Source organism: Scleropages formosus, chromosome 11 (assembly GCF_900964775.1).
Source record: "Scleropages formosus chromosome 11, fSclFor1.1, whole genome shotgun sequence".
NCBI classification, from domain to species: Eukaryota; Metazoa; Chordata; class Actinopteri; order Osteoglossiformes; family Osteoglossidae; genus Scleropages; species Scleropages formosus.
Window position 1 is genome coordinate 17,580,713 of NC_041816.1, and position 144,179 is coordinate 17,724,891.

The 144,179-nt window shown below is 43.3% G+C and overlaps 3 protein-coding genes across 9 annotated transcripts; 1 reads left to right on the plus strand and 2 right to left on the minus strand.

Annotated features, from left to right (window-relative positions):
* Positions 1 to 5,193: 5,193 nt before the first annotated feature.
* On the minus strand, positions 5,194 to 73,123 carry elp4 (elongator acetyltransferase complex subunit 4). 2 transcript variants are annotated; one of them, XM_018763138.2, is made up of 10 exons: positions 72,930 to 73,123; positions 72,370 to 72,405; positions 64,782 to 64,903; positions 60,569 to 60,700; positions 57,119 to 57,258; positions 54,097 to 54,181; positions 50,652 to 50,840; positions 44,830 to 44,938; positions 42,539 to 42,645; positions 5,194 to 5,958 (listed from the first exon to the last, which is right to left on the minus strand). In XM_018763138.2, the coding sequence occupies exons 1-10, from the start codon at positions 73,111 to 73,113 to the stop codon at positions 5,827 to 5,829; spliced, it is 1,236 nt and encodes a 411-aa protein (XP_018618654.1). In that variant the 5' UTR covers positions 73,114 to 73,123; the 3' UTR covers positions 5,194 to 5,826. The 2 variants fall into 2 exon arrangements, with proteins under 2 accessions (XP_018618654.1, XP_018618653.1); XM_018763137.1 differs by lacking the exon at positions 5,194 to 5,958 and adding an exon at positions 40,002 to 40,697.
* Positions 73,124 to 73,234: 111 nt separating this feature from the next.
* On the plus strand, positions 73,235 to 86,109 carry immp1l (inner mitochondrial membrane peptidase subunit 1). 3 transcript variants are annotated; one of them, XM_018763918.1, is made up of 6 exons: positions 73,236 to 73,338; positions 80,458 to 80,572; positions 80,735 to 80,823; positions 81,119 to 81,245; positions 85,471 to 85,581; positions 86,041 to 86,109. In XM_018763918.1, the coding sequence occupies exons 2-6, from the start codon at positions 80,468 to 80,470 to the stop codon at positions 86,107 to 86,109; spliced, it is 501 nt and encodes a 166-aa protein (XP_018619434.1). In that variant the 5' UTR covers positions 73,236 to 73,338; positions 80,458 to 80,467. The 3 variants fall into 3 exon arrangements, with proteins under 3 accessions (XP_029112141.1, XP_018619434.1, XP_018619433.1); XM_018763917.1 differs by lacking the exon at positions 86,041 to 86,109 and adding an exon at positions 78,747 to 79,008 and having other exon boundaries at positions 85,471 to 85,726; XM_029256308.1 differs by lacking the exon at positions 86,041 to 86,109 and having other exon boundaries at positions 73,235 to 73,289; positions 85,471 to 85,726.
* Positions 86,110 to 86,360: 251 nt separating this feature from the next.
* Positions 86,361 to 105,892, minus strand: dnajc24 (DnaJ (Hsp40) homolog, subfamily C, member 24). Of its 4 annotated transcripts, none has more exons than XM_018763921.2 (5): positions 105,856 to 105,892; positions 105,041 to 105,220; positions 94,593 to 94,731; positions 86,773 to 86,841; positions 86,361 to 86,506 (listed from the first exon to the last, which is right to left on the minus strand). In XM_018763921.2, the coding sequence occupies exons 2-5, from the start codon at positions 105,146 to 105,148 to the stop codon at positions 86,376 to 86,378; spliced, it is 447 nt and encodes a 148-aa protein (XP_018619437.1). In that variant the 5' UTR covers positions 105,149 to 105,220; positions 105,856 to 105,892; the 3' UTR covers positions 86,361 to 86,375. The 4 variants fall into 4 exon arrangements, with proteins under 4 accessions (XP_018619437.1, XP_018619438.1, XP_018619435.1 ...); XM_018763922.2 differs by lacking the exon at positions 105,856 to 105,892 and adding an exon at positions 105,590 to 105,644; XM_018763919.2 differs by lacking the exon at positions 105,856 to 105,892 and adding an exon at positions 105,486 to 105,570.
* Positions 105,893 to 144,179: the final 38,287 nt, after the last annotated feature.

The window sequence follows — 144,179 nt, forward strand, 5'->3', positions numbered from 1 at the left end:
TTTCCTTTCATTTTCCCTACAGGTTCTCACCAAATAATCTGTCATTACAACAGTCCCAGGGGAGGGTGTTACACAAGCAGTTTGTCTTATCAGCGTCTATAATACAGCATACTATGCTTGTAGGAATCTGCCATAAAAGAATCAATGGCTAATCATGATTTAAATCCTTTGGACAAGCTAACAGAGCCATTAGCAAGACTCTTCTTACAAGAACTGGACTGCGCTGGACAAATGGGATACCTGTAAAAGAAGCACACCGTGCCTGTTTTTCACCTAGCGTTCCAAGGCAGACAGAAGGCACAGACTCAGATCTTGTCTGGTACATATGGGCATAGCTGTTAGCACTGGAAGAGACAGAACCAAGGCTCCTGTACTCTAACATGATCTATATTAATGGTAAAGTAAGAAGCTGCGAAGACATGATATAGCAGAAGGAAAAAAACCACTCTGCGACACTGTCCCTCGCTGTTGAGTTGAGGACACAAGATCCGAACCATCCAAACGGCGAGGTTAGGCGAAAGAGAAGAAAACACTCGACAAAAGAACTCCAAATGGCAACGCTTCTGCAAGCTGAGGGAGAAGTGATGATCTCACAAAAACATGTAAAATGTACCATTAGTCCAAGGCCCTGCAAGTGCAGTGCTGTGGTGGCATTTTCAGGTTTACGTTTTTCCAGAGACAGTGTCAAGGCACCAAGTGTGGGAATGCGTCCACCGACAGCAATAAATTGTTTGGACCCAGTGAGCGTTCGTGTGTGTTTACCATTCGATAAATTGTAGGGGAGAAACAACTTCACGAAAGAAGTCATTATGCCTTCTGCCACCTTTGGCATCTCAACAAGAGCAAGAGGGCCTCGGAAAAATGAGCTGTGACCTACTTTGAGGCCGAACGTCCATGTCAAACCTCGGAGGAGGAGGGGTTCGTCATTTTCCCCTCTCTATTCTTACGTTACACTAACACTGGAAAGAAGAAAATTCTAAACTGAGAAACCATTTAAAAATAAATGGATAATCAAGACAGTATCTGTACTACTGTCTGGATATTTGTTCTTTTCCTGGACCAAATTGTTTCTTTTCGCTAAAGTGACGCTGCTGACATCTCTGCATAAGTAACACGAATGTTTAAGACGTACACAATATAGAGTCATAGGCCAGGGATACCACCTGCGTTATGTTTCATCTGCCTCTTTCCTCCGAGCTACTGTGCAATAAGAGGCGGTTTTATTAATTGCATACGCAGCACAGCCAGAGAGCTACATGTCATCCTTACCCAGAAGCCATCATAATATATTTGGGATTAGGGAGAAAGTTTATCATCTCTAGGTCCATAATATAGTATAGTATGATGCCCTTCACTTCAAATCACTGCACAATATAACAACAACAGAGAAGCATACAGCTAATTTAAAGGGCTTCATGTGCATCTGGACATAACATGGGGGCACAACTGTCTCAGAGCACCTGGGTGGTGCGAGAGGACGTGGGTTCGATCCCCGCTCAGTCTGTGTGGAGTTTGCATGTTCTCCCCGTGTCTGCGTGGGTTTCCTCCGGGTGCTCCGGTTTCCTCCTGCAGTCCAAAGACATGCTGTTCAGGTTCCCCCATAGTGTGTGAGTGACAGAGAGAGAGAGTGTGTTTCACTGATGTATGGATGAGTGACCCAGTGTAAGTAGTGTATCTAGCAGTGTAAGTCACCTTGGTGAATAAGGTGTGTGGATTGATAACACTACATAGTGTTCAATGGAAGTCGCTTTGGAGAAAAAGCATCTGCTAAATAAATAAATGTAAATGTGAGGCACACCAGTAGTGGACATTAGATTGCAGTGGACCTCCAGAACTAAGGCAAATGTATTACCTGTAAGCTGTCCTCTGTGGCGGGTGTCACCTTTTCCCTCTGAGTTTACAGGGTCAAAGTTCCATCTACGCACACCACCCTAACATCATCATAGAGGCGCATAGCAAAGACCTGACATTGCTGGAGCAGACTGTTAGTTCGGGGAAATAAATCTCCCAGAGTTAAGCCTCATTATTCTTCAAGGTTCTCCTCAAAACTCAGCAGATGTCAAAGTGAGTGTTCGGGTTCAAGGGGCTAAGAACAAAAGCTGTCTGTTAAATAAGAAGATAAAATGGAGGACGGGGAGCAAAGAGACGCAGGTAACACATCAAGGCCAAGACTCACCTTAGAAGAAGACAGACTTCGAATAAAGAAAAAAGGGAAATACATGAAGCCTGCAGTGATACACTAGGAGCCTAAACATACAGTGACATGGAATATTACAAAAATAAGATTAGGGACATGAGATGGATTTCAGCATGATGGTACTGGGGTTGTGAAAACATCAGTCGCTCTTACTCTGCGTCGCGTCCCAGATTCACACAAATGACTGGAAAAATCTCTGCTCATCAGGAAGGGAGCAGACACCTACACAATGGAGGCCATGTATCAGGTGTGATTAGCAGCACAGAGTCACAAAACCAAATCGTCATAGTGCTCAGAAAGGCAGGTGTCACACAAAATTGAAAAGAAAGCTAAAATTACTGGAGTGCATTTTGGATACCGTGTCCACGTATGATATCACAAATTGAAAACAAACAAGATATGACCTTGAATAATTATAAATCTCCATCATCACATAAAAAAATTATAATAAAGATGATGATTATTATACATAAGGGCTTTCAAAGCAGAGAAGAAACTTGAGTTACAGCTGTAAATAAATTTACAAGAAATATCTGCATATTATAAATAAAATTTATATATATATAAATATCAGAAAAGAATTATAGCAATGTAAGAGCACCACAGTAAAGGAGGAGCATGTAAATGTTTTATTTGTAAATAATATTGAACACGTAGGTCTTAAGCTTTAAAAGGGTATTAACTTTTGAAGTGACAAAACCACATTTACGAAAGCAGCTACAGGTGAGTCATGCTACCTTGAACGACCTGTAACTGCTTTCGTAATGTAAAATCAGTGTTAATTCTTTAATGCATGAGTTTCTAACTCCGCCATGGACGGTCCCATGCCCAACTGAGAAAGGAAGAGGGTTGAGCGTGGGGCTAGCTGCCCCACACCGTAAAATCCTTGCCAGCTACAGAAACGCCAACAAGGAAACTTCAGCTGGAGAGCCCTTGTTGGCGGCCTATGCCCCAGGAGGGTGGAAGGCGAGAGGAGGATGAGTTTCTAAAGCAACAGCTAATAATAGTTCAAGTAAAGCCAGATACAGCAGTATGTGGCTTAATCGCAGCCGCACTGGTCTCAAAAGTGGAAAACGGGAAAAGGATGAGGGTCAAGAATCAGGACCGCATGTAATAACAATAACAGAATTACTAAAGGACACTTTCAACCCACATTGTCCGCTTCCAAACTGTTATCCACGGTAGGGTATCTGTAATATGTTGGGAGCAAATTGCTCAACATCAACAGCCAAGAAATGTGAAGCCGTTTTAGGTGACCAGGTACATTCTGCGTAAACACTGTTTCCTCACAGCATTACCATATTTCAACAGGATAATGGTCCCAAACTCACTGCTAAATGGATTCAAGACTGGCATCATGGACACCAGGAAGTTGGCAAACCATGGTCGAAATAGTCATCGGACCTAAACGTCATTGAACTTTACAGGAAGTTCTAGAATGCAGAGTATAGAGCAGATCACCTTCTTCATCATCCATCTAGATCTGGTGGTCCAATACTCTTCAACACACAGTTTGGGACATGCCTGACAACAAAACAAACACTGAAGTTTTTCTGAGGGCAAACAATGGCCAAAATCCTTACTACTTGATATTTGTCTGACAAATGTCATGCCAGCTATAATCATATACAGTATTATTCACTATTTGCTTTACTTTGTCTACCCTTGTATTTGAATTTGTGAGCAGAGAAATGAGTTCAGCCAAGACGATCCAAACCTCAACATGGGACAACCACACTGACCATACTGACCTGAAAATATCGGAATCTTTCTCCTTCACCGCAAAGGGGAACGCGTGTGGTGTCAGACCTGTGCTGCCAAGGCCAAGAGCTGCACCTTATCTCCATGTTTGCATGAAGACAGCGCTCGCATCCCATTGTTCCCGTACATGTCTACACACCCCGGCATTATCTGCTTGACAGCTATGCTATCTGCCTGTGCATTCCTGGCCCATCCCATCTGTCAATGCACTCCAAGGGCACTTACCTGTGTTGACCACATAAGATATCTCAAAGGCCCAGGTCACAGGCATTACTGACAACCAACATGCTCTTCTGCATTGAAGCTCAGAGCTTAGAAACACAGAGCAACACTTGGTCTCCAAAGAGTGGCAGCTGGAGACATGAGAGGAGAGAGACATCCCCCTTATTTAGTGTGCTCCACGGCACACAAAGAGATGCAAAAAGGTCTGTGGAAGTTGGTCAAGCGTGAACCCATGTAAGGTCTGACTCCGACACACTACATTTTCTCTGTGAAGATCTGAATTGTTTGATGTACATGTTAAAAAAAAAAAAAAAAAAGACTGGATGTTCAAAAAACTTTGAAACTCTGCATTTCTCACTTTTAAAGATTAGCCTATACTGCTCCTTATTTACACATAGAGTGTTGGACACAATGAAGTTCCTTGAAAATGAAGTATGAAATAAAAATGTGACTTTCTGGGCTCTTTGCTACTGTAAACTGAATGAGTAAACACATATGTATAATTTGCTGAATTTGATAGCCCAATCTTTACAGTCACTCAGCCATGAGTCTCATATCCTGTTAAACACTGTTGAATCAGGAACACACATGAATACCTGCCCAAATAAGCACATGGGCATATTTTTGCACAATACCTGCTCTTACTGGTTCGACATACTGATTTTCAGGTATAGCGACCGCTTAACATAAAACGTCAGTCAAAGGCTTTCTGTGACAACACCTTCTACACGGGAAGTAGGAAGAGCAGATCGGTGCAGGTTCCGTCATTGTTTCATATTTTGGGCAGTGCCCCAGCACAGATGAACTACAGAATAGGCAGCGGAGATTGGACTTCAGCTTCAGAGGCTGCCAATCACACAGTGGCCCGTGGCTCTATAACAAGCCTCCCTCCTCAGCCTGTCGGTATCACACCTGATACCAGCCACACGTTCCTGTCACACAGTTGGCCATGTGCTTCAGGTTCAGTAAAGGCATTCACAAAAATCACACACACAGATCTGTGAGGCATGAAAGGTGTTTTTCGTTTAATTTTTATTAACTATCAAATTCTGAAAACATAAATATTAATAAACAGGTACTGAATGGCACATGTCTTCACAACACAAAAATGCTGGCTGACTTCATCAGAAACTAAAACAATGAGTAGGAATTAATGGTGCGCTGTGACCTTCAACATTAGATCTAGGGACTCTCCCATGTCCTTTCCAATGACAAATCCAATATAACACCCAACATACAAAAATCCAAAGAAAAACTACCCTAAAAAAGTTTTTCGAAAAAAAAAAAAAAAAAAAAACTCCAAGAAACCCAACCTCTCCAAAAGAAAAACTGTGCCTAGGACCACTTGTGAATAAGAAAATGTGACATTTGCAAGCCTTCTGAAGTCCCAAGAATATTATGGGATGTCGCAGGTTCACAGGGGTTTCGTGAGACACTCTCTGTGGATGGACGCTAGGGCAGTGGGAGTGGGCCATGTCTGTTTTTAGATGAAAATACCCCCTGCATACTTATTCTTGAAGACAAAAACAGGGCGAGGACGACAGCGATGGTGAGGGGGGTTGTGGGTGTGGGGGGTGGGGCTAGGCGTGCGGCCCTAATTAGAATGTCACGCAGATTTGCAAGTGAAACGGTTAAAGAGGCAGGCACTAGAAGTCCAGGTGCTTCCTGCCCGCGGCCGTGCCGCCACAGGCTGGACTCAGCAGCCTGGCGGATTCTGCCAGATCCGGTTTGCTCAAACGGCTCACTGTGTCTGACAAGTCTGGAGGCAAGTGCAGTCTCTGCGAAGACAGAGGGTAGAGAGAGAGATAGAGGGGAGAGGGAGACAGAGAGAAAGAGAGGGAGGTATAGAAGGATGAGAAGAGAGACAAATTGTCACAATTTTTGCTTTGAAGGAGCACTTAAATATGACAGGACACAATTATGCTCAGCACAGTAGCCGGCTGCAGATGTGCAACCACTCTGGCTACAGTAATTCTCCCACTCGTTTTCCCACTCCTTTCCACCGAGCTCTGGTACGAGTTTACTTCTCAACAAAGCAAATGACAAACGGCTGCTATATTGGTCCCGCAGCTGTGTCCATGATATTAAACAAAGACTACACTGGCGGAGCTTCCAACTAAGGGGGAACGGAAAATGCTGCACGTTAACTAAGTGTTGTACTCAGGAAAAAGAATAATTTTAATGTAAATGACCATGACAATTTATTTTACAGAATCCTTAAATACAATAACAGTCATTAATGATACTATTTCTGTTGTTGTTTTACAAAGCAATCCTACTAGAATGAGGTTTTGATTTATGATAAATATTTTTTTAACATGTACTCCAGACACAAATGATTGAACAATTTTTTTATCATCTAATTAGGAAATTGTAAAGAATAAAAATCAAACAAACATGTAAAAAAGGACTGCCTTTCTGTGCAATACATCACAAGCTATGAGTAGACCCAGGTGCAGTACGGAAAAAATGGTGTTAAATATGTTATTACACACACTGTCATAGGTGTAGAAAACCTATCAGTATGTTGCTAAACCTTAAATTACATTTGCACTCTGATGCCTAGACAGTGTTCTACTGGACTAATACCAGAGTCATTAACATCAAGAGGTTTACCATGATAAGTTGCTGCACACCAGCGCTAATCTCCACAGAGCTGGCCAGTGCCAACACTTCCAACAAAAGAACATTTAATAAGTGCCCTCCACATAAATCCGTCGAAGGTAATGTACAAAGCGCTAAAAGGGGTTAAGAAGGTTTCTTTCTGAGTGGGGATCAGGTTTGTGGCCCTTGGCACTTGAGAATACAATGTACTGGGGGCTTCTCCTTCCTGGGGTTTATGCTGGACCCTTTAATTTGAAGCAGGAGACTCTGAATAAAGTTGGACCCTTCAGCCACCACCCCTCCCCTCCAGTCACACGTAGATACTTATCTAGCTCCTAACAAAGGTGCCTGCTGGCCTCCATTGTATGTTTACATGGACGCAAGTGAACAGAGTGGCTACAAGTGGGCCTGGAGGAGCAGCCTTCGAGCGTCGGGCTCATTCCGTAGGCCTCCGGCTCATGGCTCCGCTGAGGGCTGCAGGCTTACTGGCAGGAAGTGTACCGCCTCACCTGCAACTTGACGGCCATTGTTTGTGTAGCACTTTTCAGTGGCCTGTCAGGGTGGATTAGCATACTGGCTCACTGATTAAGAAAGAAAGCTAAAAGGAGTGAAGAGACTCTTAAACTGACCTTGATAAATGAAAGGTAAATGACCTCAGACAAAACAACAGGAAGAAACTACTGAAAACCCCATCTGACCAATGCTGTGAGGGTGAACGTGTGAGCGCTGGAATGGTATCACCTCAAATTCTAGTAAGCCCACCGACAAGCAAATTATTACAGCACAACACAAAATTAAAATACATTTGGATGAACTGGCTGCCTTGAAGTACTTGAAGTATATAAATGTTATTCAAGATGAATATGTGACAAGGTTAATGAGCCAGCAGGTGGCACGGTAGTTAGATTAACCACCTTGCACTCAGAAGAGCCGGGTTAAAATCCCACCTCTTGCTTTAGTACCTTTGAGCAAGGTACTTACCCTTGAACCGATACAGTAAAAATTGCCCAATTGTTTAAATGGATAAACAGTTCTAAGCAGCTTAACACAAAGCTGCTATGGAGAACAGCATGAGTAAATGAATAAGTAATAATTGTTATGATTCCCATAACTTTAGCATGCATGGTTCCAACCAATATGTGGTATCTAAAGAGTGGCTCTGGCCACACCTGAAGTGCTTTCCTGTCTTTTGCCTGTTTTGGGGGGGGCATTTCTTCCCAAGTTTCCCATACAGCTCATAGGCCTGATGGGCTGGATGGAGCAGCCTCAGTTTGTACCCACACAAAAGCGCCTCTTGCGCCTACGGAAACCATTATGCACAGGTGGCTGCCAGCTTCCCCCACTCCTTAGCAGAACCGATCAGCCTTTCATGTCTCCCAGTCACTCAGGTGTAATTAAAAAAAAACAATGCATTGATCAAGAGTTGAGTTGACTCAGATCTGTGCACTGTAGCGTGATTTTAGCTGCATAGAAGAATCAATATCATAAAAGTAAATCCACAGTGAGAAAAATCACAAGGGTGCCAAGGCAGTCATGGAACTATGGTGAAAGGCACAAGGCACAAACTGAGCATGCACATTTGTAAGGCAAAATGCTGTCTGAATGCAAATTTATATCTTTTCAATTTTCCTCGGGGAAAAATGACACTGATCAATAGGAGGGATTCAAAGAGAAAAGACGACACAACATTCAGCTGCATCTCTCATGAGGGATAAGACTCAGGGAAGGCCCTGAAATGTATTTCAATGAGCTTTAAAAGTGGATGTAGGCAACTGCTCCCTTTCCAGATGAGAGTTCTCTCCAGTTAGAGATCAGTCTGTCTCGTATCTCTGTATTAAATCACTGGATAGCAAAAACATGCAGCCCCACTTAATTCCACACTTACACCAGAATCAGCAGGTGATTCAAACAATACACCCCTGGATGTAGACAGAAAAAAAAAAAAAAAAACATACACTAACCTACAAGCCAGAGGACCAAACTCCCTTTACTATCTGGTAAGATGCACTGGGAGAGTAGCTGGCTGGATCCACCACTCTGTAGCAGGGGGTCAACACATTACACCTGAGATAACAGGCCTTGGTCAGCTGAGCAAAACTGTGGGACTAAAAACTGAATGTTGGAGAAGCAATACATTGCTTTAAACACCTAAAAGAATTGGCCTCTTTCTAATGAGTAGCACACTAGAAGTATGTTGTCTCTAAAATAAAGCAATTTGTATTTAGTTAAGAAGTCTGGAAATACTGCTAGTGTAGAGTCCTCTGTAGAACCCGTTCCACAAGTTGAACTAAACAAACACACTGAAATGCTATATGATAACTAAGGTAATGTAAGGGTAAGTGCCACTGAGACAAAGCTGACTCTTAGCAACCAGACGTGTGGTCAAGAAGGGTACAACCCAGATTCAAAACCACAGCGCAGGCGCTGTGCGGCACTAGCGGTACCCACTGTGCCGTTATATGATAACAGTGGTGCCAATTTATGGAAACTGAAGTCAAAGGGAGTATCAAGAAACTCCAATGAATAAACTCTCAAGCCAAAGATGGCACTTGGTTCCATGGCCTTCCATGTGTTCAAAGTGTCACCAGCTTTGAATAAAATGTCACTCAGTGATGTGCGCTGGCTCAAGCGGCCAACGCCTGGATGCCGTGGTGATGGAGGCGCATTCAAGACCTCTGGACGAAGGATGGGTGGCTGAGCAGACGCCCAGCAGATGGAGGGGAGCGATTGTGTAGAGGTGGGGGGGCTGCTCTGCATTCATGGCTCTTGAATCTCCGCCCAGAAAGACAGACAGACAGCGGCTCCGGCTTGGGGCCGTGGTCCTAGGCTTGGCAGAGGCTGAGGCTCCACTGAGTGTTGGAGGTCGGGAAGGCATTCGCTAATCACATGACTGTTTTGTTCTGCCTCCCACCTGTGGACAGCAATGATGAGGCAGAGGAAGAGGCTGAAAATGAGCATTGCAAGTCCATCTGCATACATTTCTTCCAAGTCCCTTGGTACTCCTAATTTGTGAAATGGTAAACAATCAATGTCTTTTGACAATGTCTAATCTCCAGTGATCACTGAACATGGGTGTCTGTTCATAGCACAGGAAAATCTATTGTAAGCTTGCTTCTGTATTGGAAAAAATGCCACTGCGTTTGTATGGGGGGGAAAAAAAGAAATTTTGTGCTGCTTTAAAAACCTTACAGGGTTCAACTGTTGGCACATCACTTAAACAGCACGATTTGTGGTCTAAATACAACTACTCCTCTACAGAGAGATTATGAAAAAAACCTCATTATAAAAAAAGGAATTCCATACTACATAACTGGCTGATGTAAGATTTAACTGCAAATTTAAAACATCTTTTTTCCAAAAAGAGATTTACTTCATTTAAGAGTCTTAATTTTGTTACACAAAATGGAAATAGATTATAAAACACATCAAATTAAACAAACGCAAAAAAAATACGATTAAGAATGAAATAATTTGATTTTTTTCAAATTCATTTGCATTCTAGGGCTACAGGGAAGACACTTTGTGTATTGTTCTAAAATGGAAAAGGATTAAAATGTGTCTGTAGTTAATATACTAAAAGCTCTTAAAATTCGGTGGAATCTGTATGTTCAACCTTCAATTTTGGCAGCTGCATATTAATGCTATCCTTAGGTAAACATACCTCCTGTAACTGTATGGCAGCCATGAGCAAACAAATTCATTTAAGACTCAAACACACTATAACATCAGTTATGTTAGATTTCTGGGAAGACTACAGGAATGGAAAAATTCCTACACATGGCACAAGGTAATGCATTGGGCAGCAAGATATTGTAGTTGTTGGTCTCAGATTCCATCCGAAAACCAATTTACTGGGTGTTCCGGCCCTCCTCCAATGTTCCCACTGTAAACATGTATTTCAGTGGTCATTCAGCGAACATGTCCGCACATTGGGACAACCACAATATTATGTTGTTCAACCACTGTAAGATCCAGCTGATGCTGGCCAATCTGTGGCTGAGATGGAATCAAAGCTCAAGTCTTACTAACCAAAAAACCACATTTGTGCCCCTGTATGTACAGACCTTTGTTGCAGCCTGTTTCCAGAAAACAGAGAACAAGGCAGGGCACTTCTGTTAGCAGGTTCACACAGTTTTTCTGTACTGTACAAAGAAAACAAATGACACAAACTTAGATAGCGAAAGGGGGAATAAATCGTCTACTGTACAAACTTCAGTGGATGCTTCTGGTAATTCTAGCCCATGCAGTAACAGAAGCTAGCAGAAACCTCCTCTTTTTGGTGATTACAGCATTTTGCAGAAGCACAACATGATCTCTAACTTGAAGCTACTGCCGAATCACAGCGTCTTCCACAGTGCTGTTTACCCACAAACCCCCTGGCGCTGGCGGCTAACGTTGGCCAGATGTCTGTGTGTGCACTTGTGTGTGTCTGTGTGTGTGTGTTTGTGTGCCCCTGTCCCTGCTGTCTGTGTGTTTTGAGGACACCTGGGAGGCAGGAGCAGTGTGAGGGGCGGCAATGGGGGTTGGGGGCTGGCAAGCGCTCTGGCAGTACACCGTTGAGAGGGGCAGTATGGGCCTGAAGCTGCAGCAGACTCCTGCTGTGATCCAGCTTCGTCTTGCTGTTGGTGGGCCTCAAGTGTGCCTCACCCATGTGGAGGACACAGAACTGCCTGGTGTGATCCAGGCACACCCACACTGGTGCAAGCTCATCCCTGGGGAAACCTCACTGCTTTCTCCTTAAATAAAACCCCCTGGTACTCAGGAGCCAACAGACTGGTGCACAATGGCTAAGGGGCCGCTCTGTAATGACTTCTTCAGAACTGCTAACATGGCACTAAACACCAACTATCACACTACTCAACAGTCAGTGGCTAATGTAGCACTTAACGAAAACTAGTGCCTGCTCAACAAGGGCTGAAATGTTGCTCAATGATGGTGAGCAGGCCTCTCAACAATGGTCACTAAGACAGTCAGACTACAGACCATTCCACAGTGATCGGTGGTCAAAAGACTCTTCATAATACCTTGCACAGAGAAACTGTAAAACTACTAGTCACTATTAGTAGCAATATTATGGAGTATTTAAATAGCGATATTCAATATATATTTGCCTGGCATGCCATCATTCTATTTCAGTAAATATTATTTGCGCAATCCTGACAAAGACACAACAGGCAGCACAAACACAAACACACACACACACACTCAAACCCACACAGGTGATTTCAGACAACACAACTCCAATCCCTGGTTATCAGTTATTCAACACAACACCAAAGGAAACTTTGAAGAAACACTCAAGGGAACACTTAAGAAAATTACAGAACACAATACATTCAGTTAACTATGTACAGAAACTTAATTATCCTATAGCGCAAGAAAACATGAGAGAAAAACAGCCTATCACAATAACATATCTCAACCAATTACAACCATCAATTAATGTCAATATAATACCAACTGAAACAACAGATTCATTATTATTATTATTATTATTACTGAGCTGATGCTTGTCTCGAAAGTAACTTTGGTGTTAAGATACTCAGAATTGCTTTCCCCACTTAAACAGCTAGGCAATTTTTACTAGAGCAATTCAATCACACACTCACTCAGTATCCATAACCACCCATTAATCATGAAATACAGGTACAGTTGTAAAGGCCTTAAAATACGCACCAAGTATCAAGTTACCCCTTAAAAGAGCAAGCATAATGGCTCTATCTGTTGACGAATTAAAGGAAAATGCTTATTTAGGCACAAAAACCCTTTATTCCAGAAAAGACACCCAATCAAGTTTGTTTGTTAGCTTGCTTTACTGTCTGTTCAGTGGTTTTTTTTTTTTTTTTTTTTTTTTAAGTACTAGGATGTGAAAATGGAAAGAATGTTGGCACTGGATTCAGGTTGTTTCAGCAACAAGAAACCCTATTCTGCAGCCTCTTTGTTGGAAAAGGTCACTAGCAATCTGTGTCACCTGCTTTTTTGCACTGGATTAAAGTAACCTTTGAAATAGGAAGAAACACAGAATGTATCTTCTCCATGTTGTTGGTAATTTAACTGACAGGCTAAGCAGGCCAAGTAGGATGACAAAAATCTTGCAAATATATGGCTTTGCTTCGGAGCTGCACGTAGAAACCAAGTGAAACATAAAGATGCACAGGAGTAAAACCATTTGTAGCTTCTAAATAATGACAAACAAAGCTGTCACATATATCGGAAAATGTTGCTATATTCTAGGATTTCAGTCATCTTTGGAAGCACCTCTAAATATTTCATACCTTGAGCTCTGGGATGTTGCTGCACTGCAGAGAGAAAAATAGAAGAGTAACAGGAGCAGAATATGAAACGGCAAATGTTTTCCTCCAAGATGCCTGGATGTCTCATCCAGCTTGGGGGAAGAATTCTGTTATAGTGGCACTCATTCTCCTGTCTGCTTGCAAGGCCTGGCGCTCCAGGTCTTCCTGGGTTACATGGAACAAGGGAGGAGTCTGCTCTACCGACACAGCCTGTGCTAAATATTTTAACACAATGAGGAGTTGAGGGAGGTCCACAGATGGCAAGAGGCACGGTGAAAACATGCAAAGCCTGCGATGAGAGGGAAGAAGTCAGCCAAGGATGCCTGCATCACGATGCTAAATGTAGAAGGTTCTGGTCAATATGGTGATTCTGAGCTCTGGTCTGTGGGGTGCAGCTTCATAGGCTTATATTGTCTCTGGCACTTTGTGGCTCGGTTAGCCCATAACGAACAGTTAGTTTGAGTAAGTCAAACTGCTTTACATGTTACATGCAAATTTACGTTGCTATTTGTCCCCCTACAAGTTTATGCAGCAGTACAAAACTATGATCAATTACTAAATTACAGGTAGTTGTTTCTACCTGCACAAAGCTGAGGCCAACTATGAAATTAGTTGAAATTCCCGCTAAATAGCACCAAATTTTTCAATGCAACATATGAACTTACAAGGGGAACGTATCTTACTTACCTATACAAACACTTGGCTCACTAAATCACGACGACTGTTTAGAGTCACTTATACATCCATCCACCAGTTGTTATTCACTGCCTTATCCAAGCAGGATCACAATGATCACAAACCACTCCCAGGGATCACAGAACAAAAACCTTGAATGAATTGTCAGATAATGAAATTTCTTTTTCAGAGTAAAGTTAGCAAAAACCTGAACAGCATGTCATTATGAGCAAGAAGGAAGCGCACACATACAAGTCAACAACAAACTGCACAGACCGAGCTGGGGCAGTATTTGCTGATCTGGTGCTGTGACCTGGCAAATCTAAATCTTGCCACATAGAACTGCTCAGAAAATAAGTATAGGAAAGGATAATACTGCATTAATCCCTACAGGGAAATTCACAAATAATGTACAAATCAAATTATTTTCTTTCCCACAGCACCCCACATTTTCTGTTGTTTAAGATACGTGTTTTACAACCGGGGAGAAGAACTTTCATTCATTTTAAATCTCAAAGGAAGAAAAATGTGGTTTTACGGGAGAATCTGATTTTGATAAGACTTCATAACTCTAGGATAAGCCCCTGTAAAATCATACAGAGCAAATCCTTACTCAGTTCCTATATCCTATATGAAATGTAGCCCAAAGTGTTTGGATCAGTGGTGTTCTGCCCTACAGCTGCACAAAGGCATCAACAGACAACAAACACATTACGAAGTCATCTTTGGCACACTCTGTCATGCCCCACGCTGTCAATTTTTTCAGCTGCATCCACCATCAGGCTACAAAATCTAACAGCCCACTACAAGCAAGAAGGAGAAAAGTTGTGTAACAGAGAAAGCAGACTGTCCTCATTAACTCCATTTTCCACAGTGGGACTGCCAAAACTTAACCAAGTGAGTAAATATCACTGAGCTTCGCCTTTTAAACAAACGTAAAAACACACTGGCAAACAAAGTGAAGATTCCCCAGCTGTGCCCTCTGAGCTTGTCAGACACCAGTGCACAGGCCATGTGAGGTGTCCCTTGACTGACTACAGCAAATATGTAGCCTGGAGAAGTGAACCCTGACTTAATTGGCCGTAAAATGAGCAGAAGCAAAGACTTAGCAGACTTTAGGAAGGGTGTGAAGCTGCTGTTCACAATAGTGATCCAGACTGCATGAGGTCATGGAAGAGAGGGCTGCATTATTTAGGGTGGCACAGGAGGATGAGGGTGTGGAAGCAGGGGATGCTGGGTCCGGTGTCTTGTATCTGCTCTGACTGCCACTGACAGATTTGTTAAATGTTTTCCTGCTGCATTTTGCCAGTCGCAACCACATTGAGATGAGTGAAGGGCCACCCTGGTTACCAGAGTGCAGTCATGGAGGTGTAATGAAAACAGAAATAATGTACATAGGAGAAAGGAGAATGACCAAAAAAAAAAAAAAAAGAAGTTTCACAGTATATCAGAACTGTGACACACCATATTTGGCTTCTCATTCTGATCAAACCTGTGACCAGTGAACAAACATTCAAACTCTTGTCTGAGCTAGCGCAAACATACAACACCCATTCACAGTAGGACACATTCACACTAGCGATATGCAGAGCCGGACCATAGATGCTGCAACTTCTTCTACAAGCCATCCCATACACAAATGAGGTTCACACATCATTTACATATAGGACATTTCTGCACCCAGAAGGTCACAAAGGGGTTTCTGGGTCACCTCTGAGAGGGGCTGAATGTTGGGAGTGAATCTTTAGGAAATGCTTTGGACAAGTTTTGGTTTAAACTGCTACATCTCCCAGCTAGAAGTGGCAAGAGGAGGTCACAGGGACACAGCACGTGTGAAGAGGGTAAACAACTTGGGAGGTTTCTCCTGTCAGTCCTGCTCCCCATTATCTCTGTGCAGAGCCATAAGAAACAGCCTAATGAACCAGCAGGTATTTTCAGCTGTCTAGACAACAGGAGAAAGAGAGTCTAGTGGAGGAGAGAGGGTGGGGTTTGGACAGTATAGGACCCCTTTCTGACAACCCAGAAATTGAGGGTGGCTGTAAAATCTGCTGGCCTTTTTGTTTCGGGGAAGTGGACAGCCCATGGATCATGCTGAGAGCGAGGTGAAAAGGGCTGAAGGAAGACCTGTAATCCATCACAAGGTGCTGGTCTCTCCCGAAAGAAGTCTTGCTCTAAGAGGACAGCACTCCTGAAGACAAAGCCTGCCTCAGTGCGCACTTCATGCGACTATAGTGAAAAAGTGTTGCCTATAGTTACCTCCTCACCCAGCCAGGCATTCCAGACGCTGTAAGCCATTGTCTCCAACTTAACTATCAGGGCCACACTGTTGTCAATGCACCTTCAAAGTCATTTTTCCCACATATTCATCCCCTGCATCTGCATACATGCTCCAAGTCATGGGATAGTGAGAGCGTGAGCCCCACAATCACACATTTGACACAGAACTTCAGAATGGGACCTCATGAATCAAGAACACGTTGCATATCCTGCGGTTTGCAATATTTGCATCAATATTTGTGGTCTGATAGCCTTCTTTCCAAAATGTGTTTATTCATATCCAATGAAAGGTCTGGATGAAGAAATGCTTGAAAGTCTGGGCACTCACCTTCAATATTCACCCTGATGAAATTTTTAAATTTAATATAAAGACTTTGCCATGCCAGTAGTTGTAAGACACTCTGAAAAAGAGGATGGGCTAGAGAGCTGAAATAGTAAAAGTGAAATGTAATATAATGGGGAGTCCAGCAATGCACAACACCCTTTGGTGATGCCTGTGCAGAGAGCAGATAAGATTATTTGGTGAACTCTTGCCGCATTTGAAATCCTCTTAAAACAGTTACGATTACAAGCTAGTGCCTGTTATCCAAAGCATCTTTCTAATTGGCTTTCCGCCACTCATGGTAAGTCCTACTTTAGTGTAAGGAAACACCAGTTTATGTAACAGGGCTAAACCAATGGCAGGACTCCTGCCGCTGAAACTTATAAACAACAGAATGTCATATGAAGATGAGATGCGAAGCACCAGACCTCAAACAATAATGAGGGTGATGGAGAACTCAGCTGCCTTACTTGCACAGCAAACCTTGGTGAGCCCCACAAATCCCCAAACAATTTGTTAAATATCAAAAAGAAGAGAATCATGCAGGGCCCACAGAACAATTCCCATCGTATGACTTTGTTCTACACATGGCTGATGGGCTGCCCATACACCAGCCTTCATCGGCCCCTGTTACACATAGACTCTGAAAGTCAATGAGATAGGTCAGCCTGGCTCTGCTGGCCCCTCCTAGACCTGCTCTGTACTGCAGCTTTGCCACCCCAGGCAAGCGCATATATTTATCTACAGCTAGGTGAGTTCTGCGTGGTTACAAGCACCTTTAGGGTTTACAGGGTGTCAAAGTAAATGAGCCATCACCTTAGCCACCTTGTCGAAAATTCACTTTTTTGTCATGTCCTCAGGCTGCTAAAATTCCAGGAAGTTCATCTTTACAGCCTCTTGAGAGATCTTTTTTGTGATGTTTTTTCATTACCATACATGCATGTCCTTAGTGCTAATTGTAACAGATAATTGCAGTTGTTAAAATATCAAACCGGAACCTCAAACAAATACACGCTAAACTGTAACAGCTCCGGATGCATGTGATGCATGTTAATGACTTAGTTTAAGTCATTAAATTACTTTAAGTCAATAATTACTTTATGATTTCATGGTAAAAGCTGGCAGCATAGTGTTTAGTGGTTAGATTTGCTGCCTTTGGATCCAAAGGTCGCAGATTCAATCCCCACCTCTGGATATAGCACCCTTGAGCAAGGTACACACACACACACACACACACACACACACTGTCTGAAACCGCTCATCCCAAGCAGGGTCACGGCGAACTGGAGCCTAACCCGGCAACACAGGGCACAAGGCTGAAGGGGGAGGGACACACCCAGGACGGGACGCCATTCCGCCGCAAGGCACCCCAAGCGGGACTTGAACCCCAGACCCACCAGAGAGCAGGACCTGGCTAAACCCGCTGCACCACCGCACCCCCCCCTTGAGCAAGGTACTTATCCTAAAATTGCTCCAGTAAAATTACCCAGCTGTGTAAATGGGTAAATAATTATAAACTTGTAACTGTAAAAATTGTAACCTTAACATTGTTTTCCGTTTTGGAAAAAAGTGTTAGCTAGATTACCAGAATTTTTTCTATATTCTTGGAATCATATGGGAAGAGTTTTCAGGTGGGCAGTCTGACAGAACCCACTGGTTGTGGGATTTCTCTGAGGTAGAGCAGCAGGACTAATGAATGTTCTATAATGGGAAGTGTTGATAGTACGGAGGCAGTAGTCTCCTGTCAACCAATGTTGTGCTGTGGACAAAGGGACAGGACTTATTTTGTGTGTGGTGTGATAGAAGAGAACTGAAGGTGCCTTCTAGAGGAGAGTAAAACCTGGGAGGGGTGCTGTGAGGGGAGCAGTGAGTGAGAGCTGTAGGAGGTGCTGGCTTGGAAACGTGTGGCCTATGTGAACACTTGAGCTCCTCCATTCAGGTGCTCTCTGGGAAGGTTTAGTAGTGCCAGCCTGTCCTATGAGTGTCATGCAGGCTCCTCAATCAACCCATCTGCTACAGGCACCAGTCACAAGGCCAGGAGGCTGGGAGTTTAGAGGGAAGCAACCAAACCATTCTGGAAAGAAGCAATGAGCATCAGGTGTGCTGACAGCGGAAGTCGTGTTATCTGAGCTCTTAAGTAGCGCTGTTTTCACACCCACCAGAGATACTGGCAGTGCAATGGTGCCCTGTGACGTCGAAGAACCTGAGCCACTAACAAGACAATACTGTTAATGCACTCTGTGAGAGTGGACTTCCTCATTTCACAACACGGAGTTTTAAAACTATTACGTGTTAAATGGGACTTTTACTTAGTGAGGATCACAGGAGGTCCTTCCAATATGTGATGATGAAGAGGCTTGCAAGACAGCACATGGTGACACAGACAAGCAACACGTGCAGTTCACTCAGCTCTGAACTTCTGAATAGCGAAGTCTGATGACAGCAGAAACAATCTTCACTTCAGATGAAACCCATGAGATTGACCTCTTCATGTTTTGCCCAATGTGCCCAATCAGCCTACCGGGTCATTTTGGGTTCTGTGATGAAGCTGAGGCAGGGCCTGAGGATGCACTCTAGGACAGCCTATTGACCAGGCCCCACGTCCCCAGTGCTATAAACACTTTTTCACAGCCGTGAATACCGTCAGATTTTTTTGCTGGGAAACTGTTTCTGAATCTAATAATTATCCTCTTCATCCTCTTAATTCAGACTCTGTGTTTTGCTGAGGAATGGGCTGGGAGCCAAATCGGAGTTGTCAGGGGGATTACAGTTATACGAGGCTCACCGCAGGAGGCCGGGCAGGCTGCAATTACCGAGAGGCGGCACGTTTGATTTAAAGGAAAAGTTTCAGAAACGGACTAAAATGCTGAATAATACACCATTAGCGACTCTGAGTCCGGCCCAAAAGAGCCCCCTCCATTCCTATCCCCTCATCCCCACTCTGCACACCAACGTGTTTGTTGCAAAGCCTGACACATAATAGGCATAACAACACAACTAGCAACATGTGCAATTATAAACCAAACACCTGTGGGAAGTTCCCATTTAAAATGTTCCTTCCTACCCAAAAGCAAGTCCTACAAATTCACTGAAAGGCTGGTGGCAGTGTAATCACTTCTTCGAAAAATATATCTGTATATTCTATTGTGACGGGAGCCTTGAATAAAATCTTTTCAGACGGAACCTTTTATATGACGCCCCACATTTTTGAATGAAAATGGGGGTCAACTTCTCTCCTTCTCCCCACAAAAGATTGAAAAGCACAACTGTGCGGACTTGATGGCCGCAGCAGAAGGTGATGTGATAAAAAGGGGCCGTGGGCGCGGGCCTCGCTCACATCAATGCCTTATTGTGCGCGCTGCCTGAGACAAATGGGCACTGGCTACAATTTGAGCTGTGTAATTAAATTTCACACAATATAAAGCAGCAAATGACATGTAAATTATGAATGGCGGATTCCTTACTTTCCATGACAGTGTTAAATAAGGGAGGTGTAAGTGAAATCATTAGGTTACGCCAGCCGGGGAGGGCTCTGATAGGCCATCTTGGAGCGCTGTGTGGCTAGCCCGGCACAAACGATGCACTCGGAGGCCGTTTCAAACAGTGCCGGAACAATGAGTAACCAGCCCTTAATTGTGTTTGTCCACCTAGGTATAAAATAGACATTATGGCAATATTGTCCTGCCCACCAAGATGCTGGGGCTCGTTCTAAAGGGAACTGAGATAAGTGGATGCACTTCACTACCTCCTTGTTTCCCTCACCAATTACCCCTAAATAAATAGACACAGCCTACTGGCAACAACAATGACATATAGTATGAAAAGGAAGAAAGAAAGCAGTATTTCAAAACCCTTCATATGCATATAAAAGTACTGTTGGATAATTACAGATGAGGGAAAAAGAAAAAAAAGGAAGCTGAATCGTTGACAAAGTGGTTACCGAAAATTAGAGAAAAAAAAAGAAACCAAAAAAGAAGAGAAAAATAAACAAACAGGAGAACTCAGAGACAGGTGCTGCAGCACAAGAAATCCATCTGTAATGGGTTTTAATCCATGATTCACTAAATCATTCCGACTGCAATGATGATACATTTAGACCGAGCACATATTTGCGTTTAAGCACAAACACTTCCAGATGAATTAGCAGCAGTGTGACCACAGGCTGAGGAGCAGAGCGTAAACACTCTCCTCAAACACTGGCTCTTTAGCCAGGCAAAGGCCACTGCAGGTCCACCCGTCCTCTTTTTCCTTTTTTTTTGACGACTCGGCCCTGCGCAGAATGAAACCTCCTTCAGAAAAGCGATTAAAAAGTAATATGTGGACACCGTGGGACGTCATATATGGCCCTTACCCCCCCTTAATTAGGACAAATCCCCTTTCAGCGGGTGCTGGAAAGAGAAAAGGCGAGGCCTGAGTGTTTGCGAGGAAGCTCATTAAAAATGTGGAATGCCGCTCTGCCCATGCCGGATCCTTCTGCTTGAGTAGCTCTGAGAGGCCTGCGGGATCAATGTTCCCCTCTTGTCTCAAGTAGTTGTCTTGCGCCCAGCGCCCGGGAGAAAGAAGCCACAGCCTGTTAGTCAACAGCAGCTCTGGAGGCGCAGAGTGAGGGGCACTGCGAGTGGAGGCGGCAGCTACACACCCACTGGCCGCGCCACTTACCGGGTCTCTCTGCTTTGCTCTTTGTTTGTTTGTCTCTCTACAAAATTACATCACTTCCTGGGCAAGGGTTTTGCAGCTAACCTTACTGATGTACCCAAGCCGATTTGCTGATTTGGTAAAAATCAATATGATATAGCACAATATTTAAAAAAAAAAAAAAAAAAAAAAACAAATCTGCATCATTGCAATTTGTAAAAATGAAGTGAAGAAAGTGATAAGTATATAGAGAAAATTTCCATTACATACTTTTTTTCATGGCCGTGACAGCATACAATATAATTCCAACTGAAAGTGATTATGTGTAGTGGGTATCATGAAAACGAAGGAAAAGACCATTAATAGTTAAGATAGTGGAAGGATCTACCTGAAACTGAATCTTGGAGGAATCCTCCAGATCAGGTGATGTGTGGGTGTCGTCCAATCAGAATCACAGCCCAACAGGCTTGCTGTGGTTTGGGCTGGCATAGTGGGTGTGTCCAGGGAGGGGCTCACAAACTTGGCTCTCGCACTGTGGACCGATGTGCCGTGGCCGGTTTAACGGATGCAGATGTCAAATCGGACTCATTTCTGGCCTGTCACGTCTCAGTGAAAGATACAAGTTGACAAATGAAGTAGATTGATCAAATTCCTCTACTGAGGGATAATTAGAAATCAACACAAATATGACAACCTGCATAGCTGGAGCTGGCGGGATTGGCATATGCTGCATTATCAGAATTCCTGCAACTGTGTTGCACACGGGACACCTATGGGACGATCGCTGGCCAACCTGAAATAACACCTTCATGAGGAACTTGGTCAGCTCATGCTCCCAATAAAGGTTCCGCATGGGGTCAAATTGATCTTCATCAGTTCCTTTGCTGTGACTTCAGAACAGTCATTGCATATAGACCGCATGGAATTTAAAAAAAGTTTCAGAAACAACTTTTTTAACCTTTTTTGTACTGACCATGTTAACACTGCCAAAGTAATATTTCTTTATGAAAGAGGACACAGCAATTGAGAACACTGAAAACTCACAGGTTTTTGGGTGCATTTCTAGCCTGTAAAGCAAATGCCAGCATTCAAAACTCATGAGAAACAACAGCAGCCCGCCTGTGCCAGTGAACTGCTGTACCACACCTTGAGATACATACACTTTAACAGTGGATTTAAATAGAGTGTGACATAGAACTATGTGCCGGATGCATAAAACACTAGCACAGCTAGGAGGAAAAAACGAGGGGAAAAAAATTGCAACTAACTCAGAGGTGATCTTTCTGACTGAAAACATGCTTTGTCAAAAATAGTTCCGGGCTCAATAGTCAAGCCTGTCTAACAGTATTTGGTTGAATATGGAGAAATAAAATAAATGTAAAAAGGAATTCTGGTTAGACATAACAAGCATTAAACAATTTGCTGTATACAGGTCATATGACAAATAACATCAAGCAAGCTCTTGTGGTCTGCTGTACTAAGACTATATTTCAATATCAGAGCATCTTAGCAACCGGGAAAGACTATAACACCAGGCACCAATTTGACAGTTTAATTTTAAGTTTAGTGTAAGTCTGAAGTCAGTGTTTTTGGCCTTATATATCAACGTCTCAGAGTTAACACAGAAGTGTTATGACCCTTTAAAAAAATACACGGGAACATGACATATTTGTCATTTAGCACAATATGATGGACACTACTTTCAGCATTACCTTTCTAAAAAAGTAAAAATTAATAACAACAAAAATAGTAATAATACGCAGAAAAATAATAACACCCTTACAACAAAAGTCACTTTTATGTCAAAAGATGTAAAACAAGTGTTCTATATTTTAAATAAGCCAAAGTGACTTTCCATTTAAACCCCCCCTTTCCCTTTCACCCCTCATTGCCCTCCATGGAGGACGGGTCGGTCCTACCCTGTCAGCTCTGGCTACCCCGAGCCAGGGCACTACTGAAATTAACCCTGATGTGGCCTTTCCCCGAGGCAGGCCTACTTCAGCGCAAACCAAAGTTAGCCGCGCGTCAACACAGACCCCCCCAAAACCACCTCCTCCGGACATCAAGCACAGAATAATTCAAACACTCACTAAGCACCGAGCGAGCAAAAAGTGGCTGCATTCTTCAGACTAATGGTGGAATGCCCCCCCACAACCCCAGCGCTAGCAAAGCGGTTATTTACGTCTTCACAGGAGCTGTGGCCTTTCCAACCAGGGGCCCTGGGAGCTGGCAGCTCCAGCGAAAGGACGTGGAGAAAACACAGCCTCACATTTCAGCTGTCAGACACTTGAAAAGGCAAAATGACAGGGAGGGATCGTTCTAACACTTCCTTCGTGGATAATGAGTGCATACTGAACCAATGAGGCTACCCCACTCTACATACAAGGCGACATTAGCATGCTCCACATGTTAAACTTAGCCACCACGCTTAATTGATTACCAGTCCACTGGGGTCAATTTCTTTTGAAATGGAGAGGAAAACACGCATCCCCAGCCTACCATATAGGCTATGGCAATACTATTAATACCCCTGCAAAGTGATTGGATTAACACATTTTCAGCTCCTGGCAGATTTTTAAACATTAAATCACTGGCGACCGCTACTAGGGTAGCTTTTAAGGGAAAATTAATTATTTCAAATACATGCACTCCTTTGATGAGAGAGGACCTATTTGCATTGAGGAAAATTCAGCAGAAGTAATTGATGCACACGCAAATACTGGCACCGGATGAACCCAATTCTCATTCCAAATCTCCTCAAAATCCCCAGGCACAACAATGCTGGACGCATGTGGCAAAACAAACAAAAGTCATGTGAAAAGGGAACACGAAGGGAGAATATTACAAGAATCAAAGAACAAAAGGATGGCAAAACTGCTTGAACACCACAAATGAACTATGAAGGCTTCATTCAGGCAGGGGATGGAAAAAAAGAGATATCATATGGCAACCTGACAGTTGACGTCTTCATATGAATGTAAGAATTTACATTCTAATTAGAAAGAATTTACATCTTAATCACCGTGGTCTGTATTGTCCCATTTCACATTTTCCTGCCGTAATGAACTCAAGCACTGCTGTGCTTTTTCAACCAGAAACTGAACAGACAGCCCACTGCAGAGCTACAGAGGCTTTTATGAATATGATCTGATAATATTTCAAATTCCTACCTAAACATTGTGAAGACAAACCACCTCGCGAGGTAACAGCCCCGCTGACAGCCCGCTGCAGTGGGCCACAGATGAGTCGCACCTCCTGAATCAGGTCACAGATTCTAATGTATTCATTACTGGAGTTTCTGCCTGTCGCCATTAACTAACCAAACCTCGTAATAATTGCCAACCACTTATGGCTTGGAGGCATTCGGAAGGCCAAAGGTTTTTCATGCTTTAATTTCACACAAACAGAAACAAATGCTTAAAAAATAACCTGCAAATGTTATGTACCTTAACACATTGACTTATTAACTCTTCCTTATCAAGAAATGCAAAAAAAAGAAAGACTTACCTGTACTTAAAAACAAAATTTAATGCACTGCAGATATCCACAGTATTATGAGTGAATTATTTACAGTTTGACTGTTTTGGTCCCGTGAGTGTGGACTCGCCCACCACAAGGCAACTGTACAGTGACAGGCACGGTATTGATATGATACAGAGACGGATTTTAGTAACAGGTGTACTGGTTAAGGACATGGACTTGTTCCCCTGCAGGCTGCCATTTCAAATCCCTGAAATGAAAGGCAAATGCTCCAGTGAAATGTCCAGCTGTGTAATTGGGAGAAATTGTAAGTTGCCTCGGATAAAAACATCAGCTAAGTAACAAAATAATAACAGCAATAATGATGCTACGGGAACAAATGTTTGGAAAAACCCATTTTGTGAGTAATGTGGTGACCAACCCACACACTCACGACTGAGACAAAGGGCAGGACCTTCCTTTAGTGGGCATGTGAGTTGGTGTCAGCTGAGGAAGAGGGACGAGAATGGCCGGTTGGGGAGCTCTGCCTGCTGTGGGAATCAAAGACAGGGAGGAAACGCATGAGGTCTAAGAGTGTGAGGTCTGCGAGCACGGAGGCAGAGGATCCGTCACAGCCGCCCACTGGCACGGCCTCTGCTGCCGTGATTAAACACTCTGCGACAGGAGGGGCAGAGATGCCACTCTCCAGCGTTATCTGCCCTAATGAGAACCCACAGATAAAAGGCGAGCACGGACTCATTCACTAAAGCAAAATGACATACAGGGAGCTAAAACTGTAAATCAGTTTAATACACTTAACACCATTTACGCTTGACTTTAAAACTCATCCCCAAAACATTATCCAACACAAAGACCAGAAGCTAAATGAGGCATAATTCATGAAACGGATACCTTTTATCACTTACCCTAGCCAAAAAGGTCATTTAGTATATTATATCTAAGTGAGCAGCTTATTCCTGCTTCATTACTGATAATTAAGACACATCATATTTTCTTCACAATGTGTCCATTAAGAGACTTGGCACTTAGCATAAAGCAAGCATCAATTTCCCTGGCTGCGGTATGAAATTAAAGGAATAATTTTAAAACAATTCAGGCACTTTATGAAGTAATAAATACAACAGGAAGTGGAATTGTGCTAGTGATGTACACAAGGCACGGCCCTCAGTGAGAAGTGTATTCCCAGTACTTAGCCTGTCACGTTGGAAGGGCTTTCTCTAAGAGGCACCAGCAGAGAGCCATGATGAGGACAGACCCCATAACCGTAGCAAGGCTGCAGGTTTTAAACTTTCTTGGGTGTGGGGGGAAAAAAGATGCCTGCTGACAAGGAAAAATGGCGACTTCCTTTTCTCAGCGTCCCAGGGACTGCAGTGCCTATAGATGACAGGTGGAATAGAGGGCAACAAAGCCCAGCTGTGAAAAGCCCCCTGAAAGATCTCATAAATGCAAAAGTCTTGTCAAGGGTTTACCCAATGTGTCGAGAGACTTAGGGCCTACACAAACTGACTTGTCCTGACACGCAGCACAACAGAGTCGACACACCAGCCACAGGTGGTGCTCTGGAGGAGACGGGCTGTGCAAAGCCCTTGATTCTTTTTGTCATAAACACCACTGAACAAATCAAATCACCATCTGAAAATTATTGATCATCCGATGTGTTTTTGCCACTTTATTTTTTACATATGACTTATTATTTTTAGTCTGTGGTAATATGTGAGATGATAAATCGTTGGATACTGCAGTACATACTGAAAAAAGTAGAGTAAAAGCAAGCCTTGCAGTCAGGAACCAAGAGAAAGCTTGTGGTTTTAATGGCGACCTCAATGGCCATAAAAGGGAGTCTGTCCTGGTCCCACGGAGCCGGGCAAACGGGCCCAAGGTGAGCACATCCACTCACTGGACCTCTCTGCCATACCATTACCACACAGAGCCAAAGGGGCAGGAGGATGTGTGGTGCAACATCAGACGTGGTAGAGCGGTGGGGTGATTAGCTGGCAGGGTGGGGCTATGGCTCATTGAAATAACCCCCAGGCCTTTTGGGAGGAGGCCAGGAACACTCCCCTTGGCACTTGCTGCTGGAGTAACCCTCCTCAACACCTCGCCCTCCCCTGCTGTCCACAACGCTGCCTTCAGCGTGTTCTCTCTGTCATGTACACCATCACTCACATGTCACACAACTTCAGCCTTGACAACTGTTGGGGAGGGTGTTTTCTTCCTGGCTCTTATGGCGTGAGCAAAGGGTTGAGAAGTTGAACTAAGAAGTGGTATAACTCGAAACTAAAAAAACCGAATGCGTTTGACTAATTGTCGAAAGAGAAATCATCTACGCTACTTAGTCTTAAACTGTCAACCACGTAAACACTTGGGTGAACCGTAAAGAAAATGACATTATAAATGCAACCTGATCATATGAGCACAGTGGGGAAAAAAAATACACCGAGTTTAAAAAAGGAATCTTGTCTCACGGATGGAATACTGAAAGTCAATGGAAGAAACTTCGAGGTGCAAAAAGGCTTCCAAATGAGCTGCTGTTTTAGTCTGGAATTCACCTGGGTAGCAGGGGTTCCCTTGGGCACAGTCCTGGGAGCATTATGGGCCATTTACACTTAGGGGGGCCTTGAGGAGAAAAAGGGGTGGAAAGAGATACAGAGAGAAGAAAAATGGATGAAATGAAATGAGCAAGCGCTGTAAACAAAGGTATGCCCAAATCACGACTCTTAGAACCTGTTCCTAATGGGAGTCAGAGCTTCTGAAGCACAAGGTGGGCTGGATGGGGGTTAGCTTTGCTCCCCAAGGCATCACCTATCAGCATCTAAATTAAAAGTTCATTGCAGAGATAATGCTCAAATCTACTTAGAAATGCTCTTATATTCCCTACTAGAGATGCTCTGTGTGTGGATTCTGGGACCTGGCATGCAAGCTATGCCACCCACTGAATATGGAACCTCACAAGCCAATGTTGCTCAGAGCTGCAGCTGGCAAATGCCTCTGCAAAGGAGCCAGTGGGCAGTGCCTCTTGTGGCTTTGAGCTGTAATTTCAAACTGGTGAATAGCACCTGTGAACATAACTTCACAAAGGAGTCACTGGGGAAAACAATGACCCATGATATCACCACGGCTAAAACAAATAATTCATTTTATATATGATTCTATGCTATCAAATTACCTCATGACCTCACCTAAGAGATACTATCACACAGCAATGTATTAAAGTTTTGGTTTGGTGGTTAAAGAACTTACTAATGATCACTGCTGGGCACTTAAAACATTTGCAGAACTGGCATTCCCACTTCACCTGGAAGTGTCTTGACCAAATATTAGTTAATACCCATGTGCACAAATAACAAAAATGAAAAAAGAAACAGAATATTCTTTAAGTATGTCAGAAATGTACTTTCATTAATTAACAATATCCTGTAGGCCCTGTGGTAACAGAAACAACCAGGCAGCCAGAATTTTCATTTTTTACAACTGGTAATTCTTTGTGTAGTAAATAAAATAAGTACTGCTCTACAATGTCATTTATATGTCTTTTATAGAACTATTATGTTTAGTACTGTAAAAATACGCTTTAATAGGTTCGCTTTGGTAGGAGATATTTGCCATTTATGTATAATAGGACTGATAAAAATGAAATAGAGCTGAACCATATCAGCTAGTATGTAATTATGCTTTATATATGCCCTCCGGTGTCTTTCCTGGAAATAATAAAAATTGCTTCTCCGAGATAAGAATACCATTTTAAGGCATTGAATATTAAAGGAATATTGTAAAAATGTAATGCTTTCAGAGATCTGTATGCTGTGTTAAGTCCTTCCATCATACAATTTTCAGAAACCTAAACATTTTTTAAGGAGTTGGTCAAATTTAAAGAGAAAGGAAACTTTATAGATGGCTCTAGTCTCTATGATTGTAGTAGGAGGTCCTCTGTTTCAGTATGAATAAATGATAAGTGGTAGTGGAAATAAACTGATCCTCTATCCCCCAACCAAAAATTTTTACAAGTACTATTAGGATGAGCTAGAACATGAAAAGAAATCACAAATGCTCACTGCAGACTTTTTCATGGTTCCCTTTGTTATTGCTATCCATCTCCCTTTTGCTGTCTGAGTTACCCAATGTGAACAAGAGCCACAAGAATGAATCTTTCAATGGCTTTCTTTTTGCCAATGAAATCACATTCCTGAGTAACCATGGAAGGGCACAAGTCTAATAGTCTAAAAGGTTATGAAGATGTCTTGCCACCTACAGTGATTCTACACAGGATCTAAAAAAAGAAAAATTTTGAGAAAGAAGAGACAGAAAAAAGAGGGCTCTTGCATCACTCTTCTGCTTCCCCCACCCCCACGGCAACCTCACCTCCTGCCTACCCTCTCTGGAGGCCGACTGAAGGGTACCTCCAGAGCACGGGAACGAGACGCCCTGAACTTGCGGGGACGGTTGGCGGCTATGCAGGCTGCAGGCACGCCAAGGAGAGGCCGACTGTCACATGCGATCTATATCACCCTGGTTGCTCGGAGGAGGCAGATTAGCTCTGCGCCATTGTGATAGATGGTTTATCCTGCGCCCTCACACCGTGGCTTGGTATGTTTTTTTTAAAGTAAATGAAAAGATACTTAATGGCTATTACTGTAAAAATGGTGGAATCATAGGCACAATGTAGTCGGTAGCCAGACAAACCAAAAACAATCTAGAGGTAGGCAGTACCGCAATTGTATAGCGTTGTCTGAAACACCAGCTATACACTGGTATTTTGAACACTTAGTACATGCATAAATGTTGCATCTTGCTGTGGTTAATTTTTCAAAGGGTGTCTAAAGAGAAATGTGATTTGCGAAGTAATGTAAATCACTTATATTAACTCATCCTCCCTCAGGCCCCTCTTGCTGACCCCCTGCATTCTGTAACATCCTGCTTCCCTCACTTTCACCACAGCTTGCATAATCACAGGTAATGACATACTTTCCTTAGCTCATGTTTTTCCATTTAAGGATCCAACTTATTGCATACTTACAGAAAAACAGGGGTGGAGGGGTTTTAAAGTCCCCAGCTCAAACTGAAAACTGAAATATGGAAAAATGCCTGTTTGTCTTAAAACATTTAAAAGTACACTGCACTGTCAATTACATTTGCAAATACACTGGAGTGTTCAGAAAGTTGTATACAAACTGTAATAAGCTTATAAGAATACACAAAAGACAGCAGTTGTTTTTGAATTGATACACAACTCAACATTTTGGATAAACATATTTTCAACCTCTACATTTATTCATTTAGCTGACATGGTTCTCTAAAGTGACTTACGGTGTTATGACTTATCCAGTTTTTTGAATGGGTAATTTTTACTGGAACAATTCAGGGGAGGTACTTCAATGGAAGGTAGAACAGCAGGAACTAGGATTTGAACCAGGGTCCTCCCAAATGCAAAGCTGTAGCTGCACAAACTACACTAACTGCTGCCCCAAGACAAAACATAACTTGCACTTGAGTATTAGTTTCTGTTTTCATCGAATCAAGAGTAATATTTTCCTTAGCAGCACAGGAAAGCAGTCGTGTATTAAGTAATAGTAATAATAACATAATAATTGAACTCACTAACTCACTGAATAACAGCTTTTACTGGTAGTATACATTCTTACAGTATATTCTGTATTTCTAATGCTCTATATTTGCATATAAATCTAGGGTTCCTATTACCTCTGTAACAATATCGCCACACAAATGAAATATTTCAAACAAAATTAGGCATTGTAATCCTAAATTGTAACTTCAAGCAGTCTTTATACAAACCTGAAAAATTCCCTGTAACAGAATTTGTAAGCAATCATGGACAAAGATGTCTATGTGAAATGAAAATAAATAATAACATTTAAAATTTGACACCCCTATCGATAACTTTAAGATGATCTTGGAGTAATACAGAATATGCTGTGCCAATCAATGTCTCACAAGATTAAATTAAATCCAGGATTTTTTTCCCAAAAACAACCGTCATTTTAATCTTTCATAAATGTTTTATTTTCTCAAGCAATGTCATTGCGCCTTTTAGCAACTGTACTAGGAAATTGCAAGCCAGTGAATTCAAATGTGATATTACTGAAAAGCTATTTCTTTAGACAACATCTTCAGACACAATAGTCAGCTAAGCAAAGTGCATTTGGCCATTTTTTTGCCCATGTTTTTCAAATGGTTTCAGGCAACAGTTTTACTAGTATAAAAATATACCAAAAAGGGCCTTTAGTTTCTTGCTTGAAATGATCTGATTTGACAAATTTAACAGCTCTTTTTCCCCCCTCTTAATGCACTTGTCACTCAGTATTAGCCATCCTCATTAATGACAATGGGAAAGTTTATCTAAGGCACACATTTAAAATCATCCTTGGTTTACAAAAGAGCCATAAAATCTCCTACAAAACAGAAGGCGGGTCAACTTACACAAGCCCTTTTTAAGCCACATCGCTCCCTATTACTCTTAGCGAATAATCTTTCTACTACAATAAAGTACATTCTATGGCCCTCAATATGTATTATCTGCACCTAAATACATCTCTATATCACCAGTTTCAAAAGCTACCTGTAGGTTTTGATCCAGTGAAGGCAGTAAAACAAATTACTTGGACTATGACATTCAGCAGCTCTGTATTATGCTACTAAAGTCCAAATTTGCAGTATATTTCACAGGAAAATATATCTGACATTTTTGGCAAGATATTGAAGTAATTTGATTAAAGACTATTTATGCATATTTATTTATCATAAATGAGACTGACCCCTACATTATGAGAAAGGAGGCTCAGACTGGGCTAAGTATAACCTACACCCTCTACTGACTGTGCCCAAATAATCCACAGAGGAAAATTATTGGCATCGCTGTGCTGTGAAGTGGTGATTTACATCAGCTGACCACCTCATTAATGCCTTGCTGGCATGGGACATGCTGAGAGTCACTGTGCCACTTGGCTGCTGTGAAAGAGTCACTGCTTTTCCAGTTCTGTGTTTGTGGAGTGTGTGTTTTAGAGGAACCCCTCTGATGCCTCCTGCTCCACACATGGAGCAGTTGCAGACATGAAACTAAGTGTGCAAATAAAAGTCTGTGAAAATAAATAAAAACAAGCAGACACTTTGGTACCACCCCTGCAGTGACACCCAGACTCAGTATGGAACCTAATGGCTGTTGGCAGGTATGAGCTCAGGTAGCGCTACTAGGAATAGGACAGCTGGATCACTCTGTTGCTGAAAGTACTCCTCTGCTTGACCCGCGTGGTGTGCCCAGGGTAAGAGTCATTGTCCATGATGGATAGGAATTTGTTTACAGCCCTCCTCTGTGCCACTTCCTTCACAATAGTCCCGGGCCAGCTTTCCTCATTACTTTATTCAGTCTGTTGGTTATCACCTGTAGAAATGCCACTGCCCTAGGACTCCACTGTACCCACAACAACACACTGGTGGAACATTTGCATCAATGACTTGCATGCTACAAAGGACCTGAGCCTCCTCAAAAAGTAAAGGCAACTCAGGCCTTCTTTGTACAGGACCTTAGTGATGCTAGACCACTTCAGCCCCCAGGAACTTGTATATCCCCACATCTTCCACTTCTTCTGCATCAATAATTTCTGGACACAGAGGACCCTTTGTCCACAACCATCTTTTTTTGTCTTGTCAATGTTGAACTGCAGTTGATACTGCTTGCATCACTCAGAAAAGTCCTTCACCAAAACTTTAAACATATTCCATGAAAAAAAGACTACTAAAAACTATGAACTGTTACAAGGGAAAGTGTTTGTAAAATGTTTTAATGCAAATGTAAGGTAAATGTTTGAAAAGAAAGACTGAGATGTCAAAAAATGTAGATGAGCTATTGTGCTAATCTTAGCTTTGTTAAGAAATAATAAAGCAGTTAATTTGTACTGCAACATCCTTAGGACTGTAATACTCTTCATGGTAGAGGAATGCTTGGGTCTGCTGTATCACTTTGCAGGCCATTCTTCAATGGACTCCAGTTCGCTGCTTCTGACTGCTAACAGCGCCTCCACTGAACGTAATTAGTTCCGAGCAATTCACTCTGTGTTTAAAAAGCACTCTGAAGCTGCCTGCGTTACATACGCAGCAGTAACCTTGTGTAGCATTGGAGCATTGTTGGTGCAGTGCAGTGTGGGTATCCCAACTCCAGGGCACAGAGGCACCATGGTGGAATGAGCCCTGTATGTCAACATGCCAACGTCACCCCACAGTACCGTAAAGAATAATTAGCTGCATTGCCCTTGCAATTCAACTTTGAAGAACGGCCTATTTTATTACATTAATTTTTTTATATCATAACATGCATAATTACTAAAGTAATGTATCGCTAAAATACATGCAACCGCAGGATTATTACTGGCGCTTATGGCTTGGCGGATGTGTCCAAAAAAAAAAAAACAAAACTTTTCACAGCTTCAAACAGGGCTTACAATCAGTACCAACAAACACGGCCTGATGGCGGGCCCCATCTCCCAGCCTCTGGCCCCTCTCTCCTGCACAAAGGATGAAACTGCAGTACGAGTGGTGGGAAAGTTATTTTTAGCCCAGATGCCAGGAGAGGCAGAGTGAAAACAGCTTGTGGCTATGAGACTTTTGGACTGGATCAAAATTCCACCTTTGGCACATCCCAGGCAAAGACTGGGCTGCCAGTGTCCGCCGCTGCTTGCTCTTATCTGATGTTTTGGAATTTTCCAGCAAAGACAGCTGTATGACTCTCTCTCCTGCCAACCCATCAAGCAGTGTGCTTACCCAACCAGCACCTAGATAAAGAGATGTGCTTTATCATTCTTACGACATAACAAAAGCTCAAGCACTGCTAAATGGTCAATACTCAAAGTATTATGGTTTAATGTTATAACATTCTCTCAGCGTGCAACACAAATACAGGGAGAGCTTTCTTCTGGTCACACCAACCACAGGTGATTGGAGATTTGCTTGGATGAGGGAAAGAAACACATTGATTTCAGTAACCAGATGCTCACCCTGGAAAATTTCAATAGGGCAAGAAGGACTGGCTATACTTGACTTCCATGCTTATTCTCACATGATGCATAAATTCTAATGTTTTGGCATCATGGCTACGTGCCTACATTGGGGTTTTACATTTTTAACACGCTAAGAGGAAAGTTTTAGTGAGGACTTGGGCTGAAGCCAGACTGAAGCCCCACAGGAACCTGGACCAAAGTAGAGCGATGTCACACCACGGACAAGGGTGGAGTGCCAGCCCGTGCACGGCAACAATATCACACCAGCAAGAGGATTAAGCACAATGAGCGCATTCCTGAAATGCCTCCAGAAAGACTAATCTGGACTGTCAAAATAGACAAGCACCCTTATCTCTGACACCTTACTGGAAAGAGAATGTGTCATCAGAGAGGATTACCAATTAGTATGTGGTGTGCTCCTGGCCTTTTGAAGAACGCCAAGCTTGAGAGAGAAACAGACAGACAGACACAAGCTGCAGTGTAACACAGTTTTGCAGTTCTCATATGTTTTATTCACTCAGCAGACACTCAGGAGGCATGTGGCCAAAATGACACTGTGAATGATATTCATTTTTGTTTCCTGTAAACTCTTTTGCCAACTGGATTCCTTGCACTATTCCATAAGTTTGCAAAATATTTCAACACAGACATTTTTCTGTCTAACTCAGTCTGAACCTGTATACTACAGAGATGTTACACAGAAAGGTGAGTAACTTCACTTTAGGGTTTCTTAACCTGGGGTCTAGGGACTGCTTGGGAGTGCATGGAAGAACTTCAGGGTGATCATAAAGCGCATATCTATTTTGAAAACAGTACAGCGTAACTTAAAATAAAATCTACAAATAATGCCGTGCTATTATTCTTTATGACATAATTCTATATGAAGATAATCAAGTTTCAATTAAATAAATAGATGATAAATATTTTGTCAGAATTAATTTATGTGCATTAAGGAGGGGATCCTTGGCTTTCAGCAGGTTCCATGGTCTAGAATATGTTGAATTGTCATAGCTGAAAAAATGCTACAATAAAGTTACCACTGTATGAGGTTAGGAACTGTAACAGCTCTGCACAGCTGCACTAATTTTAAGCAATTAACCTTGAAATCATTGAATAAATACATATAAATGTAATGTACTCATGGACCATACAGAAGAAATACAAAGGTCCCAGGGAAAACCTGGGAATGGGAACTGGAACTAAGAGCAGAGGGACCACTAATATACCACTTGTGATGCAAGGGAGTGAACGGTAGTGGCCACAACAGGAGCCTGGCTTTGGTCTCGGCTTTGGTTCTGGCCCCCTTTCCTCACAATTTATAGCTGGGGAAGCTGGAGTCAATGTCATTATGCTAATGCAAAATATCTGCAAGTTGGTTTCACAACTGACCCAAAGCAAAATCAAATCTCACACATGTAAAAATACAGCATCCTGAAAAACCTATTTGTATTTCACTTTGTGCTGAAGACAGCTTATCCCTGATAAACAGTTCAACATAACTGATTGAACAGCTTCGGTTATACAGTTAACTTGGAGATTACAATTTTAAATGATTTGGAATGGAGATGTAACATGTTATGAGTAACAACACGCTATTTTATACCCTAAATGGCAGCAGATTAAAGAGTTACCAACAATGTCGGGAAATCCAAAATATTGGAAAATAAGAATTAATCCCGACAATTTGTCTGGTATTCAGATTTCTGGTCATAATTGTTCAAAAATAAGATTCAAATCTAATTTAAAGGAAATCTTTCATTATCTCTAGAGAGAAGGACCCCTTTTTTGAACAAACCTCTACTAGCCAACCAATGTGGTTTTCTGTATCCCTGACTGAATTTATATGGCAAACATCAGAAGATGTGACCCATGTATTTACCCACTGTTAAATGCCAGTGCCTTTTAAGTTGCAGCACTGACCCCTAAAAAGAGCCCACAAGAGACAGGTCCCTAGAACGGTCACTGGTGACCTTTAATTGTGTTAATTTGGCTTTGTTACATGCATTTGAGGGAAGCCATCGATGCGCTGCAAACCCAGCCAAGCACGGAACCACAGGTGTACCTTTTGGGATGTTCCGTTTGACCTTTCTGCTGAAAAGCATGAATGTTCACCAGTTTCGCGGCAACAAAAAACATGTTCTACCATGAACTCCCACAATGCACACACTAGCATGTGTGAGAGCACCATGCAAACATGCACAGCTATACACATACGTCTATTAGCACATCAATCTAGAACTCCCATGTTTTGAGAAAAAGTAAGTTCTTAATTTTCTTAAAGTAGCTTTAAAAATGCATTTTACCTTGTAGAGACATTCCAACCAAGTCTCTTTTTCCGACTGTACTATCCTTATGGGGACAGTATCATAAAGTCTCCGCAAGATCAGCACAACACTCAGACATACAGTCAGCCTACAGAATCGAAAAAGAAATCTTTTGGTGCCACCTGAAAATTTTGCATCAAAGTATAAGTAACAAAGCCATGTTCATAAGCCCCAGTCCACCTGACTCCATTCAAAAGCACCAACACACAACCACTTGAAATAAAATCCCTGAATTATGGATGCTTTGATGTATGCTTTAAATAATTTGCAGTGCTGAATGTGCAGTGTTTTCGTGAGATGGAATGGTTGACACAGAGTCTGAGCTTCCCTCTAAAACATAACAAGGTAACACGTTCCAGAGAGATGAAGGTGAATTATTCAGAGGAAAGATCAATTAGAGAATTGGTCCTGGCTGCCATTTTTGGCCAGTCATTAGAGGGATGTATGGAATGCTTAATGAGGATATTTTAAAACCAAAGTTTTGTCCTAAGAAACTGCACATTAAGATTTTGGTGAGCAGGGTTTTTTTTTTTTTTTAATTTAGACATTTTCTTTAAGGTTGTTTGCAAAGTGTCATGATTCAACTGTAAGCACTGTCAGCTGCAGGACAACAGCTCAGGTAGGTTGTTAATGTGGTGCCACATGCTAAGAGGTACAAAACCTGTTCCAAAAGACAGGGGTACAGACAGGTAGCTGAGGATAAGGCTCTTTCATCGGCGGCAAGCTATAAAAAGTTAGAAGCCTAATGTGACAAGGAGCCTCTTTCCCACCGATTCGCAGCTTTCTGGGTGTACTCTCTATTTAATTAGATCTGATCTGGGAATCACTTAACCACTCATCTGCCTCTTACAGGCACTGGAAATAGCTGTCTGCCCTGCCTTATGTAACAAGCCACGCAAAGGTCCATTAACATTCATTCCCTCAACATTAGAATTGTTAAAGAGAGAAATATTTTAACATTCAAAGACAAGAAATCCTTTCTGTTTCCCTCTCTCATGCCTGGCAGGCTGATGCAAACACCATTCAGGTTGGATTTCTACCAACAGGAGTGTGCTGGCCTGACAGGGTCTGACAAAACAGCTCAGCAAAGAGCCCTCTTTCAGGTAACGAGAACCTGAACTGGCGACCAAATTCCAGCAGCAGGGCTATGGTGGGAACCTCTGACAGCATTAATAGCACAGGATATGCTTGGAAAGAAGGGACAAAACAAACATCTTTTGTCGGTGTGCACTGAAATAAACAACAAAAATCAAAACAAAAACATGCCTTAATGGTATGTTTATTTTATGAGAGAAGATGTAAAGGAAACAGAAACGTCAAACTGACTGTACTTCCAATCCATCTGGCTCAAGGAATGGTTTAGAAACCCTGCACTTTCCAGCCCACAACCGGTCAGGCCCAAGCCAAAATCTCAACACCTATTCAGTCATAAATACTGTGCATCTGAAATAAAAAATATTCAGCCTGATTCAGCATGCAGAGACTAGACTGATTTGAGAGAAATCCCCAAGTAGGGAGTTAACCCTTAACCTCTACATTCACCTCAGCGTGGGGAGTGAGCAGTGTGTAAGTACAGTTTAATTGCATACCTTTGGCATTCTTGACAGAGTCCTCCAGCTGACCTAGGTAAGTGCCTCGCGTTGTGAAACTAATGACAGACAAGAGGAGGGATGTTAATCTCGCAGCTTCACACCTCACTCTCTACCTGCCTAAACAGAGCCATAGGTTAATTCTGCCCCTGGGGTTTCTGGGTAATAACTGCTCATCAACCGGTGGCTGAACTCTTCAAGCCCTAGAGCAACCACTGTAAATTTGTAAAAATGCTTTGCGTCTGTCTGGTCACAAAGTATAATGTGCACCTTGTTTTGGCTGATATCTAGAGAACAACACAACTGCAACTGTGCCAAACGTAAAGATCCCCAGGCAGTGGCAAAGCAAAAGTAACATTGGAACAAAAGCAATTTTCAAGGGGAATGTTCAGCATGAACATTGCTTTGGTAGCCTTTTGCAAAATCAAGTACATATTTGCATGTTTTTTCCCCAGAACTTTCATGGCATCGATGACTCATGTCGCAATCTTACCTCATTCCTTACTGTCACGCACCACAGATCTGCACTGCAGATTCCTCCAGTTGAACAAGCAACCTGTGCTCAGATGGGACCTGCCAATCACATTCCTGAACACATCACTCTCTGACGAAGCACTGATCTATGCTTAGTCACCGCAGAGAAAGGGCATCCCAGGTTCATCTGCCCTCAGCCTCAAATTTTTACATGATTACTTCTGTGGTTCTGTAATCATGTGAGCAGCTGACTGTGTCCCTCTTGTCAAAAGGCTGAGTCCTGGTCACCAAGAAATGATGCTGAAACATGCTAAATAAATATAAACGTGAACAGGCCTTCCCAGGTGCCCAAAGGAAAATCTGCAAGATGGCATCTTGTATCATCTGAAATTATACCCCGTATGCCGCAGGCTGTTCTACAGCTGGTAGCAGGACTATTTACTACATGGATCTGACCGATCACGTGGCTGCCAAGAGAAAGAGCTTATGTAATCAGATTCGATGGGCAAAATTTATTTTTTTTTTCCATTCAAGACAGTACCCTGTAGAAATTGCCATGTATTAAATGGCTGAATGTGTTGGAGAGCAAAATCTTAAAATGTACTGCTGGACCTGCCACATAATAATGTACAATATGACAAAAAATTACAAGATGTCCACATAAAATATTATTTACTGCCAAAGTAATTACATTGCTTAAACTGCACTGAAGTTATGTTAAATATTTATCCTTTACATTACTGTTAATTTAATCTAGAGCATGAAGCAAGCACACATAATCACACATAGAGAACACACAAAGATCACAGATCATCAAGCCAGTTTACCCAAAGTGTTACTTACCGGGATGTGCATGAACAAATTCTTTTAAGTCATTTGCAGGTGAGTTGTCTTTAATCCTTGCCCAGGGAGAGCATTCATCTTCTACCACAAATACCCTGACCCCTACTCGTACATCCCAGCACTACTGCCATGAGGCCTGGTGGGTCAAGGGGGCAGTAGGTACAACCTTTATGAGCCGGTATTCAGCTGGCTTAAGAGTTACTGGGTCTTTCTCATTCCTGGCCAGTACAACTAACTCTGACAGCACACTTCTTCAACATCTCACTTCCTAAAGCGTGGGAAAAGAACTGCTTAGACAAGTCTCGTGCATTTGGAGAAGTTCTGTTCTATGTTTTGGATCTCAACCTTGATGAATGTTTTCAAGCAAAATAAAGGAGAAATAAAGACTATTCTACAAGAGCTAATGAGAAACTAGTTTAGATACTCAGCTGTCATTCACTCTCAGTGACGCCTAAGTCAGGGTGACAGCATGCAAATTTTAATGACAACAGTGGAGTTGTTGCTCGACATTCTGTTTTGACCTCTCCCTGTCCTTTGAAACGCTGCTCACGTTGTGATGCAGCACTTTTCACACAACAAATTCCAGTGGGAGGCAGAAAGGAAGGAAGGAAGTAAGAAAGGAAGTCGGGGATAAAGAAAACAAGAGAAATGTTTTAAATTATTGGGCAGCTTACTCAAACAGTGGAGTCCTAATGTATGTCTGGCTATGCAGCCATTTTTTGGTCAACAATCAGAAAATCAAAGGCAATTGGCATGACTCAACCCAAACCTTAATACCACATGATTGTGTGGTGTAAGCTGGTTTTGTGCATGGACCGCTGTGGTTTTAGCAGGGAGATTAGCAGCTGGGCCAGAGTTGGCCTCCAAACCTTACCCTGCTGATGCCTCCAGGCCTTTGAAGTCAAACCATCATACCTGGCATTGCAGCAGTGGGAACTAGACTGGTGTCAGCTCTAATCAGGGCGCCTGTCTGAGGATAGCTAACTACGGCCCCTGCTAATTGGCCCAATTGAGGATTATACTGTCTTGCTGAGGATTCAAAGACAATAATTTAGTCAAATGGTGCTTTTTTATCTCTAATTAAGATGCCTAGGTTTAAAAGAAATGGGATTAGACAGACTTTTTTGTTTAAGCAATTTTTTATTGTACCTTTACTTTTCAAAAACACTGTGTGAAGAGTTTGTAAATTTACCCTAAAAAGGAAAGAAAAGGTAGAAAGGTAAACATTTCCAAAGAGTTAGACAAAATCCCTTTATGTAATTTTATAAATTGCTCAGTATTCACATGAATGGGGTGTCAATCCCTTGACATTGTGCACAAAGATTAACTCACATGCTAACTTTGTTCCCAGGATTTACACACTGCACTCTTTGCTCTCTATGCTGAGCAATATTTCTGATGGTGTGTTGATAAACAAAGCAAGCAGTGGCTCTGTCCACTAGTAATTATCAATATTGTGAGAGCAAACCCACTACTAAAGCTTTGCCACTATTGGAGCTCACAGTCTAGTCAGTACCTCTAGTCTGCCAAAGGAAATAAAGTTACTAGAGTATTTATGTGGGGATGGCACTGAGGCTTTCAGATGTCTTTGCAAGGGTTACTGTAGAACAAGTCCACTGCCACTGAATTCCTGGCTTCTGCTCAGGAAACTATCTGAGTCAAGCAGAAGATGAATTAGTAATGACCGATGATGAAAATTAAAAACTTTTCCTTGTTGCAAGATGAAAATGCAGGACTCGGTGACTGTTTAATTCATGATGCTGGAATAATAACCTGGAGGGAAAGCTCTGCAGCATGAAGCAGAGGACTTGTGGAGGCTCTAATGCACACTCATTTGGGGGGTAATCCCCTGTGCAAACGCCCTAAGTAACCAGAAGTGATCCGACGTGTTTTGCTTCTCGGCAAAGCAGAATCTAACCGGAGTAGGTGGAGGGGTCTGGGGGTCTCCTCTTAGTGCAAGCGGAAGCCTATCCTGAACTTGGGTCACCCATGTCCTCTGTAGTTGGATGGAGGATTAGAGGAAAGCATCAACAAATTGCAAAGTTGACCCCAAAGCATTCCATCATCTGACATGGGAGGAATCACAGTAAAATTCTGTTTTTCACACAACACCATGACAGTGTGACACTTGCAGTCTAAATTGTGTATTTACATGTCACCCAAACGCATCAGAAATGGCAGCATGGTGGTCTGATGTGAACAGCGATCAGCAAGATGCTGTGAAATGCAGTTTCTAAGACCTTTCTTCTCCCTTTCATCCCATTCAGAGAAATGACATGCTCACCCCCCACCAAAATAACTCAAAAAAAAAAAAAAAAAAAAAAAAACCCCACACAATGTGCCACTACAATATAATGCAGTCTTAAAGAGCGACAATGAAGAGCCGAATCACTTTCAACTTCAGTGCGCTTTTGCAAAGTGTAATTAAAAGGTCATTGCAAATAACCACCTTGATTTTTATGGACCTTATAAATCTGCTGTTAAGTGGCTATTAAGAGGTGAGAGTTGGGGACTGGGGACATGCATCCACCCAGCCACAGAGGATGACCTGCTGGAAACAATGAGGCTCCTGATTAACTATTAACAGCCCTCAATGTGATACAACAGCAAGAGCCAATAATGACCACTAACTGGGAGGAGGCAACTTAATTTGTCACTGGATAGGGCCTTGGCTGATTTATTGTTCTGGGGCGGAGGGTGAGGCACCAAGGGGAAAGGAGAAGAGGGAGAATATATAAGTTGCTTAATCAAGTGGTTGGCTAAAGGGGCCAGCAGGTCAGAGTGGGGACACTAAAGGCAAAAGCTCAAACAGCAAAGGTCTGCCCACCCTGTGGCCCAGCAGTGCAATGAAAATGGTGGTAGCTGGTGGTCATTTTAATCACAAACAACGCTGCAAAATATCCTTCATCTGCAGGAAGGAGACAGTGATGACCGGCCCGTGTGGCTCATGCCCTGTCAAACTTTGCGTACAAGGAGGACATGAAACCGGCACTTAACATGAAGGAAGAGATAATCATCACATCAGGAAAGAGCCTCTTGTGTGGCGATTCAACACCCTTTTTGCTTGGCTTTCTGAAATGTGATGTTTAATTGGGGAGCTCGCCAGTTAGGCAGAGCAAAAGAAAGGATCCAGTCAGAACTGACATTCCAAAACATACACAAAAGGCCCATCTCCTTTTAAATTATTAATGGCATCCCTCACAAGCTTAAATGCTATCGTAAGACTTTAATTGTATAAGAAAAGAAGACTTACTTATACTGAAAACTACAGTGGCACCATATGCTGACAGTACTTCCAAAGTATTCCAGGCTAAGAGACTGCTGTTTAATAACTGGAAATTAACATATATGAGTCCCAGTCTAAAACTACGGCTGCATTAACACGATGTTATTTGCTTGTGTTATTAATTATGCAAAAGCATAGATGCTTTTGAACTGACTCTAAAAATGCTCCTTTTTCCACATTTAAATCGATAATCTCACATTTTATTCACACTCAATAACTAAAAAGAACAAAGATCAGCCAAGCAATACAAATGGAAAATTCAATACATAATGGCTCCCACTTTGCTTGTACTGCAATTAGTTGTATGGGCTTTGTATCAAGAATACAACCCATGGACTTGTCTCTGGGTTCGAGCTTGAGGCTACTAGTGAAAACCAGACAATTTCCCCAAAAAACATCAGCAGCAGATTCATGCAACTCTAAAAACCTCCACACCAGAGAAATCCCATGGTTTAGACAAAATGTACATTCTGTGTGTGTGAGTGGGTGAATACATTTGACACTTGTTTGTTTTTTGTGCCCATGGTCCACTGCACAAATAGATAGCTTACCTCGATGGCGAATTGCTTTCTCTTTAGCTTAAAAGCCAGGTCCTTTGTGTCGGGGACTTCGCACACCAGGCAGTTGAGATGAGGTGTCTGCCTCACGTGCAGCAGACCTTATGGAGACAAAAGAAACATTAGGGACGAGTGAGTGCCACTGTGAGCCCAGATGAGTAAACTTGACTTGCGGGAACTCAGCAAAATTCAAAAGTCCCCGGGCACTCCCTGAGCCAGCCCCCCACCACCCCCATCCTCCTTTTTTCCTGCCCTGCAAGTTCAACACTTGAAGCAGTGAAGCAAATGTTGTGATTATGCTCATGTAATGAAGCAGAACAAGATAAACAACGATTCACATCAAATGGGGAGGGGGGAACTATGTGTTTGGGAGATGCAGGAGAACTGTAACAGGAGGGGACCCCGGAGCTTGTCACCGCTGCTATATGTTTTGGTGTTATCTCTTTTTTCCCCCTGGTATTTACAGTAAGCAAATTCGGCTATCACCTTGCACGCTGCCCACGGCGCTGCCGGCCCCGCTTCATTTTATTAGCTGCACCAGTGGGCAGAGACCAAAACAGAGCGCAGGCGAGGCAGGGAAAGTGGGCCAGATATCTCGCAGGGGCACGAGCGCTCAAGTTTGGGTGCCTCGTGCCTCCTTTTCTGTCCCTTTCTACAAGTGAAGTAGTGCTTAGAAAAGCAAGGCAGCGGCTGGAGTGACACGAAAGAAGGAAGGGGATTTGTTTTGGGGGAGGGAACAGATGCGTGTGGTTTGAGCCCTAAGCCAGCTATGGCTGCTCCATGCAACTAAAGTGCCTTGCCAGAGCCCATACACTGCAACACTTCATTCAGCGGGATAGCTTGTGACAGGGAGGCTGGCATGTTTTACAGAGCCATGAAGCACCACTGCAGACTCTGCGCTAGATGGAAGTTGTTCACAAGCCCTGAACCTCAAACAACACCTATTTCAACAGTGTTTGCCCTAAACCTTGGGTTTACAGAGAGTAAGATGCTGTCGCTTTTAAATATTTCTTGTTTTACTTACAAAAAAGTTTCAAAAAATTTATTAGCATTCAAATTTATAAAAGATAATTCAACTAGTAAAAATATTTTGAATATATTTTATTTTTAGGATTTAGGAAATATTTTGAACACAACTCAATGTTAAAAATTTGCAAAAGCTTTTTAATTTACTATTTATAAAATTATTTTCAGAGCCTGCCTTTTAGAATTATTTGTTACACATTACTAAAATTGTAAGAATGCCTTTTTGAATTACCATTATTTGTAGTTTTACAGCCATCCCCTCAAAAAAACTCCATCCATTTTAAACATACTGCAGCAAGTCCTGATTTTTTTTTTAACAAAAGGCACTCTTTCCTCTGACACAACACAACCCTTCCTAAATCAATATAAAAAATAGCAAAAATCCAGTGAGGAGGGGGAAAATGTTCTGCTAAAAATATCCCTCCTGCTTAAACTGACCTTTATGTGGAGCAGCAGCGAGAGGAGCTATGACACAGAGCGGGCACAAATACCACAGACCCAGCGCCACACAGCGCTCCCTCCTATTCAGTTTAATGCCTTATTGTTGCCAGATTCCAGCAATATTGACTTGCAACGTTCAATACAGTTTGGATATTGATTTGGTGATGTCTGGGCCTGGGGGCAAGAGGTGGGGATGGGAGGAGGGGTTGTGTATGCAGGGCCCCACGCGGCATCTGAATTCCCCCAAGCCTGTCTGCTGAGGCGCACGTCTGATTGAGTCGTGTCACACTAATCTGTCCTGACAACATGCGAGGGGTGGCCATGTTTCCTTCTGAGCCCTAATGCACTTTTTTGTGTGGGAGAGAAGCTCCATCCTCTGCTGAATGGCTGCAATAGGGAAGAATGGGGGCGGGAGACAAGGACGAGTGGGCAGCTGGGGGTGGGGGGAGTGGATGGAGAATGGGGAGCTTGCAGGACAAAGATTCTAGGGGTGAGAGAATGGGCATGGTTAGCTGAAAACAACACAGAAAACCAGATTTTCAAATAAAATCAATACCACCTTATTTATATTCCCAGACACATCGAAGGTCAATGTACAATCAGTCATTCATGGCAGCCACCGTGCATGCTTGTGTATAATCTCATACCAAAAGTCCCTCATTAACACTAACAACATACGAATAATCTACAGTAAGATGGCCGTTTACTCTAACAGTAGTTAGAGTTTTCAATGTTTCTGTAAGGACATATATGCGAGTGGCTACTTATGTGAGTTTCCCAACATGTGTGAGTGTGCTTAGAGGACTGAGGTTTCGTACCGTGATAATCCTTGTAGAGAGGGTTGGTCTCTCTCTCAGAACCTCTGAATGATTCAAGAGCAATGGCCGTATCACACAGCTTGGTTACACGGCCCATAATTGCTCTGTTCTGTAAAACATGGGAAAGGGAGGCAAACTCAAGTAGCGTACAGGTAATTAGAAACCTCCTAAAGAGCTGTCGCTGGGCCGTCAGCGATAAAATTAAATTAGGTCATCATTATCTTAGCATTAAGGCAGGAGGTGGAAAAGATGGGGGGAGGTGGGGGGTGGACGGGGACAGGAAAAACTCTCTCAGTGGAACAAAAAAGACAGCTCCATTCATCCATGACCAGAGTCAGCAAGGTGTACATAAGAGAGATATATCCATGTCAGCCGTCTCTGTGCTATATGGGCATTTTGGTAAAGGCCTTTCCCTCAAATAAAACTTTGGACATGACATAATTCACAGAAGCGTGGCTCCAAGCTGGTTCCCCAAGTCTCGGTCTCCGTGGCTGGAAACACTGTTGGAATCTAGGTGGACTGTGACTGTGAAGTGGGACCCCAAGTGGCTAACCTGGAGGAAGGTGAGAGGAAGGCTTTGCAGCAACACTCACAGCCAGCCCTGTCTGTAGTAGCGCGGGCGCGCGCGCACACACACACACACACACACACACACACACACACACACACACACACACACAGGCAAACCCAAGCTCCCATTACAGAGAGCCATGCCAACACCTGCCTCCAACACAGGTGTTGACCCTGCTGACTGAGTCTAATTGACTGCTAGATGGTCATCGAAACAGCCCAGTCTGTCATCTCCCAACACTGATAAATTCATAGCATCTTTCACACAAAGAGACCAAAAATCAAAACTGAAACTGTGCCAATTAAAAAGCAACAAATGTGCTAAATGCTCAGTGGAAACTGTACATTATAATACTATATATCAAAATATGGAGAAAAAATTATTGCATATGTTTTGGTGTTTATTACCAAAGACTAATAATACATATTTTACATTTTATTTTCACCAAAACAATTTATTTTCATCAAAAGTTATTTTCATACGCAGATACGAAGTGCATGTTATAGCAAATATGCAAATGTCACAGTTGAAGTATAAAATACATGCATGCATTCTGGATTCAATTAAAGAAATTAGTATAGTAATTTTAACAAAAAAATACACATATTAACATTAAAAACTGCTCACCTCTATGGGTACACGTGCGTTTGTGGGCATGTGTGTGAAAGAGACACATTGGACTGTCGGAAACTGCGGGGGTGGGGGTGTCCAACCACGCCAGGGACAGATCCCCATATTCAAAGTAGTGGTATAAAGTACACTTCAACAGAGCAGTCAGCTGTTTGTGCCGCTCAAGATTTAAATCTGCTTAGTCTAATCCTGTGCTCCATCGGAGGTGACAGGCTGACAGGACGCGCGGACGGCCAGACCCCGGTCCAGATGGAGGACTGGCTGGGAAAGAGCCTGGGCAGGTGGGCCGGAGCCGGGGCCGAGGATGGCGGAAGGCAGGGTAGCACGCCCTCTGCTGGTCAGGTTTTCAAGCTGCTCCCCTTCTACAGCGCAGGAGCGGAAGGCCTACAATATTCATGGGCCTCTTCTTCAATATTTCACACAACTCCCCTCTCTGTGTTTGCAGCTCAGGTTTAATGCAATTTTAATGCCCAAATGTTTTTTTGTCCTACTTTAAGACATGCTTGCAGCTACCGTCAAGTTTTGGTCTCATTACAACGGAGCACTTTAGGTGTCTCGGCAGGAGGAAGGAAACATCACAGAAACCTATATAACAAACCCAACTACCACGGACACAGGCAGAGAGGCATATGTAACTTAAATATGGTAAATCCCTGACACCTCTTTTTCCAACTCACAGCCTTTGACCATTACAGGATGTGCATGCTTTTAACGCAAAAAAAAAAAATGTATTAGTCTGTAAAATTCACAATTAATAATTGACAACAAAGTTGCAGGAAGTTCAACTCATTTAACCTGCAACACATTACCGACCACTCCAATGTGACTCTGAGTTCAAATTTAATTACTTGAATTAAATTTAACTCACCAAATCTCCATGCAAAACAAAATCTCCTGCATAAATTACTGAGCAATGTTTAAGTAACATGAGGTAATACACTTAAAACATGAGTAAAAACTGACTCTGTACTCTCAATTAACTACATTAAAAGTAACTGTCTTTGTGTTTTGTGTGTGTGTGTGTGTGTGTGTGTGTGTGTGCGCATTTTTCCTATGCCCACCACCTTCTGTTTTTGGGAGTGTGGCAGCCCTTTGTGACCAGGCTGTTGGCCTGCCACCAGCAGCTCCCAGGGCAGGATGGACAGCTCCTTTCCCCGACTGTTCCCATCTGAAACCTGGCCGCCAAGCCTCTCCGGCTCCAGCCCTCCAGAAGGGTCCGGCCCAGGACCCCTCGGCTGCCATTTGGCGTGCTGCTCCAAGGTCTACCCAGACCTCTCCTCGTGGAAGGGCCCTGGCCACACCGAAGCAGCGGCGCTTGCACTGCGAGCAGGCTATTATTAAACTCGGAGGTCAACTGTGGCACTAACAACTCGGAGGAAGCTTTCAGCGCCTGGTACGGTTTGCTGGGCTAATTAAAAATTAATAGGAAGGGCTACATTTGTGCCACTGAGCTTTTTGCTGTTCTTTCTTTGCCTTTCTAGCAGACCCGGGTAAAGCAAAAAAGCCAGGCATTTTCTGCATTTTTTTTTGCATACTGCTTAAACATTTCATAATCATTACTAAAGCAGGCCAATTGGTTCATTATTCTATTTAGCTCAGTTATTAATATGTAATAAACAGACACCAAAAAACATCTGAAATGAAATTTCTGGGTTGATATAGAGAGAGACACCTCACAATTCATTCACTTAAAAAAAGTCCCCATTAATTTAATATTATTTATGTGAACAACACTAAATAGCACACAGTCTACAATACATTGGCATTAATACATAAAGAACTGCTTCCGATGCATCCCACTTTCCTCTGAGTTACCAGATTAAGGCTGAGATTTTGCTAATTACAAGGGCTTATCGATTTAGAGAGCGTTAGAGGGCTAAGGCATACATGGGCATCTGCCGAGAGCGACGTCACGACTGTTCTCCGAGAGGGGCTGAGTACAGGGGTTCCCTGCCTTCTGTATATGGAGCAGTTGTTGCCATGTTTGGCCATCGGGCCATCCACAGTCTGCCTGCTCCAGCAGCCAAGCTTCCATATGCCTTACCAGATGACTCCATCTCCACACTGCGACCCCCATATAGGGCAAGCCCAGACAGGAGACGCCCAGGGAGTCGCCTGCACGCACATGCGCGCGCATGCACACACACAGACACAGACACACACACACACAAAACCCTACACATCCATGTATGCACACACATACACATCATATATATCCAGAAAACACAGATACAGATAGAACATTCACCTATTATACAGATTATCTTTGCAACCACCAAATTAATAAATAAAGAATGGACACACACACAAAACATTTATAGCTTGTCTTGCACATTCCTTAAATTTATACTATATAAACTCTTAAACAGCAAAACATCAAAAGAGGATAACTGAAAAAACAAGATGAACTTTGAAAGACCCTCTGTAACCATCATCTTCTCTGGACTCAGCTGATAAATGTTCAGGACTTCACCAAGAGAGCAAACTCTGTGGAAACTTCACAGTCGCTGTACACTCAACAAAAGCCATGTGTGTAGGTGCAAACAGTGAACTTAACTGTCTGATTCTCTGCTAAATAAGTCCCTTACAAATGCTGAATGAAACACAGTAAATGAGCAGTCCATAATTGATACGCTCAGCACAGCACTCAGGGCCTCAGTCAAAACAACTGGAACTAGCTGAATCAGTGACATCATATCCCAATGAATGTTATCTTCAGCAGTCACAATGCACACACAGGATTTTAAAAAGTCTCAGATCAGGAACTGCATGTGAATGTCATTCATACAGCAGCACCATCTCGACGGCTGTTTGGCGAGTAATGGTCACTGAGCACAGTTGCGGTGATGAACAGTCACTGCATTACTGCCCTGCTCTCAGATATCTAGAAAACAACACTGCATCTGCATTCTGCTCACTATCTTTGCACTCGTGTGTTCCTCTTTTTGTGTCTAGGGGAGACACCACAGCATTAAAATTGTACGAGATTAATATTTAAACAAACCAAATGGAATACGGAAAATAACACATTGAATGGAAACTCATTAGCCCTCATGAGAGAAGCTAAATAAGGTTTATTCTTAGTGACTTTTCATTAGACAATTAATTTCCCAAAGGAGTACGCACATGCATGTGCAACAAACGCGATCGCGCGCGCGCGCACACACATAGTGTAGTAGGTACAAAAAACCAGTGAAGGTTGTTTTTCCCTACAGACGATGGGCTTTTCAAACTAAGTTAATTATGTGATTCACTCCTGTTGCACTTATGAACCACCGAATGCCACGTTCCTGTCCTCAGATAGAGCGTATCAGGGAAATGCCATTTGTCATGAAGCTCATCACAAACGCCACGTAAGACACCGGGCTGCTCTGTCCAAAACACACCAGTTCAAACATTTACGGCATAACTATAATGGTAATATACAAATCCGTAGGTTTACTGACAGCAAATGGGGAAGATTGGACAAAAATTGAAGACATAATATTATGAATGTTTCCCAAGTCCCTGCCAAGCTCTCCCAACCTTCAACCCCCCCCCCCCCCCTCATAAAATGATTACTTCTTTTGATCTATGGACTGGAGGGGGAGGAAAGAAAAAGACACAGAAAACAAGAGAGTTGTTTAACAATGTGAACAGCTGGTGTCATTAGGTGTCCAGGTCCATCCTCTGGGCCCACGGGCCCTGCTCACCCTCTCATCCTGCCATCCTCTCCAATTAACTATTAACATGGAGGGCTTTCTGTGGGCTCGGGGGGGCTCCTTAACAACTGCACAGCGGGGGCCCTGGGAAAGGAGGACCACGGGCCGATGCTGGCCAACTCCGCTCCCCCTAATGACAGCTCGCTCGGCACTCCTCTTAAGAGCGGTGCCCGCCTTGAACGTTAACCTTTTTTCCTTCTGTTTTTTTACACATGGGAGGGGTTCAGCAATTGGCTAAAAAGACCAGGTTTTGGCAGCAAAGAAGTTCCCCAAAACAAGATAAGTAAAAATGTATGGCAAACCCTCCAACACATTGTATCCCCTCCTCCACCACTGCCTATTAAAAATGTACACCTTTTTTTTGCCCATGACTCTTATTCTTAAATCCCCAGAGCGCTTTGGTGTGCTGCTGGAAAATGAGGTCAACCACACAGATAATCAGTGTCTTTAGAGACAGGCACACATTAAAGGGCTGCAGCTGACATTTGCCTATTAATACAGATCTGAGGTAAAAACAACTTCATACTAAAATTACTTTCTGAATGTTCATCAAGAAAAAATAAAGAATACACGTTAACGCTTTAACAATTATTTAATTACTTCTCAACACCCAGTACCTATTGCTCTTTTCAAACTGGGTTAGACATAGACACAAGAAACTATACATTACTTATTTGTTTGTCTGTTTTTGACACAGGAGCTCTTTGCAGTAGCTCCTTTACTGCAGCAGATTTCACAAGATACCCTGCATCAGTGAATGTAGCTGGCAAAGCTCTATTGCTGTGATTTGTGTTCCACAGGCACTTCATATTTAGTTTTAGCAGAAAATTGTGTTAATCAATGTGTGAACCTCAATGAAACTACTTTTCAGTCCATTTACACAGACTCAGCAGCAAAACACCAGAACGTGTTGGGCTTACCTGGATAAGGTGTGATGGCACCGTTACCATGCCAACGCAGAGGGAGGAGCGCAGCAGGGCACGAAAACCATACAGGAAGGAGGTGAGGCTCACGGCATCGCTGGGGCTCTCTTTACAGCAAATGTCATCACCCCAGAGAGGAGAACCCAGAGAGTGCAGGCCGATCCGCAGAATATTCCTGGACTTATTCTGTTCAAGAGAAAGGTCCCATCAGGTAATGGATATAAAATAGAATTCTGCAAGCAACCAACAGCACTCCATGCAAATTCTAGGACAGGCAATACCGAATGAGTTTGCTGGAAATGTGTAATCTCAGCCTCTGACCCTCTGTCAGAAATGGCTTTTGTTTTGCAGTGTCAGGTGCCTGAACTTTTGAGTGACTTCCAACTGAAATATGACGGCACAGCACATTCAGCAGCCTGAGGAAATCTGCAGCTACATCTTACATCAAACAATTGCTCGACCAAGGAGCCACTGGACTGGGCCACAATGAGACTGTGAGAGGCTGTCTAGACTGGCTTTCAAAATGTCTGACGACTTACAAAAGCGAGTCGCATTTTTGGCACATCAACTGGGTGCAGTGGTTGTGGGGTCTTAATGAGAGCCGAAGACGACAAAATAGACAGATCTGTGCCAAGTGGGGACTGCTGTGGGGTGAAAGGGTCTTGTGGAGATGTGGTTCAGGCTTCTGCTCCATGAAATGATCGATATGACCTGATTATGGCCCAATACGGAAACAAAATGGGACTGGTCACATATTGCCGGAGCTTCACTGCAGATGGTGGAAGAACCAAGGGCCTAGCATATCCACACTGCTCTTCAACCACTTTAGTACATATTACTAAAGGTGTCTTTACTGTCATTCATCTTTTAGGGAAAGTGTTCAAAAATACAATAAATAATCCAACGTACAATGAATTTAGGCAATCATTTAAGCAGTCATCAGTTTCAAATGACTGCACTCAACACAGATGGAGCACCCAAAGCTAAACTTGGTGCTCAGCGTACCACTGAGCCTGGGTATTCAGTGGTGGCTCGGTGATACTTCCTTGTCCATTTCACCCACTAGGAAGCTCTAGAACAAAAAAACAAGAAGTACTCAAATTTCACACAGTTGTTACACTCTACTCTCAGAAATAATGGTTACAGAGGTACAGCAGCAGGGAGAAGTTATCTGGGTTAGAGAGAACAGGGGTCATCAGTAATTCCAAGGAGAACTTAATTCTAGGAAATGCTAAAGTTCAACTCTCCTTCAATATCAATGCGGAAACTTATCAAAGTAACCAGAAAACTTCTTGTTGTTAGATACTTTCCCAACAATGAAGGTTTCACACTGGTAACGTATCACTTTAACCATCATGGACAGATAACCTGACAATGGGTTTTATTTTCAGATATGAAAACAATATCAGGCTGAATACTGTCAGTCAAGATTCAGTATCTAATATAAATAAATCCCATTGTTTTTGAGTGCCTCTGACTCTGTTGGTGTTTGGCTGGGAGGTTTCAAAGAACTGGACATCACTCTGCTGTGTATGCCCTCTCGCCTTCACAACAGTTGTATGCGACTGTTTCTGTGTGTGACATGTGCATGCGCTCCTATGGGGAGGTTTTCAGCATTAAGGGGTGAGCTGTCAACGCTGCTGGAGGAGTTCTGTAGGCCCGGTGACACTGTGGGAACTGTTATGACATGCCTGTTGCTATGGTGACCTCAGGGGAGAGGGGAATGCTTCAAAGCTGGGGGATGGTGGGGGCTCCTGTCAGAGACCAATTTACTCCTCCAGAGGGGCATCCTCCCAGCAGGGAGCGCACGTCTGCCTGGCGCCCATTCTGAAACCCACGCTGCACAGGGAGGGCCGGGGCCAGCAAGAACCAAGCTCAAGGCTTTGGCACCAGGGCCAGCACTCAGAGTGCCTAAGCACCACTGCCATTTGTACTCTGTGGAATGCACAAGTTAATAGGAGGAAATAATGTGGGCTACTCTTGACTGACAGGTGGCAACGACTTAAGTTTACCAGACAAAAGCCCAGAGATGGCTACATGAACAGCTGGAGTAGTATATACCTCCAGTCATGCAGTTCATGTAAGTAATAGAGACACCGAGAATAAATGCATACCTTTTTGTTGTAGTCATCTCACTGAGATAAAGATTGAGGGAAAGTAGGAATGCTTTGCAAGGCTCAGAATCCTTAAGGATTGGTTGTTTGGACTGTTTCCCATGTTTTTGTGCCTTTTCTCAGTTTGACAGCCAACCTTCACATCTACAGTGTACTGTAAGCCTTTAATATCAACATTTAATTATTCTGAGAAACTGCAGATCAGATGCGGGAGAAACTGTCTCGCTTGCAACAGATTCGCTGAAAAGTTTTACATGAGTCTTGGAAAAATTTGTTATTGATAACTTCTAATATGACATAAAAAGCCTTAAGTATGGAATGAAATATTAATTAAAAAAAAAACTATATCATGTAGAAATACTAATATAACATTTTGACAGAAATACAGAATTTCTCCATCACATCACACAAACCAGTAAAGAACAAGGTCTGAAATCAAGTGCACCTCACTTAACTATGGGTTATATCTATGTAGGATTCATTGGATATTTTTAAACAACACTAGCAACCCATTAACTCATTATGGCCACGGACTTGAGATAGAAGACTGCAGATTGTAAGTCCCACATGGGAAACTGATGTTTTGTCAAAAAGGAGGGGTGGAAAAACATCGAGTTAATCAACGGGATGATGTGCAGAAGAAAAGGTACACAAAGGAGTGATGTATAAAATGAACTGGAAAAATACTAAGCTGTGAAAATGTCTGAACTGCTAAACTTAACAAACAAGTAATATGCTAAATACCTACAATTTTTATATGGAATGCACGTAAGATATGCAAGATCAGTCAGTCATTGCATACACAAAACAGACGAAAAAAAAATGTCAGCTAAAAATTTGAATGAAGTAACTAATGTAACTATTAAACAACTTATTTTGTAAGTATGAACAAGTTCCCTATAGAAATCTGATTGTCTTCAGTTGTAATAAAGAAAAAGCCACACAATGGATCATGTACAAACTGTGCACAGTGAAACTGTGTAAAATGTATGCCAAACACACGGTCAATGTGTAAATTGGAAGCTGCTTAACCAAACAATGCACCAAATAGGAGATGCAAAAGATGTAAGACATGCAGACTGAAGGAACATGAGCTCCCATGCGTTTCAGAAGTCACAAGGCTAGCAAACTGTAAGCTGAGGCTAATGAGATTGAGCATATTGTCGAGTTCAGTCCTGGCTCTTGTTTACCTGTGCAGTGCTTAGAAACAGCTTGTTCACTGTAGATGAGTGCCCTCCCAGGGGCTTGAACCCTCGTGGGAAGTTGCTGAAAACAACATTAGTTACTTGGTCACAGAACAGGTGATGGTGCTGGGTGGGTGGGCCTACCTGTGGGGCAGCAGTGTCGAAGCCCTCTCTGTGAATCAGATTCTGGATGGACCGCAGAAGAGCCCTGTAGCCTGCATTCATAGTGCTGGAAGGGGGGCACACAAAGATGTTAATGCAGAAAGATAAAAACCAAGTTGTCCTCAGTGGAAACTTTAGTAAAACCCCCTTCATCATGGCAAAGCACTGGCTTGTTTTTAAAGTGCAAACCTTCAGGGATAAGTGTGACCCACTCCAATAATACTTAAAACCAATTTATTCTTGCTATACACAGAGAAAAGCACCCAGCTGTTGCACATATTTCAGTACAAGTCAGCAAGTCTCTAAGGGTACCAGGAGAGCTGTTGAGACAGGCTAACAAACTGGTGTCCAAATCCTCCAGAGTTCATCAAATGCATTGATAACTCTAATTAGCAAATCACTTTAAAGGGGCCAGGGTGGCAGGCCCTGAGCGCCTGAAGTCAGCTCCCTCCGCGCCCACTGACACTCGACGGGGGGCTCCTTTTGCTGAGGCTGAGATGGATTCATTACGTCAGCCTCACTTACCTCCTGTAAAATTAATCACTTAATGAAGCAACTTAAAAGACGACACCAGTGCATGGTTTCCGTGCTAAATCGTAGATAATGAAGACGCCGTTAATGAAGAGGGCCCGCTGCATACACCTGTTCAGCATTCACTGTGACCCCACCCACTGTACTCATCCAGAACTTGAATCCATCCTGTCGCTTCACCGCCAAGCCTGTTTATGAGTCCTGCTCAGCAGCCCTCCCCAATGGCCTGCACCCATCCCTCACACACGCGCCCGTCTCTGCCACATCGAGTGTGCTTAAAAGCTTTCAAAGGATTCCCAGTCCCAGCGGAGCGGGCGTCCATTTTCATGCATCATTATTCTAATAATGTACACAGCAGTAACGGCTATGACGGGTGTGGGTTTTGGCACCGGATATGCATTTTAATTAAATTTAATGCGTCTGTTAAGTGTTTAGTGATTCTGATGGTATTTTCTAATATCAAAAACAATTTAGTGAACAACACTTTACACTATATTAAACAACTCCGAGATGTGTGCTTTATAATCTGGACAAAATATTACCAAAAAAAAGGGAAAAATCTGTGTTAAGAAAAAGCATGGATTTACTGTTTTGACATTATTATGATTCATAACATGAATAGTCACATTCTTGCAAATAAGATGTTAAAATAACTTCTATTGACAGCTGACATTTGTTCAAATGTCAAATATATCACTTAACATATGGGTCCAGCTCATGCTTCACAAAAAGCCAGATGAAACTCTTGCATAAGATACAAAAAATTCCAATCAAGACCATATTCTATAAAGAATATCAAAACTAAGTATTCACTGAAAGCTGACAAGCTCTTCACTGCAATCTGTCTGTTCTACCCACTTTGAAAAGAGCACCCCTTTCCAACAGCACATTTTAAAACCATTTTCTTGACCATGTCCCGATTGAGTTGTCATCAGGTATGGTGAATTAGAGAATTTTGATTCTGTGTACGCCTTTGACAACTGATGAGGCCAAAGCCTACAGTGAGCTTTAAAAATATCGTCAGGTGTTTTTTTAAATGTAATTTCAGATCTGGACAAACTATGAGGCTCTCTAGTCCTGCTGTGCTAAAGACTACTAGCAGATCCTGAATAAAACACGGGTTTTGTTCCTTTCTATTGGGGGACATTCTGAGAGAAGGGCACACATCTTACACTGTTGCTGTTGTTTTTAATTTTCTGTATCATGCCCTTCCTACTGAGCTTATATTCTTATAGATAATGACAAGAGCTAGGCGATGATCCGCAAGAGCAAATGTGTTAGCTAATTAATATTATACCCAGAGAACCACCAGGATACAGAACTGCTCTGCAGGACACTGTTTCCATAGTATACGTGGCTCCATTTAAACAACAGGATCCATATCACCCAGAGAGCAATTTATACCAATTACACCATATCATAAAAAAGCTCAATTTAATAGTCAAAGAACCAACATGGGGTATTTTGCCTGTGTAAGAGACAGCTCAGTGATTAATTTCTGGGTAAGTAGCTGTCACTTGTGTGGGTGATGAGTTCTGTCTTAAGACGACCCTGCAGCTGTCTAAGTAGCACTATGGCAAACGCCATCTTCAAAAATGGAAAAACACTTAACTTTTTCATTCTGAAATTGCTTTAGTGTAGAGTCATGTCTCAAAAAAGACCTTTCTGTAAAAAAGTATTTAAAAAAAAATGTTGTAAAACAAAATTGCGCTGTCCAAAGTCAATGTAAGCTCTTCCAAAACAGAAGAAATCAAGATTCAAAGTTTACAGCACAAAAACGACTGTGGCCCTGAGCACAGCTCAGCAGCTCGGAGTAGCATTTGGCCCTGGCAATGGAAAACACCCCGTCTCTATGAGTTCAGAGTGAGGCCTCATTTTACTTCACAAGCAAACACATGCTTACAGGCCTGTGGCCCATTGTAGTGTCCTAATGGCTTGTATGTATAAATTGTTAAAAGACTGCTGTTTACCGAAATAAAACAGAGAGGTTCATAAAACATCCCTTTCCAAGCAAAGTAGGCCAGATTGATGTGTTTGCTCTTTTGCCAAAGGCCTTTTCTAATGTAAAGAGCGTGCCTGACCTTTGATCACAAAACACTACCTAACCTGTAAAACCCAAAGACAAACACAGCTTCTATTTGCATAAATTCACCAAACCTTTTACTTGCTAGTCTGCCGTTTTTAAAGATTGAACGCTATTTAAGACTAAAGCAGGCATAATGACATTTTACAGCTTTTATTAGTTCAACTGAGGCTATAAAAGAAATTATGGCTCCTGTTTCCATCCCATGAACCATTAATCAGAATTTGCTCAGCATTACTTCAGGGCATTCTCTGTAGTCTGACAAACACATGACCAAACTGTTTTTTAATGTAACAGGTTTATGCCTCTAACCTGTCAGTACTAGTAACAGTTCAGGAGTGTGCCAACCTGTAAATGTGAATCGTCAATGGGTCATACCATGTTTCTTACCTAGGTTCTGCTTCTGATTTCAAAGGGAGCTCATCAGGGAGGAAGAAAGTGTTGCACTTAGAAGCTTGCCTCATCTCTGGGTCCATAGTCTTTGACACGTCGTAGTAGTGGCCGAACCTGGACGAGGCAGCCAGGGCAGTCTACAACATTGAAGTGAAAGTGTTTAAACCACACAACTGCAGACACTACCCACATACAACTTTTTCAAATATTATGTCTGTAATATTATATCAACTAAGGATCATACTGAAAAACACAACATGTATTGAGTTTCTCCAGTTACATGGTTTCCAACCTGTGAAAACATCGTGTGTAATTTCTTTCTATTTAAACAAGGCACCACAACTGTCATATGAAACAGTGTTTAATGTGTGAAAATTAAAAAAAATCTTTATAGAAGAAATGTTTACAGTATATTTTTATCTTACCTAGTTATGGATAGAAGGTCAGTTACTTGTGCCATTTTTATAAACTTGCAAAAATGGACTCATGGAAGACTAATTAGAACTAAACATTCTTTGATTGACAACTTATGCAACTGTAGATAATGTCCTGTAGTTATCTATGGTGTGATCTTTAAGGACTTCAATGTCTCAGCGACAAAGAGAAATTAAAAAATAACATCTGTTTCTTTCACACATCAGTTATCCAAAATAATCAAATGGGGAAAAATAGAAAAAGTAATTCTGCAATCACTCAACAACTGTGAATGACATAACACCCCAATCGCACATACTCATCTACAAGGCTTTGTGTATTGTTCTGCTAATTGCATTCTTTGTAATGAATGGAATTAATGACTCATTTGAGTGGCTAAGCCAAAGAAAGTGGACAGGGTATAGGAGCTTTCATTACTCTGGTTTACACAGTAGTAGACTTTGGGACAGTGGAGGAAATATCACATGTTAAATTTACATTTACATTTATTCATTTAGCAGACATTTTTCTCCAAGGCAAGATACATCTCAGAGAAATAGAATTTGTGCATTACATTAATATATAAATTATTGATATATATCATTAATACATCAATTTCTGATCTATATAAGAGGTCACACATATAATTTTAAACATTGAAATAAACTTTCACAACAGACTGATAAGAAAAATCCATGCATTCTGACAACTTTTTGTTAAACAAATATTTGAATCATACAATTACAGCAAAATTTTTTCAAAGAGAGAAATGAGTTTTTCCTCCGATTTTAAATATAATAGAGCCATTGTCCACACCATAATCTACTCATAATCTGGATAAGAGATCCCAATGTGTTCTTTTTATTGCAGTGGCAGTCACGGCTCATCTTTCTATTGTGTATGAGCCGGCCTCCTTAACGTTTTAGCAAGGCCTTGACTGGCTGAACTTTGATGTGATGTCTTCATTGAGCACAGCTCCGGGTTGCTGGTTTGGGATGCAAATCCTCTATGAGGCCTATTGGCGCTTTGTAAAGATGGCAAAGGGGGGAAGCAGAGGAAAAAAGGAGAGAAGTTTCCAAGGGCCTCTGAGGGAATCCCGGGGGCACACTGGTGTCCCTAATCCACATTGCAATATGGATTAAGGTAGGGGATAACCTTTCTTTACGCAGAAGAAAGAGTATAGCACGGACAAGCTGGGGTGTGGGAGTGTGGGGGGCGCTGGGATTTACTCATAATAAAACAGTGTGCAATAAAAGCGTGCTCTGGGTCAGGGGCCTGTGAATGGGCCACAGCACACCGAATTCCCAGGCTTGGTGGGGAGGCTTGCCAAAGCCTACCTAGAACCAACTAAGCGTGAGTAATCTGCTGCAGTTGAATGGCCGGGGTAAACCCCATTCATCCCTTAGAAGTTTAAGAGTTGATAAATTTATTATCAGTGGCGATTAGGCTGTGCGCCTGTCACCCCCTTGCCTTAGGAGGGGTAGGCCTGATGGGGGAGAGTAAGTGAAAGAGAGCGAGAGAGAGAAGAAAGGCGAGATGATCCGTCAGCCGTTTGGCGACTTTCTGGCTACCTTCTGCTGCCGATGCTTCTAATTGCAATACTAATGTGCTAGAAACCTCAGATTTGAGATGAACCAAAGCAGAAAATTGATTTCATGCTGTGACAATTTATATATTGCCTCAAGTACACAAATGGCTCATTTGGAAGGAACTACACCTTCTAATTTTGTTTAGCAATAACCTTAGCCACTTTGCAACCTCAGTGAGCGAATGATTTATATAATCAAATCCCTGCAATAAAAAGTCTTGCTTTTTTTACATTCATTCACAACACCGAGCAGGTTTTCAAAAAGAAAAGTAAAGCCAGCATTGTATCTTAAAAACAACAAAAAAAAAAACAAAAAAAGTTTTTCAGGTGTGCACTGACTCTTTAAATGTAATTTGTTTATATTTTTAAATGTATGATAATGACAAACTACAGGGAAAAGTTTTTGTGATAAAATAAATGTAACAAGACAAACAGGCTTTGTTCTCCTCCATCACACCCGCCAGAGTTCTCACAAAAGGCTCACTGGTTTGATACAAATTACAAGTGCTCTCCACGCACACTTTAGCACATGGATAAACAGTATCACTAGCTCCATTCAGTGTTTTACTTGGAGTGCAGTATGAAAACCAAGAAACAGAGGAAGGCGTGCCGCTCAACAATGCGTTACAGACCTTGCTCATATGCCCGTCCAATTGCAGCCACTGAAGTGCAATAAAGTACCAAAACAGAGCCGGGACTCTCAAGCATACGTAATAGTTTTATAAAGTGGCCCATTACCAGTCCCGACATGTCAATAGCCCCGAGAGCAGGGGCCAGAGAGGCAGCCCCTCTCTCTGCACACACCCCACCAGCCCGGGTGGGGTCACTGCAGGCTCCCTTTCCTCCACTCGCCCCCTAGATGCCCTATGCTACCCTGGCCTTGTTTAATACCTCACATCGCCTACACCAGAATCGGGGAAAGTTTTCACTTCAGCGTAAAAGATGTTGCAAATTGCCTGTGCTGCGTTATGTCTCTGCATTAGAATGTCATTCCCAACGCATTTGTATAAATGCGTGTACCAGCTTTCAATCACAGTGGTGTGTGACTCTATGCTCAACTCTGTGCGGCTGCCACGGCAGTCCATTTATCTTAATGGGATATGAATGTGATAACAACTTCTGCTACATCTTCTTTCAGACATCATTTTATATCAATCAGGCAACATCAATCTTTTTGATCTGTGGTTGCAAGCACTCATCTGCAGCAAAAACAAACAAAACTCCCAACTAACCATTTCCATTTAAGTGTAGCATTGTGATCTTTATTACAGTTGATTGCCCAATATTTAATAAATGTAAGTGGCTTTTATGTAATAAATGTCTATGCGTGACTTACTTGTGGGCCTGAATTCTACATATTTTTCAACACATTCCATTACCCTTGTGTCTCTGACCAAAAAATCAAGGATATTCTTAGCCCCAAATATCTGATCATCCATGCTTACCTGTACTTTCGGAAAGTTCTGATAGCGCCACGCTATTTTCATTGAGTCCTCACCCTCAGAGTCACACAACTTGGCCTGTCCCTCATCCCCAGCAGCACAGCCGATGTCATCGAGAACTGGGGCTGGAAGTTCCTTTAGAGGGCAAAGCAGTAAGTAAATCACGACCAACAAAATGATGACCAGTTTAAGTCACACAAATTTATATTGGATGCCACTGTATTAGGGATGTAATTTTTTTAGAGTTATGAGTTATGAGAAAGCAAATGGATGAATTAAACGAAACCGTTCAGTTTGTTGATTTTACCCATTCGGTACCCATTATGAGCCCTTGGGACATACAAACGGAAAGGAAAAAAAAAAAAAATCAAATGAAAAGTTCAAGTAAAAGGAAGTCTAGGTGCAAAGCTGATTGTTCAAAGAGAGGACATGTGAGCTACACATGGGTGCAGATCAAGGCTTGAGGTATCTGGTTTCTCCCAGACCTCGGGAGCTTTACCTTCCTCATGCAATAACAAAAACAAGCCATTGTCTTGCAAATAACACCTCAAATTAGTGCAGCCACATTTTGTGACACCACTTCCACTCATTAGGCCAGTGAATGGTTTGGCCCAATCAGAGGAGTGCTCTGCCCCTCATCATTAAGGAAATTCCTGTTTAAGTGCTCATGTAACTCCCCAGGCTGGTCACTGTTGTAGCTCCCTGTAACAAGCAGGGGGTGTCTTGGGTGGGGGTACATACTCACCTGTTGCTGTCAGCCCATGCTGCCCCATAGAGCACCTCAGAGACAGTACCCTCCGTAGAGGATTGCACTTTTTACACCAGTCAGGTTTAATGTGACACAGCACGAGAAGGGGCAGGGGCTCCCCGGGGGAGAGAGGCCTGCTATACTTCCTTTTGCTCAGAATCTGCACCCAGCAGTCTGACCTACACCATGAGAAACCCACATACAACTAATGTACCAAGTCATTGCTTAAATGCCTCCTGTCCCAAGACAGATGCCTCAGTATGAAATTTTAGTAATCAAACTGCTAACAGCTTGCTAAGTGAAAGTGGATTCCGAACGGAATAAAAAACATTTAACTATCAATTTCTATGGTAACGACAATGGCACCATTTACTTACAGCGCTTAAAAGAACACACCGTTATTTAAGAGTTCAGCATGAAGGTAAGCACTTTTTTCCAATACCTTGCAATTACCCAAACATTGAAGGACTCCATGTTTCCTGGATCTGTATGATGAACCCTGTACTATTTTAGTAACCAATAAATTTACATAGATAGACAAATATGTTATGACAATTTATTCATGTTTTCATTTAATCAAATGAAATTGTTCAAAATGCACCAAAACATTTTGAATGGAATAACTACCAAATATATCGTAAACCAAGTTGCTGACACCAATGTGTCATACCATTAACATTAAGATACCATTAACACACACACACACACACACACACACACACACACACACACACACACACGCACGCACACGCACGCACACGCACGCACACGCACGCACACTTTCATTGGCTTCATGGCTTAGAAACAAATCGTTGTAGTTAATGATGTTAATTTCTTTTTGTTCACCAAATACATCCACATTACACATTACACACTACACACACACACACATTTTCTGAACCGCTTGTCCCATACGGGGTCGCGGGGAACTGGAGCCTAACCCGGCAACACAGAGCGTAAGGCCGGAGGGGGAGGGGACACACCCAGGACGGGACACCAGTCCGTCGCAAGGCACCCCATGCGGGGACTCGAACCCCAGACCAACTGGAGAGCAGGACCCGGTCCAACCCATTGCACCACTGCACCCCCTTACATACACATTAATTTATCTTATTTCATACTTTCCTGCTTTTTCAGCTGTTACTCAAAAGTGTTTTCATTGTATCAAGGGTCAAAAGAGGTTCTACTGTCATTCCAACTCTATGCAGCTGATACAGTACACAGTGAAATGAAACAATGTTCCTCCAGGACCATGACGCTACATAAAACAATACAGAGTTACCGACACAGACTACACAGACCACATATGTAAAGTGCACATGTGCAAGACTTGTGCAAACAGTTCTAGACATTACAACAAGTACTAAAACAGGACAAAATAATTAATCATACTTCTCTGCCCAGTCAAACAGCCCCTTCAACAATCAATTAAAAACAAGTAAGAGAAATTTGGGATTAAACAGCCATAAAATGGTTTGTTGAGCAGTAACACAATGGAGAAGAGCACCTACAAAGCACAAAAGATGCCAGCAGAAATAGGACTCTTGTTCTCCTCCCACTCTGAGAAAAACTTGATATATTTAGAGAATCAATAACAGGAAGTTCTATTTATTTTCCAGCCAAAAGGTTAACACATGAATGAACCCAGAAAAATTAAACTGAGCACTGCATTTTCAAAAAAACTTTGACAGATGTGTGCAAATAACTCAGAGAAAATGAATATACAAATAACTATCTAGTACGTCTCTCAGAAACTTCAATACTTCTAAAAGTCAATACAACCTGTTGAGTTCTCCATCAGACAGTGTGTGTGAGTTCTCCATCTTTCAGCTTAATTGCAAGGTTCTGTTGAACCCGAGTAGGGATTCCTCTAACACCATATCTTGTGTATACAAATAACTTGCAAAGTCTTTTATACGGAAGGCAGAGGTTACGTTGTGACCTCTCCTTCCATCAATCAAAATATCCACAATTGCCCTCCATCTGTCTCCTGCTCTGAAACAGCTTCTGTCATTCTACTCAAATTAAAGAAAAATGCTCCAGGAAAATTCTTGACAGCATGACCCTCATGTGGCTCCATACTCTACGATGTCATAAAACTCACATCATCATACACACTGTCAATGTGGGTTAGTGTTGTGCCCTTTCTGGATGGAGTTACAGGCTGGATATGCACATGTGTTTGGGTGAAAAACTTCAGAGTTGTCAGTGGTCCATTGAAACCCTTCCAAATAGAGTAATGAGCAAAAGGAAGCAGGGTACTGAGCATGTTAAAACATTTAGTTTTTTCACATTTTCAAAAGCACTTTTCTTCTGGGATTAAACATAGAGCTAATGTATGTGGCTAATGTTAATACTATACAACCCTCATTGAAACAAATACAGAAATATGTATGTGACACATGTGATGTCTGTAATCCCCTCTTTTTATAAGGTGATATCAAAAATTGCAAGTCAGTAAATTTATTACTCATTTTTATAATTTCATAAAAGTCTAACACATCAGAAATATATTCTACAAAGTATTGTGTGTGCAACTATAAGTACTAATATTTTTTCAAAACCAAGACTGATGCTCAACTTGCCAGCTGATTGGTTTATTTTTCAATATGTCTTGAGAAGGAGTAAATGACAGGGAAGGGTATTTTGTGCGTAGGAGCAGCCAGGTAAAGAGACAGTGCCTCCGCAACCACATCCATGTCGTGCCGTCGGTTCTATCCCATTCCAAAACGGTGCAATTTCTGAGATTGAAACCTTAATGCTGCCTTCATCTCCCAGCTGACAACAATAGGCCTGAATGTTTTCAATGATGATGGATAAATTGCTGGGTAGTGAAATATTATATCTAAGGTAGGTGATGGGTCTTTTTATCTGGTGCTTGTCTCCATCAGTCTCATGGTGGAGGGATAATTACAGTCTGTTAGATTGTCTCTCACCACATGGGTTTATCTGCCAGGGGGAGAGGACAGTAATGGTCCAGAAATTAGCATCTGTTGCCATCTCACATCAGGAGAGACATGACAGGCCTCACCTTTGACCTTTTCTGATTACTGATCAAAAAGGAAATAATTAATGTCCCAAACTACAAATTACAACCTGTGTGTTGGGAGCCAAAGACAAAACTGGCTTCAAATATCTGGTTCACCTCTTTCGTTTTATTGCATTCCTTGTGTTGAATAGGAGTCTACTTTTCAAACCTATTATTGGCTCGTCACTTGGTGATTTAGCCCACTTAGCGTCGTGTATCATTAAAGTCCACTGTAAGTCTCAAAGTGACAAATCTATTCAGATATTTATAAACATCTTCATAAATGGAATGTGTAACTGTCACATTCACAGAAATTAACAATTGTGAACAATAAGATGAGTTAAAACAGAATATAAAAATGTTCCTTAATATTTGGCTGAAATCATGTGGAATGTAGTTGCATGTGTTACTTTACCATGGAATATGGAATGTAACGGTACCTGAAGAATTTCTTCTGGAGGATCACGGGCAGATCCCAAAAACAGACTGTGTCCACACACCACACCTTCAGCCAGGAAGTACTTCAACAGCATGCGTGAATAGCTGTCATATTTGTCTTCCTCTGGTAAGGAAAATAAACACTGTGAAGCCTAACAATAAAAACAAAATCCTCTTTTAAACAATTTTCAATAGCTCTGTAAAAATAAACCCTTCAGTTCATGACAAAAAAGCATTTTTATGAAATGGTATGATCCCAAGCATACATTGTATTACTATATAACAGCACAATGGTGCAGCAGCAAGGACAATCAAAATCAAAGCATGTCACTGACTATCGTGTCAGGCTATTTGACTGGTGCTGAGAAATGCCTTTGTGCTGCATGTTAAAAGAGCAGCAAGACCCACAACTTGATTCAAACTTCATATATTTCTGAAGAAAAAAAAATCTTGATCAAGGCTTAGATTAGTGGAAATTACAGATATTTGATAATTGTAATCATTTTTTATGAAGTTGGTACCACACACACACACACACATTTTCAGAACCGCTTGTCCCATACGGGTCACGGGGAACCGGAGCCTACCCGGTAACACAGGGCGTAAGGCCGGAGGGGGAGGGGACACACCCAGGACGGGACGCCAGTCCGTCGCAAGGCACCCCAAGCGGGACTCGAACCCCAGACCCACCGGAGAACAGGACTGTGGTTCAACCCACTGCGCCACCGCACCCCCCTAAGTTGGTACCAAAATTAGGTATTTTATCCCTAGAAAAAAAAGTTTATACATTAAATTCAGAATTTTTTCACCATTGCAATAAGAGATAAGCAATAGTCACATTAGCTGTAAAATATAGTGGGTAACAGGTGATACCGCAGTGCATAATCTGACTATCAAATAGGGCAATGTTAGATGGCAGAAAAGACTAGAAGTTTCTTACTTATTGCTTACAAAGATCAACAGATGCATTTGGATGGAATAAGAGAAAAACACTATTTCTAAATAAATTACAATACCACAAAAACTGCAACACTTCTGACTATGAAACATCTGAGAGACAACAGTAGGTTATTAAAAAATTCAAAGGGAAACTAAATGGCAAGGGTAACAGATGCAAGATATATTTGTGGAGCAATAAAATTGCATTTCATTAATATATCATTTTGGTTTTCTTCAACCATAAAGGGAATTTTGTATTTCTAATTTTAACCTTTGTCATTATACTGTCAGTCATTTCCCTGTTCTCTTTAATTAGTGATAGTTAAAGCAATAAAAAAGACTACTATTGTTTTAACGCTGGTGTTGGTTCTTTAGTACATATTCCTCCTCTTTCTTCCAGTCCTTCTTAGAAGGACCCACTGCAGGAGCATGACGTAGAAAACACAGGAAAGTTCCCTGCAGGGTGCCTGAATCTAAACTTCACTGTGAGAAAGTAGGAAGTGCCTGAGGATGCAGAAGGACTCCTTGACACAGCTGCAGTTTTGCAGCAGCCAGAAGCACAGGCCTTCTTTTATCACGTGCTGCTCCATGCCGCTTCAATCGCACAGACATACGCAATGTGTCGCACGGTGTGCCGCGACTTCCTGTCCTGGGGATCCCCACAAACGGCCCCCTACAGCTGCTGTACAGTGACAGAACATTTGCTGCAATGTGATGCCTGAGTGATAAGACAGCCAGGACACTGGGGAAGCCCGCGCTGTTACATCTCAGGATGCCTACACACCGACACAGAATTCCGCAGCTCTTCAATTTGTCATTTGAAGCACTGTCTTTTATTGATGGATTTCTAGGTCACCAACTCTTTGTGGTGTTCAAAGCGTCTAAAAGGCACCCAGATGGGCCTTCTCAGATGGGGTCTTTTGTGGCTGGGTTTCTATAGTGTCTTACAAATGAAATCTACAGGGGCCATTAGCCTGCATGGGATTGTTTTAGGGGTGGGCACACATCTCTGGGTAATGATGACAGACCCCAGGACAGATCAGTCATTTCAACAATTGTGGGGCTTATTCCCTTTTTTAAGAGGAAGAGCCTTTGCTCATTTTGACATACGTTCTGCAGAGCAACACACAGCGATGTGGCTTGGTCAGACAGAAGACGTTGCAGGTACGGACTAAACTGTCACAATTATTTAGGTCAGCGCATTATCTGCCTTGCTCTCTTTTACTTGGAACACACTATCTCAGCTAAGGGAATTGCACAGCAGCAGCAAATAGAAATTGACATTTCCCATGTCATAAAAGCAGCAAATGTCAAGCACAGTATATTGATCTTTATCCTCAAACAAAAACATTATTACAAAAGTACATGTGCATTTAAGATAAAATACTGCAGCAAACTTCTGTTTTCCTCCAAAAATAATTATGCAATACCCGCAACGATAAAATAACTTTGACCAGATGTAGTACAACACCATGTCTAAAATGCATTTTTAAATAAATTTAACTTCTTATCATTCACAATAGCCATATATTTGTAAACTGACAGTACAAAATAGGCAGTTCTGAGCAGTGGTTTTTCTTGTAGTGAAACTACAGATAATGAGAAAGGCAGTGAAGTGTTGATAATTCAAATGATGTTTTTCACTGAAACAAAACTAAAATTTAGAATGTTACAATGTTTACAGTGGTCGCACTACTTTTCCATTTAAAATCTTTATTTAGACTTGGCAGTACTTTGCCAGATATAAAAACATTGGGACCACAATCTAGGCACAAAAACACTTTCAAGCAATTTTGCAGCGCAAATTTAAAGACAAAGTCTTGATTCAAGCAATTAACCATGTGCTTTTCCATTCAATGTTTCCTGTGAACACATTCATGTCTGTTCTTTAGGCAAAGCACTTTAAAGTCCTCACACCCTTCAAAAAAATTAACAAGCAGCTTAGCCTTTAAGAATATACTGTAATTAAATAACGCTAGTGACTCTGATACACCCACAAATGTAGAAAATGAAAGAGGCAGCACAATTCAGCTTAAGAAGAATATGTCACACTTCAATTCTGTAGTGTACATAATTGCTTTTAAGAGAACAAGGTAACAACTGTAATAAAGTCTGAGGAAAAACAACACTGCTGTTAACACAACCGTTACTATGAGTTAATGCTGGGCACACTGCTTTATTTTAACTGGCCTGTTGTCGTTTTTAAAAAAATGATCCGAAACAGCAAAGCAACATTTCTGGGAACATAGTGTGTTGCACAACTAGTAAACTAGCCTGCTATATAAAACTGTATTAGATAATACACAGGTCTATCTAATGCTCATCAACTGTATGATCAATACATAATACGTATGAAGCAATGCATCAAATTAAGTATTTTTCAAAGGGAAAAAGGTGTGGATTAAAGACAGGATCAGATGATAATTTTAATATCGTATGCTCCATGAGTGCTATTAATGCTGTTTTGTGCTTCATTTCAATTTGAAATTCAAAGTGGTCACCGCACTGAGAGCACTCTCCCGGCACACTGTAAATATTTGAAATATGCAGATCAGTCTGTAGGTTATAACTTTTATACAGGTTAGGCTATAACATTTTAAACTATTAAACATTGAGTAATAATATACAGCTAAAATGTAACTGTGCCTCGACACAAAGTTTTTGTTTTCAGTTTTAAAAAAAATAATTATATTTTGTACATTCAAAAACTTGACAATTTCTTCTATAGCACACTATAAAGACACAATACAAATATAAACTGATCTTATTTATTTGAGATGTTACTGAATACTTAAATTAATCAGACTGCCCTGAAACAAAACGTATTGGAGCAATGTGCAGACAGATGTGGTATGTAGAACTTAAGTTTAACTGAAGCAAATTGTACCATCTAATCAGAGATCCCCCTGTCCTTTATTTGAGTGCTAATTTCAATTTTATCTTCAACAAAGCAATCATACATGCTCCATCTGTACACCTAGTAATATTCTAACACTGAGTAATGAGGGGGTTTTAGCCTGGTTTGAAATTTAGGGGTTTCTATTTAACAAGTAGTTGAGGATCACCATATGGGCCGCTTTCTGTAGGGATTTGTGTGGCCGACCAGCCCTACAATCAAATAGATATTAAGCCTGAGCTCAACTCAAGGTAGTCCTCCTCAGAGTTCACTCAAGGGAACACAATCGCATCAAAAAGTAATACCGTAATGGCATATGCAGGGTGATTATGACGTTAAATTACTAAACATAATGTGCATCGAATGCAGGAGATTATCACAATATGATGCAATATCCCATTGAAAAAAGCAAGTCAAGGTTACCATCGCAGATAATTTATCATAATTTAGCACAGTAAAATAGTAATTGAATGTCTGAAAAGCATTGTTACCTAAAATATAAAAGTCCACAAGTAAGATTGTCATCCTTTAACTGAAAAAACACATATTTTTATATTTTAACAAAAACTTTACTAACTTGTATTTTAATGTTACATTTTCATTCATTCATTCATGCATTATCAAGAACTACTTGTTATTGTGGTCATAAGCTTCAGTGTCAGTGGAAAAAATAACTACGGACCTTTTTTGTTGGGGGAAAACGCCATATAAACAACAGAAGACAGCCATGTCTTTCCAAAGGCTCTTTTGCATCTCATTTATATCTCATTGTGTTTTGAAGAAAGCTGTTGTATTGACCTACATCCCATTTTTAAGGAATGTTCTGACTCCCTCTTTTGCAATTAAAAACAAACCGATGCTAAAAAGTTGAGTTTCTGCAGCAGGTGTTGAGCATAAGACATGTTTTAACTGATTTTCAAATACTCCCTGTTACTCATTTTAAACAGAGTTTGGGAGACACTATTACAACAGCCATCAAAAGTGAATTTTGTGTTTTTGAACTAAATAGCAGCACAGCAAACTCACGGAAAAAATTAAAGTACATCTCTTACCTCTACCTGAAGAACACACTTTTTATGGGTTTACTTTTTAAACTAGTTAAAAACTACTTTTAAAACTTCTTTTTAAATGTTTTTACTTTTTAAGCTGTTCTTATAACTGTTTATCTGACAGCCTGAACACTGTACTGGAACTGCACTGCCCATCGAGTAATAGCACCATAGACATGATAGACAACTGGCGTTCCCCCTTTAATAATTTTTATTGCCTGCACTGTTTATGATTGTTTCCATCATTGAACTGTTTTGTACCAGTGTCAAAGGCAGCCTGAAATCCACACAGCAACTGTGCTGGGACTGGACTGTTCCTTTCAAAAACCTGAAACTGGCAAAAACAGCTCAAGTTGGTATTCTTATGCCAACTTGTTCTCCAACTGGTGTGGGAAAGAAATGACTGAATAATAGAGAAACATGCTGCTGTGTGTGTTGAATCATTAGCCCATTGTATTAAAAATTGATACACAGTTTCATAAGCCGTTGTACATTTTGTTGGATGGAACCCCATAATATGAGGACTGAATGTAAGCAAAAGACTTGGAATAGCAAAATCTTCAGCATACTTCATTTAAATAAACACGTACAAGTCCAAAGTATGCCTACAGTACAAAAGCTGCTGTTGCCAGTTTAGGATATTTTGTTGTTTATAAACTAAGGCTCAGTATTTGAAGCTGCTGAACCAACACATTAGCAAGGAACTGTTATTCCTCCTATTATCAGATTAAACCACCCGTGCAAAACCTCATTCAGGATAAACATAAACATTAGTCGACATTCTCACAGTCCCAGATCAATTAAAGCAATGAAGAACAAGAAAAGCAACGTCAGTTGTTACACTAAATCCACAAAATTGCAAGTGCTGTAATAGGTTAGTCTCACACAAAGGAAGACTTCAAATAAGACTTTTTTACTGTCGTTACCCTTTATTCTTACTTTAGTGATTATACAATTTCAGCAAAAGCACAAATATTTCATTGTAAAAGCTACTAGTAAAGAACAGTACATTATAAGCATAGTCTTCTAACTTTTCACTGCTTATGAAGCAGTAAAACTCAGCTTGGTGGACTTCATCCAAAAACTCAAGTATTAGGGAATGGAATGCCACATATACAACTACATTACAATAAATGTGGTTTAACTTCCCATATAACTATGAACATGGGTGAATCCGAGACTGTGCTGCACTGTACTGCATAAAACACAGTGAAAAAGGAGCTGAGGCACTGTCAGAGAACCAAAAGGGTAGGTGCCTAGTACCTGACCCTATGAGAGGTTGTTGCTTTGAATCCCCTGAGCTGCAGGATATGTGATTACTGCTGCTGAGCTCCATTTGAAACTGCCATTACCTGATTAAATTACCCTCTGAATGTGAGGATCCAGCTTTCAATCCCTAGATGGACCTCATCAACTGACAGGTGAGGGCTGCATATTTGCAAAGGAAGAGGAGACATAACTAGTCTACAAATTCCCTCATATATGGACAATGTTGTCTTTACTTTGCTTGTTTTTGGTGAAGATACAGGAAAAAGCAAACTGTAGTCAGTTATGCATTACAATACATTATTTACACTGTGACTTTTGAATTTTATTTGCATGCAACCAATCAAGCCTTTAAAAACAATACTTTACATTAGCTTTATGGGTAGACTAAAGATCTGCACTTTTCTTCCCTCCTTCTATTCTTATGTTTACTGTTTTGAAGGTTCTCTCACCATTAATAGTTTTAATCATTAGGTCTTGTTTTCTTCTCTGTCTACTTGGGGTGCTATGGAGCCCACCTGGATCTGTCACATGAGCTACTCGAGAAACCCCTGGTAGTAACTGGAAACTGATGCCTACCAGATTAGGATACCTGAGACCACCGGATTTTGGCTTCTGTCCATGGCGATGAACATTCTGCATTGCAAAAACTAAACCTAACTTGTTAGCTATAAAAGCACCTCATACAAGCTCGCTGTATCACACTACACTGGCCAAGAGGATGAACAGCCACTGGTACTTAGGGTGCCAGAGGTTTATGTTTCTCCCAGTTCCTTGAGCTGAGAGTGTTTTCTATTGTCCTCAGTTGCCAGAAGGATTATGTTTCCTTTGTTTATTTCCCCCCTTTTTTTCTTTTCATTGTACCTTGTGTCAACCATACACGTTCCATTGTTCAGCACTCTGTCACTTTGTTGAGAAGAGTGCAACATAACACACACACAAACTGGCTGAAGCCGCTTGTCCTGAGCGGGGTCGCGGCAACCCAGCAACACAGGGCGCAAGGCTGGAGGGGGAGGGGACACACCCAGGACGGGACACCAGTCCATCACAAGGCACCCCAAGTAGGACTCGAACCCCAGACCTGCAGAGAGCAGGACCCGGCCAAACCTGCTGAGCCACCGTGCCCCCCCCCCCCGCACAATATAACACGAAACTGAAATGAATTAAACTGCAGTCCTGCGACAGCAGGTAGTGTCCTGGTTAGGGCTGCTGTCTTCCAACTTTAAGCTTCAAATCCCACTCCTGCTGCATTACCCTTGATCAAGGCCAGGGTACCACTTACCTATCCTTTATCGTAAACCGGCACAGTAAATATTCTGTGCTGTAATTGCATTGGATATTTGCTGACCTAAATATACAATTATATTCAAATTCTGTATGAAACTGGAATATGTTGAACTTCAGTGAATTTTCAGTTATAACATTTGAAATTTAGCTCACCTATGAGAAGCAGTGTTCCAACAGCTAGACCTCCTCCTAAAGACAACAAAATAACTATTTTAGACAAAAATACATGAATGACACGAACACAACACACACTAAACGCACTAATAATAACAGCGCGGTGTGACAGTATCAATTCAGTGTTATTTTGACTTTTTAATTTAAACGACGAGATAAATTCTACTTTGTCAATGATTCTCGAGCATTTCTTGGAATGGCCGCGAGCTACTTCAGTACGTTGTGAAAGACGGGCTCGTGCAGGATGCTCAGACACACTGACCGGCGCGAAAACCATGCACGTGGCACCGCCTCAGTCACACACTGAGTCCGAGTCAGTGTGTTTCCCTGTCAGATGCAGGCTCAGCTGATGCCCAAATACTGCTAACAATCTTCAAGTGCGTACTTTTACGTATATATATGGCCGTTTAATCATGTTGTATATGTTGTTCATGTAACGGGTTTTTTTTTTTTCGCCATGCATGTCAAATTAATTTGCAGATGAGATTGGAAATATTCATCTCACAAAAACAGCGACTTGACTTCAAATTCTACCGGACCTATGACATAGTCCAGGGAGGTCACTCCGGTGGAAACTAGAAGCTGCCCGTTTTGGACCGACGGTCTGGTCCCAGGAATCGACACTAGTTTCCCGCGCGATTTTTTCTGGAAACTGGTGCCGTGAACAGCGCGAGTGTCCTGTCGGCTTCCGACTCCGATCCCGCTCCTCAAGGGGGCCGCCATGTTGCTCCGACCAGCGTTGACAGAGAACGAGCGGACGCCGCATTGTCCAATCAGAGAGAGGCTTGATCATTTTCGACCAATCCAATTTGCGATTATTTGCACGTGACGGGAGACGTTGTCTTTTCACCTGGAGCGCGTGTGTCCTGGCAGTAGGAAAACACATTGATAGCTGTCAAGTACGGTTTTTTTTTTGTTGCATAACATAATATTTTGACGATTTGTAAGGTGAGTTTCACTATTTTTAGTTTAGGAATATTACTGCTGAAATGCAGGTATGCTTTGTTCCCTGCTTGCCCAGCTGTGTTTTGTTGTTGGCACCCAGAGTGAGTGCATCTTGACTTGAGTCTCTGGTGTTTTTGTTCGCAAACAAACGAGTTTTGAATTGAAAGATTCATTGTCCTATCGTCTTGATTTCCCGAGTGTATTTATCTTAGGTATGTACATTCTCTGAAGATTTTTCTGTTCAAGGAAGGTGTCAGTGAGTCTGTGTCAGCCTCAGTTGAACACAACTACTACTAGTATTTCACTAACCGCCATACCAAATCCAAACACGATTGTTTTTCCTTAATTTTCTTTAGTTTAGGTTGCTGGTGAAAATACATTACAAATCGAGCTCCACGAAAGCAGTTTCTGCCAGCTAAGAGTGATGATGAGAACATCACATGAACAGTGTGTTCAACCTTGGTGAAAAGAAATAGTAAAGTAACATTGTGTGTATCAGGTTTGACAATTATCACCTAACATGTGATATTTAAGGTAATGTGGGCAGCTAACAGTGCTTGGGAGAGATCACATATTCATATTGTGCTTGAAAGGCAGTTGCACGAGTCACAAAAACTGCTGCATTATTTAAGCGGTTAGAAAAATATTGGCAAAAAATTATTCTAGCGTAATCCAAACAACGGAAATTGCACAAAGCGAAGACACATTTTTTGCAAGTTCAAGTTTTTTGGTTAGGTAGTGGAGCCATTTTTAATTAGTTGATGCTTTTCTCCAAAGCAAGTTACAGTTACAAGCTACTTACAGTGATTTACCCTTTTGTAAAGTTGGCTAGGTTTTACTGGAGCAATTTAAGGTAAGTACCCAACTTAAGGACACTACCACAGGAGGTGGGATTTAAGTGCAGTCCGGCAGCTTTAACTGCTATGTTACCTTGACAATGTGATGATAGCAAAATACACATTATATAGCACACAACACATTACCAGATAATTGAATTACTACAAGTTCAAGTTTATTCTCATAGGCACAAGTACCGTGTACAAGTATCATGAAATTCTTCCTGAATGCTTCTCCACAGACTATGGACAAAGACAGAGACAATGACAATGACAGTGAGTAGTGCAACAGCAATAGCAATAAATAATGGTAACAGTAATAACAATAATACCAGTATTTGCATGTGACGGGAGACGTTGTCTTTTCACCTATATATATTTTTTCTTTAACAAAAACAAAACATGTGATCTTCACAAAGGTAGTGTTTATGTTAGGTGAATTAGCAACTGCTTGTATCCAAAGCCAGTGAGAAGAACACATAACTTAATGGACAGATGTAAAAAGTAATATGGCCTCTGTTTTTGACTTCTGTTCCTACATCTCAAGTGTTCATACTTGGAGAAAGACAAAGAATGCTACGTCAGGCTCGAAAGGAGCTTGCTTGAGACTTTCATGTCTGCAGCTATGTCTCCTTCTCTTAATGTAATGCATAAATTATACTTTTGCTGAGATGTACGTCACTTTGGACAAAAGTGTCTGCTAAATGAATAAATGTAAAATGTAAATGTAGGAATCTGGAGAGTATGGCCCAATTAAATTGTGTGAGATGTATGATGATTCCAAATGATCACATTTAACTGCAGCCATGTACAGCTCTGTACTATAGATGAGCATCACATATTCACTCCTCCTTGTTACCGAAATGAGCAGTACTTCAGAAACTAAGGGATTTGTGATTTGTGTTGAAGATTCAATAAATGACTGTTCACTTCTGAAGTGCTTTTAGCAGGAGATGTTTGGGTGTTTTGACAGCACTTTGAATATAATGCTAAGTGACAGGGATTTCTGACTGAGAATGTGTTGTGCACAGCATTCAAGAGGGAAAAAACATCCTTTTTATATAAAAAAGACAAAATTTATACAAAATCCATTGTAATTTTTGTTATTTGAGAAATGCAACTGTTACGTAAAAGTATGAATGTTATTTGTTTGTAATTAAAGCTATTTTTGTTGCTTAAAATACATATTTTCTTCTCTCACTGTGTCATTGCTTTATGTATTTTTATTATGTCATTTATGTTGACAGCCATCTGGTTTTACTACATAATACCTAGAGTCATAACATGTCAGTTTTTTTTCCGGAATGGATTGTTTGGGTTTCTCCCTTGTAACTGCGCTGCAGAAGAAACCAAGTAAGAATGTAATTGTTGAAAAGAGGGAAGTTAGATTGCAATCTACATTGAAAGGAAAGTAATAGTGCAGGGTTTGTGGACAGTGTAGCGCATATCTTTGTTCAAACAATTGTTTTTAGCTGAGATGGCAAGTGTGTTTTTGGAAAAAATACCCAAAATGATGTATTCTTGACGTGGCGTGAAATTTTCAATGGTAGCAAATGAAAGATTTTGGTGTTGAATTTCTAAATTTGTTCTGCACATGCTAATATAGCGGTGGCTATAAATGTGACAGAGCTATATTTTCTGTGACAGAAATACAGGCTTTTTGGCTATGTGGATTGTAGAGTGGGTGGGAAGGGTCTAACAGTAATCCTGTAGCTGAATAATTAGGAAGGCAGTTCTAAGCTGTATGGTTTGATTAGATCTGCGAGGACTTTTACCAGCAATTCAGAGACCCGAATGAGATTAACCATAACAATGGAGAATGTGGTCATGTTTCAAGTCATTGTACGGTACAGGTGTGCCTCTAACAAACAGATTACATAGTAAGAATTAAGGAGCAACAGTTAAAAGGTTCTTCAAAGCAGCAGAGACAGGTGCACTCATTTTTGTATTATCAGCATTGCAAACATTACATGTCCATTGCTTAACTACGGCTATCTAGCCGTTACCGGTTATTACCGGCTAGGTGTGGTCATTGATGATTTTTACAGGATAACTAAAGTGAATGATTTCCCTACATATGGAAAACAAGTATCAAAATATATTCAGAAATCGTCTCAAAATGTGGAAAGTGTTATTACGAGCTCCCCTTGGTCTTGCTGTATATAGCGTTACTCTTGGCCAGAGGCTGCATCAGCTCTCTGTAAGGCAGGTGATTTCGCTGGATGTTCTGGAGTGTCTGCGGTTTCTTTCCAGGTTAGGAAAGCGTTGTGCTTAACAAGTGATGAGCTCTGTGTTCACCTGCCCCCTGCTGAATCCAGAAGGGAAAATCCCCCACATGCTGCCCCACTCTCACTACCCAAGATTCCCTTCTGGGACTGCTGGGATGCATTGTCATGTGTAACAGCCTACGGGGGAGGGGGGTGCATCCTGTAATCTTCTTAGCAACACAGCAACCTGGACCCCTCTTCCCATGTTTTTGTAATTTAGAAATTTAATGAGAGGAGACCCCTTGTAAGCTTTTGAATTGTGCCCCCTTTCCAGCTGCTTTGGTGGTCAAATTGACTGGGGACTCTGGACAGAGATCCTTATCGAGGACTCAAACGTCAGGGGAACCAGTTGATTCTAATGAGAATTGCAGGGAGATTTTGATCTGGGCCCTGTTCCCTCCACCAACAGCTCTGTGTCTCAAATTTGGAAGCAAAGGGGGATTATTCACGGCTGATGTGAGGGACGGTAATTAAGACTTAAATAAAAAAAAAAATGCCTAGTTGAAATGTTTATATTGGTGTTGTTGTACTTATATACACAAAGGGACATGTAACTTGTAAAGGTTTCATTTATGTCCTAATATTCAATTAATTGATTATTCAGCATTTGAGTTGCTTCTCATTGAAATGAATACACCTCTTGATATCGTTTCGGTTTGTTGAGGAAAAATCACGAAACAACAACGATGTCATTTGAAAAAGTTTAATTTTGAGCTTTTCTCTATAACGTTTTGCTGTTTCTATAGTACTCTATTAGGGAAGGCACCCTTAAATAATGATACCCATTGGCTAAAGTGTGATTTCATTAATTTAACAGTGAAGCGTCTCATCCGCTAAAGTCCCAGGAGCAAATCCTGCAAAATGGCCCCAGAGCTCCTAGATGTGAGGTCATATAGCCAAGTCCTAATCAGAAGAGCCTCGAGACAAGTGAATCACTGTAACACTGTGAAGCAAAATCCTCTGCCTGTCCAGGGTATTTATGTCTCCTGGCATATTCGCTGAGCACAGAAGGAGGACGTGAGAATAATACCCAGTTGATTTCACTTAACGCCTCAATGTAGGTGTTTTTTTTTTTTTTTTTTTTTGCCTCAACTGCGGCTGTTTTTCCTATTAGATCTCCGGTTCTTGAAGCATTTTGTATTTTCTCACACCAACAGCAGAATGGCTGCTGATGACACCAGGCAGTACCCTCTTTCTCCTGAATGTTAGAAGTCAGCTGCTGCTATAGACTGCCTTGGTAGGGAACGTGGTGCATTCATTTACCGTGCCCCTTTACGGACCCGGGAAAAGCTGTCAGACACAGGCCTCTGAGGGAGGCATGGTTGAGTCCTAGGCTTCCTGAGTAGGGCTGTGGAGCTCCTGTCAACTCAGGCCATTCTGACTGGCTGCATTCTTGAATGACAATACCTTGGTGTCACATTGTGGCATCGACAGCTCTTCCACATGCCTGCCCTTCTTGTCACTAAGTATTCCTGGTATTCCTCAGAACTGGAGCCTGAGAAAAAAAATAAATGCATTGTCATAGCCTTTATAAGCTGCTTTAATTCCATTTGTAAGGTACTACGTAAAGGCTGCATTTTGGGGAGGAAGAAGTTTTCCATCATTTTAAGATACCTGTTGTTGGGTTGAAGTAATACACTATGCATTACACACGAATTAATAACAAACAAGTGTGTGCTGGGTCCTTAGTTGCCTGTGATTTTCTGGCATAAGAGTTCAGTTCCCCATGATTGTCTTTTATAGGCATTCTGGTTACCGTTCCCTTCTTTGGCATGCTTTGTGTGGAGCCTCTAGCCTTTTGTTTTTGACTTCCGACATAAACATATTAATGCCAGCAAGGCACCGGAGTCATTTTTCTAGTGTTTATTTTACTGTGAACGTTTCGCCTATAATCCAGGATTATAAGTGATCTGGCGGTGCACAGTACAATATGCTGCTGTATTTTGAAGGCCCCCTCACTACCTTTGCCATTGTGGCAGAGAGGTGCCAAACAGATACAGAAGGCCTGTTCGTAATGGAGATCTAATCTGAGATTGCTGAGGCTGGGAATGGCCAGCTAATTTTGAACCAAATCCCATTTAAAGCCAAGTCAGCCCCCTGAGGCCTGTGTCACCCAGCGGTGAGCGGGCCTTAGAAAACCAGGCAGCCGCATATGGGTCCTCCCTTGATATCATTCACTTGCCGTGTAATCTTATTATGCAAAATCCTAATCTTCACCTACGACAAAAGCCTCACGGGTCAGAATATAGCGATATCAAGGTTCTAGGGGGGTCATGTTTTGTGATCCCTGCCCTATTCTTCTCGGCAGATCTGGGACTTAAGGTCGTTCCCCAGGGGACACAGAGATGGTGGATGAGGGGAGACCTGCAACACGTTTGGAAGACGAGATCAACATGAGGTCCTGGCTAGGATTAAACTTGATTTGTAGCAGTGGGATTTTCGAGCAGATGTATCATTGGACGGGGAATAAGGGGCCACCAGCACGGCGGAATTGGATCAAGATTGGCACCGACGACAAGACGGCATGGCCGCTAGAACAGCAGCTGCCTGTGGATTGTGACTCCTTTCAGGTGAAGTCGCTCCAGTCACTCGGAAAGCACTGGGATGAAAAAGTGCGCGTGTGTGTGTGTCCATGTGTATTTGGGGAGGGGGAGGTAAGGGGTGATAATTTTGATGTCTGTGAGATTTAGTGGCGGCGTAATGGGATTAGGTGTAACACCTTGGTGACAGAGAAAGCCACCTGGCGCTATAACTGGCAACAAGCGCAGCCTAATCCGTTCCCATCTCTGGGATGTCATTCATAAAGCTCAAAGTGATTTCCGCTCTGCTTGTCGTGGTTAATGCCATCAACAGGAACGATGTGAAGAAAGTGCAGAATTCATTACCAAGTGGCTGACAGAACAAACGGCAGAGGCATCTCATTTGGGCTGCAATGCGTTTTGTGAATGGTTTATTTTACCCTCTTGAGACAATGTTATACAAATAGATTTTCGTCTTCATATTTTGAATAAAATACGGGGAAGGGATAGCTAGTCTCCTCCATACCAATGTTGTAACCTGCAAGGGGGAAGTGGTGAATCTAGGCCAGCATTTGTTTGGTTTCACTCTTTATTTACCATTGTACATCAACGTGATGCGTTGACACGAGATCAAACATTTATACAGCGTATGTTTATATAGGGTTTAGGCTCGACTCTTCTCATCAACCAGAGCGTGACAACTAAGTAAAGGATCGGTAGTATGAGGAGGTTGGGTTCCTATTCAGACAAAAGAGCTGTTATCTATTCCAGTGTCAGTCTGTAGTGCTAAACGAAACCCTGGTCCTGGGAGCATGGGCCTGTTTTCGTTGTCAAGCTCTACTGGTGAATCAGACTGCAAGGAACTGTGTGGATGTGTGTCCTTGTCCAAAAAGGCGACCGAATTTTAGATTGTACCCAAGAAGCTGATTGGATCTCAGACAGTTTTCAGATGTTTGATTGGGTATCAGTCTCTGTCCAAGCAGGTGGCTGCGATCTGTAGGTGGTAGCGTGCGCTGTGTGGATCTGGCTGTTACGATATTTGTTTGGAATTTTTTTTTCTCAGTTGTGTTTTCGCGGTTTGAATGCATAACGGTTGTCGCGTATTTCGTGTCTTTTCCCATGCGAGCTCTTTATTGTTCCAGAGTTTTACACCATCGTAGGTGAGATGAGGGTACAAACATCCACAGGTTCCTGATTCTCATTTTTTATTCGAGCATCATGTTTGTCAGTCTACTGTCGCTCTACATCATCTACTGTTGACGGCAAACGTGTCTATAACATCATAACACCCCTGAAGACATTACTCTTTGCAGAGACTGTAATGGATGTGGTGCCTGTCCAAGTTTGCTATCGATGGGTAAAGGAGTCTGTAGGCCAAATGCATTTTTCTAGCAGTTCTTTATGGTTAGTGCTGAGCTCATCCTGCACAGGAATCGATTGGAACGGAGTGTTAGTATGATTCTGGAGATTAACAGCCTGTTTCTTTTTCCTTCACTCCAGGTCTGTTAACATGTTCCGGCGTGTGCTGGTGAAAACCTTGGGGCTCGTTGGCGTCACCATCCAGTACGGTTGTATTGCCCACTGCACCTTTGAGTACATCGGCGAGTTTGTGCTGGTGGGCCCCCTCTCTTTACTACTTACATAACGGTTCTAGAAATGGTTTCTAGCCCCTTTGCTTCCATACCCTGTCCCGTGTGGTCTCAGTTAGTGCGTTAGGCTTGGAACATCCCTTCTGGGTTTGTGCTGACGGTTGTGTATGTGCTGTGTGGAATTGCAGTGTTCTGGCCCATCTATGGAACCTACGATCACAAACCATGACTTAATCTTCTCGGAACGACTGAGCCGCCACTTCTACAGGATTGAAAAGTGAGTCATTAGGTTCATTTTATCATTAGGTTTTTACTTTAAAGGGATGTAAATCCCAGAGTCTAGTTTTTAGTCCTGCCTGATACACCAGAGACAAAAACTCCAGAATCTGCACTGATAAAGAAAACATTCCATAGAATTTTAAGTGTGAAATTTTATATTGTTTTTGTTTGAACTGTCAGTTATACATTTTCAGCGAAACTAAACGAGACCACTGACAAACATTTGTATTCATGTAGAACAACAATCCTAATTCCTGTTTGCTGCAACTGAATGCTGATTGAATTCTTCTCAGGGGGGATATTGTAATTGCAAAAAGTCCCTTTGATCCGAAGATGAATATTTGTAAAAGAGTAATTGGATTAGAAGGAGACAAAGTCTGCACCAGCAGCCCATCAGATGTCTTTAAAGCCCACATTTACGTGAGTATCAGCCATCTGGAACTTGTACAAAAGCGTGTGTGTGTGTGTTTTGGTGTAGAGCATTTGTACAGAACTTACACGCACAGTGTATATGTATATATGGAGTGCATGTGATTTGAGTGTTGCGTATGTTTAAGGATGTTACCAACAGTTTTTCCAAGATCTATCAAAAGTAGGAGTTGAGTCACCAGTATGTTGTCGAAACAACTGTTATTGCTTTTCGTTATTATTTTCCCTTCACTGTCTGCGCTAGAGGTCTGCAATTTCTTTGAAGGCTGTTAGCATTAGTGCCAGCTGAGTGGAGGAGCTGATGGACAGACTCGGGTAGTAAACCTAGGCCTCCCAAGCTGTTTCAGCCATAAACAGAGTGACAGGCAGACTGCTGCTGTATTACTGCCAGCCACCTCACCCTGAGTCCGCTTTTAATATTTCATCGCGGCAGTTAGCGTGAAGCCTACTTCTTTCTACAGCATTTTACTCTAAAAAGAAGAACAAAACTGCTCTCGATGTGGCTCTGAGTGTGCCGCCCAGTCTGGAATTCCCTTCGAGGTTCTTGTTAAGTTTCTGCTCTATCCTCTCAGTTTTGGGAAAATAGAGGCTCCGGGCGAAGTTGCCGTGTTAAACAAGTGCTTTGCTGAACCACCTTCTTAGCTGTCTCAGAGCAGCTCTGTAAACAAGGCTCTGGCCCGTTAGTAGTGAGGATTAAGGCCCTGGGCCAACAGGGCGGCTCAGCCTCGCTCCTCGCCTTGCTCTGGCTAAATGGGGGACTGCTCTGTTTGCAAAAGATGAGTTGTTGTGGAGGGGGGCATCACCTCCTGTTAAGAGCCACCATGGTAAACAGTGAGATGAGTGCTGGGGAGATGCTTGGCTATACACACACACTGGCGCCTCTTGTTTGTTCCCGGCGAGTGTCGACCCCTCGTTCCCGGTGCCGATTTTCCTGCTCGCTCCTGTCCGACGGGTGGTTGTTTGCCAGGGGAACTAATTGTCGCTGTGTATTTTATCTTCCCTGATAGACAGAAACCGGATGGTGACGGACTTCTTTTTACTTCATCTACCCTTTAATAACAGGAAGTTGCTGATGTGGATTATCAGTTGTTATTGTTCTTAATACCTTTTTTTTTATTGAGCCCAAAGAATTGTGGTGAAGGCAGGTGCTTGTGAATATTCATTAGCCATAATACTTGTTTGATCCTTACCCCGATTATAGTTGAATATGTTTAGCATATTCGAATCCACTGAAGCTCCAGACCAGCTGCCTTAGCAATATTCATGAACTGTTGGGGCAGAGAGCGGTGAGAAACTCATTTACTGGGACAGGAAGGGCAGCACAACACCGACTCTTACTAGTAATTAATGGTAGCCAGCTGGAATATCAAATCAGGTCCAAAACTGGAGCAGTTAAAGCATTCAGAAACACAAACGTACACAATCAGCCGGCATGCAGAGGCAGGCGCTGGAGTCGAGGGAATTGCGCAGGCGTAATTATCCCAGATCGGGTTGGGAGCGCTCATCTCAGTCCAGCATGGCTCATGTCATATATCTGCCTTTGGGAGGCAGGAGGAGGCAGATTGACTCATCACCTTTACCCATCACAACCTCGCTGCAGTGCGGATGAAAACGGAGTGTCACAACAAGGAAACCTGATCCATAACGCGGTAAGGAGGCCCGCAGCCTAGGCCGTGCACCGGGGCCCGGGGCCAGAAGGGCCGTGCCGGCACCAGCTAATTCAGTAATTGTATCTGAACGCACGCTGTGAGGTGAATGGGTTGTTGTGGAGCGGTCGGTGCTTCAGAGAGAGCAAGACCTCCTTTGCTGGGGGGGGGGGGGGGGGGATCGGGTTACACGGAAGAAGTCTTGACAGGTTAGACAATGACGTTGCGCCAGCCAAAACCACGGGAAGTGCAGGAGAAGTGCTGCCACCGTGGCCTGTGTGCGACAACAATGCTGCCGTGCAGTCGATTGTGACTGAATTGCTGCAATGTCATATTCATAACAGTTCAGAGTCTTTGTTTTGGCTAAAACGTTTCATTTCGTATTTCTAGCCTAAATATGTCCTTACCGCAGCCTTGTACTACGACGATAAGGTTCGCTCGTGATTGTAGGGTTAACTTTTTTGGTAGAAAAGGAAGTGTTAAGAATACCCGAATACACCCTCTGAAATTCCCCGGTAAAAAAAATTGCCGCATACTTTAAGGGAAACGCATGTGGGTGTGATTTCTGCTGTTTTTTCTCACCACTCCTGACATGTGGGTCTTTATCCTCTCCGGTTTTAATCAGGAGAGGTAACACCTGTGGTTCTCTCCAAAGCCCACCTTTTGTCTGAGTGACACCCGCAGACTGGGAGGTAATTACATTTGTGGCCCTGGCCCAAACAGCAGAGCCATTTTAAAGACCTGGGGAGGGATATGAAGAGTAGTGGTGGAGGGGTGAACTAGGCATTGGGGGTAGGGGACGTGCTTTCTTTTGTCCGGCCTCAGATTAAGTTTGAGTTCAAGGGAAAAGTAGGGAGAGAAAAGTATTCAGATTCATTAGAGGAAGGAGCGGCTTTTTCCGCACTTCCTTTTGAATGGAGGCTTCTCATTGAGTGGCTCTTTCACAGCTACCTGTGAACTTGCAAGGCGAGGTTCTGCAAAATTTTCGCTGGCTCCTTTCCTCGTTCCCACTCCTCGCAGTATCGGGTCTCAGGTTCCATTCAAGTACAGGCCGCGGCACTTCCCCTCCGCCGCCAGTAACACGACAGTCGCTCCTAAGGTAAATATTCACTCAGCCACTGCTGTACGTTTGCGGGAGTTTATTGTTAGAGCTCTTCTGGGTTCTTTGTGTCTTAAAGAGCGCATTATAAAGAATGGTCATTCAGCCCTTTCTTTTGTTTACAACATAAAAGTAAGATCTCAGTGCGTCAAATTATTTCCTAGCATGGTAATTGCTTTAAATTGACTGGACTTTTAGAACAGATTTCTTTTAAAGTAAGTCATTGTTAATTGTAACCTTGGTGTCAGTATCTTTTGGCTTCTTATTCTACATGACTGCGGTCTGAGCCATTACCAACCACTAAGTGCTGTTCACGTTTATACACATCTTATTGCCAAATGACATGGGGTGTGAATCTTTACATCTGGCCGTAATGGGATCGTATGATTTACATGCAGAGAAAACAGGCGTCTTTAGATGGGAGAGCACACACATTGGCTTCTGGTCGAACAGATGACAAGCTGTTCCATTTCCTTTGCCTAGCTCAGAAGCAAGCATATGCTTACATATTAATGAGGTGCTACTGTAAGAACAAAAGGCTGACACGTTTATCGAGTGGCTGCTTTAATTATATACATTTGAATCTGAGTGGGAGACTTTGGAAGGTCGGTGCTTTTACCTGGAGTGCTGACAGACGATAATAACGATTCCCACACTAACTGTGTGAGGCTACGGTTTGGTTAACTGGGGAGGGGGAAAGAAAAAGTCAACCATCAGTAAAAAGTGTGCTGCTTGCAACGTAACAGTGTGCGTCTTGCTTATAGCCAGAGAAATTGTCCAGCACTTCACACGAAATGCTTTTAATACCTGTGGAAATGTGGGTACTCCTTTGTTACTTTTGTCCAATGGCCTGGGCTGTTAAAAGTTAGGAAACAAAAATAGACTCCTAGATTGTGATGGCCATTATTACAATATAATGTGTTGTTGATCCTGTCTGCACATATAGGGGACTGAGGACTTAATTAGAGCTTTGACAAGCCTACTCTCCTAAAGTGATGAGATTATTCGTAATTGATGTCACAGTCAATTAAGGTTCGGTCTGTTGCGGGCCTACTGGCAGGTCTAGCCTTGGTGCAGACCCCAGGACGTTGATGAAAGCTTGCTTCACCCCGTTCATGCTGTTTCTGCTACAAGAGGGCAGATTCTAGCGAACAGCCTAATGACCCTGTTTGAAGTCTGATAAATTCGTGACCCTGCCCCATTGCCGTAACCTCCCCATCTACCAATGTGGAGGAAAAAGGACAATAAAACAAAAAAGGTTGTCATTAACTGCAGGGTTTTCAGGGCTGAAGTGTGGAGGCAGCTTGTGACTTCATTATCAGAGAAATGGCTTCACTGTTATTTACATACAAACACAGTTAACCAGAGCTAAGAAGTTAGGGAGCCATTTGTTTCTGACTGTAAACAGGGGTGGGGGGGGCAAACATATTCAACATTTTGGTTTTGTTTTTTTCATTTGCAATGCATCTAGGTTCCAAAAGGGCACGTATGGCTGGAAGGGGATAACCTTAGGAACTCCACAGACTCACGGACTTATGGCCCGGTTCCCTATGCCCTCATCCGAGGACGGGTTTGCTTGAAGGTATTGCTTGAATAACTGATTTGTGCTATGGTTTGCCCTTTCAATTTTAATCTGAATGTCTACGGAATGCAATTTGATTTAAAGACAAGGATACATATAGGGTCACACACATAGTCTACGTTACCATTTAGCTCCACAAATTATAAATTATGAAAAATACAGTTTTCAACTATTGTTACTTAAGATATCAGAAGCTCTTGTTTATGTCCAGCTGTTTTGTTTTTCTCTTATGAGTTTGCCATCATCTCAAAAAAAAAGGAACATTTCACCTTCTGGCAGGAGCAGAATGAAGTGATGCACTTAATTTTTAAGGATAAAGCAGCAAAGAAAATCTTTATTCTTTGCAGTTATAATTGCATTACAACTGTAAACAAAAATAAAGTTAAAATGAGGACATACATTTTATTTTTGACTCTGTTAAACTGTCATCAGCTTTTAATTTCACCACTCTTTCCACAGTTATGGCCTCCACACAGCTTTGGAACTTTAAGCAAGAGTCCAAATAAAAGGATTATACCAAGTGAATAGACCTCTTCCAATTTGTACATACTGTCAAACTTTGTAGGTGCTCTTTCTAAATAAATGATTATTTATGCTTACATTTCAACTTGTCGTCTTTGAATTTAAAAAGTGGGGGGAAAAAAAACTTTCAAAAAAGCTCACTCTTAAAATATTTCAGTCCAAAATGGCAGTATCAAGACTAACAGATTAAAAACCGGTGTTGTGTTTAAATGAACAAATGCTATACAAAATAAATTAAATACACCACGGTCCTTATTATTTATCTTGGGTCTTCAGGAAGCCCTCTGGACTTCTATACTTAGTGAACAGGTGTCACAGCAAATGACAGATTCCACTTCTGCTTCTTCTATTCCAATGATATAAAGGCCACCACAGCGGCAGTTGTAGGTGTAGACTTGTTCTTCTGAAAGTCACAGTGAAAGCAGACCCAGATGATGAGAGAGCAGACACGGGTCAGCGGAGGACATCTCATTTACTTAAAAAAAGAGTGCAGTTACTCGTACAGAAACAAATGGCACAAATAGTGACGTGGTTTCATGGTCACTGTTCATTTCAAAACAAAGCAAGTTTTCAAATGGGCAACCCAGTTTCCACTGGTTCTCCAGTGTCCAGCACATCAGTCCTACGAGTGGAGGTCCCGGGAGGGACAGGAGAAGACAAGACCCTTACCATCATCCCAGCTCATGTCACCCAGGCATATGTGGGCGTCGACTGGCCAGCTCTGCTTCAGCTCTTTGGCTGCAGGGGGGACACAAACAAGGACCTGAACAGGAATCTAGTGAGTCCAGGGTGTCTCACACAGTAGTACTCCTTGCAATCTCCAGAGCACTCATGCACCTGCCACAGGCAACCAGTCATTGGCCGGTGGCAGCAGTGCACCAAGAAAATGAATGTAAAAGGGTCCCGAAGCCATATCGTATTGTTAAAATTTTTCCTTTCTGAAACAATATTTTAATATTTTAGCCAAGGTACGTTGTCTACATCTGATACCGTGCTTTCCTTCCATGGACTATATCAGTTTGCCTGCTCGGGTTAGAGGACGGTCTAGACTGCCTTGATGTGGAGTTAAATGCAGTCTGATGTACTGGTATGCTAATGGTTAGCAAGGTGCAAACTGGTTAGCGCTGATGTTGTGAGCTCCCACTGGACTCAAGTGCTGAAAGTTCAATTTCCTGCCAATAGCTGTTATAGATAGTCTGATATAATTAGAGGTCTGGGACACGTTTGCATAATTAAACTGCAGGCATTTCCAAGTCCACACTTTCTTGTAGGAAAGAGGGGGGTTTAAGAAATTCTACTGAAATAAAACCAAATAAGGAGCTAAAATCATTTTAAAAAGTCCATAATTTCATGTTTACCTTTTTTCCTCCACTCTTGTGGTAAAACAAAGTGTTCTCTGGCATTAATATATTATGGGCTGCCATGGCAATCTGACATGTTAACATTTCCATTTAGTTGTGCAATATTTATAAGCTCTTAGTACAGGGGACTCTGTGACAGAGGCGTTCTCTTCGACATATTTTCTCACTCCATTTCCACATTTTTGTGTTGCCCCGCAGCCTGTGACCTGTAATCAAGGTCAATTGCGGGGTGTCAAATGCAAAGGTAGTGAACCTGTGCCCTGAAACAGAGATATTCTCTGTCCGCCCAGCATGACCCTCAAGAGTACTCAGGACTTCAGCGTACCACCACCTGCACGCTGGCCGGCTAGCATTGACTGACGGCGTCCAAACAGAGCTTGAGGCCTGCAGCAGAGTGCTGCGGTCCCTTGGCGAAGCTTCCATTGTCAACAGATCCTCAGAAAGCCTTCGATGTGCATCTGCAAATTACACCAAGGAACAGTGGCCACGATGTTGCCATGGAAGTGAATATAAGAACAGCAGTTAAGTCAGCTATCTCCTTCAAAGGCCCTGCCACACAGTCAAAGGAGGCATATCATGCTTTTTAAATTATACTTTATCATCAGGGTTTGTTAAAGGGTGAAAGGTTGTCATGAGGGAGCCTGAAATGGACAGTGGCTGTGAGTAAGTCCAGGGCAGTGCAGCATTCACATCCAGGCCCTAATGAAGCAGCGGGGCTGGTGTGCAGTGCCACTTGTGCGCTGCAGCATGTCATGGCCACGGGTCACGGTCATATCACATTCAGGCAGCTTGTTAGATCAGCTGGCTGCTCCATGTTCCACTTATCACCAGCGATGGGAGACACCGGAGGAGGCCTGTGCTTCGCAGCACTACCTCCGGGGAGCAGCAGCCGGGCAGCGAGATGGCCGCAATACGCGTTCATTAGCTGCATATCCTGTCTACCGCTTGGCTTGGAGGGGGGAAAGGGGAGGGTCCGGCTCTTCCGGCCGGGTGACATATTATCCACATTAGCGTGGCTCTGTATGGTAGCACTGGAAGTGCACTGTTTGTCTGTTTACATAAGGCTGTGCCTGACAGTCCACATGTACACAGGAGCTGCAGTTGTTTGCTCCATGTGCGCCTCCATCTCCAAGGCTCTCCAATAGGTTTCAATCTCCCACATTAGATACACAATCAGCATAGTCATCAAGCAATGCGTTCTGGGATACTGATACATATGCACACATACACATACACACCTCACCTATACACTAGGAAGTGCTATTTAAAGCACATCAGTTAAAAAATGGAGGGTTTGGGGAAGGCAGGTGGGGGGCAGACCCAACAAGCTGCACATAAACGTGGGTGGATTAAGCTACAGAAGGTTATCAAAGCGACAGGGTCCAGCTGGGGGCAGACCAGATGAGCTGCACACAGATGGAGGTGGATTAAGGTACGGAGGTGTATCAAAGCAGCGAAGCCCTGCTGGGGTCGAGCTGTTTGATCTGACACTCCATTACTGGGCCTGCCCATGGGGATTCATGTGATTTCCAGGAGGAGTCCCCCTTGGCTCAGAGCATCTGACAGGATCACTCCTGGGGAGCACCGGTGGGGTGAGAGGAGGTTCACAGAAGCAATGTGAGCCATTGATTCCTGTCCGTTGGTTAACCCCGACATCGTCTGTAGCTAGGGTGCCTTCTTTCCTTAAGCCCATCTGGAAACCTACAAACCTTCCCCAATCAACACATTATTGAAATCAACTTAAAGAACTGTTCCTAAAACTAGTTCTGCATGTATCCATTACTGTTAACGGGCATTTAGAGAACATCTACCAAACAGTGTTGGCATCAGATTTCCAAGTGCCAAGTATGCAGTTTTATTTACTGAATTAGTTGACACTGTACTTTTCTCCAAAGCAACTTAAGATGGTGTTTCTTACAATGATTTTTCCATTTATTATTATTTTTTAAACTGGAGCAGTTTACCATAGATACTTTGCAATAGCAAGACATGGAATTTGAACCTGGGTTCTTCAAGTGGAAAGCAGCAGTTCTAATCACTATGCTACCTACTGCCCTACTTGTGTTCACATATCAGTGGTCTGTGTCTCTTTGGAAAGTACAGTAAACCTGAATATTCCACTGAAAAGTAATTTCAGGAGTGGCTAAGGATGCCCTGTCATTTTCATGTGTGTCACACCATGTTGAGCGGGCTAAAAGAGGGGAGTGGAGGTGCTGGTAATGACGACCACACTAACAAAGGGACAAAGTGGGCCATCAGGTGCACACACCCAATGGGAGGTTCAGGTACGGGCGCGAGTGAGCATGGTCCTCAATGCACAGGGGGTATATGAGAGAATCATGGCTTTCGTCATAAATCATAAACAGCCACCATTTGTGTGATGTCTGCCATTAATGTGCTGCACACACTACTGTTCCTAGAGTTATTTTTATTATTCTGCTGTGTGCTGCCGGCCACTGGAGCAGGGATACTGGCCTCTGTCTCACACACACGTACACACAGAGATGTTAAGGTTGCTGGATGAAATCTGAGTTCTAAAGCCTTAAACTGCTCTTGTTAAATAGTCCAAGTGGATAAATCAGTACAATTATTATGGACAAAAGTATGAAATAAGCTATGAAACAGTATAGTTTTAGAGGCCAGATCAAATATCAAACTTACAAAACATATGTTTTACAACAAAAAAGTAATTTCAAAATCATTCCAAAATGGTATGAATTGTGCATCACTGAAATTCTTTGATAAGTAACGACTTCTTCAAGTTGGACTGGAACAATATGAAATGTGGGAGAAGAAGAGAGAGATCTGGCATGATGTGTGTGATCACCTTGTCTGGAAGGTGAAAGTAACACTGCCTTGCGTCTCCGGCAGGCCTCGGAGCCACCGGCAAGCCTTTCGTGAAGAAACTGTAATTAGCACATTCAGATCCTGCTTTTTAACATGCGTGGCTTTAATTAGCTTTAAAAAAAAAAAAAAAAGGAACTTGTGTGGGCCTTCACTCATGGCAAAGGCTGCATCTCGCTGATCGTTTCGGAGGCAAATTTTCACCAGCTATTTCCCCAGAGTTTGAGAATCCTGCACCAAAAAAATGAAATGAATAAAACAAAGATGCAAGAGGGGAGGACATCGAAATGTGTCTGCAAATTGGACAGTTTGGTCTTCAGAAATAACGAGGGGTATCGCCAGACCTTTTGTAGACATCTAAATAGTCCAACAGTCTAATGACAACAAATGATTAACCCTTTCTGCCTGCTTCAACCTGTGGTTGGACTGGGAGTATGCAAAGTGTGAGGCTTCGCACATCTAGGTCACATTATTCATTCATCTGGGTCACGGTACTTAATCTGGCACAACAGAGGGGTTGTGTACAATTGTGTACTATCGCCCGATCCTAAATAACATCTTGGGTCGGTGAATAAGGAATGACATGAAACGCGGTGTAGATGTTAAGAACATCTAATTGGAGGAGGTGACACCTGTATTTGAATTGTTCAGCCACCCTTTCAGTGAGGGCACACGTATTGACTTCTTCCAGACCATTGATATGCTAACAATGAAGTAATGCGTCTGAAACACTTCAGACGTACTCTGATGGCATCTTCATTTCACATTAAAATCAGGGGAGCAGGTGCTGGTTTGAAAACAAAATCATCAAAAATAAGAGGAAGCTGGTCTGCTTAGTCATTTAAATGAAAACAAATCTCCGTTATCCATAGGCTGGCCTGCTTTAAGCATCTATTCACACAAATGTACATTATATGTTCAACTCTTTCATACGGCTGCTTTACAATGCGACATTCAATAAATGGTGCTGAAATGAAAAGGTGCTTTTTTCTTAGGCCCTGAAAGGAGGGCTTGGCTTCTTACACAAGGCGAGCTGCTGGATATCCAAACCGCGTCTCTCTGTGAAACATCTGCTCCAAGGTGTCAGAAACCTTCAAGGGAGACCCCTCCCTGCCCCACCACAAAACCCCCACCTTTGCCCAAACTTTCCCCCCCCCCAAGCGAGACCCGGAGCCCAGTGCCTACAAATGCAGGCGTGCACAATGCGAGCTGGAGGGATCGTGCCGGCTCATTGTCCCATTTGTGAGATCAGAGACCCGCCAAGCTGGTTGATCAGCCCGGCTCTTACAGGGCACCCCTGACTTAAAAAGCAGTAACAACCGAGATTCTTTCAGGGGCCGCAGAATAACATTAAACAGCTATTAGCATCCGGGGCCTAGTAAGACTTTCTGCGCACGTTTCTCCTGGCCGTCTGCTTCCACACATGGAGGAGGCAAGGCGATGCTTTCACGGGCCCCATTAAAAGCGCGCGGCAAGACAGCACAAGATGTATGACAACGGCCGCTATATTTTGGCAATTAAACGGTGCACATTAAATGATAAAATGATTTGTAATTGTTCGAGCATGACTAAGCTCAGATTTGAAACGAGGCAGCGGATGGAGTCCGGGCCGGGGGTAGGCTGCAAGATCAGCTGCACAGCTCCCAGACATCTTTGCTCGCCACTCAATTATTTCAACAGTAATTGCATGCTTTCCTAATGCGAGAGAAGGTGCACCCCTGGTTTATGTTTCCATCTGCTCGCCCGCTTTGCCCTGCACTCATTTATGATATCTGTGACAGAGGACACGGGTTTACTAACACACATCGATATATAGGTATTTAACTGCATCTCCGACACATCTTTTACAGCGGCGCATTTAAGCGCCCCGTCTCCTATGCGTAAACAGGTTCATTTGTATGGGGTGCAGCAATGAGAGGATGCCTGTCATCATTTCTAATGAGAGTGAGATAAAACAAGCCAATCATGCTTAAAGCAGCACTGAAAGACCGACTGCGCCGCTCATCAAAGGACAGCTTCTCACTGGTCTTATTTACCTCTTGTTGGTGGGAGGAGGATTGAGTTTCCTTTTCTCCTTCTTCTTCCTTTTTCCATTTGAGACAAACACTTTAGAGCGTGCTTTAATCAAGCTTGGGTGTAGGTCTTAATTATAACTTCACAGTCCTATTTGATCGCAGTAGAGCACGGGCCTGTCTTTGTAAATGGTTGGGCAACATCAAATCCAAAGAGATGCTCGCTGCTAATTCTCCATCTGACATTGTTCGGCCGGAAAGCCGTGCGCAGGCTCCACAAAACAGCCCCTCAGAAGATCGGCAGGCGCCAGACAGATGGTACAGGTCTCCCTCTCCCCAATGTCAGGTGGTTCTGATCCGTTTGCCAGCAGCTACGGGATCCTATCAATACGTTCACGCAAACTGATCAAAGCAGCATACTTTTAGAACAGAAACCTGCAGCGCGTTGTTTTGATGAAACTTTCTGGGGAACACATCGAAATCCAACCCAAAAAAAACTAAACAAAACAAAAAAATCCAAATTACAACTTGGAACAAAAAAACCTCATCAGTATGAACACGCAATACTTTAAAGTTCCACAGGACTATTTGGATACCAAACACGTTTATGTCTCAAAACTACCGTTACATTCATCATTCATACTGTACACAGCTCATAGCCAGGAGGTCAAGGAACTGCTGCAGGGCCTGTTCTAAGGTTTATTTTCCTTCAGCTGTCGGACATGAGCTTTGAAAGGTCTGAAGAGGAGAGTGAGGTGCGGGCGAAACTGACAGGGGGCTTTGACTGCGGGCGGCCGTACAACGGGGGGCAGTCAATGGCTGACACGGAGGCAGCGCAGGGTGCTTTCAGCGGACACTCTGCGTGTCGATGGGGGTTCGGACCGCACTGGCGAATGCCGCTCACTGTTTCCCCCCCACAGGCGATCCACTATTAGTGACTCTTCCCCCGTTAATGGTGCGGGGGCCTGGATGTACATTTATTGAAGGTCCTAATGGAGGGCCGAGGGAGCTCTTTCCTCAGGCGAGGGGAGAAAGGCAGCCTATCACTTCATGTAACGGCCGTCCGTGTGTGACAGGCCTGACCTATATTTCCCCCTTTTCTTCCTCCCAGCTGCCTCGCTCCACTCTAAGAAGGCGTTTTGTGAGGGAGAGAAAAGAGAGCAAACGCTGGGCTTGTTTGGAGTGCTTTTTTCCTGTCTGTTTTGGTGGACTATTTTTTGGTCAACCCCCCCACCCCACCCCAACCAAACACTCATCCACCCACAAACTCAGAGTCCCTTTCCTTGTACACACAAATGTAGCTTTCTTACACACGCGCATTCCTTCTGTGACACCGTGGAGCTTGCTCAGATCTCCATATTTCTGAAGCTCTGATGCGGAGCTAAGACAGGCAGACCCAGACGTGTGCGCTTACCAGAATTTCTCTGGGGTTCCACAATTTTGGTCTATTGCAAGATTCACAGATGATGAAATCCTGAACCTGTGAATCTTTTTTCATCATAACTAGTTTTGCTTATGCTTCAAATGAACTGACCTTTTCAAGCACAATTTTGTCTCCTTGGTGATTTGCAGCCTGAACAGCTATATTCACTGCTCTCTCTTATAAAGCTGGGAACTGGGTAAGCCCAACCTCTTTAACAGTTTTGTCACTGTTATTATAAATAACATTTCATACTAATTAGACAGAAAGAATCAACCATTCACGATATGCAGAGCAGACAACGATTTTAAGGAATGCACATATGTAATAATATACTAAGCGCTGTACATATTATTTCCATGACCATGTGTTATGGTAAAGGATGAGAGATCAAACAATAAAGTATTATAAGGGCAGCTGATAATGCAGTAGTTAGCACTTGTGCCTTTGTCTCCAAAGGTTGCAGGTTCGAATCCAACTAACTTGAGCAAGGTACTTACCCTGAACTGCTCCAGTAAAAACTACCCAGCTGTATAATGGGTACATAGTTGTAAGTAACTTAACGTTGTAAGTGAATAAATGTAACTGAGTTTTAAAAAAAAAAAAAAGGCTTAGAAAGGCACAGAAGGAAAAGATAGGTGGGGAAGACCCTCAGGAATGAAAATAAAACTGTAAAAATTAGTCAATTAAAATTTGTAAATAGAATACTGTAGAGACTAACATCTGAACCTGTAACACCTACCAATTACTCAGCACCAGTGTAGGCTGCACAGTAGCAAACAGCAGCACATGGCGTGTGTAGACAAAGTGCAATTACATATGTGTGCGTGGATGCAGAGCAGGAGAACGTACCACGTCGCTGGAGGTCATACACTCTCTTTGTCTCCTCATTGCCCAGGATCTTCCATGCCTGGTCGACCTCGATGAACCTCTGCATGTGGCGCTGCACTTGCTCTGCCGCCAAATCTGGACTCTGTTTGTCTGGGTGGTACTGCCAATTGGGAGGGGGGGATTCCAGGCAAACAAAAACAACAATTTAGTCTTGGGTTTACCAACACCTGCTTCGATATTTTTGGAATTGCAGGGGGGTATTAGAGAAGGGAAGGTGCAATAAGACACAGGAGACAACAACCAGGTTAATTAGAACACACGAGTCAGGGACAATCTGCCAGTAAAAACCTGATGTCGCAACATGCACTGACAGCGTTTTCTGGGTAATTTGCTGATGGACCCACTCTTCTTCTGGACAATTTACCCAAAGAGGCTGAGTAAAGAAAACACAAACAGACTGGGGCAGTGGAAAGCAATGTCGAAGAACAAAAACTGCGCCCGGACTGGTAGTGTCTCCTAGACCCTGGGACTGTGAGGTACAGCAGTAGGTTTGCAGATCAGACTGCCACCTGCTAAAAAGTACTGGGGGGAAGGAGGGAGGAGAAGAGAAGAAAAAAAAAAAAAAAAAAACACACCAAGAAACTAAAGTACTTCTGTTGAAACCGCAGCCACCGATTACACATCAGATAAACTCATGTTTTTTTGATGTTGTAAAGGGGCTACCAGGTGGTACCCATCCATAGGAAGCCACTCTAATTTGTCATTTGAAAAGTATTAATACACTTTAAAAGTACCGCTTTCCTTGTAATGCTCCAAGGAGCTGGAAGAAAGCTGCTTGCTTGACTCGGAGGTGCCCATTCACTCAGACTCCTCGTCAGTAAAAAGGCTCAAATTTTCCCCTGCAGCTCTGCCGAAGTTCAGCTGCGACCACCAAGGAGTGTGGGTCATGGGTCGTGGCTCTTGTTGGCCATGTGCTCTTGGTTTCGCCCATGGAGGGCTGGAAGGTGGGGGTGGGTGGGTACCGGGAATGGGGGAGAGGGTCGGAAAACAACATAGATCCTTTCTAGCCATCACTGAGTTGGATGGTGATTATAGTCTGGCACTGGCAAGCAGAGCATTGCGTGTGTTTGTGTTTGTGTTTTTGTATGGTCACTGTAGTTCAGAAGCTGAACCTTGTCCAAAGCCGGATAATGATGCATGGGGCAAAACCAAACTACAATAACCAACAGTCCTAGGCAGGCCAATTAATGTCCATCGCAATTATATTTTTAATTTTAAGTAACAGGAACACCAACCAAATTCAACTAATCATTTCAAGCAATTACTTTTAAAACTAATTAAAATGTAAGGGCGGTTGTGCTCAGATGGGTTTTTTGTTTGTGTTGTTGTTGTTGTTTTCACTTTGTAAATGGACAGACTGAAAAGGGGAAAGAAGGAGGGGGGAAAAAATCAACTTTGCTACAAGCCAAAAAATCAACTGGAGGACTTGATTGAGAGAATCATTAACAGGCACTTTGCACTGAAATCTTCTGCGGCGTTCTGATTTGGGAAGGGAAAGCCGCGCTCGTCTGCTGGTGCCAAACACTTTCTGGTCTATTCAACGCAGTCCCCTCATCAGCGGCAGCCCTGCAGTTTAAAAGGGCAGAGGCAGTCCACGGGGCTGGGAAAGGAGGCCTGACAATCAGACTTAAACATGTGTGCTCCAGGTCCTCTGGTCACACAAACAAGACCTTTGATTCATGAGAGATGATACAGGGCTAGCGTGGCGACTGTGAGAGATACCGATGTGGGGAGTGGTGCTGCAAAGTAGCATGCTATGCTCTAGATTCGGTGGACACGGGATCGTGTCCCAGTTGAAACATTAGCGTTGCACATTTTCAGGCTTTGCAAACTTCCCGATCTGCGCTGGTAAATACTAAAATAAACCCATGCTGAAATATCTGTAGCAATAACTTTTGCAGAAGCGTCTTCTGGGATATGCATGACATTAAACTGTCAGCATAGACTGTCAGCAAGGATAAGGGCAGCTGTCAAGCATGCAAGACATGTTCTGAAATATATAAACACTGAGCATTCTTGTGCCACATCAAGGGGGCAAAGGCTCCCAGAAGAACAACTATGAAGAATTACAGAACTATGACAAACCATGGCTTTCAACCCTCTCCAGACTGCCTTTTAATTAAATTTAACAAGTAATCAGCAACTCCTATATTTAAACCTCCTTTGACATGCAAACATTGATTCAATTTACTTAAAAAGTGCAGAATTTATATGATACAAAGACGGAAGGGATTATATCGATTCCTACAGCCTTGTAGAAGATCTAGCAGATCGATGTGGAAAACCTTTCGAAAATGACCCTGAAAGACCTCGGTTTAAGCAGCATGGGGTACGGCTTCACAAGCTATAATTGGTAAAATCTCTAGAATGGTCCAATGTAAAAACCATAATGTTTACAACACGGATCAAAGTTTTTATAAAACATCGTGATTAACCCAGAAGTCTTTAACTGTGTGGTAGAACATAGGAGGGTTCTAAAAAAGATTAACTGAGACTTGGATGAACTGACCATTGAGAAATAAAAAAGAAACGAATAAATCACACAAGGAAACGCCCATTTTAAGCAAAATCCCTAAATTCAAATGACATGAGCACATAATCTGAGCTATGATCCAGCACAGGGGCCACCTTTCCCATATGCCACCTGGATTTCAAATCCCGACAACACATGCCATTTTATTACATTACCAAATCCATGTACTTTTCAGCAATGATTGCACCTGGGTGAGAGATGGAGGGGGGAAATCCCTCCAGTGTCCCCAGAATAATTGCTGCTAAAAATGTGGTAGCCTTATGTGGCACAAAGAGAGGGCGGACAGAGACGGGATGTGTCTCCACAGAGGGGGCTGCGGTGTGACACTGGCACACTCTCAGACCCACCCAGCCGCTGATATGTCGCTGCACACAGTTGCTATTTAAAATGATGGCAAATTGAGGTGCCTAAGATTGATAATGTGGCCAAGGGAAGGGAAAAGAAAAAAAAAAAAAACAACCCCGAGGCCAATAGCTGACCACTGCTGAGTGTGAATGAAGAGGAAGCCGACCGGGAGGAAATCCAGGTATAATCAGCTCCACCACAGGCTACGGATAGTCTGTGTAAGAAAACCATATCATGGCTTGACAAAACATATAGTTTCAGCTGTACACTCAGTCTCCATCCAGTATCCGTCAGGACAGCTCAACTCATTTTCCTTTTCACTGTACCAAAGTGCAGATACTGCGAATGCGAACCTGGGCTCTAATGTGTCCCTCATTACCAGCAATTGTTTTGTAATTCACAGCAAGCTCGTTGTACATTGTGCTGGACACATTGGATTTCATGCAAAATCACTTGTTGAGCTCTTCATGAGAATGAAAATGGACAGCCACAAGCCAGTCATTGAGCCAAAATTATTTCCATTCAGCTGTCCATGAATGTTGATTTAATTAGAATAACAAAATAACACGAACAGCAAAGAACTATTTAGATGAATAATAACCTATTGTATTCTTTGGATTTTAATGTCCACGACACACAGAAATTTACGTCTAAAAACGCTCAGCTTTAAATCATTATAAAGACCTTCCCGTAAGGTAGTAAAGGAAATAACAATGGCCTACATTAATTTCTAACAGTTAGGGGCAATATACAACATTTTAAAACACAAATTTATATAAGCACCATGGTCACTACATGTTATCGATGTGTTTTGCAAAGAATCTTACAAAGAAAAAAATATTTAAATTAAAGAGACATGACCCCCTAGAAATTGTACCGAATGTGAAGCCTTGAAAAGGCAAAATGATACTGCCAAGGCCAATATCAATCTACTAAAAGTACTGAATTAATTTTGGCAAGATTTTGCCAACTTCACTGAAACTGGTGTAACAAGGACAGCCAGTCAGTTTGATTTCTTAGTAAAATGTGCCTCTGGGTATAGGACTGGACCTCATGCAAAGCCGTAGGGTACATGAGTTTGTTCTAATTATGTGGGTACGGGTGTGATGGTACACATGTCATCCTAATGAGCTCACCTGCACATTACACCTGGATAAGAGCACCGTCACCTTGATACGTCGAGTGAGGACATGGGTGCCCTGGTTATAGGTCTGCGCTCCGCAGTTACTGCATGGAAATGCAATATGAAAGAACATACATACAGAAATTGTACCATAATTTGCTAGATTTTGAAAATATATTTACTACCAATTTTTAACACAATGTGACCCAACAACATATATCTATTTCCAGGCTCACATATGAATAGGACATTTAAACAGAAAACTATAGAAAACAAAGCAATGTCCTGGAATGACAGACAATTTGTTGTAAACTACATGAACGTTGTGTGTGTGTGTTTCTATATACATACGCGCATAAGAATTATTTATCATTACGTATCTTTATTAAAGTCCTAATTAGCATAAAATTCTATTTTTTCCACAGCCATTTTTTTCTATAAAAAGACCTGTTGTAACAGGGTGCAAGGATACTGTTTGTCACTAACAAACACCTATGCATCCCATTAGCTGTGGGACACGATGACTTCACCTCCCAGAGGACGAGCTGCCACCACAGCACGCTCTGGCGCGGCTCACATCGCTGGGAAACCACTTGTATACAGAGAACACTGAACAGAAAGGGCACTTTTTTCCTGAGCAACTCATCTTACATGCCAAAAAAGCCACAGGAATCCAATTAAAACCTAGACCCATTAGTAGCGTGCTGGAAATGAACGGCACCTTCATTGTAACAGCAGACGGTTCGAAAATTCAGCTTTTGCTACAGTACACTTTGTACTTTGGTGTCTTGCTCATCTGCCAAGTTGGTAGAACATCGTTTTTTGCCCATTATTCAATCACTGCTACCATCATTGTAAATAGATGACGGTTGTGTAATAAATATTAGGAGCAAATAGGGTCACGGATTCAGCCGGATGTTTGTGACTTCTCCATCATGCATATTCCTATATATGGCTTCCAGTCAGTTATAAATGCTTCATTACGCATTGATATGGTGATTGATTTTCTGGAATGAAAACGGATTATCCCGAAAAGCAGCTTTGCGAAAACTATTATAACTAATTAATCTGGTTTCAGTGCAGGGTGACCAAAGTTGCAGGAGTAAGTCACTTAAACATAATCCACATATATCACAACGACAGCTCACATTATACACAGCTGATAATACTCTATGTACATGTAAACACTGGCTCATGAGCTGTCTTACAACCACACTTAAAGGCATATAGTAAATCAGATTTAGCTGTGTTTTAGTTACAGTTGCTTTTAAATCCCTGTCAATCCCCTTATGATCTGATCCATACCAGACTAACATCCACAGCATTAAAACCAGCTCAGACTGTGACACACTGTGTAGCTCCACGTGGCTCGACAAGACGGGCGAGAGCCTTGCTTTTGCTTCAGAAAAGCGTATTACCTGCGTGCACCTTGCTCTGAGGCCCGCATGCTCCATTGGCTTCAAAACAGAAAGCTTGCTCCGTTAGCACTTCCCTGCACTCTTCATTAATTCAACACGCTACCCAGCAAGTGACACCACAGCATCAGTCTCAGCTCCATGGGGTGAAGACGGACCTCATCGCCGTGGTGCCCAAAGCAAGTCTGAAAACGAAGCATGACTGGGACCTAAACTCACTGCATACCACCAAACACTTGAGGGATGGTGCACCATACCTACAATCCCACCCTCCAACATTCTAGGGCTCCTGCGCACAGAGTTGCAAGGACGTTCCACACCAGACCTAGCCCCACAGGACTCGTCTGCCTTTATACTCATCAAATGCATTTATACTAAACATCTGGGAGAAAATAAAACCATTCTTTCGCAAGCATCTATAGGTTAGATCGGTCATGGACCAAGCATCCATAGCTTAATCTCGGGGGAATAATAATGTTTAAATTTCCAGAGACAGAAAAGACGAATTCCATAGGATGAGAGCAGAAATTAAGAGTCTGGTTAAGACGCAATAGGACGCTGCATCCAACCGGAGGTGTTGTTCACGTGCACTGAACAAGGCCTCCTCTTTCCTGTGCCTCTCCACAGCACCGCCAATACTAAACCAAGGTGTTGTGAAGGTGGGGCACTCAAAAACTTTGCCAACTGTGCCATGCAAGTCCAAGAAGGAAATGTCACTGGGACTCAAACGCACTTCAAGAGGAAAAGGAAGGGAGCTGCTCTCATGATCTTGTCGGACTAGGGGACAGGAAACAGGGCACTGAGTACTGTTTGGAGTCCAACAGACACCGACAGCCCTGAGAAAACCCCTGCTAGTGGAGTGAGGGCACATGACTGAAATATATGCAGCAGGCTGCACCTCAAACAAAAAAATCTGACTCTTTTAGTCACATCTTTATTGATCATTCCCTGAACACATACCCTTGCAGAGAATAATGCACAGGGCAGAACTGATTCTCCAGCCCTGCCTTTGACAACATGAACATATTTACCATATTTCACCTTTTGCACCCAGTCATATAGTTCTGTACCACATCAGACTAACTAGACACTCTCTAAATGAAAAACTTTAACAACAAAGTCATTTAGATCCCTGAAACAAAGTTAATGCTATCTGTAACAACAGAACACTTTATTAAGTAAATCTGCTGTGGGGACATAAAAAAAACTAATGGTGTGGTGTGCAGGTACCATAGAAATACCTTGACACTTGTTACTAAGGTGAGGAAATGCCATTATGTTGACCAGCATTTCAGGTATGTTTCTACATGGCCACTGAATTTACCGCACTGTGAGCTCCACATAGAGTGCGCTCACTGTGGGAGTGTTCCGGGTGCTTATAAACGTGAGGGCTGTATAGCATTACAAATATATTAAATAATTCTGAGGAATCAGGTTGCTTAGTGGTTAGAGGCACCAACTTGCACTTAAGGACCCAGGTTCAAATCCACCTACAGCTGTAGTACCCTTGATCAAGGTACTTGTTATAAACTGATGCAGTAAAAATTACACAGTTGTATAAATTAATAAATCACTGTAAGTCACTTTTTAGAAAAGTATCAGTAAAATACATAAATGTAAGTCTACAAAGACATCCTCAGTGCCCCAAGTCTTACATCACAGGCTGCTCAGACAAAATCTGCCCATGAGATGACTGGGAACTTTAAACTCCCCAATTACAGAATTGATTCTAACTGCACATTAATTGCAAAATGTCTCCCTATCATGAGAAACCTAGGACTTGCCTGTGAGAGGTGTAATATCCATTAGAGCCATTTGTAAACTTCATCAGCCCAGTAAGGAGCAGCAGGTGGCACAGTGGTTAGAGCCATCATCTTGGAGTCTGGTTCAAATCCCACCTTCCACTGCAGTACCCTTGAGCAAGGTACTTACTATAAATTGAGCCAGTAAAAATGACACAGTTGTATAAATGAGTAAATCACTTTTTAGAAAAGTATCAGTAAAATACATAAATGTAAATCTACAAAGACATCCTCAATCCCCCAAGTCTTACATCGCAGGCTGCTCAGTCAAAATTACCCAGCTGTATGAATGAATCAATAACTGTAACATTACTGTAACTGCTGTAAAAGAGAGAACTTAACACATAAATAATAAGGTCTGAATGAATGAGTTACAGTTCTAACAGGATGTTGCTGAAGTTGTACCGCCCTTATGACTGCATCTTCACAGCATCTTGTAAATGAACCTGGAAGCTGAACTATTTTTCAAAGCTATAAATATTTCATTAACACCAGTTCACAGAGAAGTCGTATTTAAAGAATACATTCACACACAGTGTACACAGCCCCCTCTTTACATTTTACATCACAAAGGGCTTTTTTATTCATTGCAAAAGACTGACAAGAGTATCGTGTTTCTTTAAAAAGGACATGGGCCATAATCTCTTCTCCTGAGTTCCCTCTCCGGTGTAACTCAGGTATTTGTCATAAATACACAGCCGGATGAAAGGCCGCATCTTTTTAATAGTGCTGCCTCAATCCAACCGAGTTATGCTCTTTAATTGCTGTCTCTTTGCACGCATTGTAAAATATTCATTTACTTGAGCTAATGGAGCTAGGAGAAGCAGGAATACAATGTGGAGCGCTGGCAATTTGGAGCACTCAGAAGGCCATTTCTGCATCCTCCCTGCCACCCCCAGCTCCCGACAGCCCCCCTCTCCCTCCTGCTGCCATTCTCTGAGCGTGCGGTGGCATTCGGAGGGAAGCCGAGCAACAGGGGGCAAAGCAAAGGCCAATAACATCACGCTACTGCCACCTAATGTCTGTGGGCTGACTCATTCTGAGCAGTAACAGGGGAGCAGTTAAGAGATGCCTTTTCTTCTGCGAAGTTTTTTGCCTCCAGCCAAGTGTATTTATTAAAGCGAACGGCAGGATTATTATCTCTCTAAAAAGGGGCCTCCCTGACAGTTCTGGTGCAGCACACTCCTGCGGTTTTCCAGCACTCCCAGTACTCTGTCTTAACCGGTAATGGTCTTTTATACAAACGGGGTCAAGTTAAGCAGTCACATTTTAGTGTGGGGAGGGTGAAAATAAATTGTTGTGTAAGAACAGGCTTCTTATTATCGGAAGTAACGGTACATAGCAACCGTTTTTGCCACTGAGCATTTTAAATCAAGTAAGTTCTGAATTGCAAAATTCAAAATAAATACATTTTTGGTACTTAAAAGAAGAAGCAGAAAGCTGATCAAATGTCACAATAAACAAATGCAACACCTCACTGTAGCCAATGTAAATGAATGAGACAAATGAAAGGAATGTTGAGAACCATGATTTAAAAAATGCTCCATGCTTATAGACTGGAACCCCTTGATTTATTACTGAAAGGTGATTACTGTAATTAAAATGGAGGATTAAACAAATCAGCTTACGATGCACTTTCTTTTCAAAGACTAATATAAAAACCAACAGATAAATATCTATAGCATGTATCAAAATTAGATTTACACATTTTCAATTTCTTAGAGCGTTAAATCCCTTCATTTGAACTGCTTAAAGTTACACTTGAAGAAACCATAATGGTCTGCATGACAAAGTCATACTCGCAAAAAATTTGAATTAAAGGTAATGATTCCCTTAACGCAAAGAAATTTCACAATTTAAAGCATTACAAGAAGAAAATTAACTATAACCAACATACTTTTAAAGCTTGCATAATTAATGCATAATTTGCATCCATAAAGAAAATTACACACAAAAAAGGACTATGGAATTTGAACTATATGTCACCAGACATATGATCAGACATGACGTGCACAATGCAGACTCCACAATAACAGCGCTGGCAGTTTGCTGCAGTGCCTCAATCACACTCGAGGTCAACGCAGGACAGAGTCAGGAAAATATTGGACCTGGCAGGAGACATCTTTGCTAAGCCCACAAATTGACAAATCTGAATTGACAAAATAAAAAGAATAAATAAAACTGCAAATTTAATAAACTAGGCTGTCACCCTGTTGAATTAAAAAGCATTATGTTCAGCTGGTTCAATATTTTATCAAATCATTTGTGAAACAAAGCTTCAAATTTTACACACAAGGATCCCTGGCAGGCTGCTGTCAATATTAATGGAAAATTATATACACAGACTGTTCAATTAATTAATCTGAAAACCCAAGAATAGCACAGTATATGTTTGCAAATCTATATAGGAAATACTGTATACCATATAAATTAGTTTGAACAGATGTACATACAATTTAATGTCCAAAAATGCTTCTTACCCAATTTACTGGAAGAAGACACTGTAGTTTGTGACAAAATATATATATAATATATGTGTGTGTGTGTGTGTGTGTATATATATATATATATATATATATATATATATATATATATATATACACACACACACACACACACACACAAATATATATATAATATGTGTGTGTATATATATACACACACACATTGAACAGTCACAGTTGTCTTAAATCTGATACAACCTTTTGTATACACATACATACACACCTATGTGTTTATAAATTATACTCTTATACGTACGTACTGACAAAGTACGTATAAGTATATATGTGTAAGTATAAATATATGTGTACATATAATGTGTACTAACATTATTGAATACAATTTCATTAACACCTGAGACAATTACTTCCCCACTTACAAACAAAGCAGGCTTGTTTTATACTGTATCAATTCTGGATAAACATGACAGTGATCAAAGGTACAGCAGCAGTAGGATTCTAACTGGGGACCTTCAGGTTACAGGGAAACAGCCATAAACACCACACTACCTGTGACACAGGCTGTGTGTGTGTGTGTGTGTGTGTGTGTGTGTGTGTGTGTGTGTTACCTACACAATCATTTTACCTGGTGTGTGCGGGGAGCTGGTGTATGTCAGTGTGTGTATGTATGTACTAGAAGACCATGATGATGATGAATGGGACTATTAATCAGTAGGGAGTGTACCATACCAGTAGCGCGAGCCTCTGGTACTTGCGCCGCAGCTCGTGCGGTGCGTCGGACGGACTGGCTTCCAGCACTGAGTACCAGTCCTTCCTCAGCAGCTCCTCCGCTGTCATGATGGCGGACAGGACGAACCGGCCCGGCACCAGGACCAGGAGGAGGAGACCGCCGCTGGGCGCCAAACGAACCTATCCGCACACACACAGCACACACACAACACACACTGGATCAGCGGCTGATATGCAACACCGACGACCGACAGTAAATAACAGTGAAATTAGATATTTAAAAAGCGCGAAAATCGCCTCAGCTAACGATCATCAGCACACTGACTGAGTGCCACCGTCAGTCCTGCAGCCAAGTCCTACTAGTCCTAGTGGAGTCCAGCACAGCAAAAAGAAGACGCCATTGTCGCTGCACGTCACTCACATTAGTACTTCATTAATGACAAACCTCATAAAGAAAACAGTGTCTTCTTACTACCACAATATTGTGTTTATTTATCGGACGTTTAAGAACACATCGGTTCGCAAGGAGATGTGCGCTACAGTTTTTACCGTCCGGGGGAAACACGCGCTGTGACCAGAGGGCGACTGTCGAGCCTTTTTTTTTTTTTTTTTTTTTTCCACGTCCCTCGTGTTTGCGCTGCCTTTTGAAGCGGTTCTGATGCATCCGTACAGTTTTGACCACATTTTCTAATTAATCGTTAACACATTACCAAATACTAAATACTATATTTTTACACAGTTGAAAGCACTTCAAAAGTTCGTATCGATGCTGATCAAAGTCCGCGAGACAACAGTACATTTTTTCAAAAGCCCACCTGATTATGAAGGATTGTAAAATGATGAACGAAACGTTTTTCTACCCGGAGTGAAATAAGTGTAACACAAGAGGCAGAAACGCTGTCTTCATGGGAACATAGAGAAATACGAGTTAACTGGGGATCTCTTTTATTATTATTATTATTATTATTATTATTGTTGTTGTTGTTGTGAACTTCGTCGCAGTTTGAAGACCAAAAAATAGTCAGAAGTGCCACTCTGACAACTTTTTAATTTTTACATGATGTTGGAGTTATTATAAATTTATTTATGTGGAAGCAGGAGAGCCGAATAATTTTCCATACAAACAGTCCCTTCTAAATAAGCAGCTTTAAAATGGGAACGTGAGCTGTAAAGAACATAAAACATCTTCTCGATGTTCCTGAACTCTCTTCCAAGCACTGGCCACTAGACTACAGTTACGATCATGTGGTTGTAGTTGTTGGGTATTGAGAATTTAAATATACATAATCTTAAAACTTCCCATTGTTTCTATATTGTGCATATTCATGCTAACTAAAATTCTTTCTGACAAGTATAATTTTTCTTACTGGTTTCTATGTAGAAAAAGTTCAAATTTGCTTTAAAATGACCTAAACTGAGGTAGGACTTATTTACACCATTTTTCAAGGTCAGGATTTAAAGGGGAAAGTAGACAAATGACTCACTGTACAGTATTGTAAAAATTCACACTTAAATAGCACCGTATTTTTGCCTCATATTTTGATAGCTAATCTTAAAATGTGTCTGTAAGATACAATTCCTTGAAGGAAACAAATACAATAGGATTAATATAATTCAGTTATAAGAACATGTATTTAACCCAGTGTACCTACATTAATAATAAATCCATGCTATAGACAAAATATAAACCACATCAATATATAATCCTCAGAACCTTAAACAAGCCATACCTATAGTCTTCAATTCCTTATCTTGTATACTAAATCCATTATATAACCCTTAAATTTCAGCGATAAAAATGGTAGAATTTATTGTAATTTTTGAGCTCTTTTCAAATAAAAAAAAAATCATTCTGAAGTTATGGTGTGCTGTGTTATCATTATTTTACTTTATGCTTTTCTCCAGCGAGGTTTATGACATTCTATCCATTTAAACTGCTGGGAATTTTGATCAAATCAGAGTAAGTAACTTTGTCAATGTCACAAAAACAATAACAGGGGCGATGGCTTAAACTGGTAAACACTGAAGGTATAAGCTGCCCTTCAGTATTCCTTAGCTGCTCTGCCTCCATATCCATGTTGCTGTGCAACATTTATATGTCACTCCACGGAGGGGTGGGAATGGGAGTAGGTTGGTGACCCACTCCGCAGCTTCCCATTAAGAAGATAACTAGTGAGCTATTACCAGATCAGTTTAGATACACACCACAGGATCACAAGTTAGGAGAATGAGTGACCCACAGGCTGGCACAAATGACAATGAGTGAGGAATGTGTGTGTGCCAAAGCTTGTAAAAACTCACAAGAGTTGAAGATCCATCACACCAAGATGAAATGCTTATGGGTAGAGAAGGTGCACAGAGGGATCTTCCTTGGTGAGATGCTGGAGAGGCCAGGCCAGGAGGCAACTCACAGACATCATCCGAAATGAACTCTGCACTTGAGTCCACTACAATATTCAGTCCCCGTCTTGTGACGGAAGACAAGGGCATGCTCATCCAGAGGCCCTAGTGGAGTACTTTACATGGCCTATAAGCATTATCTAAAGCTGTTAAAGAGGCTCTGAAGGATCATGAAGGCAATCCAGAGAAATGGTAGAAATATTCTGAAGATACTGGTATGGCAATACAGTTGATTACGGAGGCTGACAAAGACGTGGGAAACGTGACAGTGTTGTGGTTAGAGGTCACAAACATGTATGGCTCAATACCATACAAGCTGGAGGAGATGGAATTTGTTGTGGCACCATGTCACAGTCAAGATGAAGGGTCTCATTCTGAATTGCTACAGTAACTTCACTCTTCTGGTCACAATAGGAGGAATACTCTCAGAGTAGCATAGGCTGGTAAAGGGATGGTTGCAGACTCTATTATATTTGTGATCTTATTTATTCTCGCTATGGAATATGTTGCTGAAGTATGCCAGGCAGACTCCAAGCTCTACCACAGTGTGGTGGTAGCATCTGGAAGGGTTGGTTTGAGTAGTGTTCCATCACAGCTGTATTACAAGGTCCAGGGAAAGGGGAAACACAAACTGATTCAGGAGGAGGTGCACACAACACCAGAGGAAGAATGGCTAACCAGGATAGTAGGGGTGCAGCAGCATGGAACATGGACTAGATAAGAAGAGGCACTGGAGAGTAAGGTCTTCTGGGCAGATCTTAGGAAAGCAGAGCCTTAGCATATCAAGATCTTGATTTAAGACATTTATTATGTGCCACCTAGTTCATTTAACTTGTTCATCTGGGGAAAAGTTGATTCTCCATCATGCTCAGTGTCCAAACAGATGGGTATTGGAGCATATCCTTAGCAGTTGTACATGTGTGACAAGTCAGATGTGCTATCACTGGCATCACAGCCAGGTGCTCAAGGCTGTGACAACTGTCAGAGAAATGTCTCTAAGATCGGGAGATTGTCGTGCTGTCTGTAGAATCTAGACAAGTCATACTGTTGGGAAGAACATATGGAAGAGGCCAATAAAAAGATGTAAGTATAAGTATGAGGAACTCCTGGAGCAGTGCCAACTAAGAGGCTGGAGGGCAAGGTGTGCGCCCAACAAAGTTACATTGCCGATAAGGTTTCCAGGTGCACCGTAAGACAAGTGTAAGAAAAAAATGTTCCAGACTATCGAGACAGCAAAGATTCACACCCTACTTTCGATGTACCAATATATCTATGCTTCCATTTCTCTGCAGGAAACCCAAGGAGTAATTATAGTTTGAAAGAGTAATGAAATTTAAAATATCTGTCAACAGGTGTTTATTTTACAGTCAATATAAATTCATTCAGTGTGAGCTTAGGCAGATTCTAAAAAAGATTTTTTTAGTTACTCAACTTTCCAATAATATTTTTTGTGCATTATGAATTCATTTTTTTTTTGCATAGCAGTTGAAGAATCCACGGGACCTTATAGTTGGTACAGAAAAATATTTTATGCTGTAACTGTAAGTAAGTCTCACCCTTTCAAACTTCAGTCTTACCATATTTTGCACTTAAAAGCTATTTGAAACTAAGACCTCATTTAAAAACTGTCTGAAAGTATATTTTATAATGTATGTTCAAGATACATTACACTGACATGTATTTGAAGCACAGATTTTTAAAATTTATAGCAATTAAGCTGTGAGGCTTTAAGGTTTTCATAATGCTGCAATTTATGCTGCTGCCTGGTGTTAAGTTTTTGGGTTCAATGTTCTAAATACAGTACAGATGTAGTCAATTTAAGAATCCAATAGAGTAGGTTGGAGGATTAATATTTTAGTCATTCCACTTAAAGGCCTAATTATTATAAAAACAATCTTTTAGAGGAATACGAATCTATTTGTTGGACTATATTTGGTTTTTGTTTCAATATTAAACTTAGATGAAAATATACTCATCAGGATTTCTTACAGACTATTTATCTGTATTTTTTGGAAAGGTACTGCACAAACTTATTGTAGTATAGCAGCATCAGATTTTCTAAAGATTTTTAAAATTCAGGCACTCACTGGAAAGTGAACAAGAAAAGACTAACTTGAGTGCACATGCCAAGGATTGGTGTATGTTAATTGTGTTGGGAATTACTGTAAAGATCATGAGTGTGCTAGAGGAAAAAAAGGCTGCTCAACGCACCTTAAGTGCAATCTTTTGTAGCTCATTAGCAAATTCTTTAATGAGCTTTTTGATAGATAGTCTGTGTAACAGACAAGTGACAGATTGTTTGCCTTTAATTATTCCCCCATTCTGGGTGTATTATATAGCAATTAGAAATGTGTCAGAATATTCTCTCTGAATTGCCAGCCATCCAAAGTGAAAGAGTGAGAACATTTCGAGTATGAAAAGTGAACCGAAGTAAATTCTGAATTTAATTTTTTAATTTTTACAATTGTCTTTCAGCAGATAAAAGACTTCAGGTTATTTTTATTGATGAAAAAAAAACGTCCATCCAACAATCCATCAAAACTTTTTTTTAAATTACTCTAAAATGACTCCGATTCACAGTTGACTGTGTCCCTGGTTCTGCGAAGACTCTTCTGAGACACTGAAAGTGACAAAACAGTGTAAGGCACTGGTTTTCTGCATTTTACTGCAGTGACCAATTCGGCTTCAAACCAAAAAAAATCATTATTCATTACCCTTAGTTCTGTAAACCTCATGATGAAATTACTGCGGTTAACACTCACCTTTGTGGTATTCATTTCTTTAAGAGCCCCCCCAAAAGTGAAATGATAGGGAAAATGACAGAAACATATTTTTCTTGCGTATCAGTCGGGACTTTACATAGAAAGACTTTACTTACAGTAGCACTTTTTAACTTTATTGTCGTCACTCAAATCATCTGTAGTTGTATTTTTCCTGTGGGTTTGGTTTAGGTGGTCTGAAAAAAATAGTGGTTTTAAGTAATTTCAATAAGTCTTACAGTAACAGCACACTGATATGAAAATATGTTCTTTTCCCTGTCCATGATTTTTAAGTTGCGATATAAGGGTTTCACAAACACACTAGATTATCAGACCTTGGGCTGTTTGTTCTAGCTGTTGGATGAAAGCATCTGTCCATGTAAAACGTCTTGCTCCTTTGTCTCAGATGCAGTGATACTGTGAATTTGGGGGAGCTCATCTTCTAGTCACAACTGGCACCGATGATGTGTGCACAAAGAGCAATGTTGTGCCCTGCCACCGACGGGGTGCTCTAATGCAGAGTGAGAGGCTGTCACTCACCACTGTTTGTCATCAATTCAGCCCTGTCATGTGACACAACCTCCTTCATATGACACAAGAAATGTTGCTGGTGGCATCTGTCTGCGAGACGGTCTCATCTCATTTAGGCCAGCGAAAGGCAGGACAGGGCATGGTGAGTGAGGTCAAGTTTGTCTAAGAACACTTTGGTGTTGCCAACAGAAATGGACGTTTTTTCATGCTGCAGCTTACGTATGTCCAACATTCAAACGATAACTCAAACTGTAAATTGTAAAATTGATTAATCAAGTTGTAGAATTAGGACCGTATGCTTGAGTTTTACCAGTTATTCGTTGTTTTTATTATTATTTCACGCTTCCCTTTCACATGTAACCCAAATACATGACCAAGCTATTTAACCCAGACACGTCTTTAGTTTTAATTCATTTTGCAGGTGTTTTTAAAAGAAATTTACACAAGAACAAGCAGAAATGATTCTGAGAAACTGTTTAAATTACACAAATGTGCACATTCACAGCCCTCTTTATTCTGAATACCTGTATGTTGTACATACTGTATGTATTTACACAAAGTAACTACACTTATATATAAGGATTCCTGTGGGCCTGCATAGATGTTGAGATGCTGCATAGAGAGTCCCTGGGGAGATGTGCCTCTGCAACAGTCTGATCTGTTCAAATGAACACAACAGTGCGCTTGCTCTTACTCATCCTTGTATCACTATGTAAAATCATAATTATCTCTGTGTTAATTACCAAGTCACAAAGAAATGAAATAGGATTTTGAATACTCTAATTAGGAGAGGGTAAAAGTTAAAAGAAGTAATTAAAGCACAATGTAGGCATTAAAGACTGTCTTGCTGTTCTTGAAGTGTTTTTTTCACTCTTTGTGTATTGTTACTGTTATTGATTATGGAATTACTGACCCCATAAATGTTAAGGCATGTTTAATGAGTGAAAATAGATATTATGCAAATTATGCAAATTATTGAAGTTACTACTATATTAATCAGTAGCCTAATTAGAGCAGTCTTTTAATTACAGCCATTATTTAAATGAGAAAGTTGGAAAACCACGGCAAAGTTATTATTTTTTTTTTTTTAATTTCATTATATTGACAACTTCTAGCATTGACTTTGCTGAATTTGCTGAGTTTTAAATGTTCTAGTGCAAACAGGTAATGCTGTAGCTGACACTGAAATACTATTAATTTGTATCAAACCAAAATCTAAATTAGATCTAGACCACGTGATGAAACTTTCCAGGGAATTTATTATTCTCAGCATCGGTTTTTCGGAAATGACTTCAAAAATTTTAACATTAATTCAAGATTAAGTCAGCTTCTTTTGTTTTTATACTCAAAGTAATTATATTCACATACCATTTCCATTTAATTACACTCAATTTAAAAAAATTTAGGTCAGTTAATATACGTAGTGTCGTATGAGCTGACTTATAATCACGTCAAGATATGAATCATATAGCACAAATATTTATCTTTGAATATCTGACTCCTGGAAGTTGGACCCAGTTCACAACCTGTGGTGTCCATGCCTGTACAGGTTATGAACATCATTCAAAAATGTTTCTCTAGAGGGCAGATGAACCGGGGCATCAAGGTATTCTTCATGATCCACTGCCCTAACGTGTGGTAACCACTGACAACAAATGTCGACCTCAATGTGTTGTTTTTTTTTCTGCAGAAATATTTGTTCGTTTTCATCATTTGTTTTTCTGGATTTTCAAAAAAATTATAATTGGTATCTTGATTGTTACAATTTAATTTTTTTCTCATTGCAGTGAAGCAAAACAGTACCTAAACAATTAGGTTTCGCAGTTCAACATCATTACGTTTGTACGTATAAAATAGTAGGACGAACGTGTCGAAGTTTGCCGTGTTGCAACGAGACTTTTCATGCATATTATTTTAGTTGAAAATTATCTCCGTTTTGTACCGGTGATACACTTTCACAATGTAGTGCGGTGTCGTGCAGCTGTGTGCTGCTGACCTCACTGTTGCCAGGGATCCATTCTTTAGACAACGCAAGTAGGCAGGCAGCAGAGTGGTGGCAAAAGCAAGGGGGCCCAGAAAAAGGTTTTGCCTGCAGATGTTTTGTCTGAGAAATTAAAGAAGTGTAAAAAGGTGTTATTTTACAGTACATCACACATCCTTCCCGTCTTAATTTGCGAAACTGTTCAAGCGGCGAGCACAGTGCGCACGCAAGAGAGGTGTCTGGGAAGGTGTGCAGGGTGAGCAGGAGAATTGTCAGGTGGTTCTCAATGTGACCCTCTCCCCCAAGCGAGGGAGGCATCACAGCTCCCTCCAAACTTATTCATCTTCATGAGCAGATGTGTGGGAAGCAGGAGCCCACAGTTGCCAAGGCACTAATTAAATAAGCCTAGTCTGTCTTTTGTTTAGAGAAGTAACAGTAATTGAGTTTACTTTGACTGAATGTGGACACATGCGTCCACTTTCAATTAATGGTTCCCGTATTTCCATCCGTTTTATATGACACAGCATCGTATGTCCTTGGCTGTTGAAGCTGTAACTCTGCATCAGCATGATTATTAATTATCAGAATTATGACATCACACCTGTTCCCGGTGTTGCTGTTATTAGTGGCTGACCTGTTGTGATGTAGGAACTGTTGTTGCGCTCCCCTGCTGGTTCTGCTTCAATATTTGAGTGATAGTTGAAGCACTCAGCCAAAACCAAGGGCTGGTAGGAGACGGAACAAGGGTAACAATGATTCAGCTCAATATGCAGATAAAACTGGCCATCTGAGAGACATGAAATATATCCTTACTCGGTCTAATTTAATACAACTAATTAAGCACAAAAATGTGGAATGGCAGCAAAGAACTTGCTGCCCTTAATTATTACTCACCCATTCAGCTGCAAAATATTTCTGTCATCCCTCTAGTTGTAATGAAAATGTATTGAATTATGTTTAAATTAAAATAATGTATTGATTTCAGCTTTACATTTATTCAGTTACCTGATGCTTTTCTCCAAAGCGCGACACACAGCGTTAGTCTACCTACAATTACTTACCCATTTGTACAGCTGGGTAATTTTACTGGAGCTATTTCAGGGTAAGTACCTTGCTCAAGGGGGTGCGGTGGCGCGGACCACAGTCCTGCTCTCCAGTGGGTCTGGGGTTCGAGTCCCGCTTGGGGTGCCTTGCGATGGACTGGTGTCCCGTCCTGGGTGTGTCCCCTCCCCCTCCAGCCTTACACCCTGTGTTACCGGGTAGGCTTCGGTTCCCCGTGACCCCGTATGGGACAAGTGGTTCTGAAAATGTGTGTGTGTACCTTGCTCAAGGGTGCTACAACTGCAGGTAAGACTGGAACCTGCAACTTTTGGGTCCAAAGATAGCAGCTTTAACCACAACGCTTCCAGATGAAGTCAGACGTTTAAAATAATCTGTAAAAAGAGAAGAACTAGTAATAATGTTTCTGTCAAGCATGAGACAAAATATTAATCCATTAAGTGGTTGTGTAATTTAATTTCACGATTTTGTTGTAACTTTGTTCAGCCTCACCGGTATGTAGCCTTGATCGAGGCCTGGACTCTACTATCTACAGGCAGATACTACCCCACACCCCCATGCTGGTGGTAATATCAGTGTGTACAATGTCTGCAGAAAGGGTATCACAGCACTGTCAGAGAAGTTAACTGGGGGACAGCTGGTAGTGTGGTGGTTAGTGCTACTGCCTTTGGATCCAAAGGTTGCAGGTTTGCTCCCCACCTCTGGTTGTAGCATCCTTGAGCAAAGTACTTACCCTAAATTGCTGCCATAAAATTAACCAGCTGTGTAAATGGGTAAACAATTGTAAGCTTGTAATAACTGTAACCTTAACATTGTAAGTTGCTTGGGAGAAAAGCATCAGCTAAATAAATAAATCTAGTGTAAACTCTTTGAGATTGAAGCTATCTGCTACAGCAGGATGCTAATGTGTAGTGTTAACTGCTGTAGCATGATGCTAACAGCTAATGAGTGATGGTAATTGTTACAAGGAAAGTTAACTCCTACAACTGATACTTCTTCTACTGCTGGGTTAAAGAAGCCCCAGCATCAGTAGAACTCTGGTCAGGATGGCCAAAGGAATGGGTGCTGATGTCCCTCCATTGGGTGCTCTTCAGACAGGTCCTGGTGTACAGGTGCAGTGATACAGTGAGCCTTGTCTCCCTATGTAAAAAGCAATGGAATCAAATTGAGGCTCTCTTTTCACTCTAAGAGCTGTGGTATTTGGTGTTAACATTGATTACTTGATTAATTTTCAGATTAGTGATCTTTGTGACTCAAGGCTTTTGTGAATTTACTCAACATCAAGACAGGGACTGCAGTAGTAAGGATTCCTTTTAGGTAAAATGTGCTGTTTATTTGTAAAATAATGCTGTAGACCATGAGTGTAAATGAGCAGTTAACTGGTGCATATGTGTGACATTATTGATTATGTATGATGTTAAAATTTTAATTTATTCAAAGATCAAAAGAGCTAAAAATGTACTTTTGTTAACATTGTGTGCAAACTCTCCAGTAGTGTTTCAAAGAAAACTAAAGGGTCTATAGATGCTTAATTTGAACCCACTACATTTACATTAATTTATTTATTTAACAGACGCTTTTCTCTAAAGTGACTTCCAATAAACTCTACGTAGTGTTATCAGCCCACACACCTTATTCACCACGGTGACTTACGCTGCTAGATACACTAGTTCCACTGGGTCACTCATCCATACATCAGTGGAACACACTCTCTCTGTCACTCACACACTATGGAGGAACCTGAACAGCATGTCTTTGGACTGCGGGAGGAAACCAGAGCACCCGGAGGAAACATGCAAACTCCACACAGACTGAGCGGGGTATCAAACACTAGATATGTTTGTTTTGCTTTCTTCATTTTTTCTTGCCCTCTCACTTTTTCTTCCGTTACCTTTTGTCTCTTTTCTACATGTTGCTATAATAATTACTGACAACCAGTTTCTAAACTCTTATAACATCATTAAGCTATCACATATCATTGTTGTGCAACGTGCCTCAGTACACTTTACCAAATGATACGATTAAGTTCTTTTTAGCATTAGCAAAACAAAACCAGGTCAATATCTGTACACAGCCAGAAGTTGTTTGTCTATTAATTGGTGTGTCACGACTATGAAATGTTGTGGCAAAGCCGTCTGTCAGCTCCCAAAGCTGTGGACCTGTAGGTGAGGATCCCTGGCACTTGTGAATGAGCCATTGAAGGTCCCATTCTTCCGTGTGAGTACCAACCACTTGTAATTCAAGTAGAGCAGGCAGTTTGGTCCGCTGCACCCCCCGCCCCCCCCCCCGCCCCCCACCGCACACACATCCCCGCGCTACCCCCACATCCATTGTTCCTGCCTGCCGTTCTTGCCCTCTCACCCAGTCTGAGCAGAGTGCCTCATTGGCACTGGTGCAATAGAGGGGGAGAGGCAGAAAGGACAAGCAATAAAGGAAGCAGGAGAGAAAGAAGACCCCGAAAGAGAAGAAAACAGTCTCTTCTGTCTCTGCCCCATCATCCAGGGCATCTGAGCACTTTGGATGGCGGCCAGGCCTCGCTGCTTGGTTCCTCGGCTGGGATGGGAGCCCTTTGATTCCTCCTTACAGTTAAATTTAACACAAGATGCAAGTACCCCACCCCCAATGTTTCTAACACACGCACACACACACACACACACACACACAGACACGGGACAACAGTAGCATGAAGAAAGGGAGAGGAAAGAGCCTGCTTGCTGTGAGGGCCCTTGTAGCACCTGCAACAACACTGGGGCTGTGTGTGTCGGAGCGCTCCCGACGGAGAGGGAAGAGAAAGGATACACGTGAATAATGATGGATTAAAGAGTAGCGTCCCAGCGTGATGCAAATTCCCCACAACGGCCCCCTCGGCCTCACGAAGGGGAGGGGAGAGGCGCAGCTTGACCGACAGTCCTCTGGCAGGGAGCCACAGGGAGGGCCGCACCCCTGCCAGCTTCCATTATCTGTGGGCTGAATCCACAGCCAGCGTGCGGCCCCGAGGCTCGAGCGGCCATTTCCAGGGCCTGAATGGGGCGGCCGGCCTCGTGGGGGCCATCGTCTGCGTTGGGAGAACTCCCATCACCTCTGTTGTTTTGACACCGCATCAAGTCAAACATTTACACAATCCGCCGGCTACGCTTGAACGACGGTAAATAACTTGTTTGTCCAGGCTGTTCGTCGGCTTATTATTCTACTGCCTCGGATGTTCAAAAACAATATTTTATTCAATGTTAATTTGTAAAGCTTTCCGGATAGGCAAATTCAAATGTTTGCAAACGTTTGGCACGTAAATACTATCTGGACATATAGCAAGCGATGCATGAATTAACAGAAAAGAAACAGATACAGGAATCTGATTGAGAGGAACATATGTTCGCTTGCTGCTTTGAAAGTGTGACAGGAATGCTTTCTGCGATATGTTCATGTTTTTATATACTGTTGTATGGGTAGGATGTGTGGAAGGAATTCGACATAAGTCAGACAAAGGACCCAAGATAGGAGAGAGTATCTTTATTTCACCCCAGCTGGAGGGAGAGTCCCCTATCTCAGAGACTAGGGAGCCTCTCCAAGCATCCCCACGCACACCATCTGAAACTGCTTGTCCCGTACAGGGTCATGGGGAGCTGGAGCCTAGCCTGGCAACACGGGGCATAAGGCCGAAGGGGGAGGGGACACCCGGGACAGGATGCCAGCCCATCACAACGCACCCCAAGCAGGACTCGAAGCACAGAACCACCGGAAAGCAGGACCCGGTCGAACCCACTGCACCTCACCGATCCAGGTATCCAATACACACATATTATATAGGTCTAAAAGCACATGCTGCATATATGGTAGCATTTCTCATTGGCTTTCTTTCTGCATGATCATTGCGTGCTCAGCTTGTGTTTACTTCTGATTTGTTACTTACTCATCTGCGATGTTTCTTACATTCTAAAGTAAGATGTCCTCATCATACAGCGGGCACCCTACACCAACCAACGTCTACAACCGCTTGTCCCAAGCAGGGTTGCGGCGAGCCGGAGCCGAACCTGGCGACACAGGGCGCAAGGCTGAGGGGGGAGGGGACGCACCCTGGACAGGGCGCCAGTCTGCCACAAGGCACTCTAGACAGAACTCGAACCTCAGACCTGCCACACAGTGGACACAGGCCAGTACGCCCCCCGTGCACTCTATACCCCTTCATCTTATCTCTAAACCTCCATCCATCCATCCATCCATCCATCCATCCCGCTTGTCCTAGTAGGGTCACGGTATCTCTAAACCTGTCAATATTTATTTTCTTGTGTTTTCAGTACCAGCCAGCATCTGATTAGTGTCTGAGTCGGGGGGGTGCAGGTTCAGTACATTCCTACTTCTCACACAATGGGCTTTCTGCTGCACTTACAGAATACATCAGTTGGACATTTAATGCATACCATCATTTCTGCTCAATTTTCTTATTTTTCTCTCACAGATGAATCACAAAAAGATGTATGGGGGCAATCGTAGTTCCTTTTACACACAGAAAGTATAGGAATATAGAGTATGTAGTAGCAAGGACTCTATGAGGAATGGGTAAAGGAGGGGCTCAGTGTGCCAGACTCTTTACCCTCTGTACCCAGTGTCTACCTCTTTATCCAGGCTTGGCAGACGTCGTGCCACCACATCACAGCAGGACGTTACATAGTGCTCCTATTGTCACATATCACTGGCCAACCCATGTCAGCCCCCGTCAGCCACTCTCTGCTTGTTCTCTCTGCTGTATCCCAGCCAGCTACTTGCCTTGCAACTTCTCTTATTTCCCTACGCTAGAGAGCAATTTAAGTTATTTGTGTGTTCTGTGCACACATTTGTGCACTCATTTCCTTGACCCATGGCAATGCATCTTCTACCTGAGATTAGGAACAAGCAGGTGGCTTTCCATACTAAATGGCTGAGCACAGAAAGAAACTCTGTTCAGATGTTTTTTCCTAAAGATATGCGTTTCTGGGCTGCACGGTGGCACTGCAGCCTGTGTGGGTTTCTTGTGTATGCTCTGGTTTCATCCTATAGTCCAAAGACATGCACTTCAGGTGTATTCATGACTCTAAATTGCCCTTAGTGTGTGAATGGCTGAGCGATTGTGTGTGGCTACCCTGCGATGGACTGGCTTCCCATCCAGGGTGCACCCCCACAATGCTTCTGGGATAGGGTCAAGCCCACCCCAACCCTGTTCAGGACAAGCGGTTGTGGAAATTGGATGGGCGACACACAAACAGGAATTTTTGCAGGACTTGCTTCTTGCCTTTTCTTTTCAGAAGAATAGCTCTAAGCAAACATTTGGAAGTGTGTACCTTGGCGTGTGTATCAGTCTGTGTCCGTGCAGCAGTGTTTATTTGTCATGTTTTCTCTCCCACTCTCTATAGAAAATTTTTACCTTTTTCAGAGACACTCCAGGATCGAGGCATTAACTGCAGCCAGGCAGTCATCCTTTCCCTTCCAGCTTCCTCATCAGCTGTTTCACCATGATTTTTTTTCTACATTTACCCTGGTGAATAAAAAAATGAGAAGAATTACTGAAAATCTAAATCAAACAAATTTATATGACTTCTTATTGTGCGCTTTGTCATATGTTTATATGAGGCTTAAATTCATGTGTGCATTTAACCACAAATAATAATAACATGACATTATTAGTTTTTCAAATCAGATCTTAAGAAAAAGTGTGCTTTCAGCTTTCAATACCATTGTAACGTTGTAGCACATGTATATTTTAATGCACAGTACCTATTTCTCCAGCTAAATAACGCCACTCATCGGCGCTTCCTGGCAAACGGTAGCGAAGCATCCCAGGACGGAGACATCCCCAAGGACACTAGTGGGTACGTTTTCACTAGCGAGGTTTTCTTGGGCCCACTGGGGAACTGAGAGGCCAGGCAGCGACTCCTGTTTACTCGTCTGGAGCAGAGCTAGGAGATGATGTGCTTAATGAAAGCACCATCATCTGACAGCTTTGTTTAATGCCCTTTATTAGCATCAGCGCCTAATTTAATTTCAGTCTAAATGGACATTAGGGAAACTGCAGGAGGCTAAATACATAAAGCATAATAAATGAAGGCAGAGGTTTATTAAATCTTCCTATTAGTTTAGGTGACAATAAACAGACACAATCCATTAAGTTCACGGTATAAGCATGACACCGCCTTGCTATTCTCCTTCCAAATGGGATTCTCGTACTCACGCTGAATTGGATTAAACTTTTTTTGTGCCATTCTAGTTGTTTTTTTTTTTGCATAACGCAATTACGTATACTAAATTATTACTTTTCTAATCGTTCGGAAATGAAGGTCTCAGTGCTTATTTTAATTTTTTTTTGTGGTGACAATAACGAAGAGACCCAACACCGGACGAGCCATCCACGTTAAGCTAATTCTCCCGCTAAACACGGACACCTCCTCTTCGCCATATCTGTATCTGGCACTGTCCTGAAGTGAAGGTTTTTACAAGTTCCTGTGCCGTTCACTGCGGCCCTAGAGACCAGCGCTAGCTGTGCCACACAACGGTTAAGTTTATTTATGAAGCATTTGCCGGGTGCCAAGTCGGGGCTGGGAACTTGCGCGGCTCAGCTGTGCCGCCTCGGCTGGCATTGGCGCCGACACGCACCGCTGTTCCCTCAGCGCCGCGGCGCCGGGCGGCGTTTGGCAAGGCACGCCGGAGCGCCGCGCGGCCTCTTGCTGGATCAGCAAGCTTAACCCAGCGAAATCTGGTGCCGCGCGATGGGTTTTGACTGATAATCAATCTTTGCTCTGCTCGACAGTTGTCGCTGGGACGTGGAGGGGAGCAGGTGGCAGATGGGCCCGGTCTGCCGGGACCAGAGCCACTAGGTGAGCCCAGGCAGGGCTGCGCGAAGGCCGGAACACGCAATTAACAGCCTCAGAATAGAGAGCAGAGAACAAGGAAGGGCCCTCGCTAACTTTACTCGTTACCTCAGCTGCACTGCTCCATGGCACGTTTTTTTTTCTTTCTTTTTTTCCTTAACCTTCAGCTAGAAGCGGAATGAGCACAAGCGATCCGAGCCCGGGCGATGAGAGCCGGCGCTACCGCTTTGGGAGCGGGCCACTTTAAGAAAACTCCTGTGACTTTGCCTAAGAGCAGACACGGGGAACAGAACACGGAAAGGTACGGAAACGCGCCAGGTGCGGAGTGTGAGAAAAGAGCCACCTGTCAGAGAGAGTTTTCCACTGTTTGCCCATCGAGCCGATGTGTTTTGACAAACCGTGATTGATACAGGGTGGTGCGAGTAGCGGGCGGGGGTGACCACCTGCTTTTTTTTCCCTCCTTTTTTGGTTAGTCTACATTGTCTACATCTATCTATCTATCTATCTATCTATCTGTGTTGGGGGGTGGGTGTATGTTTCAGGGGAAGTGCTGTATTTACATCTGTCTAATTGTTGACTTGTTCAGACGTTGGAGGTAGCGGAGCGCGAGCCAGGTAGTGCAGTAACACTCCCCGCGTCACGCACGGCCACGCTTAATTGCTCTGTCACTCTCTGTACTTCAGAAAGAGCAGAGCTCTGCCAAATGAAGCATAGCTTCTCCCGCCTCACGCTGCAAATGTTCTCACGACTGTTCCTTCCACCCCCCCCCCCTCACCACCACCGCCCCGCTTCAACAGGCGTGCGCAGGAAGAGGAGGTGAGACACTTAAATGGAACTTAATTGCAATCTGGTGCTGCAGGCTTCTTTTTGTGCGCGGTGTGGGTGATGACCTGTTTCCTTAACGCAGAGTGGCAGCACGTAACGCAGGAATGCTGAACTTTTCGAACGGTTTTCAACTTTTACCGATGCAACTAAGTTCAGCGGGTGAAAAAACGCAGTGCCTTGATTTATCCGTGAAAACGTACAAATCCGCTATGTCGGCTTTACCAAAAATCAATGAAACATAGTAGGTTCTTCAGAAAACTCATACGTGTCTGTTGTCTTAACCATCACACCTACTTTTGTCTGCAGGTATTCTTTTACGTTTACGTTTATTCATTCAGCTGAAACTATTTACCCATCTATGCAGCTGGGTATTTTTTTTTTTACCAGAGCAGTTTAGGATCGAATGGGGGCGGCATGGTGGCGCAGTGGGTTGGACCGGGTCCTGCTTTCCGGTGGGTCTGGGGTTCGAGTCCCGCTTGGGGTGCCTTGCGATGGACTGGCGTCCCATCCTGGGTGTGTCCCCTCCTTTTCCAGCCTTTCGCCCTGCGTTGCCGGGTTCGGCTCTGCTCCCCGCGACCCCGTATGGGACAAGTGGTTTCAGACCTTGTGTGTGTGTGTGTGTGTGTGTGTGTGTGTGTGTGTGAGTTTAGGATCAGTATGTTGCTCAAAGTAGCTACAGCAGTGGATGAGATTCAAACCGGTGACCCTCAGATCAACAGGTAGCAACATCATCAGCTACCCACAGTGTAAATGCATGCTGAAAATCGAGAAAGCATCTTATTACCAATATGGTGCTGAAAACTGATCCTGTACATGAGTTAATAATACCTTGTGTCGCTCGGATTTATTACTTCAATGTCATAAACTGCTTGTTCACTGTAGGGTTCTGGTGGTGTGGAGCCTATCCTGGAAGAGCACAATGCACACACCTTCATATTAAATAGAACTGAATACTGAATTTTTAAACTGAGGGGCAGTATAAGCTGAAGTTTTGCTGTCTAATTTTATCCTTTCTGCTCAAACTACAGTGTAAAGCAAAACTGTAATCAGAAGTACAAAAATGTGTTAGGTATTGGGGGGCAAAGAATATTATCAGTTGCCTTCAGATGGGGCAGCTGAGGTTTTCTTGAGAGTCACACGTCTGCAGCTATGTCTCCTTCTCTAAATGTAATACACAGATTGTACTTTTGCTGAACTGTACGTCGCTTTGGAAAAAAGCGTCTGCTAAATGAATAAATGTAAATGTAAATGTAGATGAGTAGTACCTAAACACCGGGGATGGTTTGCTTGAATAAGGGTTGTTTGTAGCAGGTTTGGTTCTAATTGACGTTCCAAGTGTGGATTAGCATTAGAGCACATGCAAATAAGACCAAAGTTGGATCGCCTAGATTAATTCTGGAGAAGACAGCCTTATTTTTCAACCTTTGACAAATACGCTTGAAAAGGTTTTTAAGAAAATTGTTAATGTTACGAATGTCATATTGAGAGCGTGTTTCCTCAGAAGCCCCACTGACAGTCCTTTGACTGGCTGTGTTCCTGCGCGTGTGTAGAGAAAGAGACGGAGAAAAAAAGACATCGGGACACCCTTTGGGGCTCAGTCTTGTCTTGTTAAGCAGTAGGAGAGCCTACCTGGGAAAACGTCGGCAGAATATGTCCATACTCAGCAAGGAATGCAGGAAGCAGCATCCACCCGGATGACTGGCGCAGCAAATGGGCTGTTCATAATGGAAGGCATGGCCACGGCAGGGCTCTGCGGTGACAAGATGTCAGAGCGAGGTTATTAAATTCGGCATTTTCATAACAAGCCCCGGGCCTTGAACAACACCTCCCAGTTTGCTCAGAGATATATATCTTTGTTTTATCTCCCCATCAGTGCATGTCAAGGAGGCCACAAGTGAATGAGTCCTGTGGTTCCATCGGGAGGGTATTTTTACAAAAAAACTGCTCTGGCACATAATGTGCTGAGCTGTTCCCTGTGCTTCCAAAGCCCGTGGGCCCTGAGTCGATGCACCTCTGTCCGGAGGTGCGGCTGAAATCCAGTTAAAGTGCACCACATTGCAGCGAAGTGATTCGATAGCTATACAAACAAACAGAAGCAAAATCACTTTCCAATCTGCAATACCCGAGAGTGAAAGGTCTGAACAAAGGATACAACGTTTACGCACTCGAGACTCTTCACATAATTTAATTTGTACAAGTTACGATCTGCTATTTACGTCCTATTCACAGTCGATTATTTACAACAATATCCTTCCGATGTATCTTTTATGAAAGCACATGCCGAAAATTAAAAATGTCGTTACTTCTCACGTGTCGCTAATTGCATTTTCTAACCACAGGTAGGGTGAATATCGTAATTTCCTCGGTTAAACCGCACGGATGAAGGAAGCGAAGTTATTATAAATTCTGTTGACTGCAACAGCAGTAAAGTCAGAATGTCTTGAACGGTGACGACTGCTGACGTGTTGTCGTACTCTAAAGTGCATGTGAATGTGTACACCGACGCTGGCGGCTCATCGGAAACCCAAGACGGCTGCAAGAGAAATCTTCACAATTTCGGACAGTGACGTGCGGGGTTCCGGCAAAGCGAAATGTTGGGCACCTAGCAAAATATTCAGCTGATCAGTTAGAGAGGCATGCTAAGGTGAATTTTAATTATGGCTAAATTGTGGTATTACTCTTTGCTACCCTCAACATCTGCTCCCTTCAGAATGGGTGATTTATGCCCACTATCAGCACGCCCAGCTTGCTACAGCTTATGTTGTGCTTGGTAGGAGCCGACAGTAATATCTCAATGATATGCACATTGGTGTGGAGGGTGGCCAATGTATGTTAAGGTGGTGGTGGTGGTGGTGGGGGGGTTTAGTGAGGGGGAGGGGCCGTGCACATCGGGTTTGAAAGCCAAACATTGCCTTCACCTTCTCTTCCAGCCCATCTGTCACCTAGCAAGGAGGCGAGGTGGACAGTGGGCAGCGCGGTGCTCTCCCGCTGACCGTGCCTGAGCTCGCACCCAGGTCATCTTCTTGCTGTGGATCAGGGGTCCGCGCTATGAGCTGTGTGGCACATCCACCCTCTGGGTCCTGGCATTGCAGATCACATGCAACAAACAAAACTCTCCAACACCTCCATGGAACATGCTTGGAAAAGTAGACCATGACCAAGAGAAGACATGTACGCCAACAACAGACTTCTCTCTTACTTAGTGTTTGCGATGAAGGGTTGTTGGAGGTTCTATTCGGTGTGCTCTCACGTTGGTGAGGGTATCGATCACATGACCTTTGTACGTGATGTGTTCTGATGAAGCACGTATGTAAATAAATGTTCTTCTCTTCCGGTTTAAGGAAACCGACGGCGTCAGCGTGTACCTTGTTACCTCCGTTAAGTATAATTAATTTACCACTTCTCTAACGCAGAGATGGCTGCGCCAACAAGGGTTAATAGTCTGCACTGACAAAGATTACCCGATTTTATTTGCGTCTTATTTCTTAAATCTGAATGTTATTTGTTTTAGACGTTGGGGATTATGGATTTTTTTTTTGTGCAGATTGGTCATAGTGTGACAAATGGCCAACATTTTGTTCTGAAGAGATCTGGTTTTAAGTGAAATAATACCGATGTATTGTTTTGCTAGATGCATGTACAATGGGCTCGCACCAGTGCGGTCCTCCCCTCCGCATGACCAGCGGCCTCGTCTCAGCTGTCTGCCGGAATAAGCCAAGTGAACTGAAAGCTTTGATCTGTAAAGTGTAACCGCTTGTGAGCGTTCATCTGGTCTTACAGTTAGTTTGCCATGTTAAATTTAGAAGGCAATACAATTCTTGTCCTTTTCTTCCTCCTGTGGGGGCAATGTGTGAGCTAACCTAATCTGAGCCTAATCCTGATCTGTGAACCGGCAGAAAGAGGCCGACTGGAAAGAAGAGCATTCGTTTGTGTGTGTGTGTGTGTGTGTGTGTGTGTCCCTCTGTATAGACTCTGTTTTATGCTCTAATGAAGCTGCGTGTTGGGTTTATGTTTGTGTGTAGGAATGTCTCTGTATATGCTTGTCCATATACTTTTTTATTTTAATTAGTGTGCTTGTCTGTTTGTGTGTTGGTGTGTATATATATATATATATATATATATATATATACACACCGCATCCTGTGTGTGAGAGCCCGTTGTTGTATTCGTCTTGGAGTCTAAGTGCGTGTCGCTGTGTGTGTGCGTACATGTGTGCTGGCCCTGGATGCAAAGCTCCCGACACTGGCGTAGCAGAAGCTTGCCCGAGGCCCAGACATGCTGGCGCTCTAAATGGAGCTGCCATCCATGCACTGAAATCACCACTCGTTTCCCTCACTGCAAGGCTGTTTTCGCAATATGCGGTGGCAAATTTTATTTAAGCGACGCCCGAGCTAAACGAACCCGTCCCGGCGAAGCCGATGCAACGAAGGCGGAGAAACTATGAAGAATCTCAAAACGTAAAAATATAATTATATGTTCACGCCAACCATTAAGAAAGTCACGTGTCACTGAACGCCTTTTGCATTTCCATTACATTTGTTCGTGTATCAGAGTCTTCTCCGAAGCGACGTACATCTCGGAGAGCAGTGTATTCTTTCATTAGTTATGATATGCAGATACGCTGCCTGCAGGAGTTCTTGGTGCTCTCAGAAATTATGCCAGTAGTTTTAGCTGACATTTTCGCAAAGATACATATATGATATGTAGCATGAGTTGAGGTAAAGATTAAACCTGCTATATTGGCCCAGGGGGGCGTGGCGGCATATAAGTGTGGTGGGTTGGACCAAGTCCTGCTCTCCAGTGGGTCTGGGGTTCAAGTCCCGCTTGGGGTGCCTTGCGACAGACTGGCGTCCCGCCCTGGGTTTGTCTCCTCCCCCTCCAGCCTTATGCCCTGTGTTGCCGAGTTAGGCTCCGGCTCCCCGCAACCCCATATAGGACAAGCTGTTCAGACTCTGTGTGTGTGTGTGTGTGTGTGTTGTCCCGGATGTGTGATCATTGGAGAGCTGAGCGTTTGCCATCTTGCAGCACCTCCTCAACCTTTGCCAGTCAATTTTCAAATCCGCTCTCACTCTCCTCCTCCGAGGGATTTCCGCACATCTTTTGTTAAGCTCCTTCCCAGGATGTGTTAAAATTGAGCAGAAAATGTGGAGAATAGCTCCTTCTGAAATGATGAGTACAGTGCATTCCTTCTGCAAGAGTAGGCCGTCTTTATCCTCACACCGCGTCACTTCAATAGAAGGCCTTGCGCAGGGCTCGCTATTGTCATCCTGCAGTCCTCAGATATGGAACTCGGGTTTTTTCCGGTCACAGCCGTTTTGTAACACCGTTTTTCTGGCCCATTTTACCGGCGCGCCGTGCACTTTGAACGGAGTCTTTCACAGCCCCGTCTTCAGAGAACCAAGAGCCCGCCAGCGATCTCCGGTCACTTCCATCCTCCCGTTGCATTCCTCCAGCCCCTCCAACCCCCAGCCACACAAATCACCTTCCTTCTTCAGCTGTCACGTGCACAGAGCTGTATCGATGCTAGTGAGCACGCACAGCTTTTTCCTTTTTTGCAGATGCGTTCCTTTAATAAGATGTTTCGTGTTGTCTGGGTCCAGCACATTCACACTGCACATCTCCTCCCCCGGTGATGCCGGTGCACAGTTGGCAGGGCGAGTGCACAAACACAGACAACATCAGTCACGGTATGCCGATGCGCGACTTGCACGTCCGCCGCGCGTCCGTTGCGGCCGCCATCCGTCCCGAGCAGCGCAGCGGTTGCTGCGGCGCCGGCGCGTGGGACGAGCGAAGCATACGGACTAGAGCAGGATACGTCCCGTCCGTCACCAGGAGCAGGGCACGGCGGTGCCAGGGAGGATTGGGAAGGCGCCACGCTGAATGCTGAAGCACGGCGGCTGCGGGAACCGGGGGATGACAGCTTCCACATGTCACCCCCTCGCCCAGGAGGGACACTGGCAATGCAGGAGCTCTGAGCAGGGGGTTAGGAGGGGCCTGTTGAGAATGGCTCCGTGCTCAGCCTGGCAGTGCCCCCTCGCGGGACCCACTGTGACACCGCTGTAATGTGACGTGGCACGCCATAACGCAGCCTGATGGACAAGCTTTCGCCCCGCTGCTCCATGCAGCCTTGGTCTGACGAAGGCTCACGGCCCGGCGTCTGCACTTCAGGACTGGAATCTTGGCTTTAATTATTTCTCTTTCCCGCATGGATAGCAGCGGAAAATATCCGAAGAGGTTTTCTTTTTTTCTTGCTTCTACCCATGAAATCAAATGTTCTGCATTTTAGAGTATTTTAACAAAGTGCTCTTTCTCATCATTGGCACTCTGCTAAAGCCAGAGAGCAGAACTGTACAGTGTCCTGCTATGTTTCCATCCCCAATGTGTGTGTGTGTGTGTTTGTGTGTGGGGGGGGGGGGTGTCCTGACAGGGCCAGGTCCCCAGCCAGCGTTTCTCTCGTCTCCCGTACGTTGCTGCCACTCCTACGCAGCGCTCAGGGCTTTCGGGGACAGCTGCCCGTCAAAGCCCCGGGGGGAGGTGTGAGAGCGAATATCGACGCCAGCAGCTCCAGGGCTTTCTCCTGGACGCGTGTTTAACCAGAGCAACAGCTCCCTGCCTCTCGCACGGCTCCCCCAGCGTTCAGTGCGAAGTGGGCCGCTTTCGCAGATTTTACCACTTATTCCTTGCGCTCAGAGCCTAATTCGCTTCATAATTAGGGTCCCGTTAACAATGCCGGTTGAAAACGCCAGCATGAATTGCCGAAGGAAGACCTTCGTCCAGAAGCGGAGACCAAGTCGAAAACGGAGCCGGTCCGACAGCCGAAAAAAGTATAGTTTAGTGCGGCAGCGCTGAGCCGTCGTGGGTCCGCCCCCATCGGATTGTTTCCCGGTGAAACCACCCGGCATACAAACAGCGCAGCCGTCTGAGTGGGTTTGTAAGGAGTAAAAGATATAAACTACGGTGGAAAAGGCCCAAACGTCCCCTTGCGCCCGGGTTCCTATTCAGGTTCAGGAAGCGTGAGATGAGCGGAGTGGCTTTGAATATCTCTTTTGGCTCCCATGCTGTTCCGAGGCAGGCCCCCGAACATGGCCACCCTTGTTTCCCCACACAGAAACCTCTTCACTCTCAATTTAACCCGAAATCTGATGAACCCATTACTCCACACCAGATTTCATGGGACAAAGAGTAGATATAGTTACAAGTGATCAATCGGCAGGCGTGAACCGAGGCGGCAAAGCATTAACAATTCACACCATTTCAGTCCACTTGCTCGAGCAGAAGATGCGCAGGCATATTTAATGCACAACTATTTCACTCAATTTAAGGGAAGCATGAGTCATGCAGGACTGTATAAAGAGGGGGGATTGCACCGCGGTACAGCCGTTGTCCGGCGGCAGAGCTCACCCTCGTACCGACAATTACCATGACCCGGGTTTTCTGGGAGCCCCGTCCAGAGACTGGCACCGACAGAAGTCCGCATTGCTCTACAAAATGATGTTTATTATTTTTTTTTTTTTTCTTCTCTCCCCCCTCCCCAGGACGAAGCTATGTTCCATTAGGTAGCGATGTGCAAATCAGCATCTCGCCGCGCCAAGCGTGGAAGGCGCCGCCCCCCTCAGGCGCACGCTGTCAATTTAATGGAATCACTGGAAAGCAAAGCAGCTGTGAGAGATTGCTTTAAGTATGTCAATTGCGCGCCTGTCACTCCGTTCAGCGCCGCGGCTGCCTAAATTCGGTTAGGCATCAATATTTAAGAAAACGACTGCTAAAACAAGCACCTGGGGGACGGCGGAGCTCCGATGGCCACCGTGTAAATAAAAGTGCGGAACATCTGTCGAATTAGTGCTCTCAAGGAGTGCGGGAATGGCAGAGCGGGCGGGAACGGCGGGGAAGGCGGGCGTTAAGCGGCCCACGTGCCTCGGAGCTCCCCTCTTGCAACCATGGGAACATTAGGCGCTAGAATTTACCTGTGCAACCAGGTGGCTTTGATGGATATGGGCCTGGGCTAGACCCTTCACGCAATTATACGAGCCAAGGAACCAGAAGGTTATTAGCGATATTTATTTGCTTTTCTGGTACCTTAATTCAGCGTGACTTCGAAGCCCTCTGGGTAAGAGTTTTTTTTTTGTTTTTTTTTTTAAATGTTCTTTCTCTTCTACCCTCTCATTCAGGTGAGATTAAAACTCAACCGTCCTGTCAAAAGCGCAGCCCCCGTAGCCTCTGCCCCACACCGCCGCCCCGGGTTTGACACGGAGCGGTCCCGCACAGTGTGTCGCACGAGTCCTCTCGCAGCAAACGCTCTGAAGACCCACCTCACGTCCTCACCCCTGGAGAAGGTTGTTAGGGAGCTCGGTCGGGAGCCAACTTTGCGCAGACGCACCTGCCGGTGCCTTTGCCACCGCTCCATCTCCAGCGGTGGTTAAAGGCCGGCGTTTTCTGTCATTGCTCCGGAGCTCGCTCGATTGTTTTCCGAAGGCCTACAGCTCCTTCTGCTCCAGTTTGCTTCGTCTTGTCCGTACTCCCCCATCCCCATCCCCATCCCCATCCCCATCCCCATCCCCATCCCCATCCACCTCTCCCACCAAGACCTCCATGCCGGGAGGCTCCTGTTCGGAGGCACCGAGCTTTACGCTGTTTTTATCCCAGCAATGAAAGGAGGTTTCAGCAAGGCTGGTTCCAATTCAGCTGTGATAAATGGGAAGATAAGGCAATCAGTGCACACCATGACACTGTGTGCAGCTAGTTAGACACTCTTCGAGACTACTCAGGTGTGCTCGCGAGTCCTGCAGCTGGGGGGGCCTGGCTATATATACAGCCCTGATGGTGGCCACTAGTCATCCAGGAGTTTGCTGCTCGCCGAGCTTTCCGCCCGGGTCAGCCGTGCCTGCGGAGCCGGGGCGCAGGTACGCGACATCCAGGGTGCTGCGGACTTACACGTCGCTCTCCTCTGGCGCGCTGTCCGCGCGGCTCCGTCGCGCCTCTGCGGGGTGCCCCGCCTGGCTGTCGTGGGCCAAGGGGTTGAGCCTCGCCGGGCCCAAAGTCTATCTCCGGGGAACTGCGGGGGCCTTGTGAGCGAGGTACCCGCAGGCAGGTGAGCCGCCGCCAGCCACTGCGGTGGAGCGGAGGGACAGGGGTGGGGAGACGGGACCCGATTGTGCTGTCGCGGGCCTGGCGCTGGATTGATTGGCGGGCCTGTCAGTGAGAGAATGTGACGCGGTCGACTGGGGTTCCGGAACACAGCGGGAGCTCGGGCTGCTCCTCTGTGATCTCCGAGCCAACCGTAATGATGCTAATTGTGTCTGTCTTTCACAAGTCCGTGTCATGTGTCTTCCCTCTTCATTTTTCCCCCATTTCTGCTTTGTTTCCAAGCCCATTTTGCCTTTGCACGCAATCATTATTTTTAGGGTTTTTCCTCCAGAAGCCAAGTAAAAAAGGGGGGGGGGGGTTCAGATTTCTCTTTGTCACCGAAAAGTGAACGCGAAGCACGCCGTGTATTCACTAACGCAAAATCTGATTCGTCTGATTTTGTCCGATTATAATTTTATCAAACCTTCCGAGAGCTTTGTGCGTGTAGGGGGCTGGACTTTTTATTGATTTTGTTTTGTTGCGTTGCCTTGTGTTTTACAGAAAAAAAAGGCCACAGAATGTTGCAGTTTTGCATAAATTCAAACTGTAACTTCAGGTAAAGGCGAATTCAAAATGTTGTAAAACGAGGCAATGAGTGTCCTGTAATTTTTGTGTACATTTCTGGGGGAAGATTAGTTTGACATGCCTGTAATGGCATTTTATTGACTTTTTTAAAAGAGGCACGCGCAGGAAAATCACTCTGTGCTCTGCTCTGTTTGCTTTGGGCTTTTGGGTGGTGGAGATCTGCGGTGTAACTTTGACGGCAGATCAGTTTTCCTCCGGCACAAAGTCCAGACCCGAGTGCCGTCCAGGACTTCGAGCGTCCCGGAGAGAAGGACCTGCCCTGTGCCCTCCCTTTCCGTCTCTCATTACTCCCCCTGCACCGGGAGGGCGAGCGAGACGCGTCTCCGAGTTATTGTATCGCAGGAGAATTAAAAGCGGTTAACACTTTCTCTGATGGGAGCTTGTCTATTCGCATCAACGTTGCCAGTACTTGGGGTGGGGAGGCGCGCTGTCCGTGTTTGGGGACAAACAGCTCGGCGAAGCCGGGGAGGGGGGCGTGAGGCCGCGGACTGAGAACGAGGGAGGCTGCGTTTACCGCCCACCCCCAGCTGGGGAGCTGTCACTCAGGGACGCGATGCCCGGGAGCGGGCCCCTCGCTCGCGGCGCTCGCCGGCTCCTCATCCCGGAGGCGCGTTTAAAGACACGTGGAGGAGCGGGACGGCGAGCTGCCCAGTGACGCGTGAGGGCTGCTCTTTGGATGGATGTGGGAGCCTACTGTTTCATGGACCTGGTTACACCCCTTGTCCCTGCCGCTTACATCAAGGGTACAACTGCACTGTATCACAGTTAGTCCACGGGCGATGTGCAGGTAGTGTTACATTCATGTCGGTGATGTGTTTCACCGCCATTAATGTAGCCCTTGAAATGACTGCATGGATGTGTGTTTATTTCGGTCCTGATTGCCGGAGAATCATTTTTACTTTTAATCCAACCAGCTCTTGCTTGTTTTAAACTGTCAGAAGGGTAAACAATTTCTGGAATTTAGACTTCGGGATTAATTGTTTTAGTTGTTATATTATCACTGTAGCATTTCTTCACATGTGCTCACGTTGACCTTTGGAGCAGGCTTTGCGCTTTCGGATGCTGGAATGTCACCTGGGTTGATATCCAGAGCACTGGCCCTGTATGACCCTTCAGATTTGGAAGCAAGGCCACCGAGGCCAGCCTCATGTGTATTTTTCATGTGAGCAGCATTTAAAACGCCAAAAACGACGTTCGGTTAACAAGCCCCGCGTAGAACAGCCGTGGAAACGAGATTCGCGTACGCAAGCGAGAGTTCAGCGACCAGAGCACCTTAAACTTCCGACAGCGTTAAGGAGCTCAACCCGCGGCCTTCGCCATGCCTGTTAAATGAAGTGAAAATTGCATTCTTGTCTGAGTAGAAATGAAAATGGAATTTGCGATCATGAAATATACACAGTTGTCACTTCTTAAAAAGGTGTCAGCAATTTGCTTCAGCGCATAAGGTGAATATTCACCATGACAGGAGAGAAGGAAGAGGGAAAAGTGTGACTTGTGCAATCAATAAAAGACTTCAATAATTCTTGCTTCATTACACTTATAATAAGAGGCTATAGATCTATGCAGCGTGGCCCAACGGAGGCCACGTTGGGGTTTCACCTGCTATGGCAACACTGCCACCTAGAGGCCAACTGCGCCACAGCAGAGACCTCTGCGCAAGACCTGTCGCACCCTGCCACTGTCGAGCCCAGAAATACACCTAAATCAGTGCTGCCATTTGTGTCAAAGTCCTCGAGGTTTGCGTTCTTTGAACCGCACATCTCCGACACCTTTTCAAAGTCTTGCGATTCTTCTGATTAATCTTGAGTGACATTACTTCTTAATGCAATGGTTCGTGAGTTTAAAAAAATACGTTGCGCAATAAGGACGCGGCCTGTCGGACGAGCTCAGCTGTCCAGCGAGGGGAAGGGGTTAGTGGGGGATTGTATGGTCGGTTGGACCACAGGGGTGAAATGATTGGTTGACCAGATAGGTACCAAGAAGGGCCAGTCATTGGACTGGAGAGAGGAAGGGGGGAAACCGGTCAGGTGCCTCAATCACCAAATGTGGTGGCCTGTAAAGCCAGCTGCCCAGCAAACAGCCACACACCTTGGACCATCTGGTGCCACGAGGGTGCGGGTGTAGCTGCGGGAAACCTGAGGTCCGATACACGGCTTCGGAGCTCAGCTGTCCCGGACACGCAAAGCGTCCTGCAGCCTGCTCCGAGGCTTTGAAGATCAAGGAGCAGCCGGGCGAAGGGCAGGCCGCGGAGCCAGCTTAGGCCGGCCGACAGCGACGTGGTCCAGAGAGAGAAAGCGACAAGCGAACAGCTGAAGTGTGGTGCCGTGCAGGGCGGGAGCGGGCAGCTCGTTCACGAGGAGTCACTAAAGGCACTTCCAGCTATTGGACTTGGAGCTGCAGCAGAGTCCCAACGCCGAAGGTGAGGTGGACCATCTGTCGTCCTTTGGGCTCAAGGCTGGCCAAAGCAATGAAGTGTTCGTGGGACCGGGAGGTGCGCTCCTCTCATCTGCTAACAAAGGGGAGACAGCCTGACAAGATACAAGAATAGACGAGGAGAATAAATAAGTTGGCTTGGCTGCCTTGGCTGTTTCTTGTTCCAGGTGCAGTACTTTCCCCATTAAACTGCCCTCATCAAATCGAGATTAAAAATTAACAAATGAGTCTTAAATGTCACGCATTTTACTGAGGAGATGCAGTTAACAGCAAATTCGTCTCCGTTTTCTCCAGTGAATGAAAAGGAAATGACAGAAATTCCCTAACCCCTTGTACGTCCCTGCGTGTAGTACAAAAGCGCGCATAAATGCAATGCAATGCATTTGCATACCAGAGACTCTGCCCCGGATGTGCTGCGCTGGAAAGTTGGTTTTAGAGAATGTGAGCTGTCACAAACAAAAGGTCCAGGTCCCATGGCGTGGCCAGTGAAAGGGGCCTGCTTCACCCTGGTGTCCCCGCATAGCCTTTTGTGTGCCGCATGCGACGTGGGCCAGTTGACAGACACGGCCTTTGTGATGCCAGTCGATGTCTGTCCTCCTAGGAAGCCCTGATTTCTCCTCGCACTCAGCGGCACCTCTGTCCCCGGTCCCCACCAACTCTGTGGGGGCAGGGCATCCGTGGGGTCTGAAACCGGCTGTGGGGATTGCCAGATTTGTTCTTAATTTTGTTTGAATATCCCTTACTTTGAAATTCCCTGTTGGATTATATCAGGCTGACTTTTGAGCGCAGGGTCAAGATGCAGGCCAGAGTGTCCTCTAACCCTGGAAGCCATGACATTGTCATGTTAAGTGTGTGAAACTCCAAGTGTTTGCTGCACGTATTTGTTCCTCGGTCTGCACAGCAATTACTGTGTTTGCCTCGCATGTCCTCGGCAGAGACAGGTAAACCTGGGCATGGGGTGCACCTGACAGACTGCTTTAAATGTCGCTGAGCAAAGAGCTCCTAGAGGACTTGGGCTTTCGGACGTCCTCAGAGATCAGAGTCACTTGGAACAAGGGACGTTGAGCTTGTGGCTGGGGGTAACATCTGGATACGAAACTAAATAGGCTTGGGTGGATATGGTGGAGGGGGTGCGTGTGACGGCGTGTCCTTTTTCCGCTGACACTTGATCGACTCGGATCTTAATAAAATGTTTGTCGGTTTGTGCGGAGGATGGACCTCCCCACTACCCACCTATGCATTTCTTCTGGGATAGAGAAGAATCTCCAGGATTTGCCCCGAGGCAGTGCTCTTTATTGGTGCTTTTCCCAGCTAACCCGTTAGTTAATAATTCTTTGCATCTGTTTCATACATTATTAATATCAGAGGGTATTTAGTTTGTAAAAGTGTAATAGCCTTGACTTCACAAATGAAAACTATTGTTTTACTGTGGTTTGATTTCTTTGTGACCCCATAGTACAAACAGCCCTGAAGGGACTGAGTGATTTAATATTATGTAATGAATTGATCATTAGGCTTGATAATCTATTATGCGAAGGCCCACAGCTAAGGTAAATCAGAGTAGCAGGAATAATTCCTAACCTGATACACTGGGACACAGGGATCCCCGCGACATATGTTGAGCCCCAGCTCTATGGAATGCTAATGATCAAGGTGAGTGTTATGTGCAGCGCTCGCCATGTGTTTGTATCACCAGCCTTTGAATAATGTGGGTATTAGAGAATAATATGGGACCCACAGAACGTTCATTTGGAGCCACATCTGGGCAAAGGCAACGATTAAACATTTTTTGCTCATTTGACATTCAGGCCTGTTGACAAATGTGCGCCTGATGAGCCATGGATGGTGCTGGAACACCTTCACCCTCCAGGCAATTAACAGAATCCCTCTTCTCGTGTCCTCCGGGGCTGCTCTCTGGCCCCGCGTATAATTCAAAGCCGATTACATACAGCGCATCTCGCGGCTTCCGTGGGCACCTGTCACCAGCCCGCGGAGGCTCCTCATGGGGGAAGCCCAGGCGGTCGTGCCTCCTCTGCAGGGCGGCTTAGCGCCGGAGCTACAGGTTCGACACGAGTGACAAATGCAGCGTCCTCCGCTAGGACGGGGACGGCTGGTGATGCGCTATGGTCACAGAGCACAGAAGGAATGTGGCCTTTCCCTACGGTCCAAACCCGGAGGCCAAGTTTGGCGAGACGAGAGCAGCGCAGCCTCCCATCGATTTTAACGCAGTTCCTTTTAATTGAAGGCACGCCCGGGCGCTGTTTCCATGGGATCAATGTCAGGCGCCGCAGAGCACCTGCCACCGCGGCGCTCCCGCGCTCAGGCGGGACGTGAAGTGACGGCCTTTAATTGAGCTCCGTGGAGATTTAACACACGTGGAGGAGGACGAGAAACCAGGTCGGGCCGCCGCGGCCGCCGTGCCGTCTCCATTGTGTGAAATAAACACATACAGTCGCGTCCCATGGTGTGAAATAACAGGCTAGCCCTTGGATTTCACTGGCCATTTCATCCCCAGCTGCAGGCCGAAAACAAAATTATATTGTCTTAAACGACAGGGGCGAGAGACCATTGTGCTTCGAGTGGGGACCTCGCTGGGGCCGTAAGTGTCGTTTATCCGGCTGAGGTCCTTCGGGAAGCAACGGGTCTTGACTGAAGCGACGGGTGTAAAGCAGCCTGCGAAAAACATCTCGCTTCCTTCACGTAGCCATCGTGAAGTTTTCACCTGTACTGGATTTTTTTTCCCGTTTTATACAAATGTAAAAACAGACAGGTGTCTGTGTCAGACAGTTCTGATGAAGCAAATCATATAGCGCAGTATATATGCTCATTTAGCTGGAACTTTTCTCCAAAGTAACTTACAACATCAAGGTAATCGCAGTTATTTACCCATTTGTACAGTTGGGTAATTTTTACCGGAGTAATTCCGGGTAAGTACATTGCTCAAGGGATCGACAGCTGGAGGTTGGAACTGAACCTGTAACCTTTGGGTCCAAAGGCAGGAGTCCTAATCGCTGCTGTGTGTGTGCGTATGAGTGAGTGTAAAAATTATATGATGCAAAAACGAGTCATTAAAATCTTTCTGAAGACAATGTTTTCAAATTTTTGTCAGTGTTTAAAACATTGGTTTTTATGGAAATCATTTCGTGTCTTATTGTCCTGCAGTTTGGCAAACGACACTTCATTTTATATGTGTGCGCATGTGTGTACAGTAATACCTCGCCCTACGTCGTTTCGTGTTGCGTCGATTTCGACTTTACGTCGGTTTTTCGTTAAATATATATGGAAAAATACAATTCGTCTTCAGTCGGCTGACGCGGCTTTACGTCGGTCAGCCGAAAATATTAAAAATTGTTAACTTAAAAATCACTTAAAAACAATAAAAAAGCGTAAAATCAAATAAAAATAAACGGAAAAATATACAAAATACACACACACACACATTTTCCCATATGGGGTCGCGGGGAACCGGAGCCAACCCGGTAACACAGGGCGTAAGGCCAGAGGGGGAGGGGACACACCCAGGACGGGACACCAGTCCATCGCAAGGCACCCCAAGCGGGACTCGAACCCCAGACCCACCGGAGAGCAGGACCCGGTCCAACCCACTGCGCCACCGCGCCCCCCCCCCCATATATACAAAATAATATATTGTAATCTATAAAATCAATTAAAAGCTTAAAAATAAAAAAAAAACTGTCTTATTTACCTGCCATTCGGCGCCGATAACGTCAAGTTTTTTGTTTGTTTGTTTGTTTGTTTTTTCTTTACTTTAGTATTAATTGAAGTGTATGCACTTAAGGGGAATGCTTATTAGGGGTTTATAGGGGGTCTAAATCAGTTTTTTAGGGGTTATTTTGTTTTCCATCGTTTTTTCGACTTAAGTCGCGCCCTTTGAAACCAATTAACGGTGTAGGGTGAGGTATTACTATATTTAGCACAGGCTGCATAGCGCAATATATTCTTTTCAGTTATTAGGTGGTGATCACAGCAGTTATGTGTGCAGCTTTTGACAGCACTTGACCTTTGTCGTTGTGATCGGGAACTCGGTTCTAGAAGAAAAGAAGAGGGTTTGACCAGAGCCCAAATTAAAGCGGCCCGAGGACATCATCATGCAGCAACGCTCAGCTCTGTTGCTCTCTCATCAAGGTAATTTGGGAAGGAATTTTTGTACAGAAATCGAGATAGAGATGATTGCTCAGAGGACATGAGAGGCAGCCTCTCTCCGCTGTTGTGGACTCCGGGCAGCGGCTGTGAGGGCGAGCCGGAAAGGCACGGCAACGGGGCGGGGAGAGTGCGGTACCCACGCATGTTGCCGTGGCCCAAAGGGCTCGCCGCCGCATCGACCATCGTTGCGTTTCCACCCGACTGAGTTCTTCGCAAACAGATTTTGGACCCAGCGGAATGGGCTCTTTGGGGGCGGCGCAGAAAACATGCGGACTTTTCAGCCCAAATGAAGAATCATTTATGTGCACGTGTTGGTGTGTTTCAATTAGAGGTTAAATCCTGAATTGCAGTTCAGTCAGACTTACTTTCCGAAAAGCAAAGAAACCACCGCTCCGATACGACGTAGGTTCTCGCGCTGCTGCGCGCAAGGCCGCTTGCGCTCGAGACGCGTAAACCTTCAACGGCCATTGCGTCAGCCATCTCTTTTCTGCTTTAAAACAATGTGTGATTATGATGAAAGGCCAGCTTTGCTTTCCCTGACATCCAATTTTAAAAACACCAGTTAAAGTCCCATTGTCCTGAAAGATGACATGAGAAGAGATCAGCGCCTTCTGCTCCCTGTCACTTCCCATTACGAGCGATCTGCTCAGCAGCACCTGGGGGAATCAAAGTCTGCTCTGCTCCCGTCACAATCTGCATAACGCGGCCTGATGGCTTGGTCAAGGGCCCGCCTCGCTCCGCGGCCCGGCTCCGCTTTTTGTGTTTTGTCTCGGCCCCTTCGGAAAACGGGCAGCAGCCTTCATCTTGTTCCCACCCCCTCTCCTCCTGTCCTGCTCCTCTTCCCCGTCGACGGGGCGGCCCCCCTCCGGGACGCTGCCGCGCTCTACGGAGCCGAGGGCTCCGGTCGGGGCCCTGCTTTTGATTAGTCTGCCCGTTACGAGGACTGCAAACTTGCCCGTGCGGAGGCTGCTTTAAATATTCTTATCGGAACGGTAATTAATTTTGGAATTTGCACTGAGGATTCAGTGTGGAGTTGCCACTAGCAGATGTTTGCTGCAGTCTATTGTACAGAGCTGTCCACACTGCTCACTGAAAAATCTGGAGCGTTCCACTGCACAATATATTGTTCTTTTAAAAGTGTCAGACATTCTTCCTGCTTATATCCAAATATTCAGATAATCTGATAATTATTAAATCTGTCTGTTATCAATGATATTTCTTTCACTTTTATTGTCATTCCCCCTTTAGAATTTAGCTTCACAGGTTTAACTTTTGTCAGTGAAGGTGGAGAGAACATTATTTTTATTAGCTAGTTTGTTTTTTTTTTAAAAAATCTGACATATTTAAAATATGTCAGAAACATGCATCCGTGACGATGGTGTACATAATGTGCAAAAGCAGACAACGTTAAATAACCTTAATAAGTACTGATTCGGTACATCTCTTCGAACCTGATTTAATGAACCATAGTTATGGATGAAAATTAGTGCAAGGCATGTTTCCATTCTCTTATTTATTAGCCTTGTTTTGTTCTTCCTGCGTTAAATTTTAAATTAAATATTTCTCTTCCTTTTCAAATTTAAATTAATATCATTATTTGTAGGTCTTTAGTACTTTGAAACTAACAAGCCCAATGCTATTGTTAGCAATCAGACACTGGTTCAAAAATGCATTAAATGAGCTACTTAAAATGTACAGTTCTCTCATGAAGATGTTAAATTCACATTTAAAATAAATCTGGATATTCATGTATGTATATATGTTTGCACCTCATGTAAAGCTCTGCGAGTCAAAAAAAAAAATCAGAGAAAAAAAACATTTAAGCGCTAATTTCTCAATAATGTTATAATCACGGTCAATATTTAATGTCAGATTTAATGAATTATCATTTTAATGAAGCGTAACTAGTGCGTGAATATTTCTGCAAATCGTAAGGTCCGAAACTAAAATATATTTCGATCTGTTGGTTTTAATTGACAAGGTTTTCCCAACTCAGTATCTAGAACCTTTCCTTGTTGTTTCAGTGAGTTAAGTGGTTGTGAAATTACATGAGCAAAAACAGATATGCGAATGTTCTTAGACATATGGCCAGACTGAAAAATAAGTATAAAATGTATTCATTGAAGTCAAACGCCTTTACGCCCTTTAGTGATCCCGTGCCTTCCTGCCAATGGCACTTTTCCATATTCCAGCCTTATTTTCAAGAAGGAAATCAGAATTTGAACACAGGCCGCATCAGTCACCGTCCGTTAGCTGGTGAGACTCTAGAGCAACATGAGGAAGAGGAGCGTGCGAATGCGGGCTGTCCTGACGAAGAGCCTATTGCTCAGCTCAGAGGGCAGAGCAGCAGGTGACTCCGGTCGCCTCTTCTACACCTGTACTCTAAGAATCCCGCTTTTCAGACGATATCCCGCCGGCTTCATCACAACCCATTAGTTCTTGGAGCAACTTCAGAAGGATGGCAGAGGAAAGGCGAAATTCCTGCGAGACGCAGATGGAAGGATCAAAAGTCAGAAGACGTTCTTGGAACGGCAGGGGTGAGTGTGCGGGGGTGGCTGTATGCTTGCTAGACCTGAAATGTAATAATTAATTTCCAGCATGTGACACAACCCAATACCCTCTCCACGTTGGCTCTAAGTTTACTGTGGGGGGAGGGCATCAAAGGCATTTTCTTGGTCTGACACGAGCTTAGGGTGCCCTCCCTCATTCGCTTCCCCTGGGAACGGGGCTAGCAGAACAGCACCATTGTTAGACATTACAGACCTTTCCTGTGATTCAGTGTCCAACTGTACTGGTGATGGCGGGGGGGGGGTGGGTGGGCAGTACATCGTCTTGACAACCCAGTGAGACAAACTGGGGCAGCCATGGCATTAATACATATTAAAAAGCTGAACTGGTGCTACCTTAAAATTATGTTTGTTAAGCGCTCACAGGAATATTCCAACTTTTTAAAATCATGATTTCACATTAGTGCATCTCCCCTTTGTATCTGTGCAGCGAGTCCAAGTTTCTGTCCGCTGCTATGGCTTCCTAGTCCACCCAAGGTTGTCAATGATGCATGCATATAAGTCAGGCGTTCTTCCGCTAAGTGCTATTAAGATGTAATTCACTTTCGTCACACAGGAAAACAAGTGTCTTGCATCATTTGTTTAAGTGCGTTTGACCAGATGGCCGTCCGTGCCCTCAGGCCGGCCGAGTTGGCAGAACCCCAACTGGGCCATGGGGACGCAGGAACCAGGTTCCTCCAAGTGCTTGAGCTGAGTTCGGACTCTCTCTCTCTCTCTCTCTTTCTTTCTCTCTCTCTCACACACACACACACACACACACACACACACACACGTCCATCTCCATAGGCCTGGCCCCATGCCCATGGCGGTCACAGGCGAGGCCGAGCAGGACCTGACCGCCTGGATATCATCTGCAGGGGGGTGGGGGGGTGACGATGGGGAGCTGGGTCAAATGGATCTGTGCGCCTGTGCTATAAAAAGCGGGGCACGTGGATGGCTCCGAGACGGCAGTCTGACTTTCTCCATGGGGACAAGATGACACACATAATCAGCCCAAGCAGAATGTGACTTAGATTGACGACAGAGCAGCGAGCCAGTCCTTCAGACATATCCAGTCTAATGTGAAACGAGTTTGGGGGAAAATTCGGTAATTTTTATCCCCGGTTACATTATAGTTTGTGACTGGCTTTTTTCGGGAGCTCCCGTTTGCCGACGTAGAATTGTCATAAATACATATTAATAGATAGGCTCATATTGGCAATGGAAATAACTTAAGATGCTAATTTTAATTTGTGTTGTCGCGTCTTGGCGTTTGAATAGAAATAAGCAGACAACTGGCAGAAAACGGTCGTGTAAAATGAGGAAAAAAAAGCCCTTCGGCGCTCGGAATTCTAGGCCGCACGTTGCGTCACAGATCCCAAATTTTAATGCATAAATTAAATATAACAGTTTCGTAAAGAGTCATCTGGGAAGTCTGGAGGAGCGAAATGGCTGAGAAAGTTGTCTATCTGTCTCCGTCGCTTCTCGTACGCTTTTCTGTATTAAGTATTTCAGTAAGCACCTTCATCGAAAATTTCCGGGAAACATCGGTGCCATTCTCCTGGCTCGACGATGAACATTTTCAATTTTCTTTATGCCTTAGCAACACTTTTTTGTCTGTTTAGCGAGTTCCTCCTGTGTCACACATTCATTCAAATTCATGATTTTTTTTTCTTTCCCCCCTCACTTTCAAATCTAAATCGACAATGTAATTATTCGCGGTTGCAAATAATATTCATCGGGGGTTAAATGAGTCGGAAAAGTGCGGAAGTCAGAGACGACAAACAATGGACGGCGATAGACATCGGCGTGGTCCGGTGCGTGTCGAGGGGTTAGGTGAGGATGCATTAATGATACGTGCGGGACGGCGCGGCGCTATCCTTTAGCGAAAGGTTCGCCAACCTTGCACATTTGTGCTTGACCTGCCGCGTGCGGGCCCGGCGCCGGCTCTTTGTGCGCACAATGGGAGCCCCTGAAGTGTGAAGAAGAAACATTGATGTTTCCCAGCAGGAGAGACAAATTAGGGTGCCATGCATTAGCCATGCTATTTGTCTCCCTGCAATTTAGGCTGTTTGCTTTATTTTCATATCATAACGCACAATCAGAGACACATTTGTAATTAGCCACGTTTTTTTTCTTTTTTCTCCCCCCCCTTTTTTTTTTTTTTTTCACCTGAGACCTGTTTGCTGTTTTTTAAACAATGGGGGGGGGATTAAGTTCTTGTGGGCAAGCTTTTGCCTCGACTACTTACCCGCACCTCGACTGCTGCTGCTGTGGATACGCTGCTGTGTTTCTAATTAGAGCCCAAACATGAGATGATGGACACTGCATGAAAATGGCTCTTTCGCATACGTGAGGTTTGTAATTAGTCTCCGGTTTGTGTTTAGCACCTTTGTCGAGGTTTAAAGAGTTCTCGTGCAGAAGGGCACGGGGACTCTCTGCGTCGGCGCCGCTGGAGTTAAACAGGGAAGCGTTAGCAGGGCCCGGCGAAACGGCAACGGCGAGGTTGAATTAATTGAATTCTGCCCGTTTAGAGTAATCGACGTTACGAGGAAAATGACGCCTCTGAGCTCAGGAGGCGAGCGTTTGCCAAAATTACGCACAGATTTCAGCAAGGATGAAAAGAGTGCTTTTCAATTAGCTTCGTGCTATTCCTAAACCAGAGGGAGCGCACACCGTGTCATAGCGTGCGTCTGCCGTCGGTCGCGGTTATCCGGGATGTTGCCGCATACTCGTGTAATTCATCCCACGCCAGATGGATCCTCGTAAACGATGTCTCCAATTCTCAAAGTTTTAACAATAAGTCCCACCGCGCTTAAGCTACCGCTGATATATGCGCAAATGTAATGGCTTCTAATCACCCCGCCATAAAGGAGGAGGGCAGCCCTGAGGCCGGGGCCCTTTGCCGCAAGGCCACGACGCAGGCAGAGCGGATGGGGCTGTCTGAAGGGGATTAGCGGCTCCCGAGGAGAGGCGAGGGGCCGCGAAGCATACACCTGCCATGGTGTCAGTGGGGTGGCTACGAGGCCTGGCCAGGCAGGCGCGCGGAGCTCAATGACGGGGTGCCGGCGCCCTCCTCGGCGTGCTCCCTATTTACACCGTGTCAGCGCTATTAGAGCCCGCAGCGGCCCACATCAAACATGCGGCGCTAGCATCCAAATTGCACTCGCGTGCACACGCCCTTGGCCACGCCCAGCCTTCATGGCGGGTCACAGTTTTGTGTCAAAACCGCGGGTATTTTATTCACTGTTACTTTGCGTGTGTGTGTGTGTGTGTGTGTGTGTGTGTGTGTGTGTGTGTCTAGTGCATGTGAGGATATTATTTGGGTATTTGATCAATACATTATCCCTTTTCTTTTTTACGTTATTTGTGGGTCTAAGGTAGGCAATAGTGTCTTTCTTTGAAACGTTTTGACTGCGAAAGACATTGCGGATTCCTTAATAACGTCTTCGTCGGTGTCATTTATTTTAATAACGCATATCAATTTGCTGTAGGATCAGACAAAGGATTTTCATTTAAGTTGCTTTCAGGATGGTTGGAAATGACTTTAAGTCCTAAAAGGAACAATTCTTTCAAGTGGCCCTGCTGTTTCTCAAAAGATTTGAAAATGTCTGTCCCATTCTCTGTCTAATTACTCTTAATAACTTCGCTTTGAAATAAAACCATATATCTAATGCCTATTACATGAGTGTTTCAATTGTTTCTCGAGATAAAGACCCATTCAGTAACATATAGGGCCATGTGATCTTTTCAGTTAAGCACATCAGAAGTTTTTCCCTATTGCCACTTTATCAGTTTTTCCAACATATCCATTTGCCACGACTCCATTGTTGTGTCCTCAAGATCTCTGTAATAGCCTTCTATTCCACCACTGCCCTTTGTCACTAGAACAGCTAT

Excerpts from the sequence above, each read along its gene's own strand:
- elp4 (XM_018763137.1), bottom strand. The coding sequence starts at position 73,113 with ATGGCGGCCCCCTTGAGGAGCGGGATCGGAGTCGGAAGCCGACAGGAC. Across the intron at positions 60,701-64,781 it reads CTCCAGAAGAAATTCTTCAG|GAACTTCCAGCCCCAGTTCT; the intron begins GTACCGTTACAT and ends TGCCCTCTAAAG. Across the intron at positions 44,939-50,651 it reads TGCCATCACACCTTATCCAG|AACAGAGCAATTATGGGCCG; the intron begins GTAAGCCCAACA and ends CATGTTTTACAG.
- immp1l (XM_018763918.1), top strand. The coding sequence starts at position 80,468 with ATGTTCCGGCGTGTGCTGGTGAAAACCTTGGGGCTCGTTGGCGTCACC. Across the intron at positions 80,824-81,118 it reads CACTTCTACAGGATTGAAAA|GGGGGATATTGTAATTGCAA; the intron begins GTGAGTCATTAG and ends AATTCTTCTCAG. Across the intron at positions 81,246-85,470 it reads TCTTTAAAGCCCACATTTAC|GTTCCAAAAGGGCACGTATG; the intron begins GTGAGTATCAGC and ends CAATGCATCTAG.
- dnajc24 (XM_018763921.2), bottom strand. The coding sequence starts at position 105,148 with ATGACAGCGGAGGAGCTGCTGAGGAAGGACTGGTACTCAGTGCTGGAA. Across the intron at positions 86,842-94,592 it reads GTATGACCTCCAGCGACGTG|CCAAAGAGCTGAAGCAGAGC; the intron begins GTACGTTCTCCT and ends TCCCCCCTGCAG. Across the intron at positions 86,507-86,772 it reads TGACATGAGCTGGGATGATG|AAGAACAAGTCTACACCTAC; the intron begins GTAAGGGTCTTG and ends TGTGACTTTCAG.